At 43.4% G+C, this 121,896-nt stretch overlaps 3 protein-coding genes and 1 long non-coding RNA gene across 8 annotated transcripts; 3 read left to right on the top strand and 1 right to left on the bottom strand.

The window, feature by feature from the left end:
- Positions 1-304: 304 nt before the first annotated feature.
- Positions 305-4,577, bottom strand: TEFM (transcription elongation factor, mitochondrial). Its single transcript, XM_067547389.1, has 4 exons — positions 4,418-4,577; positions 2,458-2,927; positions 2,103-2,252; positions 305-994 (listed from the first exon to the last, which is right to left on the bottom strand). The coding sequence occupies exons 1-4, from the start codon at positions 4,455-4,457 to the stop codon at positions 557-559; spliced, it is 1,098 nt and encodes a 365-aa protein (XP_067403490.1). The 5' UTR covers positions 4,458-4,577; the 3' UTR covers positions 305-556.
- LOC137152632 (uncharacterized) lies at positions 3,685-6,731 on the top strand. The gene is made up of 2 exons (XR_010919558.1): positions 3,685-5,096; positions 5,570-6,731. It is a non-coding gene; the product is annotated as an uncharacterized lncRNA (long non-coding RNA).
- A 2,740-nt stretch (positions 6,732-9,471) lies between these two features.
- Positions 9,472-22,286, top strand: RNF135 (ring finger protein 135). Its single transcript, XM_067547813.1, has 6 exons — positions 9,472-10,031; positions 12,615-12,704; positions 13,285-13,515; positions 15,534-15,696; positions 18,133-18,222; positions 18,994-22,286. The coding sequence occupies exons 1-6, from the start codon at positions 9,627-9,629 to the stop codon at positions 19,527-19,529; spliced, it is 1,515 nt and encodes a 504-aa protein (XP_067403914.1). The 5' UTR covers positions 9,472-9,626; the 3' UTR covers positions 19,530-22,286.
- A 1,283-nt stretch (positions 22,287-23,569) lies between these two features.
- RHOT1 (ras homolog family member T1) lies at positions 23,570-63,416 on the top strand. 5 transcript variants are annotated; one of them, XM_067547380.1, is made up of 21 exons: positions 23,570-23,706; positions 33,080-33,138; positions 36,608-36,689; positions 38,211-38,254; positions 39,242-39,295; positions 39,803-39,855; positions 40,892-41,000; positions 41,335-41,436; positions 42,661-42,759; positions 43,899-44,007; positions 44,938-45,058; positions 46,835-46,919; positions 48,509-48,654; positions 49,022-49,122; positions 49,538-49,668; positions 50,131-50,214; positions 51,583-51,702; positions 52,041-52,243; positions 54,267-54,389; positions 60,523-60,666; positions 62,236-63,416. In XM_067547380.1, the coding sequence occupies exons 1-21, from the start codon at positions 23,670-23,672 to the stop codon at positions 62,351-62,353; spliced, it is 2,124 nt and encodes a 707-aa protein (XP_067403481.1). In that variant the 5' UTR covers positions 23,570-23,669; the 3' UTR covers positions 62,354-63,416. The 5 variants fall into 5 exon arrangements, with proteins under 5 accessions (XP_067403481.1, XP_067403485.1, XP_067403486.1 ...); XM_067547384.1 differs by lacking the exon at positions 60,523-60,666; XM_067547381.1 differs by lacking the exons at positions 23,570-23,706; positions 33,080-33,138 and adding an exon at positions 34,987-35,059.
- The last annotated feature ends 58,480 nt before the right edge of the window (positions 63,417-121,896 follow it).

Here is a 121,896-nt window from a genome sequence, read left to right as displayed (position 1 = left end):
GCCCAGGGAGAATGAGGTAGGGGATGAGAGGGCACAAGGAAGATCAGGAGCTGGGATAGGATCACTGGGAAAGTAGAGAGGTTAGAGGGAGAAAGTAGACTGTTACTTCTGCAGCTGTGACAGGAGAGGAGAAAGATCACCTCTTATTTTACAAGCGCTCTGAAAGACATATTAGGCTGTAACTCGCCCTCAACTGTAGAGAAGGTCTTGGGGTTTTTATATATATATGGAATGGTTCTGGGTTTATTACAGATTAAGAGTGTCCACACAATCAATAAGGAACTCCTCCATGTGTAGACAAATCATAAGAATCTGCATCTGTTCACTTGGAGGCAAAGCTGCTGCAGTTTAGGTTACAGCCATATGTGACGTACACGTCTTTCAAAGATACTTTGAATGCCAAAAAATCAGAGTTTGAGATTGCCTTGATAGATAGCAGTGAACAGCACACATAAACTTGGCTTCTGCTCATCAGTCCATTTAATGTATTAGTAAATATCTGATACTTGATCATAACATTAAGTTTATTGGGGTTCTGCTCATAATAGCAAAAGGTTTAAGTAGTGTTGTTTAACATTACAAGTTCATAGAAGGCTACAGCCTGTAGTAATGAATCATACATTTCCTCTTCTCTGATTTGTGTGACTGAACAAAATAGGTCTCTGTAATGTACCGACTTATCCCAGGAAAAGGACAAGCGTGGCTGTTCTTGAGTAACAGATTGTAAGAGAAACTGCTTTACAATATCCATTCCGCTAATCCGGGAGTCTCCTAACATCAATCCAAAGTGTTTTCCTACAGTGCTTCGGGCCATACTTAGTACTTTGTGCTGACCATCTCGCATGCATCTGTTATGTAATAGGGCATACAGCATAGCTTCCACAGTGCGAAGATGTAATGTTACAGGGAAGAGATTTATATTTAGAGCAGAAAGTCCATTTTTTTCCAGAATATAAAGATCCGCTTCAGGAATCTTAGAAACCACTGAAGAAATCTGGGAGGGAGGAAAAACAACTAAGCATGAATGGTAGCAAAAAATTCATTTAAATCAGAAATTAAAGCAGCAGATTTCATAGTTACTGTCTCAAATCTGAATGTGGTTTCTATTAGGTGGCTATTATATGAGCTGGTCAAAAGTGGGACGTAGTCTTCATAAGAACATTACCCACTTTGTGGGAATTTCAATTAAAAAAAGTGTCCAATTTGCAAATTTTTGACCAGCTCTGCTCCTGTACTACTTTGAAGAACACTTGTTTTGTCTAAATTTACAGAAATTTAGGTGAATATGGGAGAAAGTTAACCCTCAAAGTCCTCTGGCACACACAAATTGTCCTAGGAAGATGTCATAGATTAAATGCTGTGGCAGAGTGACTGTTACAAGCAACTAAGCCTTAGTGTTTGTAAGTACTTTAAAGGTATGTCTACACTGCAATTAATAACCCACAACTGGCTCATACCAGCTGGACTCAGGGTCACAGGTTTGACGTGCAGGGCTGTTTAACTGCAGTGTAGACATCCCAGCTTGGCTGGAACCTGCATTCTAGGACCCCACGGGGTGGGAGGGTCCCAGAGCTGGGGCTGCAGCCCAAGCCAGAATGTCTACACCACAATTAAACAGTCTCACAAGCCCCACTCAACCGCCACAGGCCAGCCACCATGTCTAACTGCAGTGTAGTGCATCTCTCTCCTTCAGAGCCCAGGGATGGGAAGAGCCTTCTACCTGCAGAGGAAAAAACTGTTGGGAAGAAGTCAGCTTTCTATCTGCCACTCAACTCCTGCATACATTGACAGAAGGAGAAATCTTTGAGCTACTAACTTACTAGATTCTTTATCAAGGGTTGATTGCAGTAGTTATAGTTTTATTTTACAAATGATTTAAGGGGTCCCTTTTCAACTTTGAAGGATTTTTAGATGCAGCTCAAAGATCAAACTAGCAAAATAAATACAGCTTAGAAGAATTGCTAATAAAGCCCTGCTGTGGAAAATTAAGTTCATTTTTACATACTGTACTATGACAGCCCTAAGAATTAGCACGTTAAGATTAACAGAGATACAAGTGGAAGAGTTGAAGTTTATTAAGGTCTCAAGCACAGTCTACTTACTTCTTCCAGATACACTGCAGGTATATAGGTTCCTTTCATGAATCTACCACACTTCTCTCGTTGCCAGTCATGAACTGCTAGGTTTCGATCAACATGAGCCCATGCAATTTTATGGGTGCCAAAAACAATAGACACAATGCTATCTAAAGTCTGAAAAGGGAAGAAAAAATATACTGCATTTTGAAGATGTAAAATAGTAATTATTTGATGTCTTAAGGAAAATACCACTTTTTACAAGAAAAATATATATACGCTTTGTTAGTGAATTATTAAAACGTTTAATTGATTTATGGGAATAAGTTTATTCTAAAATAAGAGTAGTTTCTTGGTAAAATCAAATGAAAAATGTGTATACCTCCAACCTCTCTCTTTCTATTTCAGGTTTAATAAATCTCATTGAAGACCCGGTGTCTTGTATTTTTCTCTCTTTTCTTTCTCCTTCCTCAGATGGATTGAGGATAAAGTTACACACCTTAACTACAGTTTTATATTGAAAGAAAGGCACTTTCAATAAATTCTGCAAGTTCTGAAAGTGTCCATGTTTTTCCCTATACGCAATAATACTGACAGACTTTTTTCCTCGCATTACTTTAATGGCAGAAAGCTCACTCTCAGATGCTGTGTTGAGGACTTGCAGGATGGCAGATTGTTGTTCAGAGGAGTACAAATCATAAAGTGCATCTTCTGGTCTTTTGACATTTTGATTGACTGTCAGGGACTTGACAGAGTTGTATTGTACAGCAGATGTTGATTTTTTCTGACACCAGAAATAGTGCAGAGGCTGAAGCTGACACGAACCCAAAGGGACATGAAAGAAACACCTTCCTGAAGAAAAAATGAGTTAAAACAACATATTCATTAACTTGCTGAGCATACACACCCGTAGCTCATTGTAGGGTGGCCCATCTCACAAATTTACTTCTGTGCCACGCCAAGAAAAAAAAAAGTTACCCTACTTTTTCATTCCCTTTAATTAAAATTATTGGCATCAGAAATGTAAAAATTTAAACAGGTTATAGAAAAAGTAAGAGTTAGAGAAAAGGGCCACCTATCATTTTAAACTTCCTCTGCTATTTGTGTTATTTAATGCCACCCATTAATGAGCCCATGTTTTATGTCACATACTTAAATTTAGCTCAGGTAAGTAATGACCAAACTCAGTAACACTGGATAGCTGGTCAGAGACCTGTGAAATGAGTCGATTGTTTCAGTCTGTTTCTTAGCAGGTAAGTATTCTTTTCACCCCTATCACAGTCAGAACAGCTACTAACTGTCCCCCAGAAGCTACCTGTAGCAGAGGTGAAGGAGCCTGAAATGAATTACACTCTCAGCCAAAGAGGCTGCTGCTCTGAAGCAGCATTGGCTTGAGGCCCGTTGGGGAAGAATTGGGGTTTGTACAGCCACTACCTGTTGCAGGTAAACAGGCACTTAGGTCCCAGTGGCTGTCAAGATAAATTCTTCAAGACATAGTGAAGACCCGCGCAGTGGTGTTGCTATGGGTGGGCAATGGCCTACCCACCAGGAAGGCAGGCCCACCCCCTCCGTGGTGGAAATTCTGCTGCCCATGCTCCACTGCAGCTACTTTGGCAAAGGGAGAGTTGGGCAGCCTAGTTTCTGGGCCGGTCGCCTTCCCGCACAGCCGGAAGTGCGGAAAGCACTTGTTTTTCGGCCTGTCAAACTTATGCCCACCCATGTCAACCACAGCCCCTGCCGAAAAACCAGTGCTGGCCATGCCCCTGGACCAGCGGTAGAAGGGCAGCGTCAGCCTTGGAGGGCAAATCCCCCAGCGGCAGTCACAGGGGCCTCCTCTCTACTATGGGGCAGCCCATCAATTACTAAGAAATGGGGGGCGGGGCTTAGCTGTGTGCGTTTGTTTGGGTGTTAGATGGGCAGTGGGCGGGCCTGGAAAGATCCCCAGAAGTGGTGTTTAGTCCGCAGTGTAGTTGTAGCCGGTTGATCCCAGGCGGGGGAGTCAGTCTCTGTTACTGGGCCCGCTTTGGTGGATGAAAGAGGCGCTTCGAGCCACCCGACAGAAGAGCTGGTGGGGCTGGCGAGCTTGTCTCACTCACAAGAGATCACCCCCCCCCCACCTTGTCTCACCCCAGAGCGTGCTCGGCGCTGTCTGACTAGCCCCTAGCTAAGGGCCGGGCTGCTCCCAAAACAGCGGGGTACTGAGGCCGCCCGCAGCCCGTCAGCACACAGGGGGCGAGAGGCTCCTACCCACGGAGACCCCGCAGGAAACCTACCCCCGACAGCCCGACCGACCACCCCGAATCCCTCCATCGACAGACAGACCCGCCCGCCCCCAGCTCCACCTCTGCGGAGGAGGCTCGGCAGCCCCCTGGAACTCAGCATCCCGCCGCCGGGCCTGGGCCGCGCTTCATCCCACCGTGCGTCCGGCAGAAAGGGGCTCCGGCCCGGCCCGGCCCGCGCGGCCGGTAAGAAACGTTCCGGCCTCAGACCGGGCCGGGAAGAGGAGAGATGGCGCCTGACTCCCCGCAGTGGCCTTTCCCTGTACTGCCGGCAAAGGGGAGTCGGGCAACATAGCGGGGCAGAGCCAGCACTGCCCTAGCCCCAGGGTCTGCTCTGCGACAGCCCCAGCCCCCGAGCTCCCAGCCCCCCACGGATCCTCAGCTCTGGGGCTGGCCAACACTGCTCTGCATCACACCCAGGCTGCCCATGGCCCCAGCAGGCCATTTTGGTCATCAGGAACAGCTGGAGCACAGAGGCCCTCTAGCCATGTCCCCTTTTGCCCAGTGGGAGAGCTAAGGAGTGAATGGAGTGAGACAGCGGCCTGGCAGGAGACTTGAAGCCTTCAGCAAGCTTGCTGAGTGAGCCAGCCAGAGATACCTAGTGCAGGGAAGGCACCTCGAGCAGCTGCTTCCTTAGAAGAGAGCTGAAGCAGGCCTGGGTGGGGATGAGGCCTGACTTGGTCCAACTGACTCATTCACCCTGAGATGTTGCAGGGAAGTGCAAGCTGCTGAAAGAGACTAGGTGAAGGAATCCTTTTGGCTCACCCAGGCTCTGAGGCCATGCCCCGGGACAGATTTTTGGGATTCTGTGAGTGACTGGGGAATTGCCCCTTTTAAGTTGTGTGGGGCCCCCTTTCCCTCCAAAAAGGAGCCCAAACGGGCTGTGTGTTGATGAGACAAACTTTCATTAAAGCTTCTTGGACTTTTATTAAAGGAAACCACCTTCCCCATATTCTTCTGGGTGGGGTGGGGAGGAGACAGGTCACCCCTCCCTTGTTCTCCTACATCCGGCCATGCCTTCTTCGCTGGGGGCTTTGAGGGGGAGTGGCACAGAGCGAGCTCCACTCCCCAGTGGTCCCCCAGGCCAGGGGAATCCTCAGCTGGCCGGTTAAGCTGGCTTTGCAGCCAAGGGTCTGGCTCTCGGTGTCAAGCATAGCTGGTCATTACTGGGCCTGGGTGCCATTAACTGCCTTTGTCTTGTTCCTGTTTCAGCAGAGGCCACGCTCAGCTACGCTGACCACCAGACCAGATGCATTTGGCACACAGGTTGAGGCGGGAGGATAAACTCAGAGATGCTTTACCTTGTTACAGCTGTTTTTGCTTTTGTCTTCTGTTATGGAAAGTGGGGAGCGAGGGAGTATGTTTCCAGGGCTCATTCCAGCCCAGCCCACAAGGGCCAGGGTGATTTGTGGGATGTGGCCACCTAGGCAAAAGGAACCAGACCGAGAGAACCACACTCAGTTCATGGGGCTGTCCGCAGCTGTTGTGTCCGTAAGGCCTTTTGGCTGATCCTAACATGAACTGCCCTGGAGCCAGCGACCAGGAGAAGAGAGCTCCACATCCCAGCGTCAAGACCTACAGGGGGTTTTCAGAAGGGCTCAGCATTGGCCTAACTCTGCTCCTATTGAAATCCATGTGTCATGACCCATGGGTCTCAAAGCTGGGCCCACAAAGTTCAGGAGAGCAGCCACGCTCCAGCCCTCTGCCTGAGCCCCAGTGTGAGGCGAGGCTCCTGAGGTCCAAATGGCAGAGTCCCAGGGCAACTGACTGGCCCACTGGCCCTACTTCAGCCAGCAGCAGGAAGAGGAAGCTGTCTGAACAACTGGGCTCTGCCCTACTCTGGATTGTATGCCTCATGCTCCCCTGGCTTGATCTCCTGGCATCTGACTCATGGTTCCTGACATCCAGTTTGTCTCCTGCCTCTGATCCCCTGGTATCCTGACCCAGCCTGACTCTGGTTCCAACTTGTGGTTCTGATTGCCAGTTTGTTTCCTTCTTCTGACCCCTTGGTATCCCGACCCCTATCAGGCTGCCCACGACCTGGCTATGACATAGTGGGAGCTTTACCATTGACTCCAGTAGGAGCAGAGGGAGACCAATGCTGAGCACCCAGTACCCAGGCAAACCCTAAGGGAGTTGCGGTATAGGCTATACCTATACCAGGCCCCATGTAACCTCTCGGGATACATCCCATGGGTTCACATGAGAGGGATCTTCCCCTTTTGTTATAAGTGGGTCTAAGGCCCTTTGCTGGGTTGTATGTTTTGGTGACAAAATCCCCAAATTATGGACAAATAAAAGACAGTTTTGACCTGTTCTGACTGCTAATGTAATAACACTACTGAGGAATCCCTATGTAGCATGCGTCAGCCCAAGGTCTCAGCTCTTACCCCCTATTACAGCTGGGGTGTCCGACAGACAGGGAGGTGAAGGCTGAGTTTCGTCAACAGCGAGTGCAGATCTTAGGCATCCAGTCTGAGAGCCTGGGGCTTGATATTCAGAAGTGCAGAGCGCTCCCAGTCCAGATAAGTTCAGGTGGCGCTAGGGGCCGAGACTCTCCTGACAATTAGGCCTAAGTTGGGCACACCAAATCAGAGGCTGTTTTTGAAAACGTTGGCCTAAGTGACTTGCCTTTTGGCACACCGTGAATCCGTTCCAGAACTGGGAATAGGACTCCAAGACCCTGATTCACCTGCACCTTGTGTAGTTACTTCCACCACTGCCAAGGGAATGCAGACACCCCCAGTATGTTTGGTAGTGTTTTACCCCCAGTCTGCACTGGTGGGCAATAATGAATTGGGCATCTTGTCCAGTGCTCTACCCACTGAGGAACATTTTGTCCTCTCACTAGTAGGGAGGGTGAAAGTTCAGAGGGTTGCTTCAGTCAAGCAGCCAGACATTTGGATGTTTTTCTTCATAACTGGACTGGTTTAGTCTGCAGATCAGGTCGGAAATCTTGCCGGCAAAATTTCTGGTGAGGCTGCACTTGCTGATATGTTCCAGCCTGCCTGAAACTCCCAGAATAGTTTGTTCTTCCTGCTGAAACAAGGAAGTGCCAGTATGCTTGGAGATGAGTGAAATGTTTCAACTGAACTCTTGAATCTCTGAAACAAAAGGTTTGGGTTGGACTCTCCTTTTATTTATCGCAATGAGCTCGTCATCGTCCAGCCCTGAGCAACCTGCTTCTCAAACTTTATTTGTCCATGTACCCCCAATAACTTTGCCAGTGGAGCTGCCTCTGCCTCTCCAGGAGACCTGATGAATCATGCTGGTTCCAGTTCACCCACTTATTCAAAAATCTTTTAACAGGCTAATCCTGCATCCAGTGAAATCAACTCAACCATTGACTCAAATGGTGTTGTTTCAGGCCCTATACCAGTTTTGAGCCATGTGGTTTTACGGCCCTTGATTTTTGCTCTGAGTTTATCCAAACTAACTATTGTGATGGTCAAACCATAAAATGACGATTCATTGATTTAAAGCCAGAAAGAACCACTAGATCTAGTCTGACCCCCTGAATAACCCAGGCTGTAGAACTTCTCCCAGGAAAGGCTAATGCTCTACCAACTGCGCTATGTAGCTCTGCAAGAGTATTGGTCCATGCTGCACCTGGTGGTTGCTGGGGCCCAGAAGAGCTGCTGTATCACAAGCTGTCATGTGAGTTTTGTCATGAAACCAGGAAATTCACTCTCAGAAAACGAATGAATGCATTGTGAGCTTCCATAAACATTGTGTTGGGCCTCATGGCTGGCTGGTTGGGCCTCATTCCACGGCTGGTTTCATTTCTCTGTTCAAAATAAAGTTAAGTCTGAACCAAATTTCCAGATCAGTGCTCTCCAGAATGTTGGGGAAGTTTGGGTCAGGTGCTGAACTTAGGCTGTGTCTACACGGCAATTGGAGGCGTGATTGCAGCATATGTAGATGTCTCCACGCTAGCTTTAATCTAGCTACTAGCAAAGCTAAAAGTAGCAGTGAAGACACAGCAGCATGGGCTTCAGTCTGGGTTAGCAATGTTAGTATATACCTAGGGACCGGGTGGTCTTGTACAGATTAAAGCTAGTGTGGGTCTGTCACCCGACTTGCAATCTCCGCTTCAGTTGCAGTGACCTGTGTGGCTCAGACCCCTCTCTAATTTAAATCATGGTTTGGGGGTTCATTGTGATAGGACGTGCTTCTTCTGTGTGCTTTCTCAGGGCAAAATTCTGATATTCTTACTCGTGTTGAGTGGTATCATACTCCACAAGGGGTCCCATAGTGCCAAGTACTAAAGTCATGACGCCATCCCTGGCTCAGCATGGCCACTGGGATCACCTGTGGACCCATCAGTGTGAGTAAGGAGATCAGAATCTGGCCCTATTTCTTTTTATGTCCAGAGCTTTTTCTCTGTATTCCCATTCATCAGTTTGTTTTGTTTTTGTCTCTGGCTTTTTATTTACTGCATCCAGCTTGTCTTTTCAGTCCATTTTAAATACTAAATTGCTTTTTTAAACCTGTCTTTAACAAGAAAAATAGAGGACTCCCTGGTTAAAGGTTTGATGTGGATTTCTAGAGAAGTTGTGGGTGTTCAGCTACTTTCAGAATCTGGCTGATTTTGAGTGAAATAAAATGGCCACAAGAGAGCGGCAGAGGACAAGGAATGGGAGAAAAGGTGGCTTTACTTTCTTATTGACCAGTTATTTTCTTTCTTATTTTCTTATTGACCAATTAAGAAGAGATTTTTCTGTGCAGTCCTCTTTCAGTTCACTTTCCATTAAAGAGGCTTCTCCTATAATGGGACTCAGCTTTTCTTAAGCGTGTGATGATTAATTTCAGGCAGATCTCTGGTTGCTAACACTCAGTCTTGGGCAGCCAGGCTGTGTGTATTTAGCAGAATGCGGCTCATTGCATGACAGTGAGCCAATGAACCTAAACTAAACTCTGAAGGAGAGAGGGGTGTCATGGAAAAGCGTATTCCCAGCCTGAACCAGATCCCAGATCTGTACAGCCCCAAACTTGGAGAGGTTTGAGATCCTGATCTGCCCTTTATCATTTGAGCCCTCTTCTCTAAGGACAAATCCCTATGATTATTATAATAGATATAAGGATTTAGATTACACAGTGACAAATGTTTGCCATGGCACAGTTCCGACCTGGGGTTGGACTACTAAATAACTCACTCCAGATGGGTGGACAGGGAACAGAGGGCTCCTCCCCTTCTGGGCTCACTGGTGGATAATCTTTCATAAGAATAAATGAAACTGAAAGTTCACATTGTTTCTCTCTCCTGGAGGCCATGGCGGCTGCTGCTAATCCTGTCAAAAATCTCCATGACGAAGTGACTTGTTCTCTTTGCCTGGAGTATTTTAAAGACCCGATAATCATCACAAAATGTGCCCATAGCTTCTGCCGAGCCTGTATCACGCAGTATTGCAAGGAATTGGGAACAGATGTCTGCTGTCCTCATTGTAGGAAGAGTTTTCATCAGAAAGACTTACTCTCAAACAGGCAGCTGGCCAACGTGGTGGAAATAATCCAGGATCTGAAGAGAACTGCAGAAAAACCAGGAGAGGAAAGCGAATTGGAGAAACATCAGGAAGCATTGAAACTCTTTCACGAAGCTGATCAAAAAGCCAGTGAATCCTGGGATAGGAATTCTCAAGCTGGCCTTCCTCCAGACAGGATAGCATGGGAAACCAAGGTACTTCCTGCATGCTGCTTATTTAGATTGGTTACTTACAAATACTAGGTGTTTTATTATTTAAGAGCTACAGGCACGAATCTTTGGAGCCTGACATCAGTTGGGAGTTGAGGGTGCTCAGCATACTCAGTACCTTGCAGAACTGGGCCATAAATCAGCATATACTTCCTTATGGTTGTGAGAACAGAGTTTGACTGTGTCTTTGCCAACAGGTTAACATTGCTCTCGCAACATTCATTTTGTATTTGCTGACTACTTTGTGTTCCCTTTCCAGCATCACCATGGTGATAACGTTAGTGGGCAGATGTAAGGGAAATAGGAAGCCAGATTACTTTTCCTAAAGCAGCATCTTTAGAAAGGACTAATGGCCTGAGGGCCTGACCCACACCCTATTGAAATCAGTGGAAAGACAATGGCGCTTTCTGGGTGTAACTGAGGTGCACTGGACATACCAAGGTGCAACCACCTAACTAATAGATTGATTGCCACCTAGATATCACAGCGAGGGGCACATATAGGGCTCACTCCAACTCCCAATGAAGTCAGTAAGTCATTCCGTGACAGTTCACTGTAGATAAGGAAAACCTCTGCATGTATTCAGTGGGTGGGGGGAGTTAATGTTGCCATGAGAACCTTCACATCTGCATTTCCTGCCTTTCTTGTCTTTCTGTTTTCAGCCTTGAAGTTGTTTTAACATCATTATTTATTCATTTGCATTTTATTTCTTTTTAAAAATACCTAGTTATTACTGAGCTAGAGGCCCGAGCCAGGATCAGGGGGTCCTTGCACTAGGCTGTGTATAGACACACACAGTGCCCCCCCAGACAGCGAACAGTCCAACTAAAATAGCAAAGACAAGAACAATGCCTTAATTCCTCCAGTAGCAGGGTATCAATTAAAAACTGGGTGTAGCACTGGTAGCTTTGTCCAACATGAATGATTAATAGTAGTTACATTGTATTTTTGGATCCACTTTTGTTGCAATCCTTCTTTTCTTTTCTTTTTACTTTGTGGGACCAAATAGCAGCAGGCACAGTTTAGCGGATCTAGACACTAGGTAACTACTTTGCGGCTGCGGTGCCTTCATGGTCTGAAGTGCATCCACATTACAATTCTGCAGCTCTGACAAGAGAGGCCCAGTTAGGTTGGGCAGAAAACCAGGCAGTTGGAGAGATGGGGAACAGGTACTCTGGAGAAATGGATTTGCTGGGCTTGCCTCTCACAAACCCATTAGTGATGCAGGGTGACTTGCGAATGCTGAGCTCACAAGATCAAGCCTTAGACATCTGGGAAAGCCTCTCCGAGTCTCCGTTCAGGACATTCTATCTTGGGGCCCCACTGGCTTCCCTTTTGGAGGGAGATGCATTTAATCATTGTCCTTCGGCCTGTCTGGGTCTGTTGCCCAGTCTAGTGGTGTTGTTGTTTCTCCTGTGCTCCCAAAGCCATTTGAATCTAAGCTAGTGCAGTGAGTGATTCTGCGCCACCTGCCCCAGCGGCTGCTGGCGCGGAGTGTGCTGCTGGAGGCCCGTGCTGGAGTGCTACCGCCGGGCGGGCCGCGGCTTGGCGCTGCCGGGACCACCCTCCAGGGGCCACCACTGCCACCGCCTGGCCCCACAGCCTGCCGGCGCCCGGAGCCCGCAGGTGGGGCAGCTCCCCGGGACCTGCGCCGGCTGCTTCTTGCCGGGCTTCCCTGTCTCCTTCGCTCTCCTCTGCTTCCGATCTCTGCCTCTTCCCTTCCTCTGCCCCCCGTCTTCTCTTCCTTGTCACCCTTTCTCCCCCCCGCTGGGTTTTCCCCCCTTCTCCAACCAGCACCACCTGCCCTCTGGCCCCGGATCTGCCTTTGCCTCTTGCTTTTCCTCCCCCAGCCAGCTCACTGCGTGTTGCCGTTGTCACAGTGTAGTGGTGGCGGGGATGCCACCAAGTTTCCCTGACTCTCCCAGCCCTCTCGTGTAGCTACTGGAGAGAAGCTAGGGTGACCAGCCAGCAAGTGTGAAAAGTCAGGACAGCGGGTGCCGGCGGGGCGGAATAGGCACCTGTATAAGACAAAGCCCCAAATATCAGGTCCCTATAAAATCGGGACATCTGGTCACCCTTAGAGAGGCAGGGAGAGATGACAGCCCAGTGGGAGCCCCCCCTCTGCCTCCCTAGGCAGGGGGCTGAGGAGAAAAGGAGCATTACCCATCACCACTCTGGATTCTGCTGGAGCGGGTTGGTTATTATGAACTACTCTGAATATTTCTTATTTGTATTGTGTTGGCTTCGAGGAAGGCCCTGTCAGAGATCGGGCCCCATCAGATTAGGCACCCTACACAAAATACAATGAAAAGACAGCCCCTACAATCTCTGGCTCTGATCCAGCAAGGCACTTAAACTCTCAACAAATTTTAAGTACATGAGTAATCCCATCGATTTCAATGGAATTACCAACATGCTTAAAGTTAATGGCCTGCTTAAATAGTTTGCTGGATCTGGGGCTAAGTAAGGTGTAAACAAGGCACAGGCACTTTCCCATCATGTCCTCTAACCCTTTCACATTTTCTACAAGGGTTATATAAATAAACGATCATATGTTTCACTTTAAAGGTGAAATTGGAACTAAGTGAGGTTTCCAAGCAAATTGCAACAGCCCAAGATGCCATCTTCAGCAGCAAGCAGGACAGCGTTGAAATAAACGTAAGTATATACATGGGTCAACCCCTCACTGAGAAATCACGACCAACTTTATTTAGGACCACATGGGGTAAGGAGCCTGCCCAGGATCATCCTCCTGTGATGTCCTGTGATGTCATCCTCCTGTGATGTCCCTACACCCCCTGGTGGTTTTCTCTGAGGAGTGCTGGATGTGGCATCAGCTGTTATAACTACGCCCCAGAGCTGGTCAGAGTGGTTGCCCCAAAGTGATGGACACCGTTGCCTCTTTTGCCTCCCAACAAGGAGTTGCATGTGATGCACCTGTGCCTCTTACAGCAACAAGGAGCTGAGCTAGGATCTCAGTCTCTGTGTTATAGCATTGACTGAGGACTGCTGTCCTTACAGTAGCCCAACCCTATATTCCTAGTGCAACCAAAACTCCCATTGCAGCCCGTGTGCCAAATACGTGTATTTATTAAGGGCACTGTCTCCCTCTGAATAAAAATAATTGTGTTGAAATGAAGTGGTCACTTGCCAGAGAGGGTTAGATCAGGCTTTAGATGCTGATGTTCCTCACCTCTTGGTTGCTAACAGAACTCACTCCCCATCTGCTGCCCTACAGGAATATGTGTCTCAGATCAAAGGCTTGATTACTGAAGACTTCTGTGCCATGAAACAGTTCCTTGAAACACAAGAGAGAGCCACATTGATGGTCATTGAACAAGAGCAACAAGTGGCTCAACAAAAAATAGAAGCCATGATTGGCCAGCTCACCACGAAAGTGAACAAGCTCACAGAAATCAAAACCCAGCTGGAAAAAGCGCTGCAAGATAGCACCGTGGAGCAGCTGAGTGTAAGTAGAAATCTATGGGCCAAACCCTGTGAGGTGCTGAGCAAGTACTGAGCACGTGCAGCTCTTACTACCTGCATTAGTACTCGTCTTCAGATTTCCCAGTGCTGCACTCTCACTGGTGCAGCACGACCAGGGTAGCGACAATAGGAGCAGTAGTGTAGATAGGATACTGCCATTATAACCACAGTGCCATTTAGACCTGCTCTGAACAGACTGAGACAACATGGGAGTTACAACTCCGGCTAGGGTTCCCACCATTGCTGCTACTGGTGGAGCAGCACCAGGGAGAGCTCACAGGTGAGGAATTTGAAGAAAAATGCTAGTGTTGATTCTGGGTGCAGATTCAGAACCAAAGGTTTTTTTGCAGAGGGAAGCACGCTTGTTTGTATCGTGGCTTAATGCACAAGTCTGTCATCTCTGGACTAGTGTTTAAAGCCAGTTCTCAGTCAAATCCAAAGCAAAGATAAGATCCAATTATTTGATTATATGTCTCTCTTACAGTGAAAGCTAATGTTATGTCAATTTTAAAAAAGGATTAATAGGATGACCTGGGAATTATAGGCCTGTTGGTCTGACATTGATCTGGGGCAAGATAATGAAGAGGCTGATATGGGACTCAGTTAAGAAAGAATTAATAGAAGGTAATTAATATCAGTCAGTATGGGTTTATAGAAGACAGATCCTGTCAAACTAACTTGACACCTTTTTTTTTAATGAGATTACAAGTTTTGTTAATAAAAGTAATAGTGATGATGTAATACACTTAGACTTCTGCAAGGTGTTTTACATGGGCCCGCACATGTTGTTAAAAAAACTAGAACAATATAAAATTAACACGGCACACATTAAATGGATTAAAAACTGGCTAACTGATAGGTCTCAAAATGTAATTGTAAATGGGGAATCACCACTGAGTGGGTGTGTTTCTAGTGGGTTTCTGCAGGGATCGGTTCTTGGCCCTATGCTATTTAATGTAGCTGTGGCTAAAAGGGCTAATGTGATCCTTGGATGCATAAACAGGGGAATCTAGAATAGGAGTAGAGAAGTTATTTTACTTCTGCATTTGACACTGGTGCGACTGCTACTGGAATACTGTGTCCAGTTCTGGTGTCCACAATTTAAGAAGGAAGTTGAAAAATTGGAGAGGGGTCAAAGAAGAGTCATGAGGATGATTCGCGTATTAGAGCACACGCCTTATAATGAAGGATTCAAGCAGCTCAATCTATGTAGCTGAACAAAGAGAAGGTTAAGGGGTGACTTGATCACAGTCTATAAATACCTGTGTGGGGAACAGGTATTTGATAATGGACTCTTCAGTCTAGCAGAGAAAGGTGTAACAATATCCACTGACTGGAAGTTGAAACTAGGTACATTCAGTCTGGAAATAAGATGTACATTTTTAACAGCGAGGATGATTAACCATTAGAACAATAGCAAAGGTTGTGGTGGGCGAATTCTTTATCACTGGGAATTTTTACTTTTTTAAAGTTTGGAATATTTTTCTAAAAGATATGCTCTAGTAATTGTTTCAGGGCAGTTCTATGGCATGTATTATACAGTAGGCTTATTCTATTATCACAATAGTCTCTTCTGGTCTTAGACTCTTAATCTAAGTCTACTTAGTTTTTAAAAACTGATTTTTCCCGCAGTCTCTAGAGTCTGAAAAGGAAGTCTAGAGAGAAAGAAATCATATCTGTGTGTGGGGACTAGGGGGTTGTTTATTTAAAAAGGCTATGATCTGACTATATTTAGGAGAGGCAAGTCTCTGTATGAGCTCTGTTGGGGGAATAAGTTATTTTCATTTTTGATCAAGAAAATATCTTTCAGTATTTTCAGCAGGGTTTCAGGTTCTTCTCCTCTGATCACAATATTATAAAGAAAACTCGCTCTGTAAAGTATACGATTTCTGGAGAACTTACTGGTGCTTTCCTCTCCTGACTTTATGAAATTCTTGATGGAATTATTGCCATTTGTTCAGCTCAAGCCACCCTTGCATTCATCTCTTCTGTTGTTTTCAGGACGCATCATCTAAAAGAGAAATTTGCATAGGCTCTCCGGAAATAATGACTAAAATTACACTTGATGCTGAGAAGATTAGTGTTGTCACAAGCGCTGTAGAAGGGCTCAAGAAACAATTAGAAACGTTAATATTGAAAAAATATCCAGCACAGCTGCCACAAGGTAAATTTACTTTGTGTGTGTCTTCTTTTGTTGTGAAGCCTCTTGGCTTGTTACAGGGCTTGATCCTGAAAGGTGCTGAGCAACGCCTGAAGGTTCTGTGCATGTTCACCTCCCATTGAAGTCAACACCATGTCGGAGACCTCGCTTGCAGGGTTGTACTTATATTACTTAAAGGGACATTGCTAGGAAGTTTGGGCTGAAAATGTAAGATTTGTTTTTAAAAAGTATTGCTGAGTATAATAGAAATAGAGAGGTGTTTGTAGCATTTTAAAAAACATTGGGGGGAGGGAGGGTTAGAGAAAGGGGTAGAGTATTCCAAAATCCCTTGAAGTTTTGAAGACCTAGTAATAGTGTGCTATTCCATGGGAACCAGAAAGTGAAGTTGACTAGAAGCAATTTGGAAACAGATCCGTTATGTTTCATTCTCTGCTTACTATTTAGATTTCAATGTAAACAATTTTCCTAAAAGAAATGCAGTCCAAAAGTAGAGTATTTACTAAGAGTGGGCCAAGTTCCCAAGTTCTTTGTCACAGATAGTTATGCCTTAACAAGGATGTCAGGATTGGCTCAATATTTGCCCGTGTCCCCAGTACAGTTCTTATGCTAAAGAACTGGGCCTATCCACTCAGCAGATGATTAGGAGAACTTGAACCTAAGGACCACAGGCCTACTGTAGAGAAATTATTACTTATAAAGCACAAAGTTCTAGGTGCTGTGCAAACAGAAATAAAGACAAGGTCCCTGCCCCAAAAACTTTTCAGATGCAATAAGAAATTGAATGAGTCTCATTGATTGGTTCTAGAAACTTCCCCATTAATTAGCAAACACCAGATTAATGAAACCTGGAGGGAGTTAGCTGTGAGCAGATCCTCCCTAGTGAATGTTTCCAATGAGTAGTTTCTTTCTACTTTTTGTTCCTCTTGTTTCAAGTATAATTCTTGTACTGTGGGGGCTCAGGTACTGATTCTGCAAACACTTATTCACATGCTTAATTTTAAGCATGCATATAGGTGTTTGCCAGATGGGGACCCTATGCAGCAGGCAGCAACAGAAGTATAAAGTATTAACATAAAAGCAAAGTTCTTTCCAAAACACTTGTGCCAAAAAACCTTTCACAAGGACTGTGCAGATTAATGTTGAGAGTGAGTCAGATGTATAAAGAGAGTTCCAAGTGACAGTCTTGCAAATATGCATTATAGTGTTATTGTAAATCATAGAGACAGTTCCATGAGTGGAGGTTATTTAATATTTTAGAAATACACATGCAAAAACATACATGCTCAGATACCGCAATGATAAGCACAGTATAAGAACCTGTATAGAACAGATAATTCCTTTATGAATGCACTTATCATGATTACTTGTACAGTATCATGTCTAATTGGTCTGTTACACATCTAATTGGTCATCTGTACATACAGTGACTGCAGCTGTGTGCAAAATGTTTTGATAATTGCAGATGCAGAGTACATATACCAACTTGTAGCGAGGGGGCGTGGCCTCCCTCCAAGACTGACAGGGAGGAACTGCCACTCAAACCCCAGAGGGCGGGCTTGGAGATGCCACACCCACCCCGCCAGAAGCAGAGGGGTGGGACTAAGACAGGAACAGGAAGTATAAAGGGCAGGCCCTCCAGCTCAGGCAGGGGAGAGTGGCTGAAGGAGAAGGATGTCTCTTGCTTGGTACTGGGACCTGAGCCTGGCCGCTGCCCTGTGCAGAAGCAGCCAGGCCTGCCTAGCAGCTAGAGCTCCAAGGACCTGCTGAAGCCACCTGGGTCCTGTGAGCTAGGGGAGTTACTTAACCCCTGCCTTGTGGAGGAGCTGTCAGGGCTGCCTACCGGCTGGGGTGCCAGAGACCTTCTGGAATTACTTGGGCCCTGCGAGCCAGAGGAACTATCTGGCCCCTGTGACCTGGAGGAGCTGCCCGATGCCAGCTTGACCACTGATCAGCGAGTTGCAGCTGGAGCCCCGCTGACCCAGTGGCAGGATGCCCCACCACTGCTAGGGCCTGGGTTGGGATGCAGTGGAGTCGGGTGGGCCTGCGTCCACTTCCCCCCTCACCACTCACACCCCTGGGCCTGCGAAGCCTCCGTACGCTGTAACTGGCTCACTCTGCTTGCCCTGCCCTAGGCGAGGGCTATGGACTTTTGCTGGTTTCCAGAGCATCCACACCTGATAGATAGACAGGGAGGGACAGGCCACCTCCTCTATAGAACTGCACAAATATCTTTGCATGAGTAATTGCATACACATTCATCTAGAAATTTGTCAGAGAGCATTATAAAAGTGTCAGGTATTATTTTTCTCCTATTTGACATGTACTGTAACTATTAGCCAGTGCAATTGTATTTTTGTTTTCGGGATCTGTTATTTGCCTCTTATTCAAAGAAACCCCCCTAAGAGAAAGATTTCTCTCCCCATTTATCACAAACTGTAGGTTTACTTCAGGAGACGAGTGTCTGTTCCACATCTGTGCTGTCTGCGTCTGGCATTCCAGAACCAATTATTTCAAGTCAGTTTTCTCAGTGTAAGTATGTAACTCAACGTGACCATTGGAGAGCAACATGAAAATGAAGGATTTTAGAATGTTCACCAACAAGGTCTTTGGCTGCTATGAATCGGCGTAGCTCTATTGGCATAAGAGAGCAATGCTCATTTACACCAGCTAAGGATCTGGCTGTTTACTTAAAGTATTTATTTTAAAGGAAGGCATGTTTACAACATAATAGAAAGTATTATAGCTTAACCACTGTTCAAACTTATCTATCTGACAACTGTACAATAACTTGTTCAAATGAAGTGGTGGTTACATAGATTCTGATGGATGTGGTAAGTATCCCACTTGTATTGGTAATGGGATCATTGTGTTGTAAGACTGCGACTGGGAACAGAGTCAAAGTGTTAGGTGCCCTCTGCTTCTCCTGAAGTCTATGAGCCAAATCCAAAGGTCCTTACTGAGTTTTTACCCAATACTGGCAGTCAACCAGGGAGACCTTGCTTGGGTAAGAGCTGGACCCTTGGGGATTTGTTCACTGGGAGTTCACTGGGAATTGAGGGTTCTCAGCAGTTTGCCATATCAAGCAATTTATGAATTAATCATTATTATTCTATTTTGTTAGGCTTCGTTGTTTGATCACTGCTAGATGGTTGGCATTTGGATTATCCTAAAGGGGCACACATCCAGCAGTATGCTGAGGGCACTTAATCTTTCAGCTTTGTTTCACCTTGGTTGAAAATGTTTCGTTGACCAGTCTCCCTGTTGCCTTCAGGTTAGGATATTTTCCATTCTCTATTTTAGGGGCAGTGAATGTGACCTTTGATCTGCAAAGAATCCATCGTTACCTGGAGATCACATCTGAGAACAAGAAAGTGATTGTATCCCGTTTTCCGCTGCCTTATGAACCAACTCCCAAGAGATTCTGCATCAGCCAGGTGATGTGTTCCCAAAGTTTCTCTGATGGATGCCATTACTGGGAAGTAAGTACCAAGGACAGCAACGGATGGGCTGTTGGAGTCGCTGATGGAAATATTGGTAAATATGAGCAATTGGGGAGAACTGAACTATCCTGGTGTGTGGAATGGACTGGCAAGAATAAACAGTTGTCAGCATGGCACAGGAACCAGGAAACCCGGTTAAGTGAAGACAGACCCCTGAAGGTTGGCGTTTTCCTTGATCTTCCAAACAAGCACCTGTCATTTTACTCTCTCACTGATAAAGAAACGCTCTTGCACAGATTTGAAATCAATATCCCACGTCCTGTTTACCCTGCTTTCTGGCAGTATGGTTTAGATGAAGAAGGCTCCTTAACTATAAATCATATCAACAGGGCCTAGACTGCAGTTCTTATGGAAACTGAAGATTTATCTGTGAATTGCAGGGTTGCAATTATAGAGCTCTTATAAGAGTTTCAGGTTTTGGATGTGTCTTTTATATTATGATACAGGAGTACCATCTCTAGCATGTTGAGAAATTAACAGCTGATGTTTTCTTCCTCTGATTTTCTCTGTTTTCTCCCTCCTTGTTACAAATCCTGCCTGATCTGCCCTGGCTTTGTTAAAGCAACTCCATCACATGATAATAATGAGAAGCAGGGATCTGTGCTTACAGGAGCGAGGCAGATATCCTAAGTAGGGTTAAATAATTTCAAAACTAATTCTGGCCATATCTCCTTCTCAGACTGCACCTAGGAAGGGGACCCATGTTTCATGAAATGCAGAGGACAGTTCCAGCCCAGAGAACATAGCTTTCTATGCCAAACAATAAAGTGTAGGTACACCGCCACTTCATCAGCCTTGAGAGAGAACATTCTTTACAGAGATGCATTTGAATGGGAAATGCCCAGAGAAGGACAAGACCTTTAAGAATCTCATAAGCACAAGCTGTGATTTTCCTGTGCCATATATAACTTTCACTCTTTACTCACAGGGAAGCTTTGAGAAATTAAATTGGTCCCTTATACTATAGTGTGTTCCTCCATCCACTTTGGTTATTGTCAACCTAAAACAACCCCTTACGTTAATAGGGACATCCAGTAGAATCCTGTTGAGTGGAATGAAAGAGCTGGAATTGAATCCGCTAAATAGGGGCTAGGACAAGAGAGGAAGATTCCATGAGTGTGATGCATGTTTGGGGGATATATATTAAATTCCAGTAAATGGGTTGTGTACCCTTGAGGACCCAGGGAATCTCCCAGAGGAAGAACGTCCTGTTCTACTTAGCACATCCTCCCTGCTAAGCTCAGGAGTGTGTATACTTTTTGGAAGCAGTTGTTGTTGTTGAAATGTTTAACTGCAAAATGTGCCATTTATCTGCCATTAACAGCTTATGCCAATCCCCTAAGGAAAATGTCTTCACTTCTCCTTCTTAGGGACCAGAGGCCAGGAATGAGGCACAATAGGGCTGTTTGATAGGAGAAGGTCAGCCTCAGTAACCAGATTGTGCACAGGGGAGGTTTGCGGGGGTAGACTCCTCTCCACCAGGCCGCAGTATGGCAACAGAGCCATTCTGGCTGCGATAATCAGTAGGGAAATTCCTATGAGTAAAGCTTGTAGGATCAGGCCCACTTTGTGGCTCCATTTAGCTCACTGAACACAAGTCCTGTCCTGCTTCCTTTGAAGTCTGTGCCAAAACTTCCATCGATTTCAATGGGAGAAGGATTGACTTCTTATTTGCTGTTATCAAACACAGGCCTTTTGAAGCAGTTTGGAGAGAGATATAGTGGGGTATGCCCTTTATTTGCTGATTCCAGAACCCTGGTGAAAAAAAGATCTCACAAGGTTCTGCTGGTGAGCACAATTATAAATAAAACAAAACAGGATGTCCATCTTATCACCCCCACCTAAGGCGGGGTATGTACAAACGTACAAACCCTCCCCTCACTGGGCTCTGCCACATTATTTCTTTAACTGGGTCAAAATCCCAGTTTAAAGCAGTAAATTCCACAGGCATAGTAGTCTCTATGGATGACAAACGCTCCCCTTCCACTCTCTCTGTTGGTCCTGAAAACACACAGCAGTGGACCAGACATTATCCTAATAGAGGGCTTCCCTTAAGTAAGGCTGGACCTGCAGTCATCTGTTTCCTAAAGTGATTCAGGCATTGGGCTCAGCCTTCCCAGCAGACTCATTCCTGCATCCATCAGCTGCTGGGTCCACAGGGCTGTCTTTAACTCCTTTATTTATAATCTTTCCCTCCCAGCACTGATTGACTCAACTTTCAAAGGGTGAATACGTGTGGAATTTGCAAGACTGCTTGTTCTATATGAAAACTTCTTAGCTTCAGAAACAACTCTTGAGTATGTCTAGTGCCTACCACACCCTACTTCTGCATATTTTGGGTCCCTTCTAGCTGAATTGCCTTGTCCTGCATGTGTGCAGAGATGTAGTATTCAAACAAAAGTCTGTCTTCTCCCCACTGCTTTCTCTACCCTTTCTTTGGGTCCTTCAAAATTCAAATGCTGTGGTACAGAGCACATGGGTTACAGGGGCATGTACCTAAGTTTGTGCATGAAGACCAGAGAGCAAAATTTTACTCTTACAGCCCTGATTCTGCACACACACTGTGTATTTCCAACAGTGAAGATTTCTTCACAGCTAGGGAAAGCAGAACATTGGAGTTTAAGGTCTTGCTCTTGCAAAACATTTACAAATCTGCTTAACTTTAAGCACAAGTCTTCCTTCTGAAGTCATTGGACAACACTTGCGCTTAAAGGTAAGCACATTCATGGAGGTTTTGCAGGAATCTAGGTCCGTCGTGTGGATCTGAGAGCTGTTGCATGGGGGATGACATGCAAGCAAGTTGGCCCTGGTTCATAACAGCACTGGTATTTCTTTCCCCAAGTCCACCTGGAAAAGAGAGAAAGAACAGCAACAAAATGGGGAGCATACTGAACAGGATTTGGGCACTTTTAATTTCCCAAATGCAGGCTGATCGCAGCTGCTCCAAGACTGTAATTTGTTTTTGTTTGTAAAAATGGGCACTTTACCTTGGTTCCAGCTCTTCATACACATCATTTGCATGTCTCATTTGCTGTCTTTTACTTTGTGTTGTTGATGTGAATGATATTTAGATTAAAATATATGAAAATCTGACTGGATGTCTTCCATTACTGAAATCCAAATCACAATCTCATTGAAACCAAGGGCAAAATTCCAAATGACTTTAATGGAACCAAGATTTAGCCCTTAGGATGTAAACCTGTTGCCTTTTCTCAGGCAAAACTCCCATTGACTAAACTAGTTTTATACCTGAGTAAAAAGTGCTGGCTTCAGCTGTTAGTTTCTAGGCTACACATACAAAACTAGGGAAGGCTGCACAATACTGTGGTCAGCTTGTTGTATTTCATGTGATAAACCAGACTCAGAATGCCCGGTTAGTATTTAATGGGCATTTTTTATTCAGGTTTCTGATAATTGAAACTGAATGACCCTATTAGCAGATACTGCTCTTTGTCTTTATAAAACAGAAGCACCATGCAAGGAGACCTTACCACCTAGGCCTGTGGTCAACATTGAGGCAAAAACAGAGGTGGAAATTAAGTCCATAGAACATTTAAGTGTGCAGGGTCCAGTTTGTGTGGTGTTAAATTGTGCTGCACGCGTGACACTGTGGGGACTCTTGCCCCTCACACTCGGCTGAGAAGGACTCCCCTGTGCATCCTGTGGGATTCTCTCGTGCATAGACGGTCTCCCTGCCCCTATGCACTCAGGGATGGCAATGGCACAGTGTCCCCAGGGTTTGACATCTTCATCTGCCAACCCTGGACTCTCAGCACGGAGAGAAAGCCAGACCTACGCCACAAAAAGGCCCGTTCAAAGCCAGAGACAGATAAACTCACGTTACAGACACATCTTCTGCATGGACAGACATACAACCCGACACCCTCAACGTGGGGAGGCAGACACAGCACGGACAGACAGACCCCACCCAACACAAGCAGCCCCGGCATGGACAGACAGATCCCCACAACACAAGACAACCTCAGCATGGACAGACCCTCAGAATACAGACAACCCCAGCATGGACGGACAGACTTCCCCCCCCCCCAACACAGACAGACACAGCCTGGACGGACTGTCTATCCATGCTGCGAGTGAGTCTGTCGGACACAGCCTGGACGGACGGACAGTTTCACTCATTCCCAGCACAGACACTCTGCAGAGGCTTCAACGCCGACCCCTCCCTGCTCCGGCCAGCAGCAGAGCCCGGCGCCAGTAGTACACCCTCCTCGCCGACAGGGGGCGCGCTCGCGCGCTCACGCTCTCCCCTCGCTCTATCGTCGTCTGTCCCCTTCGGGCTGCCGTAACCGCTGTGCCGCTGGGGGGCAGTGGAAGGCTCGGACGCACGGAGCCGGCTGAGGGGGCTGGAGCGTGGGGGAGCCGGAGGTCGGGCCGGGCCGGGCCAGGCCACGCCGCAGCCTGCCTCCAACCCCGGATGCGAGCGGGACCCGCAGCCTGGGCCCAGGGAGCGGGGAGATGAAGAAGGACGTGAGGATCCTGCTGGTGGGAGAACGTGAGTCGGGGAGGCATGGGCGGGAGGGGTGATGGGGAGACCTGGGGGTGGGGGAGGGAGAGAGAAGAGTGTTGGGGGGAGGGGCGGGAGGTTGGGACGGGGGGGGCGGGGGCTGCTGCCATCTCTGCTCGTCGTTAGTTAGATTTTGTACCGTATTTACGGGTGAAGCGGCGAGGGGGGGATTCATCCCCTTCCCAGGGCTCCCCCCGCCCGGGGTGGCGGCGGGGTTCGTTCATTTCAAGGCAGTGTCCAGCGGCGGGCGGGGGACCAGGCGCTCCGCTTCGTGCGGCGTGTGTCGCTGCTGAGGCCCCCCCCCCCCCCTTCGTCCGGTATCACACGGCCTGTCCCCGCATCCCCGTAGGCAGCTGGCTGCCCAGCCCCGCCCGCAGATCTCCGCTCCCCGGCTTTGGGGCAGGGCTGCGGGCCGGCAGCAAGCTGGGCGAGCGCCCCCGGGGCTGGCGCTGTGCGGGTCAAACGGCTGACCGTAAAACCAGGCTGGAAATAAAACGGGCGGTGCGGGGGGCCGGTGCGTGGTCAGTGAGTTTGTAACGACCGGCTTGAATTCTTACAGCCCTTTGCTAGGCAGACCCCCAGCTCGCAGCATGTCACAGAACGTCCCGTACGTAGTTTGCCTGCTTCTGATGGGTCGAATCCAGAATTCCTGTCCCTGTCCTAGGGTTGGTGCTGGCCTGGCTGTGTGGATGGAAAGTGAGACCTCTTTAATCCTCTGAATTTGGAAAGTGCGAACACTGCTTTAAATATGAGCGAGGCGCTGTGGGTCTTGTGGTTAGAACCGGAGACTGGGCGTCTAGACTTCTGATTTCTCCCATTGATTCGTTGTGTGACCTTGGGCAAATCTCTTAAACTCTCAGCCAAAAGTTTTAGAAAATGTGTGCCTCAGGTTAGGTCTCTAGGTCCATATTTAGGCGCTTAAATGAGGGGCCTAATTTTCAAATGTGCCAAGCGCACAGTATATCCCACTGAAGTTAGTTTGTAAAGCACTTTAGAGTCCTTGGAAACAGAAGTACTATGTAAATGACAAGTATTTAATACATAATTATATTAAGAATATAGTTCTTTGAAAGGCACTGCTAACATAATTTCCCTGGCAAGTGCAGGCCTAACTTCGTTTGTTGCATGGTTTGTAAAATTATTTTATGGGGTTGTAGGTCCTGTCTGTATTGTATTCCTGTATTAGGAAAATTTTAGGGCCTTTCTAGAGAACAATGTTACAACAGGATTCTCTAGAAATATGTTAATATGCCTTCAAATCTCAATGTAGATAAAGGCAATACATGACCAGATTTTGAAATAACAACTTTATTTGGCTTTAAATATATTCTTTATTCACTTGAATACACAGCCGTATCTTTCCTATATGGCTTCTTTTCAGAACCTGTCCCTAACCTAGTTTCTTTGTTACTAACTTCTGTGATACAACTTTGAGAGGTAGGGCTGCCTGCCAAGATGACTTTCTAATGACAGACAGTACAAAGTTTAAATTTGGGTTGAGTCTGGGTGAAGCTCACTGTGTATGGAAACAGGCAGCAGGTGTACAGCTTAATTTTAAATAACACAGTCTTTCATATATTGTCATTGCATGGAATTATCAAAAATCTATATGATGGTGGATTAAGTAGAAAATATGTAGGATAAAGTCATGTATATTTATACAAGATGTTCATTGTTGTACAATATTAGATTAAATGTTATATAACTTGTAGAAAACATGCTTTTAATGTTAGAAATGAGGAATCTTCTAAGATGAAAAATATGATTGGGAGAAAAACCTAATTCCAAGGTCACTAAATTGAAAATGGGCTTAATGTATTTTTAGTAGAAAAACAACCAGAATGTTTCAGTGTCACAAATCTACAGTAATGAAAAGTTTTAGTATTTTGGACTGGTTTTGCTAGTGATTTAAATACAGTTGCAACACAAGGCTCAGTTAATAACTGATGAATGGGCACATATCTCTTATAGGTGATGTGTGTTTCTGCATTTCAAAGAGCAGTACTGAACTGAAAGCATAGGTGTAGTTTGACTTCTGTATTTGGGGGGGGGTGGCTCCAGTCAAGCCAATGGGGTTGTGTGGGGGGGGCAAATTCTGTGCCTGCCTGAGGATTACTGTTTGGGGCAATGTCACCCCTCCAAACTATGCCCATGGCTGAAAATGTATTGGGTTGCTGGAGTAAGGGCTTTTTAAGAGATGCCAAATGCACAGAATTGGGAACTGTATTGTGTCCATCAGGCCCGCCGACAGCAATTCCGGGCCCAAGGGTAGAACAGTCAATGGCCCTCCTAGAAAGGGTTGGCTGAGGTTTATGGCTATGGGTGGTGGGTGAAATTTCCCCTTGGGGAGGCTAGCTCCCTGTCCTGCCTCTTCCACCTGTGACCCTGCCGCCACTCTGCTCCCCCCCGCCCCGGCTCCAGGCCCTGCCCCCACTCTACCCCATACCTTGGCACGCTCAATGCCATGTCCCTCCCCCTCGCTGCTCACCACATTCCGCCTTCCACCCCTTCCCACTCAGCCCCCCCTCTCTTCCACACTCCCTACCCCCAGGCGGTGAGTAATGGCGGGGGGAGGAGGGATACAGTGTGAGCAATGACGGTGGGGCTGAGTGGGGAGGAGAGACGTGGTGGTGGGGAGGCTGAGCAGGGAAAGGAGTGTGAGGAGGGGGGAAGGAGGCAGCAAGCGGAGGGCGGGGCCTGGAGCAGAATGGTGATGGAGTTGGAGTGTGGCCAGGGTCACGGGTGGAAGAGGTGGGACGGGAAGCGTCACCTGCTGCCCATGGTCTCTATCCTATCTGCCCGGGCCCTTGGGTAATTGACCCTTTTGCTCCTCCTCTTCCTCCCCCCCCCCCCCACACACACACACACACACACATCGGTGGAGCTGGTATCCATAATAACACATACATACAGCATGGGTTGTTCAAACATCTCTACCAATATTCCTGGATTGTTTATTTTTGTAGGGACTGTTTCTAGTAGTGGTCAAAGATTAGTTCAGTCAACATGCTCTTTTGACTTGGCTTGTCAGCTGAAACTGGCAATTATATTAATGGTAGTGGGGTTTTTGTGATGTGGACACATCCATTAGACTTGAACCACAACTCATTTCATGTAGGCCAAAAAAGAGTCATCAGGTGGTAATGCCAGTCTCAGTAAGATTCAAATTGTGACATCAGGTGTGAAAATCCTTGTATCCTAGCGTATCCCCACATTCATTCAGTCCCCATTGCCATCGTTTGCATTTTGAGGTTTTTTTTTGTAAACCAAATACTGGGATCCAAAACAACCAAGCTGTCATTAATCTTTCATAGGCATTAATTTGCAGAGAAGCTCCAGAATGCTATTTTTAAACCTCATGATGGCAAGGTTTAACTGTTGTGATCAGAAAAGAGAGAATCCAGGTTAAATACTTCACAATACCGCACAACTTTATATAGTAAGTTTAACCAACAAATAAGCTATTATCGCTAAGACAAAATAAGCAATAAAAATTGAATTGGAAAGATAAATGTTCAACCCAGATTTAAGCAGAAAAAATTAGTTTCCTGCACCTCAAGCAGTAGAGTTCCAGAGAAACAAGACAATAGAGGTTCCACCAAATTAAACATTCAGGCATATTTTGCCATGACAGAGGTGTGCCTGAGCCATTCTTTATTTAAAAAAAAAAAAGAACCCCAAAGTGCAACCCAGCTAGGAATGTTACAAATAAAGTTAGTGAAACATTCTGGACACAGATCACATAACACCATATAAGTGATGAGGTCTTTAAAATCGATGCTGTGCTTGTTCTGCAGCCAATGGAACTCTTTCAGAATAGGGGCAGTGTTCTCCCATGATTTTCTTTCAGAAGGCATCTGGCAGTCATTTTCTTTGTCGGTTAAAATTATGCAAAATCTTACCAGCTAAACCAGCTCTTAAAGAATTGCAGCAGTCTAGTTTTGTTAAAAAGTAATGGCATTTCCACTCAGTTATTGGAACAATAGTTCTTTTTTTGCTTGCAGATAACCCAGATAATACCATGAGGTCCTGGTCCATGGACTAAGGCTCCTAGGCACTATGGTAATACAAATAATTATTATTAATAATAATAATCCAAAGATCCTCACCCCTTCATTCTATTGATACTCATTTATTACTCTTAAAATTTGCCCCTTGCTTTTGTTACAATTTTGCTTGCCTCCTTTTCTAGAAGGGTGTGCATACAGCCTCTGAGGCCAATGCAAAATCTCCGCCATGAATCAGCTGTTGGGGTAGCAAGAGGTTGATCTCTCTTGTTTCTTTCCCTCAGCTGTTTTAACAGCTGGCAGATTAAAGACCTCAGGTCATTATTATACTTAGGCCTTTCATGAGTACAAGTACTTAATGATTAAACAAAGCATCAGGCCTGGTTACAATAGACTTGTAATTAAATGAGTGAAGATTGAGACTAAAATTTAACAGAATTTTTCAATATTCTATAAATAGCAAAGCAATTTGTAATCCGATCACACATCTTTCTTGAATTATAAATGTAGATTTCTTGTTGCCTGATGAATCTGAAACAGTTTGGTAGTTATTGAGGGAAATAGCTGGTAGTAACTTGGAGCCAAGAAGGTAACTAAGTGCACCAAAAACAAATTCTGTTTTCTTAGAGATGTGAGTTTAAGGAAATTACCTGACATTTAAGACTAGACATTGAAAAACATGTAGTGATTGATTGCCAGAACTTGAAACATTTACTAAATATCACTAGCTGGAAGTAGAAAATGGCAAGTAGACCTGACACCCCAAGCTGTTGGGAAGAGATGAGCTTTCTTCTAGGGTCCTGTCTTTGGTTCCTGCCTGGGAATTCCTGCTAACCAAATCTGGTTCAAAATATGGAGTTTGATAAATTTGAAACTCCACCCTTTCTTGCTGCAGAAGAAGGAGCTGTCTTTCTCTTGCTTGGCAGCTACAGAAGTGGGTCCTCACTTCTCCCCCTTTTTGTGATTGCTGAAGAGTTTTCCAACAATATACATCTCACTCAGCCTCTGTGTTTTGTGCCCTCTTGCCTAATGAGTAGTTCCCTTGCCTGCATTTGTTGCTGCAAAGAACTTTCCCAAGCAGGATTCCTATAATATTGTGACATTGACCAGAATCTTGTTAATTTCCTTGTTTGACTGCTTGGCAAAGCAATGAACAGAAGCAGAGGCACTGGTGCATCTGTCTACACACTCAGGAAGATGACTTTGTCTGTTTATGCTTGGTTCAGATTTGGCAGGTTTATGTTTGGAAGGCTATTTTTACTATAAGGACTAGATAACTTTTTTAAAATGAAAGTGCACAGCCTGCAGATATTGATGATTCAGTTTCACTCACTTGCCAGAGCAAATACCTTGCTCAGTCATGGCAAGTGGATTTTTCAAGTCCTGGTGACAGCATCAAGAGTGCAGCGAGAGAATATGTAATAGTTGTTTTTTGTTCCATTTCCTATATCATGCTCATCACCATAGTATCTGAGAGTATTCCAAAGATAAAATTAATATAATGACAAACATATGGCTGGAGTGGTTTCTCATTTCCATTTCCCCAGGCAGAAAAATTGTTGGTTCATATTTCCAAATGTAATATAAATAGTGTATAAAGTCCAGAGTTAAGGTTTAGTGCATTGTATGGTACATTGAACAGGATCAGTAATAGTAATGCATGGTTCTAGATAGAAAATTGCATCCTTTTATCTTTGTTGTTCAGTTTTTTGGGGGAAGCTGTAATTTGTTTGTCAGGTTCAGACTGAATCAGTTATAGCAGTACATAGGGGTGATGCATATTTAAGAGCTCAAAAATAAATAAATAAATAAATAGCATCTTCATGCTCAAATGCTGCAGATTGTGTACCTTTGCCATCTTGCTGCTTGGCTTCGTTGTGCTGAAGCAGCATTGCTAGAAGTAGCTGGTTTCTTCTGGAGATAATACATCAAAGGCAGGTGGTCCAATGACAGTGGAAGGATTTTTTAAAATACATCTTTAGCAGGATCCTAAAAATGGCCTACCTTTATTCACACAAGTGCTCCTAGTGGTCTCATTGGGGTTACTCTCATGATTAAGGATTATTCATACATGGGCTTAGTATTGAGCCCTTAATTAATAACTTATAGCCTCTTTTTAATTGAGAATGGGAAGAACCAAATAGTTTATTGTCCCTCCCATTTAACTAACCACAAATAAATTGTATGAATTTCACACGATATTTAGTGTTTAAAATGTTTAAATTGAGAGCCTGGTAATGATGTTTTTCAATAATCTGTGACCACCTTGATTTTAATGTGCTTGTTTCTTTGAAAACAGCTTTTTTACATTAGTCTATTTCTAAAAATTGTGTAAAAAGCTCTGTAATAGTCAAAGTATCTTTGCTAACCACTCATGCAAATAAACGTTTTTAAATTATTGAAAATAAAATAGCTGTAACTGGCCTATGTTAGCCTTGAAAATATATCAAGAAAAATAGTATGTGCTCATCCTCCTATACTGAGATTATTATAATAATATTTTGTTTGCCTGTCAGAAAAAATACTTGGTCCAGGCAAGAGAGCAGGTAGAATTTTGCAACTCTAGCTTATGTCATATTTGGTGATGTTGGGATAAAACATGGGTGTGGTCAGAACAGTATACAGCTAAAGGGAACAGCAAGTAATAACTGTTTGTCTCAGAAAAGTACCTTTCACCAGAATACAGCTGCATCTCTGGATTAAGAGAGTTATATGGTAGCTGCCTTTTACTACTTCCCCAAAGTGAAATCCAGATGGTAACACTGAAAAGAACTGCAGCTGTTCCCTGTATACACTGCAGCCTCCCTTCCTAACATAAATCTATCTTTGCATTTCTTAATTTTTTTAAATAAACTACCCTTTTTGGTAAGGAAAAGTGACTCTTATGGATGTCAAAAGGCCTTTATAACTATACTGAAAAGGGACTTGGAGACTGTAAGTTTGACTTGCTCTTCAATTTATTACACACCATTTTCTGCACTGTCTAAAATAATCAAACATCATCTGTCTCAGTGTAAGTTACTCCCTGCACTAGCATTACCATATGCAATTAAGGAGATCAGCAAATATAAATACAACTAACATCAGCCATAAAAGACTGCAATTCATAAGATGAGAGCAATACATAAAATATAGGCTTAACAGAAGCATTAGCCCAAGCTTTGAATGGTGGTAGCTAGATGAACACATGTAACATCTTGCCTGGTAAACACAATTACAAGGGAAAATGCTACATGAATTGGATAAAAGTAAATCTTTAAAGTTGTTAATATTTTAGTAAAATTAAAAGGGACATTTTTGGCAAAATTGTAATAGATTAGTCCACTTCTTTAAATGCAAGTGTTGGGAAAAGCATCAGGTAGTTCCAAGTAATCTCCTCAAAAAATGTTTGAAACAAAGGCTCAAAGAAGAAATGCTTAAAAAAATCATTAGGTAACTGCAGTCAAAGCAACACAACTTTCAGGGACTCTAAAATGAGCAGAAAGTTAGTATGCAGTGTTGTAGCCGTGTTGGTCCCAGGATATCACCTGGCTTGTCTCAGAACATTAGTAGCTGTTCAGGGCTTTCAGAAAATGAAGTAACCCAAGAAGTGTCATTCACTCCCCCTAAAAAAATTAAATTCAAATATGCCAGAAGCACTCGCACCTTAAGAAGTCCAAATCTGATAATGTAAGAATCCCAGATCACGGGACATTGCCCAGTTTATGTGCCACAGAGTAGAAACTGTGATGATTTCATTTTTTACCCTCTGGCTGCAAAATTCAGCAGTGCTTGTTGTTTTTAGAACAATTAAATCTTTTGTTAACAAAAATAAGCTTCTTCACATCCTGAGGCATTTTGCCATCTTTTGTAATTTCAATGCAGACAAAATACAGTGTGTGAAGACTCAGGATATGTCAGCACTACAAACAGTGTAGCACCAGAGCTACAACTGTGCCACTGTAGCTCAGAAACTTACTATGGGGCGCAAGAGGTTTTTCTGCCCCCTCAAGAGGCAGTTGCTAGGTTGACAGAAGAATTTTTCTGTTAACTTCACTGTACCTAAAGTGGGGGTTAGGTTGATTTAACTACATCACACAGGGGATGAAAACATTCATAGTCCTGAGTGATGTAGCTAGGTCAGCCCAAGTTTTTAGATGTAGACCAGGTCTTTGTCCATTGTTTGTTGTCTAGCAAGAGCCATGCCCTTTATCCCAAGGACAATCAATGGTAGGATATTCCTAAACTCTGATCTGTGGAGAGCTGGCTGGCCAGATAGTACTTGCTTTCTTCATTTCCAAGTGCTAAATTGCTCTATCTTTATACAGTAATTATTAAAGGGCATGTCACTAATCACTTTACAACATGGTACGATAGTAATCCAGTTGATTAAAAAGTCAGCACAAAATCTAGTCAATAATCCGAGGGTGAGCTCTGATTTGCCTAGTAATAGTTTATGGTACTTTCTCTTATAATGAGCAGAACTTCAATTTCTTTCTGAACTGTGAGAAACTCATTTCTTTTATCGGGATGAGTTGAGACCGATGATCATACACTTGCCTCTATTTGGTATTTTCCTTGTTATACGATCAGCCATGTGAAACACCCAGGATTTCACAAACAAGAATATTTAAAATAATGAGAAATCAGACAAGCACAAAGTCAGCTAGAGTCCACTCTTCTTACCAGTGTTGTTGTGTTTTTTTTTGTTTTTTTTTTACACTATACATCAAAAGTGTGCTTAGCGTTTTGGCAAACATAGGAAAAAATAAAGTCCGATCTTCATGGAGTTTACAATCCAAATTAGATGCAGAAAGTGCTGCCCATAAATGTTTGCTCCCTGTAGTATATTCTTCACTGTCCAGCCTGGTTTTATTGCAGTCATCCCTATCCTTTCATCTTTTTTAATACAGATATCACTTTCTTGCTACTTTAATTCTTTTCATCCCTTTCCTTTCTGAATGCTGGTGTTAAAATAAATGTTCTGTATGCACTCCTAAATATTTTCAGAGGTGCTACATATTGTAGTAACTTAAGGCTAAATCCTGCTCATCTTAATCATGTAAGGCTGGACAAGGCAAGTAAGATTTGATGTTTTGTTCCCTTAGCTGAAAAGTTTAGGTGTGTGTAATTGAAAACACATAGGAAACTGACCTACATTTCTTTACCAGAAAAGTCCTTAAAGCAACCCTGTGAAGGAGCTGAGGACCCACTTTTAGATTTTATTATGAGAGAAGCTTTTGTTACATTTTTAATATTGAGAGTTGTAAAATGTTTATAAAATACTTCCCATCTTAAAATAGAACTGTAACTATTCAGTGTAGCAGAAGGTTAAAACAAATATTCTACTAATTCTATTATTTTTTTCTTCACAGCCAGAGTTGGAAAGACATCACTCATTATGTCTCTTGTCAGTGAAGAATTTCCAGAAGAGGTAGGACATCCCTATTTGTCCTCTAAATTGTGCTTCTCTGCTAGAAAAGCTACTTATCCATTCACAAAAATGTGCATGTAAGTTAAAGTTAGTGAATTTGTAATTTTAAATCTATCAGTGGATTTTTTTTTTTTAAATATAGCGCTTTTCTTGTTAAAGTATTTAAAAAGGTGATAAAATGAACTGGCTTCTCTGGAAGAGTGAACTCACACTTATTCTTCTTGATCCATGTAGTCCTGAAGTGTTAGTCCTTTAAAAACAGTCAGAAAATAACATAGGTCAACAGTAGAGAATAATATATGAAGAGGTATGGAAGAAAGAGAAGGAGGTAATCTTTCTGCAAAAAGGCATTACTTGTAAAAAAAAAAAAAAAAAAAAAAAAAAAAGTGTGCACCTAATTATATAAATAAAGGTGAAGAATTCAAAACTTGTCAAGTAGTATAGCCCTTGCAGTAGTAGTTAGTCAGTATCTGTAACTAAGAAAGACTTTGCATTGTGTTATTTTTTTAAACATGTTTTTATAACACTGTTGATGCTAATCATGGCAAAACCTTTTTCAGAAAAACATACAAATGGCTGGGTTTTATTTAATTGATTATGGACTGGATTACACTAAAACATTTACCTGGCTGTTCCTTTGAAAAAGGCAGCAGACAATAAAACTTGTAGTGTCTTATTGTTCACGCTCGCTGTATTCTTTTTCTTGAGACGGATAAGATAGTTTATCTATGTAAGTGAATGTTAAAGTTTGGAATGTGGGACTTGAAGCTGGCCTCGTATACCATGAGCATTCCACTCTTTAAAACTGCAGTGTCTTATTTCCTGATGTAAGGCAGTATGTGTCTGAAGTTCAAGAACAAGGCTGTAAATGGTTTAAAATACTACATTACTGATGTCATTCTTGGGGTTTCTTGCCATTGTTCCAAAACTGTTCAGATGTACCGTTTGGTCTGATAATATGGTGACCCCTCTGAATGAATTTCAGGGCTTCACAACCTTTTTCTCTTGATACAGTAGAGTCCACTTCAACAAATACCTTTTCAAAGGGAAATTTCATCTACACTCAGCACAGCAATCTGATTGCTGAAAACAGCAAAGATAATTTCAGACCTAATTGTATCATATATAACTCTGCAGAAGGACTTGCTGGAATCATGCATGCATTTGTAATGCAGATCAGAACTATGTGGATGTGTCATTGGGGTAGTCTTATTTCATGCTACCATAATCATTCTTGGTAAAGATATGACTGTGGTCTTCGGCTTTACACAGGGCCATTCTTTGAGCAGTCAGGCTTGTTAAAAGAATAGAAAGATATGGAAGGACAGATTTGCCAAGCAAAAAGTCAGAGCAGTTGTGTGAATTTCCTGGAGACTTAAAATTGATGTTATACCTTCATGTTGCGTTATTAGGTAGGCAGTGTGGATAGCAGGTGGAGCGCCGGACTGGGACTCAGGAGACATGGAGTCTGTTCCCAGTTCTACCAGTGGCCTGCTGGGTGGCCTTGGACAGGTCACTGCACCGCTCTGTGCCTGAGCTTCCCCATCTGTAAAATGGGGGTGATGAGACTGACCTGCTTTGCAATCTGTGGATGAAAAGTGCTATAAAAGAATGATTTATTATTTTTACCATGTTCCTGAATCTCAATTGGTACTATTCGGTTATTTGGGGAATAAATTACTTGTCATGGTTGATGTACAAAATTTTTCAAAGCACTAATTTTCATGAGTATCATTTTTGAGCTCCCTCTAGACTTCTGTAGATTTAATATTTAGCGGAACCTATAAAAGAAAAGAGCCTGTCATGTATTGTGACTGTGTGGAGAGAGAGCTTTATATATTGTATGTCATCACTATTAGATAAGTTTCCCCTACCTTGGAGAAGATGAATGGTTTTCATGGGCCCAGTCTGCTTCACTCAGGTCAGTGGGAGTTTTGCCATTTCCTTCAATAGGAGCAGGATCAGGCCTTATATGTCATTTGTGCAAAAAGAACAGAAAAATTAAAATGAGATTTTTGGCAGCACTTTTAATCTTCATGTCTACAAAGGCCCCAAAACCCCAAACAAACCTGTGGCAGGGAGTCTCAGAGCCCTGGTCAAGTGACTCTGGCTTGCGGTTCTCACGCTGTGGGGCTAAAAACAACAGTAGAGGTTTGGGCACAGGCTGTAGCTTGAGCTCTGAAACCCAGCAAGCAGGGAGTGTCTCTGTGTCCAGGCTCAAACTTTTGAGGACGCCCCCCAAGAGCCACAGTGGGGGGCTGGAGCTGCAGCTCTGGGGCCGGGGTTGTGAATGGAGCCAGGGCTGGGAGCTGGGGCCAGCCAGGAGTGGGGAGCGGGGCTGGAATGAAGATGGGGGCAAAGCAGGACTGGGTGGTGCTTCCTCTCTGCCACTGTGTGGGCTGGTCTAGCCTGCTGCACTCCCTCAAAGGTTACTTCATGCCCCCTTAACGGGTGCGCGCCCCACAGTTTGGGGACCTTTGGTCTACACTATCTTTAGCTCTGCAGTGCGAGCCCTGCAAGCCTGAGTCAGTTGACCTGGGCCCTGAGAATTGCTGCCATGGGTCTCTTTTTGATGTGGATTCGAACCCTTAGAGCAGTGGTTCCCAAACTTTTCTCTCACACCCCCCTGTGCCGGTCTGTGGCGGAGGTTGGTAATGGAGCTGTGGCTGGGAGCAGAGGCTGGGGAGCTGAGAGCTGGGACTGGGTCTGGAGGCCTGGAGCCAAGAATAAGGGCCGGTGGCTGAGCTGCAGCTGCAAACAGGGCCGGGAGCTGCAATAAAACACCCAGGGCTGGCCTGTGTCAGCTGGCTTGGGTTGTGGGGATATAAAATTGCAGTGTAGACATTCGGGTTCAAGCTCTGGGACCAGGCCAGTTGAGGGGGTGTGTTTTGCAGTGTAGACTTACCCATTATGACTAGTTGTAGTGTAGTGTCCTTGGAAACGAATGTGGAGATATTGGTACTAAGAGTTGAAATAAACAAAAAACCAAAAATGTAGCCATTCTACAGAATTTTATTACTTAAATGATCTATTTAAGCATAAGGCTTCATTGTTAAATAGGGTATAACTGAATTACTTTTCAATGATTTAGAATTCAAACAGCAGTTTATCTGTAGGGTGCCTTGGAATAATGCTGCTTCTAATATTTTGAGTCTGAGATTTACTAAAGCCGTCATTTCAAGTCTTTCAATAACAATGATACTCTGGCACAGCAGTGCTTGGACTTGACATTCCTTACACAGCAAATACAGTATAACAAAGTGGCAAAGGCTTTAAATAACAAAAAGAAAACAAAAAATTTTGCTGAAAAATCTAATGAAATTAATAATCACTTCTATTTAAAGCTCCCTAATCCATGGAGAAATGTATCTATGCCCTTTTTTAAAACCATCATTAGATGTTTGTTTACATGCTTTATTAACTATTTTTATAGAGGTCTTTCCTTCTTACTGTTTATTGACAAATCCAGGTTCCTCCACGTGCAGAAGAAATCACCATCCCAGCAGATGTCACCCCTGAAAGAGTGCCAACGCACATAGTGGATTATTCAGGTAGTGGTTCTTTAGTTCACATGGCTATATGACTTTCTCCCAGGAGCTGGAAATGAAATTAACATTATTTTAACGTCGTTTTTGAGGGTCAGTGTTGAGGCAGCCCTACAGGACTTGATCCTGGTCCTGCAAACTCCACTGAACCCAGATCATGGTAGTAAGTGTTTGCAGGATCAGGCACCAGGCATCTACATTCAGGGAGGTCCAAAACTGCTCTCATCCTGTTTAGTGAAGAAGTCACTAAAAATTTAGGTAACTTTTACATATTTTATGTACTGTGCTATCTTGGCACAACCAGATGTGGTGACAACATAGCTGAAACTTCTGTGAATTTCTTTATTCTTCTTTTCATTTTAAAAAAAATGTTTCCATCTCATCTGATGCATGCCAAATAGGCTGAGGACTGAAATCAAATAAAAGGCATAAATATATCCTACCATTGCCCAGCAGAAACTCAAGTCACCCGTTAAGCTTTATGCTATGCCTCAAAGGTCAACAAATTCAGACTTTGCTAGAACAATATAGAAAGCAGTTCCAAAGTCAAAAGCCCCCGATGAAACTCCTTCAAACATTCAAAGGTGGGGACTGCGAGCCCGGCTGCATCAATACAATTTTCATCTGTTTTGACTGCACAGGGATGGAGTTGACCTTTTTTGTCAGTTTGTGTGTCAGTCTTAATTTTAATGTTATGTGTCCACTACTGTTGATACATACCTAGGCTTGTATGGTTTAAAAATCAGAGTAAGTCAAATATCGGAGTCTTTTCCCTTTTAGTCTCAATTATTTAGGAATGCTTGAGGTAATTCTACAGTTTACACCAGCCAATTCCTATGATAGATATGTGATTTTTAAATTACTACATTAACTAAAGATCTTACTACCACCTTGTTTCAGGTTTGTCTTGTATTGTGGACAGTAGTGGCCGTATAGTTAGTCTTTTCCCTAACTGAAGACTGGGTCCTACTTTTATGTCAGTAGCAAACACTTCCTTGAGGTTGTGATAAAGGAGGAGATCACTTTCTAGTAATTATTCCAAAACTCTGCCAGCAGCACTTCTGAAGTTTCCTTTTTTGTGACTTTTTTTTACAATCATTTTATATTTCCATCCTTTTTGATGTTATCCTGAATTATAATGTAAATGTCCAGCATAAAACATGACACAGTATAGAATAACAGCATCAGTTTAGCATCCCCAGAAGGGGATGGTAGAAAATGTAGGCGACCCAATCCAGGATGCATTCCAGAGGAAACCTGTGTTGCCAGTGCAATTATTCAGCTTTGAAGTTCATACTGGAAATCTGTGTGCAAATGTCAGTTCCAGCCTGGTAGCAAGGATATTAATTTCACTGCCTTTGAATTGAAAAAGCACATTTTTGTTTCATAGACTTTGCTGAAAAGTGATTAAAAACCAAAAGGGCCGTTCACATAATGGCTGTACCCTGACTGAGTACTGTAAAATAGCCTCTGGTTTAGTTCATGAAGGTATAGAATAGCAACGATGTTTTTTCCTGTTGCTTGCAGAAGCAGAGCAAAGTGATGAGCAGCTTCACCATGAAATATCACAGGTAAGTGACAATTTGGGATTAGCTAGAATCTAATAAGGCAGCTTCTGCTCCTTGATTTTCCTCTGCTGTTTATAACAATTTTTTAAAAAAGTTTTTCACTCTAAAGGGATTCTGTCTAGAAATCCTGGGAAAGAGCCCTCCTGTTCTTCCTCTCTCAACACTTCTCCCATCCTCTTTTTAAAGCTGTTTGTCACAGCAACCTTACATACAAACAATTACATAAGATGCTCTGCTCCCTGCATAACCATTGCAAATGGTCAGTTTCACCTTTCCCACCTGCTAGCAGGGCCAGAGAAGATGGCAGCCCTCAGCACAATATTCCTCCCCTTTTGGCAATTTGGGCTCATGTTCCTACTTGGGTGGTGGAAAGGGAGAAACCAGCTTTGTTTTAGTCAGTCAGGCAAGGGACTGACAGCATTTGCAGTAAAATGATCCCAAGGCCTGAAAAATCCTGTTAACTTTTTCCTATCAATCTGTAGCAGTACCCTTAAGAGTGAACTGCTGCAGTGGGGTGTTTGTGGAGTTACTAAGAATCCTTCATGTCCTGCCCTCAATGCTTTCTGAGCATCTCAAGTGCACCCTTTGTATAATCTGTATATAAGCAGTGTTTTCATGTCCTGTCCTTGGTGGGTAGCCAAACTCAAGTCCTGTAGCTTTGGGAACAAGGAAAATAGATCATTTTGGTTCTTGATTAGCGGTTGGTATCTGTGGCAGCTCAAATATAGATAGCTCAGAAGTATATGCCACCATAGACCTGGAATGTAGCTCTGCAGAAAACTGATTTGGGTGCTTCTTAATATCTTTCATTTCTCTGCTCTCTCCATCAGTCAGACACTAAATTTTATGAGCAAGCCAGGGACATAAACACTGGCCAACGAGGCATTTTTACTCTTTTGTTGTGATGTTGCTAGGTATGTTTTTTTAACCGTTTGCTGTTCTAGGGAATCCACACAGTCAGGATTCAATGGTTTCTCTTTTTCGTTTTAGGCTAATGTAATTTGCATAGTATATGCTGTTAACAACAAGAATTCTATTGACAAGGTATGATGAAAACACCTTTTATGGTATCTAGCTGCTGTTTAAGAAGTATCTCCTCTGAATGGGTACCTGAAGGGACAGTGAAAACTTTGTTCTTGAGTATTTAAAGTGCATAAAATCTCCCTGGAAAATATTACATGGTGTATAGTCTACCAATGCTACTCTTTTCCTGGGGGTTCCCGTAAATCTGTCTGTTTCCCCTGTTTAACACTGACACCTCAGGGTTTCCTGTGGATGTGCCATTCTCCCAAACAGAGTACTGGATAAAATTCCCTTCTCAGCCTGTTGATGCCATGCAACAGTCATCTGGGGAGGTTGCTATCAATCACTTTATGCTTTTCCTTTTTTTTATTCCTACTCCCTTCTGGCCAAATGTGGTGCTCCTTCCAACTCACAATAAGCCCAGAAAGCAAAAGACCAGGACCAGCCATTCCCAAGTTCATTGTCTGCAATTCAGTCATATTAGCCTAAGTGTACATTTTCTTGATAAACATTGATTTGTTGCTTTAGGTAACAAGCAGATGGATTCCTCTCATTAGTGAAAGAACAGACAAAGATAGCAGGTATGTACTGAGAGGGAGGAAGAAACATGAAATAGACCCAAACGCTAAGGTGATGGGGGTTGTTCAATAACATTGAGGGTCTTGTTTGGCCAAAAAAGACAGATGTGAAGTTAGTCTGAAGTATCCTTATTACGCACATTTTTACAGATATTTTCAACTAGCAAGTGGCTTAAAAATTTCATTGATGGCTTGCGCCATTTATGGGAATGCCATTCTACTTTTTCTGCTATAATGGCCTGCACTAGTTTTCCCCTGATACCAGTTAAACTCAGAGAGAGTCCAGGGCCTAATCACAATGCTGCCTTCATGGGCAGGCTTCTGATGTCTTCAGGCTCTAGATATTTTAAATTTTGTACAGATCTATGAAATGTCGGAAGCTGAGAAATTAAAGCAGAGCTTTGAAGGAAGTTCTGTGACAGGCTAAGCATAGAAGATACAGTTTGCATTCTGAACTTCCTGCCTTTGGTTGGCTTAAGACAGACCCTCCTTCCTGTGTGTGAATTTCTCGTTTAGTTATTTTTAAAATAAAACCCTCAGGAAAAAATATTTCATGGGGATGTTGTCCATGTCTGCTCTTTCTGAGTCACCATGACCTACTTGGGGATTTCTTAAAGTGAAGTGTAGACAATGATTATTTTTACCTAGTGGACCAGCTTTCAGATCTTTGCAAGCGTAGTACACTGTGCATGTGCAGGAATGCCTACAAAATAGCCATATGAAATTTTCTGTGTTACTGTGTATAATGGAAGCTTTATAAGTAACTAGTCACTGTTTAACTTTTTCAAAAATCAAAAACAAGTAGAGCACTTTGTAAATTTAGTGCTAGTCATAATTTGTTTGACACTATTATGAAATAAATCTAAAACTGCTAATTTATTTTTGTTCCTGCTATTTACTATGGGTGTCTAGTTATTCATAGAAATAACAGAAATGCAAATTGTTTGCTTCCTCCGGAGTAGAGTAAGTTTCCAAATAAAATAGATATTTTCAGCCCCCTTTCATTGTTAATCTCCTCTGATGAATCTTATGTTTTCAGACTTCCTCTTATATTGGTTGGAAACAAATCTGATCTAGTGGAATATAGCAGTATGGAAACCATCCTTCCCATTATGAACCAATACACAGCGATAGAAACTTGTGTAGAGGTATGCTCCTGAATTTTGGAATCCATTCTGAATGAATAACAACTACCACATTGCTGTCAAGTTTATATGTTAGCTTTTTAGATTATAATAGTGATGTAGCAATTCAAAATTGCTACATATTGTTTGTATCCCAGTAGTGCCAACAGGCTGCAACTGACCCTGGAGACCCATTCAGCTAGTCTCTGCAAACACGTGGGCCTCGATTTTTTTTAAAAGAGCGCAGCACCCACAATTGCGGCCAGATTTCCAAGAGTTCAGCTTCCATTTAGACACCCAAAGAAGCAGTTAAATATTCAAAACAGTTAACCAACTAACGTAAAGATTTCTTTTTCAGTGTTCAGCCAAAAACTTGAAGAATATATCTGAGCTATTCTATTATGCACAGAAAGCTGTTCTACACCCTACAGGGCCTCTCTATTGTCCAGAAGAAAAAGAGGTACTTTATCTGTGTTTAAACCAACATATGTATGTAAAAGTAATTAACTAAGTTTTGTCAAATCCTTTTCAGAAGACAGTTAAGTTAAAATAGTCAAATATTTGTTTTACTTGGGGTTTTTAATGCTACTTTCGCTTCAGTGGATTTTTTTTCTTGTTTGATTATTTCTGTCTAAGTGTCGATCATCATGTGCCAGCTGCATTACGCCTATGGTCTGTCACGTTAATCAGAGCCGTGACTTTTACCAAGTCCTGAAGAGAAAACATTGCAGAATGTTCATTTTTACTTCCCAATTAAATACATGTACAAACAATTGCAAATTGATTTTTCACATTTCATTAGGTCAGAGTTGTACAATTATGTCAAATGATTCTGTTCTCCATTAACATAGATATAAATTCTAAGTAACTCTATTTTCTGCAGGGTAGTTACTCCAGATTTAGTCCAGTGTAATGGAAAGCAGAATTCTTTCAGAGCACTGTTGTGAAACTTTGACAAGAGAGCTTCAGAAACATGAGAGCCTGTTTTTTCTAATGTTCTAGTAACAGCCATAGCTAGTTTTCTAACCTTTTTCCATTTGTGGACCCCCAAACATTTTGAATGGAAGCGTGGACTCCTTTGGAAATCTTAGACATAGTCTGCGGAGCCCAGGTTGACAACCACTGTTCTGTGGTAGTGACAACCTTTCGTGGACCCCTTAGTCGTAGTCTGCAGACCCCCAGGGGTTCGCAGACCACAGGTTGAAAACCACCGGTTTTATGCACCTCAATGTATATTAGGAAAGGCTAGGTAAATTATTTTCTTCAAATTTGTGTCAACAAATTAGTTTCTAAAATCTTCTTACATCACGAAAAACCAACAAATACAGAGAACGGTTTTTTTTTATGTTTGTATTTTTGGATACTTTTGGATTTTTCAGCTGGCAAAGATAGATTCAAGATTTTATATAATTGAATTTAAGGAAGTAATATCAAAAATTACTTTTCTGTAATCTTTTTCTGAATATAAATTTACTGGGGCTGGGTTTTGTTTTTTCTTATATTTAATAATTTTCTGGATGCCCATTTCAAAAATCTAAAACAAAACAAACATTACATTGCCAATATCTATTTGAATTCTATGTAGTGCTCTCTTGTGATGTTAGTATGATTATTTTCACGTTCAAGCCAGAAAAAATAATTTTTCCCCATGAAAGCAGGTCATAATTTCTCTCTTGATCTGTAGATGAAACCTGCCTGTATAAAAGCTCTCACTCGCATCTTCAGAATCTCTGATCAGGATAATGATGGCACCCTCAGTGATGCAGAGCTCAACTTCTTTCAAGTAGGTCCCTATTATTTTTTTATCACCCCCTCTACCCCACCCCTTTACCCCATACCTATTGTCTGGTAGTTCAGCTCTAAAATGCTATCAAAACAAGTTGAGGTGACTAGTAGCCTTCAGACACCCACTCCTGGTTTTTAATAGTTAAACTGCTCACTGGCTAGATTGTGCCTTTGAAGGCACTGCCCTTGGGGACTGGAGAGGACTGCTGACTTGACCAGAATTTCTCATTGAGTTCCAGGGGAGCCAGTTCACTGGGCACTGTACCACATAACAGATAGGTGCACTATGTACTATTCTTCCTGCTGAGGTGGATTTAGGAATAGGCCATAGGCCATGTTCCCCTGGGGAAGCTATTACCATCTTCAGTGTTTCCAGTAGGATTGTACTTTTAGTTCTGCGTAGGAGATGACGGAAGTCTTTTTGCACACCCCCATTGGGTAATGCTAAATATTGCCCTATATAAATCATCTTTGTATTTTTTTTGCCCGTAAGAGATACTGGGCCTCATTCTTCTCGCATGCTGGTAAAAAATCAGGAGTTACTCCACTGAAGTCATTGGAATGATGCTGGAGTAAAATAAGTGAGACGAAAGTCAGGCCTAACATTTCTGATAATGAACTGTTTTACCTTAAATATTAGAGCAAAGAAATGAAATGCTGTTTTAAAACTCCTCCTCAAACCTGACGTGTGGCTAGCTATTGCTGAGATTGTAATTCAATTGAATACCCTGCGTTTGTCAATTTAAATATGAAAACTGCAACACTTTTCTTGAAAAACTAAAAAGGGGTTTTCTACATTTCCCTCTTCTACTATTTAATGCCGGTTTAAATACAGTCCTGAGGGTCCCCTATACTGCATTTCAGTTTCTTTAAACATCTGTTCCTCTTTAGGGGGCTGTGATTAGCATTCTTGGAAATTGAGGCAAGTAACAGATGCCCTGGCCTGGTCTGCTCTTACATGGAAGCAGTACCAACAAGCAAGGAACTGTACTGCCTGCTCTGCTTTAATTTAGAGTTTGCTTGGATTGCCCCTACCATTAAATTAACATCGCTTTTAATGCTGTACTTTGAGCAGGACATTCTGTATGATTAGTTTAATATTCAGTATTTCTAATATGTTTTTTCATTGTTTGTTAGAGAATTTGTTTTAATACGCCACTAGCACCTCAAGCATTGGAAGATGTAAAGAATGTTGTCAGAAAAAATCTAAGTGATGGTGTTGCTGATAATGGATTAACATTAAAAGGTAGGTATTGTTTCAAGAGAGACATTTAAAGTTGATACAAGATAAAAGTCTATGTGTAATCTGTTAAAACAGGAAAAAGTGATTGAAATATGATTGCAGTTTCTTGCTCCCTTGGCCACAAGAGCTGGTCATAATGTGGCTGTGGCATGGTTTCTGAAGGTGATAAACTGAGGAATAGTGGGGGGGGGAAGGAAATGGTGTTCCAGTGGAGAATGCTTAAGAGACCAAATTGTCTGAATTAAGTGCTGATTCAAAGAAATTTTCTCTTGGGCAATTCTATAGTTTTCATTTAGAGTAGGCTATTTGGTTGATTTCGCCGGAGGGAGCACTAGTGTAGATAAGGTATTGGTTCTTACTAGCATTTTAACGACTGTTAGGTGGACCTGTTCAGAGCAGGTGGTAAAAATTAAAGGCAAAATCTTTTCTACTACATGTGGGAGCTGCAACTGTGAAAGCAAAAGTGAGAAATTGTAGAGGGGAAAAGCCTAATCAAGACACAGCCTTAAAAAATCATGTGTAGATTGAACTGGAGGAATAATCTCCATTTTCAGTAAGACGTGGAAAGTACTTAAACAATTATCCTCAAATCTTGGCATAGGAAAACTAATACATGTTTCCATGAAACTACCATCCAAGATTGTCATTTTTTATATGTTTAATGGAGACTATATAAAAACTTAGATACAAATTAAAGCCTTGTAATAAAATGCTGGTGCTAAAACTTAGGAAACAGTTACAGAAGTATTACACGTGTATAAATTGAAAGTACAAAAAATGTCATTCATTCAGATTTTATATATTCTATCTATATTGTGCTTTTATGTTTGTATTTTTTGTTTTATATTCACTCAGTTTAAAAAAACCCCTCAAAATGTAAATACTAAGTGTTTCAAAGCCTTCGAAGTCTTAAGAATTATCATTTAATTTCAGGTTTTCTTTTTCTACACACCCTTTTTATTCAGCGAGGAAGACATGAAACAACTTGGACTGTGTTACGCCGTTTTGGATATGATGATGACCTAGAGCTCACACCAGAGTATTTGTTTCCTCCGTATGTTTCAGCTGTTAATTTTACATGGAATGTATGTTTCATGACTTTGGATTGCTAAATCAGCTGCACACTATACAAACACAGCCTCCCACCTTGTCAGTAATATTTACATTTACATGCACACATTATTAGGTATATGGTATATAATAATCTCTTGATGTATGTCACTTCAGTTATGCATGTGCACTAAAGGCCTAATCCAATGCCCATGGAAGTTCATTCCAATTCCTTCCTTGGGCGTTGGATCAGGCTCTTTGAGAAGATAATTCCCCTTTATGTAGACAGAGTGAAAGGATAAAGGCATTCCCACTTTCAGTGTGTTAGTAGAAATGTCTAAACTTATATTACACAGCGTCACCTAGTTTCACGGTGGGTTGCGTATGGAGAGCGCAGGGACATAGGATTTGTGATACTAGATAAGACACTGTTCATTTCACTCCAGATTGCTGGCCCTGGCAGAGACCTATACCTTACTTTTAAGAGGAAGGCAAACTCTCATCTCTCATAAAGCCAGTTGTGCCATAGGAGTCAGATGGCAGAAGAAATTCCTTCTCTGAACATTACAATCAGTTTGTGATCAGAACCTGGGATTTAATTATCCTTTGTCCAGCTATGCCGGAAGAAGGACAGGAGATAGTGAGTGTCGTTTAATTAGGCCACTACTTCATTCCTAACTGTCAAGGGAGTACCCAGCAGATAAAAGTGTGCCGCGCAGGTAATTCCGTCATAGTTTACATGAACCTGGGGGAAGGAGGAGGCTGCTATCTGCTCTTCCCTTCACTGATCCTGGTCCCCAGGCCACTTGCTACTGGGACCTCGCCACCCCACCTTGAGTGACAGTTAAAGGAGGGCTTTAAAGGAGGGGGGTTGGCTCCTTCCACTTCTTTAAAGAACACCTCCTTTAAATTCTGTACCCATCTTCTTTATCTGATTACCATATCCCTTCCTTAGGGAGTACCTGCAGTGCACATCTGCCCCACACTTACATAATGAGTTGCAACATGATAGCCTATCCCTCGTTTCATGTTCGCCCTAACTAAGCCCCCTACCTGCTGTGGGGAAGAGGGGAAAAACCCCACCTTGCCTTGGCCAATCTGGTGGTGAGGGAAAAATTCCTTCCCAGCCCCCTGAGAAAGCAACTAGTGTAATGACAAAAGCTGGTATTTAACTACAGCCATTGGTGAGAGGTTGGGTGCTGCTCCAGCTGGTCCAGGTAAAAGAGGACTTTTCCTGCACCTGCATAGTTCTAAAGAGTCTCCCCTCTCTTCTGGTCACCCGAGGGAATGGGTCAGCTGACCTGGTCTGAAGCTGCAGGAGCAAGTCACTCTCTGGCTGTCTAGCCCTTAAAGGAGAGAGACATCTTTTTCTACAAGCCAGCCAATAGCCCTGACTGCTTAGTGTGCTCTTTCAATGCATAGTTACAAGGGGATAGTTATAAAACTGTCCAGCCCCTTTTATGGCATTTAACTCCTTTAGGATGAGATTTTCAGAGGATCTTAATTCCCTTAGGTGTCTAATTCCCTTATTTTCTTTAGACAATCCGACCCTTCTCTCTTTCATAGAATGCTGCTGATATTCCTGTTGTATCTGAAAGTGCCTTATATTATAGATGATTTTAGAGCTCCTAGTAGACAATGCTTTCTGTGTTCTCTCTGTGAAACAGAAAAGAAGCTGATGGCAAAAACAAAAACACTAGGTGCTTTTTCATATTTATTTCTTGGAAGAATTACATTATTTATGATGTGACTAATTTTTGGTCCTTTTTTTAATAAACAGGCTAAAAACTCCTCCTGACTGCACAACAGAATTGAATCACCATGCATATTTGTTTCTCCAAAGCATTTTTGATAAGCATGATTTGGTAAGATTTTAGTCTGACTTACGTGGTGTTTGTACAATGTTCAGAATTGCTCTTTGAATCTTAACTCCTTGTCTTGATTGGTGCAACAAAATCAACCCCGAATGTCAAGGAATTTTTTTTACCTTTTATTAAGATTGGATTGAAGTTTATGAAACTGAATCTATTTTATTTTTCAAACTCAAAGAAAAAATTATGAGCCAATATCTTTACTATGGCACCGGAAACTAAATCAGTAATTTCTATTGCGAGAGCCATTTCCCTTGTGTTTGAATTATTATGTGAGCAAGTAACATTAGTACCCTACTCCATATAAGGCTTATACATGCTGTAAATTTATCTCTTTCCTGGGGCTAGGCTTTGTTAGCTCAAGTAACAACTGAATAAAACTCAGTCTTTCTGCTGAAGCTTGGCAATTCCTAGGGTTTCCAGTAGGACTTCCCTGTTTCTTCTCCTAGTTTTCTGGGGCCAAGATCAGGCTCCCCTCTGCTCTTGGAGTGGAATGGCCAGCACTGATTACAATGTGGCTGCAGTTCTGTGTGGGTATTGACTCCTGACTGGTTGAGTCAACAAAATAGCTCTCCTCTCTGCAGGGTCTGATTCTGCTACTGTATTAAAAGTTGCATTGATCAGTGATATTCCTAAACCAGGAAAAGTGTTCTTACAGTGTTATGAAATTATATTTACATTTATTTTATGTACTTAGATTCTTAATTTAAAGGAACAGTTGTGGCCCTTTCTTGTGTGGCCTGTTCTGCCACTAGAAACTTTTGTCATATAGGGGTGCAATTTTTTCTTTTAAACAATACTTTTATACCAGCAAAAGCCCAGTGTAGATGCAGTAACACTGACGAAAAAGTGCTTTTGTCTAGATAGCTAGATATACCTTATTTTGTTCAGAAAACTGGTATAAGTTTTACCAGCAGACGCACGTGTATGCTAGTATAAGCTGCTGGTATAATTACCCTTTCTAGTATGTACAAGGCCTGAGAATCCTTCTTTAAAAAACTGATTATTCACCTATCATAAGTAAATGCTTAACATAATTTTTTATTCCTAGTGACCCAAGTTGAATTCAAACATGTGACCTAGAGAAGAAAAGTTTCATATCCAAGTACCTATTGTCCCAAACATGTGGATAGAAAGACAGGATACAAGGGATGTGGTTTATTTAGGCCACAACTTTATTAACTAAGCTAGGAACTATCTAGCAATAACTTGTACAGTGCAGGTCATGATACCTTCCTTAATCATTTCCACCTGGCAGAAGGCTGCTGTCAGCCTCCCATCTTCCACACCTAGTCCCAGCCCATAACTGGGCTCCAACACCCTTCCACATATGAGTATTAAGTGCTGGGGAAATGGGATTGTCTTTTCAGCTTCCCCCACTTCTTTAGGGGAAGGCATCCCTTAAATTCACTTCCAATTCCAGTTTATCAAGGAACCGGACCGCTTATGGAATGAGTGCCTGAACTTGCTATTCAATCCCAGGCAAGCAATACTTTACATTTGCAAGTACATTTTGATGAGAATACATGTGAACTACATCTGTATTATTTGTATCTGATGTACAACTATATGCATATTTCCAGGATCGAGATTGTGCTTTGAGCCCTGATGAACTCAAAGATTTATTCAAAGTCTTCTCTTATATACCATGGGGACCTGATGTCAACAACACTGTTTGTACAAATGAAAGGGGATGGATAACGTACCAGGGGTTTCTTTCTCAGTGGACGTAAGTATAGCACATTACGTGCTGCTGTTGATTCAGGAATTACATTAGGATCTTACAGTGGCCTTACATTAAGACTTCACATGATCACATTCATTCTGTGATGTGGAAAGCATTGTACAGGTTGTCAGTATGAATGGTTAGATCTTAGCAGGGACTGCCTTCATAGTATAATGGGTACATTATATTAACAAAACTAGAGCCATTTAACTTTCAAACATTTGAGTTCTCATTACTGTATGGCTCCAGAATACTTTGCTCTTGCCAGATGTGATACATAGAACACGAATACTTTTAATAGAAATCTGGAATGGTGCATGTTGGCAATTTAGGAATGACTGGGGATTTTTTTCCTCTTTTTTTCTCTTAGACTAACTACATATTTAGATGTACAGCGCTGCCTGGAGTACTTGGGTTATTTAGGGTATTCAATACTGACAGAGCAAGAGTCTCAAGCATCAGCAATTACAGGTAATTATCTCAAATGTTGTTAATACAGTTTGGGAGCTTATTTTAAAAGATCAGTTTCACCCACCCAATTGCCAAGCAGTAAATTGAGTTTAAATGACATGTCCTGTGTGGTCTTTGTTCCTCCTTTCTGCTTAGAACACAGACATATTTTGAAAAGGAATAATATCCTGGAAAGAATTCTAGTTTGTTTATAAAAGTAAAAAAGAATACATGTGAAAGATTGACTTTTTATAAAAGACACCATCATATGAAAAGACTGGCTCAGTTCCTATTGAATTAGTTTGCAGTTTGTTCACTTACATTTTTTAAAAGTGTGTGCCACTGGGTGTTAAAGATTTTAATTACAAATGTTTCAAATATGATTTAAGTAATTTAACTGTTCATACTGTAGGAATTTAAAATATTTTTTTTAAAGTAACTAGAGATAAAAAGATAGACCTCCAGAAAAAGCAGACTCAAAGGAACGTGTTCAGATGTAATGTTATTGGGATGAAAGGCTGTGGGAAAAGTGGAGTCCTCCAGGCATTTCTTGGAAGAAACCTAATGGTAAGAAACATTTTCTTTTTAACCTGAGTTGTAAATGAATGGTATTGAGAGTTAAGTTTAGGCAACAAAACCCTGCTGACAGCATGTAGCTGCCTTAAAACCTCACTTGTTAGCACTAAAGTTTGGGACACCTATTGTGGATTGGAGAATTTTACAAATTATCAAGTAAGTGAACAGATATGACAATCGAGGACATTGCATTGCAAAATGTGCCTTAATTTCCTTTCACATTAGTAGTTTTAATTTTAATCTTTGATAATTCATGACTGTGACAAAATGTACTTCAGCTACATGTTTACTAGCACGCTGTGAAGTCTTCATAATATAAGATTTCATCGTAGTTCTCTGATATTAAACAGGCACAGCTGTGTAGGAACCTGAACAGTTATTTTCAAGACAATTTTTAGGGGGAGGAAGTTGCTGTTGATTATTGTCTAACCTTTAAATTCTGTGTGTTTTCAGAGACAGAGGCAAATACGTGCAGAGCACAAATCTTACTATGCGATGAATACAGTCTATGTGTATGGACAAGAAAAATACTTGCTAGTAAGGCTACATCATGGTTGTTTGTCTGTATATGATTAATTTTAAAATAGGTTGTGTTAACTGGTTTACAGAAGGCTACATTTACTTGAGGCAATTGTTTTATGCTTGGATTTAGCTGTCTGGCGTTCTGGGTATGAGTGCTTTTTTCAGACTGTGTTAACTACAGATTTCCAGCCGCTTGCAAAATTCAGTTTATATAACACCAAAAATTGATTGTGCAATATTTTGTTAGCAGCTTCTGTTAAAATGTACCAAAAACCCCTTGAGAGCATCTTAATCGCACTTATGCAGCTGGACTCCTGTTACATGGTTTCTAATCTTTTGTTATATCCTAGTTATCACAACACCCAATTTTGAAACATTCAGCTTCTCAAATCTAATGCACGCATAGAATTAAAATCTCCCATCATGCAAATATAGATCCAATTCTACTAATGTTTTAATATTAAGATAGGTCAGTCACATTCTATTAGGTTCCCCTAGGTTGCAACAATCTTTAACTGCAGCTTAACAGCAGTTGGCTGCAATATATTCTCTCTTACCTTTGTAAGCATTGGTAATATGGGAGAGACTACATTCAGTCTGATCTTACAATTAAAGGGTCAATATAAGGGAAGAAGAGGCAGTACTTATTAGCTCTAAGAGGCGTACTCTAATCTTTAGGAAAGTAAGATTTGATCATCATCGCCAAATAATCACTAAAATTTATTTTCTCTACTTCTAAACGTGCTCAGCGCTCAATGCATTAAGAGACTTTTGCTGCATTTAGGCTGTAGAAAATACACCTGTCCATTCCTAGAATATGTATGTGTTTTCTTTAGGCCTGTTATGCATATGTAGAGAGCTTCCAACATAAGACAGAATAGAGGTGGGAAATATAATAAGGAATTTACCTAGTTACAAATGAAAACCTGCCAGATGGATGATAGTTAAATTAATCCTTGAAATACTGGCATTAATACTCTGCCAGACAAATTAGTGTTCAACAGGTGAAGATCGGTGAAGATTGGAAATACACTTTAAAATTTGTTTTAATGTCGTTCTCATTCATCGTAATTTGGAATGCTCCCTTTGTCTTGCAAGTTCTTGTTAGTCCTTTGCTCAGTGCTTTTGACTCTAGGATGAGAACCAGATTGAATAGGAATATAAGGTATTATGGGGCATAAGCAAATATTTCTTTATACTGAAAGTATTTTGGTTGCCTGCAGATGTGGTGGTACCAGGTCATATGCTAGCTTTATGGCACATTCTCTGTATTATGTTGAGCTTGAATAAATCTAATAGGAAATTAAAATAAAGAAATCAAAACAAAAGAGAAAGATATGCAATGAACTTCATAATAGCAAAACGTTTTTCCTCCTTTTTCAGCTACATGAAGTTACTGAATCTGAATTTCTAACTGATGCCGAGACCATATGTGATGCTGTCTGCTTGGTGTATGATGTCAGTAATCCTAAATCCTTTGAATACTGTGCCAGGATTTTTAAGGTTTGTATCTTTTGGATATATCTCATGACACTGGTTAAGCAGGGGGTAAACAAATGTTCATTTTCAGTTATCAGCATTCCTGACCGTCTGAGTTGGGCACCAGAAGTAAGTACGCCTCCTGCATGATTGCTGGTTATATGCAGCTGATGCATTTAAAAATGCAGTAGGAACTGGGGAGCTTCTGTGTTCCTAATGTCCGGCTACAGTTTAGCTGCCTATGCAGAGCACTCTAATTCTAGAGTTGTGCTCAGCTAAGCCTTTGAATGCTTGATGTTGCCCCATGAAACAATAATAATGACCACACATATTTGTCTCAATATTTTTCTTTAAATTTGCAGCAACATTTCATGGACAGCAGAATACCTTGCTTAGTGGTAGCTGCGAAGTCAGACCTACATGAAATTAAACAAGAATATAGCATTTCCCCTGCTGACTTCTGCAAGAAACACAAAATGCCTCCGCCACAAGCCTTTAATTGTAACACTGTTGATGTACCGAGTAAGGATATCTTTGTGAAACTCACAACAATGGCCATGTATCCGTAAGTAGTCGAGCATCACAGTTTTCATACTGCATGGATCATGACAACACTGCATGCCATTGTTAGCCAAGAGGATGGAACTCTCTGCCTCATTTAAGTTATTTAGCAACAGAGAGAGGTGTTAGTGATATGAATGATTTAGAAGGTTCCATTAATCTAATAGAGAGAGAGTTCTGTTCTCTCCATGTGCGCATGCAAACTCATTGCTGTTAATCATTGTCAGTAGGGAGCTGTGAGCATATGCAGAAGAGACTAGACTCCCATATGTCATAACTACTAGTGTAGTGACTTTATAAATATAATAATAGTAATAATAATAATATAATTAATGTATTATTAATGTAAAATGTCTTAACAGTACCCAGTGATGCCATTAAAATATAATATTACATATACACATATGCACCCGAGTTTCAAGGTACTGAGCACCACAATTCCCACTAACTTCAAACAGAATTGCAGGTACTCAGCATTTTTGAGTCCATGTTTAGATATAGAACTCTGGACACTAATGGTGGCTTCTGAATGGCTATTGGTGGTGTTACACCCCTGTCTTATAATATCGAGTAGATGCATGAGTCTGAGAGCAATAACATAAGCAGTGTCTTTCTGAGGGATTAATTTAAGAGTGAAGGTCACTCAGACTACAGTCATATACCATGTAACTTGGAACGTGACCTCTAGAATTTGTCTGTTTTCTTACATACCAAGTGGTTATCAATATTTGATGAACTGACTCAACATTGTCCAAATTTTATAACCTTTAGGAATGAGATGCAAATCCATGTTCTACTACAGTGGTAAAATCATAGCATATTTGAGGCAATTATTTTAAGTATATAGAAATGTGTCTTAGATATTCACCTAATTACACAGTCACAGTGTGCCCGAAAATAACCATTGAGATGATTGACCCAGTACTGCTTGGTAATATTTTTCTGTCATCTAGTCATAAAAAAATAAAATTGACTTACCTGACAATTATTGCAATTCACATCCATAGATAATTAGGATTCATAACACTCCTTAGTGTACAATAATACCCTAGAAATGCACTGAGGTTTTATTGGTTAATAATGTTTATGTAGGACATATAATCAATAATGTTTGCATCTTTGTTTCACAAATCTATTAACTATTACATATTTTATATGGTGCCCATATATATATTTGTTAGGCTTCGGATTTAATATACTTAAGATTACATTGCTTCTCACTAAGCATCTCACTCTGTTGCTAAGCTCACTTTACATCTCTCTTTATTTGGTAGGTGGAACTTTATGTATGGTGGTGAACTAGACATATATTATAAAATAACAGATGGATTCTAGTATGACAGCTGGCATTGGCTTTAAAATTAAAGAGAAGTAATGTCCACCCAGAAATCTAGATTTTTTAAAAAAAGGATTCTCTTGAATCAGATCAGTAAGAGTTCTGTTTTGTTTTTTACTTTGGTTGATTTGGTAGTGCTAGAATATTAAGATATTTACAACTAAGTGTGGCATTGAGTATTTTTCTGTCTTATAAATATCCCTTATTTCTCCCTGCTTTTCAATTATGTGTATCAGTTGGGGGTGGAGGAGTGTGGAAAAATGGGGTATTTGTGTCACTTTATAAAGTAAAATACGTTCTGTTACTGAGTGATAGAAAATGTGACTTCTTCAATTTTCCTTTCCTTTGATTGAGAAGAGGGTGTTATCTATTGCTGTGCAGACGCATTCCATTAAATCTTTCTGATGCTTTGTTTTGAAGACAGACATAACAAACATTTTTATTAATGTGTGTTTTCCATTTTCTATCTTTGTTGGAGGAGGCGTTTGTCACTGTGTCATCTTGACTTAAAACATCTAGCCCTGGAATTCTGCACAGCTTTAGTTTACCCTTGCCTCCCCTGCCGACCTTTCTTTTCCTCTTTCAGATGTAACTAATTTATTCCTAAATCTCTTGGTTTTGGCACAGTCCTAGTGTGTGCCTGATTTAATGAGCAAGATTTCAACTCGTGTCCTTCTGTGTGTTTTCGCAGCCATGCCCGATTACGCTGTATGTGCGCCTGCAACAGGTGTACATTTTGCATCTGTCAGAACTTCCTCAACTCAGACTTGCTGCAATCTGTAAAGAACAAACTCTTCACTGCAGTTCTTAACAGGTCCTTAACTTTATTTACTAGGTACCAGGCGTGCTTTTAAAATACAATTAAAAAAAAGCAATTGGTAACCTTATATGGTGCAGATTTTCACTCCATATCCACCAGACAGATGCTTCTCTTAATGTTTGCAGTAAAATTAGTCAAGTTTTATGATCTCTTTATCTTAAAAGTGTATTTGATCACTGAGGGCTTAATCTAATGGTAATGTATTGAAACATAGCCAATTTGATGCTCAACCCAGCCAATTAGGTGGTAGCAAAATATTGAATTAGTTAGACCTATCTTTTTAGTTAGGCAGTCAAGAATGAAAAATTATTAATGTTTTAAAATCTGTTTAATACTTGAATAATATATAAAAGACCTGTGTAGTGTGAATTAGATCTGTATAACTCTTAGATGTAAATTTTAGAAATTCATTTTATTTCAGGTATTGTTGCAGGCAAAATAAGGCTTATGTAGAGCAGTACTATTCACTGTAATTATGTTTATAATACAATTCATAGCACATAACTTTGTGGGAGTTAATAGAAAACACATTTACTGATTTTCAGTTTGTACCGATTAGTGGATATGATGTGAAGAAATCTGCAGCTTTAACAACCAGCTCCTCTTAAACAAAACACAACCTGCTTATACACTTTAAGAATATTAGCCACTATAGAAAACTATTAACCATCCAAACATTCAAATATTTTGGAAAAATAATTGATAAATGAACACTAAAATGTTCTGAAAAACATTTTTCACACGTGAAAACAGTGCTGCATCTTGTCTTACTTGTACTGCAGGCTGTGTTTGTTAAACCCTTGTTTTTGACAAACACAAATGACTAACAGCTGAAATTCTGTCATCTTGGCCCAGCAAATGAATGGGAGTTCAAACCGAACAATAATTCTGTAGCGCAATGGCTCCATGTTCCATATCTTTCTTGGAGTGACAGATGGTTGTGCTATGGATCTTGGAAGGTCAAGATTGGAATGCATTCTCGTATATCCTGAAAGTCTTGTGTTGCATGTGTTTTGCGAGAGAACCTTTTGTTAGTTTCAGATCATTACAGGGCTGTCACAAAACAGAGTAGGCATCTTTTTTATATGCAGGCTGTATGTATGCAAGGGCTCTGATGGTATTTCTGACTTGTGTGTGGAGAGTATGAAGAGAGTTTTAGTGAAATATACGTTTAAGAGTTCAAAGCAGAACTCATAACAGTACAGTATAAATTTATAGAAGAGAAACATTTTAGCTCAGAAAATTAAGATTATCGATTTAGAAATGACAATGAAACATTTGACACTATCCATTCATGTTGCACCTATTCTAGTGAAGTTGTCCCTCAAACAAATCCCCTTGAAACCTGTCCTCACCCACTTATTCAATGCCAGCCACACAGCCAATTTCACACCACTTGAAAATCCCAGAAAACAGCAACTTTTCAAACTCCTCGCTTTGAAGGCTGTGACCCCAGAGGGGGTGAGGGGTAGGTTGACAGGGTGGGGGATGGGGTCACATAATCCATGCCTAATTCCCCTTTCAGAATGGTCATGGATAGTTGTCCCTGTTTCTTGGCTGCCTGCTTCTCCTTCCCCTTGCTGCTTTCCTATTTGAAAATCCTCCATCAGATCCCTTACCAGATTCATCCAAGATAATAGTGGGGACTCTGGCAGACATGCTATCCTCTGTTGGCCAGTTTTGTCATCACCCCCAGCCATTGACACTGTGCAGTAGGGAATCACAAGCACCAAAATGTGCCGCCTTCTCTGTGACTCATTCATAATTTAGGAGGGAGAGAATTCATAGAATCATAGAAATATTGGGCTGGAAAGGACCTTGAGAAGTCATCAAGTCCAGACCCCGGTGCTGTGGCAAGACCAAGTAAATGACCATAAATTTGTCTGACTTATTTTTAAGAGCTTCTTATGATGGGGACTCCACAACCTCTTTTGGAAGCCTATTCCAGAGCTTAACCTCCCTTTATAGTTAGAAAGTTTTCCTAATACCTAATTTAAATTTCCCTTGCTGCAGATTAAGCATGGTAGAAATTCTTCCCTAACCATGTTGGAAGAAAATGTTGGCTTCCTGTGATCTGTTGTATGTGATCATTTACTTAAAGCACATTGTCTTTATTGTGAGTGTCCAACCTACCAATACTTTTGTCTAACCAGTTCCCCTCCTATCTAGCTCTTCCTTTTCCTCCCATAGCATTTTCTTGCTGAACCCATAAGGATCATGGGATACATAGTTTGACGCAGGCTGTCCACACTTCAGTAGAGTGATCTGAGTAGTGTGTGTGTAAATACATTTATTTAAAAGAAAAATAGAGCTAAGATGTTAGTTCATTCTCATAAATATTGTTTCATAAAATGCAAGCAGAGATCAGCCTTTAATTATATAAATTTACAAGGAGAGCCACTGGAGGTGTTTTTCTGGTTTAACAGAATAGGTAGATTTAAAGAACATTTTTACAGGGGAAACAAGGTATTTAAAGAAAAATAAATAATGAGGGAACATTAATTGACGTCAGTTTAATGTCTACAAAACATAATAGCCTTAACAGAAAATGCATTTGAATTAAGAAGTTTTTAAAATGCAGTTATTATACCTTGTATGGTTTTCTCTGCTTGCTTTTACAACTGCTTACCCCTAAGTCAGAAAGTCAGGCAAAACAAATAGTAAGCAAGAAGGCTTATCTGAGTGGAGAAGCTACTGTCATGATTTCCCCCCTTTCCCCCAAATATTAACCCTTTAGATAGCAGAGGCCTGCATAGTTAAGCTACAAACTGAAATCCATTTAGATTTAACCCCTAATTGTTGTTAGCTGGTGTTGCTAGTTAGTGTTTATATATAATCATGATGACAAAAATATTTTGTATTCATTTTGAATATTCCAAATCCAGCAATTAATGCAGTAGCAATGATTTTGTGCAAAAGAAAAATCCTGCCTCCCACCTGTACATTCACCTTCTCTTGTGTCTGGCCATTTTAAGAGATTCTTTGGGATTTCCTAGTTTAGCAGAAAAAACAAATAGAAATGTGGACGAGTATCCATCTGATGTATCTGTTATGGAGGAGCAGGATTGTTGGTTTGAACTACCCAGGGTCCTTGTTCATAGATTTCTCTAAGAAGTGGGCACTGCATTCTAAGCACTGTACATTGCATGTGTGAGAGAAAGCACTTGTTCCTGCTTTTTTGTAGTATTTTTATATTTTTAATTTGTTCTTTCCTTTAGGTGTTCATTTTCATTTGTCTGGCTGGCACTCACTCTCCTTGTATTACATTATTTTACCTCTTTTTAAAAACATTTTTTTCTGTGTAATTCTAACCCTTTTTTAACCATCAACTTTTTTTTAACTATACTGCGTCTATTTTGAATGTTCAATGAGATTTATTTTCTTTCTGCTTTGTTGGTTTTAAATCGTTTATTCATCTGGTTTCTCTTATACAATAGCTGCATTTTACTCTGGCAACTGAGTTTATGGTTAAAAACAAGACATTTGTATTGATTCTTATGCATGAGAGTGATAATGGTTCCATCAGGGAGATTTTATTTCAGTTAAATTTGATTTTGAAATTGAAATAGTAGCACTGAGAGTGGGGTTTTATTTAACAATTAAAAAAAAAAATCTTGCACATAAAAACATGATTATTTCAAAAGTCTTAGGAATTGGTCATTCAGTTTCAGTTGCCTGTAAAACCCGCCTTCTGTGAAACCCAATCTGCAAAAAGCACTTTTTACTAAATATAATAAAGTAAGTAGTAGTACTTAGAATACAATGTAAGTATTTATAGCATAGTGCACTTATATTTTTAGTCAATATATTAATACAGCCTTCCAAAATCATCCTACAGATCTGTTAAATTCTACAGGCAAAGAAAATAAATTCTTTTCACTTTTACCTTGATGATGATGATGAAAATTAATGCTCTTTTACTGACCATTTCCTACCACTCATTACTAGCTTTAGCCAGGCAGAATTTTGCAAGCTATGCTAATGTACTATTGTACAAACAGAATATCCTGAACTGGCTTTTTACATTGCCTCATGCATTATGTGCGCTAAGATGCACTTGTTGCTTTTCATATTTTACATGCCTAATGGGGAAAAAAATTCTAATATCCAGAATGTATTTACAACATAGAAAATTATGTGCCTAAATGTAATAATATTTAAATGAACGCTGCAGCAACTTGCATGTATACTTAGCATTCTTTTATTTTAAATTCAGTTGCTTAACAACTTGTGGTTAAAACATACTGTTTGTCAAAGTAAACTGTGTTGCTTGCTGTTTGTAAACTTATTATTTATCATTTGGTATGAATATCCATATGGCTGGTCCATTTTCATCTTGACAAAGTGGTGTTGACCTCATTTGCTACTTTTCTTATATTCTTTGCCAGTTAGCATGCAGATCATGTTTGGAGCTTTTTAATAATTAAGATTATCCTCCCAAATTTTGGGATTCTTCTGCTACTAATGTTGATTAAAAAGCTTGTCTGTATTGGCCCCACAGCTCAGCAAGTTCCCATGTGTAATTAATAGGCATGCTCAGTTAATACCTTGCTTAGTGTGTGATGCTAACTTCTTGTGAGTTGTTAAAGTCTATTAAAAGAAACACTGTACTAGATTGCAACATATTATGTCACCAAAATAGCAGGTGATAAAAACAGTTACATGCCTCAATACTTAAGGGCAATTTGAATTGAAGTTCTGTGCTTTTTCTTTCCAAATTTTTTTTTAAAAACTTGGGTTCTGTGTTTCTAAATATAATGTGGAGCAAATGCTCTAACACAGATCTTATTTTGAAAGCTTAATAAACTACTGAAAGTCGAATGGCTAAATCTTATTACTAGCAGGCAAGATCTCATAAAATTCTGCATCAGTTTCTAGTCCTAATTTAGGATAATCTTTGTCTTGTTTAAAATAGGGACCAAATTCTTTCCTCACTGGAGTTAGTGGAAGTATCATTGGCTAGCTGACAGTAGTATAATAGCTTCTGACATACCATTCATGCATTATAGATTCCTATACACATCATTTTAAAATTTTGAAATTTTATTTTAATATATTTGGCATGCCTATGTGTTGAGATCAGAAGGAACGCCTAAAATGTAAAAGCTTTCTTTGGTACTAATATGGAAGCCGTAGATTTTGGGACAAATTTCATGTGGTATAATCAAATAAAAGTTGAAGGGGTTATACCAAAAATAAACAAGTGTAGGTTCACACTTTTAAACTGATTCATTTAAAATATGTGTAAATATTTTGTCAATTTAAAAAAACTTTGAGCTGTTCACTATATAAAAAATATGTGCACCCTTCAAAATTTGTCTGTATATACACACGTTGTTCTGTATTTTAAGAAGTTTTGAAACTGAGGTTTTAGTGTACTTATTCACTCTACAAAAACATTTTCAAGTTACATTTTCTTAAAGCTAAAATACAGACTTGACCCAAGGATAATAGAAGAAATTAATCAGAATTAGAGCTAATACTCCTGTATTAACACAGTCTGTTTTGCTGATTTACTGCAGTTAGGGTATGTCTTCATTACAGAAGGGTGTTCTTAACTTAGGTTAGCTAATTTGGGTTCAAATATCAGTAAAGACATAGCAGCTTGGCGGGTAACTCAGGTTAGCAACTCAAGTTCAACTTCAGGATTCATTATCAGTTTAACTCAAGCTGCTAACCTGAATTAAAAGATGAGCTCGTGTGTCTTTGCTGCTTTTTTAGCCTGAGTTAAGAACATACCCTTTTGTGTGTGTATGTGTGTGCGCGCGTGTGCGTGCAGTGAAGACATACTCATAGTGTATGGTATAGGCGTATTGCAGTATCCTCGGGTAAAAGTCAAGCATGGGTTTTCAGCTTCTATAGCAGCTTCCTTTTTGTTGCTTAATGCTACAACCTTAGGTCTTTAAGCATACTCTTCTTTTTTTTTGGTATTTAATTTAGTTACCAAGTTAGTCGTAGAACAAATTCCTATTTTTATGTTTTTTTAACAACTGCACAAGAGCAAGGAATTAGATGAAAACAAATTAGTAGCTGAATATAAATTGTGTGAGGTGTAACTGTGGGATACATTGTCACGTCCTGTTTTGAGCCATGCTATGAACTGCAAACTGTGCATGTGTGTAAAAAGGTTAAGACCCCATATAGATGAGTTGGGTGCCATGCTGTTAGCAGACGAGGAGAGCAGTATTATTCATCAGGTGCACGCCGTCAGCTCTGTAGAAGATTCTATCTTCATGGAGTCATCTCTTGATCCACATTTACTTGAAGACAGGTAACCGTATCCTAACTGGGGTGATCTTGGCATTTTTCCCCTTTAAAAAAAATAACAAAACCTACTTGACATCTCGTTTGGAGATACTTTGTAGAAATTAGTTGTAGGAACTAATGCTTGCAAGAAACCATGAGTTTGGTCTGTTTCAAGATCATAATCTTGCAAGGAACTTCTTAATAAGAATAGGAATTTGGAGGGCAGATGCAAGTGGTTGTTCATATGCTGCATTTCACTTCGGGAGCAATAAACAGAAGAAGCTGTGCCTGTTCTGCAGCATGTGGAACACTAGTATGCAAATTTATAAATGTGTTTATATACGGTACATGTTATTACCATAAATGTCTGCTAAACAATATTTTAAACTGGTTTATATGTTGTGGTAACATAAGTTACACAATCCATGTTTCATAAAGCAGAATGATAGCTCTGTAATTCCCATTGTGTAGTCAGCTAACTTTGTTTTGCACATGGTGCCTGCACAGAATATTTGCATGATCCTTGCGCTGTAACTGCTTTAAAAGCATTCAACCAATAACCCATATAGGTCTAAAACTACATAAGCTATATAAACTTAGCTATATAATGTAGGGTCTCTAAATCACCTCCGTAACAATCAGTTTGAAACTTGGTGTGCCTTAAATTAAGGTAATTGTAATAACTTAACACTTCATCTACTGCGTTATGGTAAGCTGTCATACTTGAGACTATTTTGAAGAGGGCTAGCAGTGTTTAACTGAGCATGCTCACAAACTTTATTTGTGATATCTGGGAGAGGTGGGTCATTGGCTATCTCTGTTCTTGTCATGCATAATGTGGCTTTTTATGTCATCCAACCACTTTCATCGGACTCTGTTACATTGTTTCTTTTTCTGTTCTTGTCAGTATCACAGCCTGGTTCACTAGCACATTGTTCTACTCTTAACAGTTTTCAATGTAGTGCTGTAATGAATAGTAGTTACCTGCTGCTCTCTTTGTGACTATATTGGGGAGGGATTTGCAAATTGTTGATGTGGCTCTAGCTTTTGGAGAAGTATTACTTGTCACTTGTCAGTTAACTGCTTGCAAGACAGCACTTTAAATAAGTGGGAATACAACATTGCTTGGAAGGTTTAATTATGAAAAGGAGAAATATGTGAACTGAAGCCTTTTAAAAATGTTATCTTACTAGTATTTCACAGTGCTGTGGTATTTGCTCACTTTGGATGCGTAATTATTTGTAGCTGCTTTCCTTTACCAAGTAGTTTTTGCTGCTGTTAAAAGAAGTCAGTCTACTCCCATCTCCCATTCACAGATGACTGATGGCCACATCCTGCAGCCTTCTTCACTTGCATAGTATCATTGATTTCAGTGGGACTTACTCATATGATAGAGGGCTGCAGCATCAGGTCCTAAACCTTTGAGACGGACAAGTGCTTGCATTGATTAAAACTTTGTAAACCCTAGTGGTGTGCTACTTAAGTGTGACAAGTGTTCATACATTTCCAAAAGCAGGTTTTTATTTGACATGACAAATTGTCTGACATTCCTGTCATGAAATTAATTTAATTCTTTATTATTTTTAAACTGCAGGCATGTGACACAAGCAGACCTCAAGAGTTCCACATTTTGGCTTCGAGCAAGTTTTGGTGCTACAGTCTTTGCAGTTTTGGGTTTTGCCATGTACAGAGCATTGTTAAAGCAGCGATGATCTGAAAAGCAGCACCTGTCCCCTACCAAATACAAATTTAAAAATTTTTATGTACATTCTGAATGCTTTAAATTCTGCTAGAAATATTTATATATGCAGAGTTACTTTATTAATATTTGTAATTCGTGCATAAGATTATTTTAAATGAAAGCTATAACTACAGTATTGCATAATGTGTGGGAAAAATTGCATCATAACAGCCAACTAAAGTGGCTTAATTTGTGAGGCCAAAAGGGAATTTGTTGTAAATAATCTGTATATATTAAGGCAGTCAGACATTGCTTCCCAAAAAGTTATTAGAAATACTGTTCTTAGATGTTTCAACATAGTGAGAGTGTACAATTGGAATTCATTTTCGATAGAATAGGTTCAACTCAAGGATCATACTTGCTCAAGGATTACTTATTTATTTCATATGCATCTGAAGTTCTCTTTTGGGACTACAAGCTATCCTAGGCAGAATGTGTGGCTTGCTTTTTTTTTCTTTTTCAAATGACGAGCCAGCCAATTTACCCACTGAACTATATTTCAAGGAAAAAGTCACTGGCAGATGTGGCCTAATGATTTTGTATGTTACATGACCTGTGACATGTTTAGCTGTCTAAAAGATTCCTCTTATAAAAGAAAAAAGTGAACTTCAAAAACTGCCAGACAGAATTCATATGCTTTGTGTAATTCTGTGGTGTTTCACTTTCCACTGTTTTATAGCCCTTTCAAATCAGATGGAAAATAATTTGTATATTATAAATGTTTATAATTCAAAAAGTGTTGCTGTTTAATTCCTCACTATAAATCATTCTTGTAGAACTCATAGTACACAGTGTTTACTCTACTAGTGTGTATTAGTTGCATGGTTCACAGTGAGTTATATAGCTGGTTAGAATTACCTTTAGACAGCACCTTTTTATAATGGATCAAGTAATCTATGAAAATAAAATCCTCATGACAAACCTATTTTTTTCCATTGCTGGCCTTTTCAAGTATTTCAATAAATAACTGTGTACTGTGCTTTGTCTTGATATCTTTATATTTTAATTAAAGGTATGTCGATTGTAAAAACCTACCTGTCATGGAGTGAGTGTACCCCATTACCCTTTTGGTGAGGGGGCGGGGCATGGTTGGCCTGCACTTAAATCTCCATAGCCAGGCCCAACGCCAGGGTAGTGAGGCCTAACGGCTGGAGTCAGTGGGTTCACTCTTAGCTGCTGAGCAGTAAGGCCTAGTGGCCCTGATCCATAGGGTCGTTTGGCCTAATAGCAAGCAGGGTAGGCCACCATTTCGGGGTAGGTAGCAGCTGTAGGGGTGTGTAGCAGCTAGGGTAGAGGGACCTGGGCCCTCCCTAGTCTACTGGGTCCCAGCCCAGAGCCCTGACAGTGGCGGAACCCTCCACTGGGTCAGCGGGATCCAGCCGAAACATGCTGGAGTAATGTCTAATCCCTCCCTCCCCTGGCTCCTTCCTACCTCGATAACCTCCTTTCTCCTTTCTATCCCCAAACTGCAAGCCTCAGGCAGGCACAGAATTTGCCTCCCATGCATGGTCTCATTGGCGTGACTGGCGCTGCCCACCCCTTCCCCCCAAATATAGAAGTCAAAGTATGCCTATAATAACACAGCAAAGCACCTACAGTTGTAATTGTCTCACGTAAATTCACGCATGATGAAAAATGAGCAACGTCCTAAAGCTTTCACACTTCTGTACATTACAATAGAAATGTGTGCTAGGATGTATTGGTGAGATATCCAGTGTCTATCGGCACATGCAAAACTGAGTGGAGGAGAAAGTGGGAAGCTTATAAAATTGATTAAAAGAATAATAGCTGTCTGAGAAACTGTGACCTCGCTGAAAAGAGAAGTTGTGGGGAGAGAAGATAAATGAGGAAGTTCACCTGCTCTACTCAACTTGAGAACACTGAAAAGCTCCTGGTCCATGGAATATTATTACAATGGCTATAGAAGCTGATTTGATTTTTGAAAGCTACTTAAAGAAAAGAAAAGATAAAAATGTTTAATGTTCTTCCTGAACAGATGCATGGTTTGGGGTATAAAATCTTTCATGGGAAAGGTAGTCATTACAAATCTAGTTAAAATCCTGTTTGGTCTGTAGTACAAAACAAAGAGGAAGTTAAATGTAAAATTAAAGGCAATGTTTATATGCTCTTAATTTCTCTAATTATACAATAAGAAGTTATAAATTTCTTTGCCTGTGTGACATTTCAAAATTGACTCTAAAGGGATCAAAAGTGTCTTGTTTTGACATTTGTTATAGGTATTTATTAGAAAAGTGAAATGAATCTTCTACAGTTTCGAATAAGTTTTATTGCATTTTTTTATTATGTGCTCAATACTGTGTAGCCTGCATATTAATACAAACAGTAATTAAAATTACAACATGTATTTGGGGAATATATTTTAGTATTTATTGCTAATTCAAATTACATTCCTTTTTTTTTAAATCTGAAAATGTTACTGGGGTTCCATTCTTTGAAGCATTTACTGTTTAAAGTTACACATCTGTTTAAATGTTTGCGGGATAGGAAGCTAAGTCTGCACCTTTTAAAAGTGCTCTCATTAACAGTCATTAACAGTTTGGCTCTAAAACACCTTTGTCATTGCATCATGTCAAACAATTAAAATTGTGACTCCCATTCACAATGATATACTTGCATTTCCTTAAAAGAAAAAGGATCACAAATAAGATTTCATCCAGAGATCTCTAAGCATTTTATATGTTCTGGCCCATCATCTTTGTCAAGTAGGTAAACATTATTTTACCCATTTTTCAGAAGGGAGTTATAGAGCAGCTGTGATTTGCCCAAGATTACAGAGAATTCAGCAGCAAACTGAGCATAGAATCCATGTGTTTTGACTCCTTGTCATTTGTTCCAAGATTTAGACCATATTGGAACCATTGCTTTAGAAACTCAAAAAAATCAAGAATTAGTTCATTAACAAAAGTCCACCTGATATTTATCTTTTGCTTCTTTCTCTTTTAAATCAAGATTTTAATGAAGAGGAAGGGTCAGCTATTTATGAAACTCTAAAAATAGAGCCCGCGGAGGACAAGCCTAGTGATGAGACAGGTGAGTAAAGTGGTGCTATTAAAGCGGTCACTGTGGTGAGTTATGTAAATAGTCTCAACTCAGTAAGAGCCAATTACTACGGTACCACAAAGTGCAGCTATGGATCCAAACTTTCCAAAGTTAGGGGTGTTTGGATGAGCCCCTTAGAGAGGTAAGAGCTAACTGCTAATTTCTAACCTGCTTTCAAACTTTCCCAGAGGTAGGGAGTGTTAAGGTGCAGGGTTAGGGTTCAGGACAGTCTCTTCATCACTGCGATCTGCCTATTGAGTAGAAGAGCTCCACTGCTTCTGGATCCCACCAACACCACAACCCCAGTGGACTAGACAGGATCAAAGCAAGGTACCAACTTCCTGCTCCCAAGGGCTCATAGACTTTAAGGTCAGTGATGGCTGAGCACTTCCTCCATTGTGCTTCCAGCCTGGTGGCGTGGGATCTAAACTTGGATCTTCCATGCAATCAACTGTTATATTTCGCTGGGCTGCTGAGTTGGCTCCTGAAGCACCTATATGGTGAGTGGCCTTGGGGGAGTAACAGTGGTAAGTATAGAAAAGAACAGAGGTCAATACTTTACCTGGTCCCTCAGGCATTCAAATGGTCCCAACCAAACCTTCAAATGCCTGTGCTTGATTAAACCTTTCCAATCTTACTGGAGGAAATCAGCTAGTGAAGGTCATGTTGTTCCTTCTGGACTCCTTAACCATTTGCCATCTAGTAGTTAAAATAGTAGGTAACCATGGTGATGGACTGGTTCTACCATTAATCAGTTTTTTTCCTGATGATATTGGCTTAACTGGCAATTAAATGGATTCCAAAGCATTAAGAGGAAGGTGGTGGGAATGCTTCTATCTCCCTCTGTTCATCATAGTCTTCCTAACTGGCCTGCCATTGCTGTTGACTCTCTTTACTCTCTCAGGGATGTTACTCTTCTTGAGACACTTGTGCAACTTCCTTTCTCAATGCTGATGGGAATCATTCCTTAGTCAACCTGTTATCATGTGTGTGGGCACCACTGCCGTCTACTTGTTGTCAAATCTACTCAAGAGCTGATGACCAGGTAACCTTCAAGTGCAGGTTTGCAAAATAGTATTTGCCTGCTCACCATGGGTGGGTATTTTTTTGGCAGATGATTAAAATATCACTACCCCCACTATCAACACCAATCCCATAAACCCATTATCAGTGTAATGGTGGGTGGGCAGATCTTCTTCTGGCTGGTAGGTTTTCATGGTGATTTTACCAGGCTGCTGTAGTGGCTAGAAATCTACACTGTATATAAGCCCTACAAATAATACAGCTTTGTACTTAATGGTGGTTCTCCTTTAACACAAGTGATAAGAGGAGGAAGGGGGAAAGGAAGGAGCTATGGAGCAAAAGCCCTCAAAATAAGGAACCAAATATCTCCTAATGATTAGGATGCTAGTCTGAATTTCGAGACCAGGTTTATTTCCCTGCCCTGCCACAGACTGCCTGTGTGGCCTTGGATAAGTTGCTTAGCCTCACTTTGCCTCTGTAAAATGGGGATAAGAGCACTTCAGTACCTCACAGGGCTGTTGTGTGGATAAATTGATTAAGGCTTGTGAGGTGCTCACATACTACAGGGCTCAGGCAAGTACCTCAGATAGATTGCAGTAATATTTGTGATTAATTTTCATGAGTATTTTTTACTTAAGGTAGCCAGTCACAGGAGTGAAAAAACTAATTATTTTTCCACCATCCAGGAAGTGGAAATTAGTAGGCAGGCAAGATCATTGGGCCCATATAACTCCCTGAAGCCTATAAAACAGGAGCACAAACACGGAAACACTATGCTATATCTTGCTGCCACAGGTGATGATTAAGTCTTATTGAATCATTACCTTGCGCAAGGACAGGAGACTAAACCACTTAGAATTCAGTAGAATAACATCAGCAACGTTGTTAATGGTGCTGCTATTTATTTCTTTTTCATTTACTCTACAGAGCATGATTCTAATTTAGAGGCGGCCTCTGTTATTTACAGGGATGTTGGGAAAGCCAAAAGTATAACTGGGTTAAAAAAGAACTAGATAAGTTCATAGAGGATAAGTCGATAAACGGCTATTAGCCAAGATGGTCAAGGATGCAACCCCATGGTTTGGGTGTCCCTAAACCTCTGACTGCCAGAAGCTAGGACTGGACAACAGAAGATGGATCATTTGATAAATTGCCCTGTTCTGTTCACTCCCTCTGAAGCATCTATCACCAGCCACTGTTGCACGACAGGATACTGGGCTAAGTGGGCCATTGGTTTGCCCCAGTATGGCCATTTTTATGTTCTTATGAAATTCCAAGTTACAGGAGAAAGGAAATTGAGGCTAGTCATGTTATTGGTGAGTAAAAAAGCGCAGCTCAAACCGTTGAGGAAAAACATTCTGTGAGGGTTTGTTTTAACAGGAAGGTGTTAAGAACTATTTTACTGGCATCTTGAGCTTTTCAATTAGGGCTCCATTGAGTGACTATAGAATTTGCCACAGAGTCTCTCGCTGCTGTGGAATTGTGTTTCAGAATCTAATCTTTCCTTTAAAGAGAAAATTAAATCTCTAGCTCTTATGGTTCCGAAGACAACCTTAATATAAACCAATATGTCGGTCTTCCTGAGTCTGCAGATAGTCTGAAACAATAACCGAGTATGAACTGCCTTGCTCACCTCACCAGGTCATTCACTCTGAAACCTAATGATGAAAGTTAAATCAGTAAGTTGACTATTTCATTGCTGATCGTTTTAACACAAATATATAGCTAATGACCTTATCCCAAAATGCCTCTCATAACTTCCTGGCTGCTAAAGTCCCAACTATACTTTATTTCACTCCCAAAGCTTCCAGTTTTCCCCACGCAGCTTGTACAGAGAACTTACACACTGTCAATGCAGAAATCTGTGGCATGCCAAAGACTCAGAATGTAGGCAGAGGCCTGGGTTAAAATGAATATAAAATTAAAGGAAACCTGGGCTACTGCCATTATTTAGTGACCTATTAAACTCAGCAAAACCCTCCACTTTTATGCTTACTTGGAGCTGCTGCTGAAGTTCCAGTCTCCTGCACTGGGAAGCCACAAACACCCAGTGGGGGCTTGCCATGGAACATAGGTCCAGGCTGCCATAGAGAACATGGGGACCTCTTTGTGGCAGACTGTGCCTACACTCAGCAGAATGGAATGCCCCAGACCTCTCCACTCAGTAGCATCCTTGATGTCTGGCAAAGCATCAGCACTGATGCTGCCTGTGGAGGCAGAAGTTTCTTCCATGCTCCTGGCCAGCTGGAAGAAGGGGCAGTTAGAATAGTTTTAAACACAACAAGTGAGGAAGTGGCTGTGTTTCAAATTGCACCATAAAGAAATAACAGCAAGGTGGAGAGCTCCTCACTCCATCCAGCTGCTCTCTGAAGGATGGAGCCCATTGTTTGAATTGATAGGGATCCAACGGTTCTTGCAGCTCTAATTTCTCGGCTCCTGTTTCTTTTGGGTACATAAGCGCTGGGGCGCAGTGAGAGAGACACTGTGAAGATACCAGTTAGACACCAATGTTTTCACCGCTGTTGTTTGAAAGACTGGGTTAGGTTGCACAATACAGTCTGGAGAGGTTGTGGGCATTGAAACCTCCTCTGATTGGATCATATGTTTTTCATTAGGGGAAAGTGGTGGAGATGCTCAAGAGAAGCACGGAGCAGTTGGTTGTGCTACTTCTGTTGTGCTGGACACACAATGATCCATGTCTTGGTATCAACAGTGCTGCCCCGGCAGAGGATGAAGTCATGCCTTGAGCACTTCAGAAGGAACTGCTGGCTGCTAAGAAAGAAAAGTCTATTTATTTTAAGTGAGCTTCTCCCATCCATCCCTGAAAATGTTCAAGACAAAAGTCCTCTGCATGCAAAGCTGAATAGATGGGGGTTTCCTTTGCTTTTCCTAGCAGGATTCCAAAGCAACTTTTGCCTCTTTGGGTTAATTTTTTTGATTAATTAAATTTGCTTCATATTGAATTTGTTTTTCAAGCATTAAAAGAGAATGTGCATTTCCATGGTAACGTGTGAAAATAGCTTCTTGAAATATCTGACCTGCTCCTGCAGATGGGGGCAAGTTGCCAGCAATGACTCACTGGTACTTGTGATGGAAGCAGATGAAAGTAGCCAGGTAATTTACAAATAAACACATTACTAAGATGGACAAACAACTCCATGCATTGGCCTTCGCATCCACTTGGATGCTCTTTCAAACTATGTAGCACTGAGTATTAACATAGCACCATATGGACCACATTCTCAACCAGCACAGATAGGCATCGCTCCACTGATGTTGGTGTAAACTGACAAACCTCCTTTGACTTCAATTAATGGGATTATGCCAATTTACACCAGTGGAGGATCTGGCTAATTTACACCAGCTGTGGATCCTCAAAGCACTGTACAAACAATAGTTAAGCACGCAAAATAGTGAAGGTGAGATGAAAAGCTTTTTACCTGCTATGACCTTAGTTCTGTAAACCTCCTGCAACAATTGTTATTAAGCTGTTACTGCCATGCTTTAGAATAGATGTTGGTGACGTCCTGAACACTGGTCTTATCAGGTAGTTCAAGACCAACCAGTGAGTCGGCCTGTCTGATCAGGGTGTAAAGGAAGTTTATTGGTGGTTGCTAATGGCCTGTTTCTCTTGAGTGTTTAGGGGGAAAGCCTTATTTAAAAATGGCAAATATCCATGGAGAAAGGAGCAGTGTGAATTCTCCAGTCTATTCATTTCCCTTCCAAATCCTTCCTGGCAAAGACCTGGAAGTTGAAATATCATTGCTCTAATTTATCTTGTGTTTTCTGCATGTATTTGTAACCCTTCTGTTCTGCTCTCAGGCTACATAGTGATGTGGATTCTCCTTTTTTGTTTGATGTGCAGAAAGCACATCAAAAGATATAATGAAGCATAATTTTGTGAATTACTCCCAGATAAAGATTGATTTAGGTGCAGTGCGGGTCCTGCAAAGCTGTTCAAATGGTTGAGGATCGTGCATCATCTGGTTGTAAGGCCCAGTCCAGGTACTTGAAGGCAAGGTTCAATAGATCGTTAAGGGCTCGATTCCTGCTGAATTGATGCTTGGCCGTTGTACAGGATCAACCTGGGCAGGAGAAAAAAAATGCTCGTGTGAAAGACTTGAGTAGTTTAAAGCATTATCTAGGGTCATTTAGTGCTCAGTCCTGCGCAGCCTTCCCTTACTTCCCTCCTGCCCATATTGCTGCTCTGTGCATGGTGGGGAAAAGCAGCCACCACAGGGTTGCTACTTGCTCAGCAGGGCCTTGGCTTTGACACCATCCTCTCCCGAACACACGAGGCAGTGCAGATGAGCCTGTAGAGTAAACTGTGCCAGGTACAAGGCGGGTGCAGCTTAATTCCTCCCTGGAGCAAGGGGGAACCAAATGGTGATGGAATCACCATTCATTCCTTGTCTGCTCCTGGAGCAGGGCAATGATGCACCCTTACCTAGGGCTAGTGATATCTCCGCAACCTAGACCTGAGAGTGGTCTTAAACCTGTGGAGTCAGCAGATTGCTGGAGAGGTCCCTCGTTGCTGTAGATCAGCCAGGGAGCAGCCTGCATTCGGGGGCTACTCTTGAAGACAGAGTGGGGATTGAGACACTGCCTTAGAGGCTGAACTCTATCCACACCAGAGACGGCACAGTCACTGACGGCGCAAGCTGCCCCCATAGCACCACGCTGCTGCTGCGCCTTGGCCCTGGTCTGGGGGAGGAGGAGGGAGAACCACTTCTAAAAGCAAAGTTTAGTCCCCATGTCCCATTCAGTCTTTGGCCTGTCTCCAAATGCTGCCAGCCAAGGTGGCTGACACGACACAGGCATTTGTCTGAGGCGAGCAAAGACCAGGAATTAAACTCGCCTAGGCCAGCAAAGAACCATCAGATTGTTTTCCAGCGGTTTTTGGAGGCGATGAGGATATCTAACCAAAGGAATTCCTGGAGGAATATGAAATTAAACGGCCTCGTGTCGAACGACGACTCCTGCCTCTGTTAGGTGGAATTTACTTTTAAGGCAGGGGATTCATTGAAGGGTGAGAATTTGTAGCAGAGACGCTAAACACTGCATTCATAGGATCTCCTAAAAAACTAATCTTAGCAGCCCAAAACGTGTCTGCATTCCTGAAAGTGTGAGTGTTTTGTGTAAAGAGGAAGGCTGCCTTGATCATGGCATGTGGATTCCAAAGGCCAGATTCTGATCTTAGTTACACTGGAGTGTAATCTGGAGTGATTCTGTAGCTAAGAATAACCTTTTTATCTTTCCAAGAGCAGCACTATGAAGCTGCATCACTGATGCAACACTGTAGAAAGCTTTGCTCATTCATTTAGATAATGACAGTTTGCTGCCACTAGAGGGCAATATGGCTTCAAGACCTCAGTTTCCCTGAAACTACTTTCCCACTGCAACCTTGGTACACATTATCTGGCATGCCGCAGTGTTTCCAGAGACTGATTTTAATGGCGTGCTCTTACTCAGAGTAATGGTACTTGTTGTTTTTTATTCTCTGCTTTCTACTGGAACAGCTGGTCTTATTTCAAGGAGACCAGATGAACCTCGTAGAACGGAGGTCCAAAATCAATGCATTGCAGGTGCATTGTTTCCACTGAACACAACCAAACTGCTAACCAGGGGTGCAAACTTTCTCATGTTAAGAAAATACTTTAACTCAGAACATAATGCAGCCAACTGATGGTGTGTGTCCACATTCAGTAATTGCCTTAAGCTTTGAGAGGGTTTGAACTGAGGGGAGCTGGAGGCGAGAAAGGGGAGAATTTCTGTCTCTGATGGGAGCTCTTTCTCCTCCTCTGCATCGGTTACTGCTAAACCAGCCCTGGCAGGGACAACACTTGCACTTGATTTTCAGAGATGCTTCTGAGGAGCCCTGCTTTGCCTTTTGAATGCAGGTCTATTGCACCAAAAGGCATGGGTATGGTCAGGTGCAATTCTCTGCTTGTGTATATAAATACACGTGTGCACATATAATGTTGCCAGCTCTCACGATATTTGTTGCTTTGCTTAAAGCCCCAGCTCCCGGAATCGTGTAATTAGGTGAGTATCTTGGCTTTCCTTTAAAAAAAGAAGTAAGTTTCTAGCCCTTTGGACTGCAGAGAAAAGCTGATAAACCTGATTAGTGGGCAGTTTAAAGGTGCAGAAACCAAAAAGTTTAACAAACATGATTTTGGGGGGGCTTGACTCCACATTTTTGAACAGCTGGGGCTGGTAGTGCTCACAACCACATAGAACACAAGGGCTTTTCCTATGTTACCCTCTGTGCAAATGGCTCAAATAATCCACTGAGATGTAATGGACTCTTATCTAAGCACTCAGAACAGGCATCCTGAAACTTCAGGGGTAGCAATTCCACAGCAGAGCTAACCTGTTTGAGGCTAAACTTTCTCCTACCTTACCCTCCTGGGGGGACAAAATATTCTAGTGGCGCATCTGGAAACGTCACAATATTCAACTGAATTCCTCCCACTTCTCTGATTTACAGCCCATTCTGCTCTATTGCAAATTGCTGCAGATGGGAAGAAATGTAAAATCCTGCTGAAGCATTACCCTGTTTCTCAGCACCTATGCAAATCATGCCGATCAATGGCTTCGTAGTACAAAGCAACGTTATGCATTTGATTTCCTTCCACCCCCCCTTTAGTGCTGCAGTCCACATCAAGCACCATAATTTTGTTCCAGCTTCTTGTAACCAGAATTAACGGTAGCATACAAAGGAGAGAAAATCATTCAAATCTGAATTAAACCAGATGAAGAGGGGCTGAGTGAGGGAAGATTTTATTTTCAATAATCAGAATGCCCTTCACAGTGGAAAGGGAGGTTGGCAACTTACCTTTTCACTGGCCCTTGACTGCTTTCTTAGGAATAACAATAAGCAGAGCTGCTGGAACTGTGAAAAAGATCCTGAGCTGGAAACAGAACTGTGAGGGTTTAGTGTTCAGCAATCATACCTCCAAACTCTCCTGCTTTCCAGACTCACCTTTATCTTTGCATCCCTCACCAATGAGGCATCATCAATTTACAAGGGAAAACTGAAATGCAGAAGCATGAAATCAAGAGGGCGAAAAATATTAATGCTAAAGAAATGCCTCCTCCCTCTCCCATCTTCTAAACCTCCAGTTATTAATGTTTAGATTTTTGTTGTAGGTCTTTCGCAAGACCAGATGGGATACTGACCAGGAAAACTACTGCAGCAAGATCCCATTGAACTTAATTTGAGTTCTGTGCACAGAGCAGCTATAGATGTAGGCCTTGAGGTAGCATGAGATGCTCTGGCATGATTTTAGACCCGACTTGGAACAATAGATGGATAAAGTAAAAGCACTGACTAAATATTGCATCCTGGAATATAATCTTTAAAGGGGAATGCTCGCTGTCTTGCCACTTCTTTCTGTCACTTCTCATGCCGCTGTTCATTGACACCAAATCCTAGTTTATTTATGCTTCATGTTTCTTTATTATCATTTCTGCCAAATGGCAAATGTTTGGTCTGATAGCTGGTGCCAGAAAGCAAAATGAGGGAAATCTTGGATCCATTTTGGAGAAATTAGCATATGTAACTTTGATATTTAAAAGCCATTTTTATAGCAATGTCATTTTATAGCAATTTCTCCCCCCATAAAAGGATAATAATGCCAGATATGAGAGACATGATGTGAGAAAAAATAACGGGGCAAGGTTCTCAGTCTATAACTTCCAGATTAAGCATAGTTTAAAAATACCTTCCAGCTCCAATCCTGGCTGGTCAGTGGAGTGGGTCAATTTAATTTCTCTGAACCTACTTTTAGGCTTGATTTCTCATTTTCTATTGTCCTGATACAGTACTCACTAAGTTACATTATGCACGAATGATCTAAAAACTCACCCTCCAGGAAGATGTTCATCTAACTTCCCAGCATGAGCAGAATTTCAAGCAGATGGTATTTACAATGTTCAGTGAGAAGTTCTACTACAAACCCAGTTAAATACAACGATGGGAAAGGCTGGAAAGCAGGAAAGTTGAGTCTCCTTCTGTGTTTGATTCAGTCAAATCCATTTTGCCACCTTGTTCTTCAGAAATGTCATGGAACCCAAGTGGGAAAGAGAGAAGTCTGGCTTCCAAGACGGCTCCTCTGCCTGATGGGAAAAAGTGACCCAAACTCCAGCTGCATACATTTGTTATTTTTGAATGAGCCATAACAACTCGTGCTGTGATCCCATCAGATGACAAAGCTAAGTAAGTTGTTTGCAGTGGTGCTGTAGCTGTGTTGGTCCTGGGATATGAGAGACAAGGTAGGTGAGGTAATGTCTTTTACTAAACCGACTTCTGTTGGTGAAAGAGACAAGCTTTCAAGCTACACAGAGCTCTTCTTCAGGTCAAGATTTGGTCCAATAAAAGATATTACCTCACCCACCTTGTCTCTGTAAAGCTAAATGTGGTCAGGACTGGGTAATACTCAGACAGGAGTCCTCTTCTAAACACCTAGACACTGTGAGAAATGTCTTGTGGTATCCAGCATAATTCATACAGAATGAACATCCCAACATAGAGTTAGTGGGGGTGTTGTGCCATCTTGGGGGTGAAATGTAAAACCCAAGTCTTTAACTACATATGGTCATGCAAGTTCTGCTGGCACTTCTCATGAGACCACAAGGGGTTAACCTCACTGTCCTGGCTCAGTTCTAATTTGGGTAAATCTATCTAAATTCCCCCTGAAGTTTCAGCAGGAAGCAGTGTTCTTCACTTCCTGTCCTGAACTTCTGTGTTTAATTCTAGAACCTGCAGCCAGATCTACACAAGTCTGTGCATTCAGCTCCAATTTCAGGATTCGGGCTGAGTTTTTGAAAGCCCTTTGGGATTTTGTGATCTGAAAGAAGTCTCATGAACAAGCTGTTTTGATTTGCTATAGAAGGTTTTTGTGTCATATCTGGATAGGCTCCCACTCCTAGTGCTTTTTATTGCATGTTAACTGACTTTTTCAGCCACTTCACATGTAGTGGGTAGGAGCCAGTACCATTTTGCTTTGAATACCAGGCATAACAAAGGCTGCAATACAAATGAATAAAAGCAAAGGCAGATCATGCTTTATGTTCTCAAGGCTTCCTTTATAGATCATGAAAATGCTCCTCTGAAGTTCCTACACACCCTGTGTCCTCAGCAGCGATCCACAATTCCACATTCTATAGCAATTATTTTATTACAAGGCAAAGCTGCCAGGTTGTGGAGTGGGGGAAACAGTTGTCTAAATTAAGCAGCTCTAAAAAAATGCATAAGATAGTAAATGGCCCTTAAAAAAAACCAAAAACCTCCTAATTGTAAGCTTGTTAATTTCCTTTCCCATAGATGAACATAATACAACTCATACATGTGCTATGGTAAGATCCAGAGGAGTAGTCATTCTCTAAGATGGTTCTCTAAAAAAATAATCTAATTTTTATTGCACCTTTTACTTGGTGAAAATGATCCTCAGAGAGAAGACAGGCTTCTAACTTTCTGGTAGTATATAGATATTTTTTTTCTAATTTAAAGCAAGGGCGTGTGCATGAATAAATATTTGACCCCTTTTGCCCCCCGCAATGGCCCCCCAGGGCCAGAGGAGCTGTCAGCTCTTGCCTTGGCCCCAGAGAAGTCCTGTGCCCTCGCCGATTATTGGGGAAGGGAGGGGGCTGTGCCCTTCTTGCACCCCTCCCTGTGCACATCCCTGATTTAAAGGAAGTTTAGTGCTTGTGAAAGGTGTCAGGTTGATAGCCCGTCCTAATTTTAGAGCATGATAATAAATAATACCTAGCTCTTATATAGAGCTTTTCAGCAGGACATCTCAAAGCAATTCACATTCTTTTTAATGTAGTTATCCTCACCACTCCCTGATAAGGCAGGGCAGTGCTATTATCCCCATGGCACAGATGGGAACTGAGGCACAGAGAAACTAAGTGACTTACCCAAGGTCACACAGGAAGTCTGTGGTAGAGTAGAGAATTGGACATGGGTCTCCCAAGTCCTAGGCTAATTTCCTAACCACTGGACATCCTTCTTTAGGCCTTAAAAAGGCCTTTGTAATGCAAGATCCCCTACATTGACCTACCTGTCCTCACCTGAAAAGATCACCTTTCAACCTGAATGATTTCTCCTCTTTACTGGTTCAGACCTTTGGCCTCTTCTGTAAGATTGACAAGGATGATTTTTGTTGTTGTTGTTAATGTGGCTATAGGCTCACCAATGTATTTATTCTACAGAAGAAACTGAATAGCTCTTACAGGACAACTGAATTATCATCCACTGTCCCTGGCTGCATTTGAACCTGTAACCCAGGTGTCAAAGCTCCACAGTTCAGTTCCAAGTCTCAGGGCAATCATTTACCTCTGGCGTCTGCTTTACAATTTTAGTTCCAAAGCATTAGAAAGAAAATTCCTAAAAGCTTTTGACTAAATATTTGATTTTTGTTGCTAGAGCCCAGTTTATCAAGATAGAGCTTTCTGTACAGGAATATCCCAGTGCCCTTCAAAACAATGGCTTGCTTCCTAGTTTTTTATTTTATTTCAGAGCTAATGGATGGTGCCGGAATGACAGTGCTGTAATCAAGTGTTTCATTCAGCCACAAAGCAGATAGAACAATACAGGGCAAGCTTCTTCCCACAGCGTTGCTAGTGATTCTCAAATTTCTTATGTGGGAGCCCCCTCTAGGAGGTCAGAGAACAGGGAATGGGGCACTAGCAGTGGTGTGCTGTGACAATGTTAGTAAGGCATGCAACAGCTCACTTCATGCTTTAGGTCAGTGGTTCCCAACCTGCGGCCTGGGGGCCAAAAGTGGGTCTTTCAAAGTGGCCCGCAGCTCCCCTCCTGCTGGCTGCAGAAGGGAGCCGCCGCCTAAGGACCCAGGCAGAGCACATTGCTGTAGGGTAAAAGACTGGTGCAGGCTCCTTGTGGCAGCCAAGGGAATGGGAGATCAGCGCTCCCTTCCCCCTGGCTGTAGCAGGGAGCACAGCAAAGCGTCCTGCATGAGGCCCTAGGTGCTGGGGTCCCTGCTGGAGCCAGAGGGAAGGGAGCACTGATCTCCCATTCCCCTGGCTGCAGAAGGGAGCCACTGCCTAGAGACGCAGGTGGAGCACACGGGGCTACAGGATGCATGCGGTTTTCCTGCTGCAGCCAGGGGGACAAGAGAGCCTCCTCACTGAACTCCTTCTGTCTGGCTGTAGGGGGAAGAGGGGGACCTCTGGTGGAAACTAGTGGCCCTTCAGGGTAGTAAAAATTTCATCAGTGGCCCTCGAGCCAAAAAGGTTGAGAACCACGGCTTGAGGTGGCCCAGCATTGCATCCTGCGTGCAGCATGACCTCACACCTACAGTGCAGGCGAGATCATACAGTACGGAGATTTGTTCTACAAAATGGCATCCTCTTTGGGGGCTGGATGGAATCGTCCCGTGGGCCACAACCAGTGTGTGGGCTGCCCGTGCAACAATGCACAGTGGCTGGGCATACAGTGTGTGCCTTGTATGCACAGGCGGTACACCACTGGGTCCTAGATCTCTGCCTTTGCCTTCTCTGAGCTCCTTCTGCCAGTGAGATTTGTTATATGGATTCTCAACTGCTATTAGCCAGTTGGCTGCTACCTTTTTGTTTCACATGTCACCTCGCAGCCCCTGGAAGGTAAAGCTCTTCTAGCTTTCTGCAAATCAGGGCTGGGTAGAATGAGTGACTGAGATATGAAAAGTTCTAGGTCCCATTAGCAGCTGCTGGGCCATTCTGTCTTTCCTTGTTTTCAAGGAATGATACTTGCCTCATCCCCTCTCCCTGGCTGGCCTGCCAGGCTGCTGGCAGTCAGGCTCTGGAGTTTTGACTCTTGATTTCATTTGGCTTTGGCCCCAACTGAAGCAGGAAGCTCACTCAGGCATTTTCTCCCTGTGGCTCAGTAGTTCAGCAGTGTTACATTTCACCGCCCCCTCCTTGAGAAGGGGCTAGTTCTGTATTTGGATTGAAAGACACCAAACTTGCTGGCTTTCTCTTCCCACCAAGGGTTTCCTGAAGTTTCTAATCCAAGCTACAGATGGTGTTAAGGTTCACATCTCCATCTCTGCTACACCACGCCACAGGAGTAAAGACAATCCTGACAATGACTAAATTCACTGGCCTGCCCAGTGTGGGAGCCTTGATTAAAAATAATAATAAAACTCTTAATTGCAGGTGAACTTGCCTCCACCCCATTTCTATTTGCTCAGCAGAGTGATGGTGGTTGGTTAAACAGATGGGGTGTGTGTTAAAACCCCTTCAGGCATGGCAGGAGGGTGATGTGACGCTGCCAAGCCGGTTCCCTTCCAGAGCTGGGGGGATGTCTGGGTGGGGCACCCCCCGGCGGCAGCAGCAGCAGAGCCCAGCCAGGGACTTTCCTCACGCTCCTGCCGAGGCGGTGGCATGAGGCTGTGGGCACTGCCACCCCAGCTGGCGGGGGTCACTCAGCCATTGCCACAGCCCAGCTCACTCTGCACGGGGAGGGCTCAGCCAACAGCTGCCTCTGAGTGCCCCAGGACCTGCTGTCTGCTGGCCGGGGACATACAGACAGCACGCCCGGCCAGCCCAGCCCTGCCGTCTCAGGCTCTGCAGAAATAAAGCCTTGGGCGGGTGTGTGGCATCCCACGGCCTTCCCTAGATGGGATGGGGATGCTTATTAGCGCCCGGCGCTGCACCTTATCCTGGCTCAGCACCAGCGCTGCGGGTGCAGGGAGTGGTTTGAAGGCAGGGCCGGGCAGGGCTTGGTACTTTGGGGCTTGCAATAGAGGTCACCAGCTGGGGGTGAGGGTTCAGAGGGGTGGGGGTGAATTAGCCAAGGGCTGTGGGGGGGGAGGGTTGCAGATGCTGGAAGGGGTGAGAGTGTTTGCAGTGGTGCTGAGGAAGGGGGATTGTAGGTGCTGGGGGAGGTGGCAGAGAGGCTGGGGGAGGATAGGGGCTTCCAGGAGGGGCAAAGGGCTGGGGGGATTGTAGGGGCTGGAGGATGGCAGGGGGTTGCAGTCCTGCTGGATGGGGGGTTACAGAGTACTGGGGAGGGTAGCAGTTAACCAAAGGCTGGGGAGGGTTGCAGGTGTTGGGAGAGGCGGGGATCAGCCACGGGCTCAGGGCCCGGGGGGGGGGGAGGTTGCAGTGGTGCTGGGGGAGGGGAATATTGTAGGTGCTGGGGTAGCTGAGGGGGGGGGGGGTGTTGCAGGTGCTGAGGTAGCTGAGGGCGGCCGGGGGGGGGGGGGGGGGTCAGCCAAGGGCTCAGGACCCTGTGGGGGGGGGTTTGAGGAGGGCAGTGTAGGTGTTAGAATAGCTGAGGGGGAGGTGCTGAGGTAGCTGGGGGCGGGGGCGGGGCGGCGGTTGCAGGTGCTGAGGTAGCTGGGGGCGGCGGTTGTAGGTGCTGAGGTAGCTGGGGGCGGGGGCGGTGTGAGGACCAAGCGGCGTCGTCGCTCCTACCTGGCGCGTGGCGGTGGGCGCGGGCTCGGAGCCGGGCTCCCACGTGCGCCGCCGCCCGGCCGCGGTGAGCGCGGGACTCTCCCGCCCGGCTCTGCAGCGCTGGGGCTGGCCGCGGCGCGGGGCCCGGCTGGCGGGCGGAGCGCGCCACCTCCTTGTCGCAGCGCTGGCCCCCCCCGCCCGCGCGGCCCCCCCGCCCCCGCCCGGCTCCTTGATTTGCAATTCTGGGCTCTGCCTCCCACGGCTCCGGAGGAGGCGCCGGGCTCCCCCCCTCATGGAAGCGGCGGGGGCCGGCGGAGGCGGAGGCGCTCGCTCGCTGGCAGCCCGGCTGAGCGCGGCTCGGGGGCCCACAGCGGAGCTGGCTCCCCACGGGGCGCGCAGGTGCGGGCCGCGGGCTGCGTGGGGCTAGGGCGGCCGCCTGGCGATGACCGGCGGGCCCTGTGCGGGGCGGGGCAGCCAGTTGGCCGGGTCTGTGCGGAAGGCGCTGGACGGGGGGTGTCACCTGCCCCCCGTCCCGAGCCGCGGCACCCGAGCGGCAGCGGCAGCAGCCTGCGGGAGGGGCCCCGCCTGCGCGCCCCGGACGGTTCCCCCCGGTCCCCCGGCTGCGGGGAGCCCCTCGAGGATGAGGCGAAGCGCGGCCGGCTTTGAAAGTTTGCCAGGCGCCGGCTAGTTGTCATTTCCCCGAAGACCCGGAGGGGGGCCGGGGGCTGTTTCCCAGCATGGGAGACGGGCCCAGCGCTTCCCCGGCCGTGGCCGCCAGCTCCGCCGCGGAAGAGATCGAGGTTTTGGAGTCGGAGGATGTCTTGCCTATGGCCACGGAGGATGTAAGTTTCCTTTGCTGCACTTTCCTCTCACCACCCCCTCTCCCCCCATCTCTCCCCGGCCCGGCCCGGCGGTCTTAATCGGATCAAGCTATTTATAACTAAACTTCGGTAGAGAGGAGGGCTGGGGGCACCGGGGATACGGAAAGTAGCAAGAATGGAGGCTCCCCAATCACCCCCCACACACCCTGTTTGAATGGCCCCCACCCTCCATAGCCCTTCACCACATAAGTCCCTGGTGAAAGGCTATTTCCAGTGACTTTTCTGCCTAGAGCTAAATTCCCCCCCCCCCCCCCAGAAGGGTGGGAAGGGAACGGTACTTCCTGATCTTTCTGTAGTGGCAGCTGCGGGCTGGCTGCTTCACAGATGAGTGTGAGGACATGGTCCCTGCCCCTAAAAGCTTACAATCTATATCCATGGAGACTGGGATTTCCAAAGGGGGCTGAGGGTGTTAGGCGCTCAGCTCCCACTGACTTTCAGCAGGAGCTGTGTATCTAACTCCCCTAGGTTCGTTTGGAAATCCATGATGTAAGCTTTTTTCCCTTTCTTAAAACCCTTTACCAATATTGATCTCGTCTATAGCCAGACTTGCTTCATGCCCTGTATTTTCACCACATAGAATCCGATGGAAGTTAAGTGTTTGTGGGTTTATTTCCACCCACTGTTGTCATAAATATTTTCTGTCTGCAGAAGGTTGTTTGTGCTTTAAGAATATTAAAGCCCCTGCAATAATTTTAGGAGAACTTTATAAAAAGCACCACATGGTCCATGTTCAAAGTGTGTGATCTAATGTACTTTCATTTTCATTGTGTGCATACACCACCTTAAATTTCAACGTTGGTCCTGGTAAGCAGCATAACTTAGTTCTAAACCTTAATCTCTAAAGATTCTTAAGCAGCGAACCTATTATTTACCAAGAGCAGCATCTCTGTGTTTATAAGTCTGAGAACCCATCCCCCCCGGACTTCCCTTAAACTGTTCAGAAGAAGATTTAGAGATGCTGTATCTCCCTTAACCCATGGCCACGAAAAGATTAATCACTACATGGTAATGAGTGCATTCATACTGGGGAAAGTATGCAACCAGCTAAGCACTTACAGAGCTGTTCGCTTCCCTGACAATGAGTTATTCCACTGGTGTTGCTACAGTTAGGCTTCTAATTATCCTGTTTCTGACTCTGGTGTCCTGCACTTCCTGATGCAAAAGCAACCTGGTCAAATTTAGGGGGCTGATCTGCTATCTGTGCTTGAGTAACTCCCATTAGCCTCAATGGGAGAAAGCAGATCCTTTGGAAATTTCTCAAGCATTAAGCAGCAATATAGGGAAGTGATGGAGGAAAAAACCTTTTATTTCCTAGGAGGCTTTCATATCTCCATTGGAACCCCCTAGACCCTTGTGAACTCTCACTTCCTCCCAATCTTGCTGTGCAGCCTCCATCCTTTGAATAGGGCTCCTTCCCTAATTTACAAAGGAGAAGACACCTCACTTTACCCATTTAGCTTTATTGGCCCCTGTTGGCCTATGGAGTGGGTGACCTGGCACTGGAATTCCAGTCCATGTCTCCCATATTCCAGGGCAGAATGCTGATCCCTGCGCTACCAAGTGGTGTTGCTTTGTGGTCTTGCTTTGAATCATCTAGAAGTAGAGATGGGCAGCAAAGTGTTACAAAGTGATTGGAGAGCTAAGATGAAAGCTGCTTGTAAGGGCCTGATTCAGTGCTGATAGTACTCATTGGAAAGACTCACATTGACTTCAGTGGGTGCTGGATCAGGCCCTAAGGGCAAAGAGTCATTTGTTATTTAGACCTCAGTCTGCACTACTAACGTCATGTATGTGACGGTTTTTTTACAGTCTTGCTGTTGCGTGGCCGGTTATTGTTCCCCATTGCTCACCCCCCACTCCTAGTGACTTGAGAGACACTAGTGCTCTCCATGGGCAGAATCCCATGCTCTTCATGTAAATCCCTGAATGTAAATGCTGAACAGTTGTGTGGATTTTCCCTGTATAAAAGTGCTTTACAAATGTTAATGGGCCAATCTTGCATTTCTCATGCACCGGCGAACATTCACTCCCTGTACGCTGAATTACTTAGCTGGGAGTTTGGTTCCGGGTGCACAAGAAAATCAGGATAATGGCCAATATAACCCCTGCAATGTCTCTCAAGTAAGGTAAGCAAAGATTCTTCTTAGTGACAGATGGAGGAAGCTGAAGCAGAGAGGTATAATAATCATAATTAATACATTGATTTTAAAGTGCCATCCCTCAAGGCATTTGGGCCATCAGCAAGAATGAAAATAAAATAACATTTATAAACACAAAACATATAAAATGACCACCCTTTTGTCCCTTTGACTGTAACATGCAAGGGGTGACTTGCCCAGGGCCCCAGAGAGAAGTAGCCAAATCCTGAATGTTTTCTGTCCTTTCCTCCATGAGTCCATCTTTCTGGAAGCATGTAGATATTGGTTTTGTTCTGGATTTCTTTCCCAGAGGGTAATAAATCAGGTATTGTTACTCTGAGGAACTGAGTTTGTTTCTGGATTTTAGCACTATATGAGATCAGCGGTGAATCCCTGTGTATAATATTATATGAGAGTCTGGATGGAGCAAATACAGTTAGGGTCCCAAGCCTTTAAGCACTTATTTATCTGGAATCATGTTTTTGGGGTCTCTCTGGTAAGTATTGTAGCTGCTCAGCTGGCTTTAAGAAAGAGAGTTTCGGTTTCCTTTCTGCCGTGGAAGAGAGAAGCAAGGAATGTCTTTGAGCTAATCTCCAGCCTGCTGTAGAATCCAATCATTGATCCTGCAATGTGCTCAGCAGCTTCACCATGCGTTAAAAGTCGACAGATGTTGAAAGTGCTGAGCATCAGGCTGCTGTGGACTCTCGGAACGGGAGAGGACGAATGATCTCAAGGTAAAAGCACATGGCTGGGTGGCTAGGTGAGATCTGGGTTCTAATCTTGGCGCTGCTGCTGAATTGCTGTGTGACCTTGGGCAAATCGGGTAAGGCCCACTCCAGCTCCTGTAGAAATTGCTCTGAGATCTTTCCATTGACTTCAACAGGAGTTGGATCAGACTTTTAAAACTTCTTGTGCCTCAGTTTCCCCATCAATAAAATGGAGCTATCACACACCAACCTGAAAGCCTTGCTGTTTTGTTGTTGATGCAGAAGTGCCAGGAATCATTTATGTGCAATCTGTAAATAAAACAGTGCAGAAGATGTTGTGAAAGTCCTGTCCCCTTCTTTCTCCCCACTCTGCACAATCAGTCAATTAATTTTAAGTTGGGACTAGCAGGCTGCAAAATACCTTCTGAAAATTAAAATCGTTGTGTTAGAAGCATACCCAAGCCAAACTGGGATTTGATTTTCTCTCTCTCTCTCTCTCTTTTTTTAATTGGAAACTTGAGATAAGCTCCCTGGCTTGTCTGCCAAGAACTGACACACAGTCAATTCTTATACATTGCTAACCACCTTTTTTTTTTTTTTTTTTTTTTTTTAAGTGTGGGGTAAGGAGGCTATACAAGGGAGGTTCTGCTGCCACAGCCTTGCCCGCAAAGGAATGGCACTGCTGTATTGTCATTACAGTATTCGGAGTGACATTCAAAAAAGCCAGGATTTCAAAAACATTAACGTACTGGGCAGATTTACAGGGACAAATGGGAGTTTACATAAATATCCATTCAAACAACAGTTTAACTAATTGGATGGGAATTCAGTGAATTAATATGTAAACCACGGTCTCTCCACTAGGTAGGCAAAGCTCAAAAATTGATTGAAGGGAAATATTCCTTACTCAGTAGTTAAGCCTTTGACCAGAGCTCTGCTCTACCTATAACAGAACAGGTGCATTTTGCTTGTGTGAAGTCTGGTGCCGCTATTTTTCTTGCTTGCTCTCATAGGTAAGCGAGGGAGACACAGATCAGGAGTGTTGTGCTGGGCTAGCCAGCTGTGCGGATAGGTATGAGTGAGCTTTCAAATACTATCCTGGCACTAGCTTTTAGTGGGACCCTGGAACAGTGGCTGGATTATCATGTCACCCTCACATTGCCACATGGCAACTTTTTCCTTCTCCCCCTGCCCCATACAAAAGAGACAGTGGGGCGCTGTTATGTCTGGTTTGAAAATCTGCCTGTTACTCAGAGTTCCTCTGTTCAAATGGAAGGTGAGCCTGATCTGGAGGGTGCAGAAGTGAGAACTTTAGATCTGAGGTGGTGCAAAATGTAAATCGTAGCCAGTAGTTGGCTTGCTTAGTGTGCCTAAAGCACTTGAAAGCTACAACGAGCTGTGTGAGTGCTAACCACACACCTGACTCTATATTTAGAGTGGGAATTCTCAGGGAACTCCTGCACAGTCCTTTTAATTGCAGAGCTGGCATCCCAGGGACTGTAGGGCAAACACTTGGCAATTGACACCCCACTGCAGAAGCATTAAACCTCAAATGCCTCTCCACCTCTCCTCCAGAGAGAGCTAACATTATTATCCCCATTTTCCAGATGGATTCCTGAGGCACAGAGAGGGTATGAGTTGCCCAACATCGCACAGCAAGTTACTGTGTGCACCAGGACTAAATGCCAGGAATTCCTGGGCTCCTCATCCCATGTTCAGTCCATCAGATCATTCAGCTATGTGTCTATTAAAGTACATTTCCAGAGTGATTTGCATTCTAATATAATTGCTCTTATACCTTTTTTCCTTTTTTCCTCCTTTATGCATTGCCTTTTACCTACCAGCATTGGAAAGCTCTGTTTGATCAGGTATGTGAACAATTCCCGTATTTTATCACCCTGCTTCTGGTAAGAAAGGCTCTAACACCTGCTCACTCTCCTTTGTACATTAGACTTTCCCCTCTGTGCTGTGCTTTAACATACGGCCCACGTGAAATGAGTTTAGCCTCGATCCAGATCCCAGTGCGCTGGTATCTGCATCATAGACACCACTAGTGCAGTTGCCGCCCCCCCCCCCCCTCACCCCCTCCCCATCCAATTGGTGCAGCTAAGGTTTTGAATGGGTCCTGGAGACTGAACTCCCCTACCATCTATAGAGTTGCTCTCCCCCTGGTCAGATCTGAGGCTGTGTGTCTACATGCACGTGCGCTTGAATTGCTACCAATTGTGCTGTCCCTGTTCTGTGGCAAGGGGACCTTGCTTTCCAAGGCTGTCAATCCAGCACCTTCATAATGATTGCTACATTCTTTGAGCTAGATCCTCAGCTGATAAATGGACTTCAACGGAGCTACTTCAGTTTGCGCCAGCAGAGGACCAAGTCCTTTAACTTTAAAAGTAAAAAATCACGTGTCTCTCTTTCCACAGTGAAATCCATAATCCTATCAATTAAATGTATAGGAACCAAGACGTCCGCTGGTGTAGCTCCACTGACGTGGATGCTAGTTATATCATCTCAAAATATAACCCACACTCCAGATTCTCAGTTTGGAGCATGGATTGCAGTTTTAGATGATATCACTAGCATGCTTGCTTTGTCGCATTCCTGTCATCTATCACCGTGAAATGCTAAGTAGATATAACCAGGATTTTTCTAGGGTTATCTCCATGACTTGGTTCTAAACAGAAGCACTGTGTAAATGAAACTGCAAACTTATGGCACTTAATGCGATAGACTTGTGTGTGTGACAATCACCTTGTGTAAGTGAGCTGTTACTCTTACACTGGCGTCATTCTAGCAGTACTAAAGTTCTGATGAGATTTCTTCACTGCTTTATGAGGCAATAACCCTGTTCCTGAATGTGAATAAACTACAAAACGAAAGGCTGTGGTGCAGTCTCCTCAAAGGGATGCCCTTGCGGCTACAGAGGTGTCCTCTTATCATTCAGTAAATAATCTGACTGCTAGCCGTGACGAGTGTCCATTTATAACCCACTAAGCCATGATCTATTATTAATCCATAAATCTAGGTTGAGTAGCATTTGTCAGCATGCTGCACCAATGCCAGCTGACGGTTGGAGGCGTGGTAACTAGATTATTGAAATGGTCAATCATTTAAATCTCTGTAGTATGTTTTAGTTTGTTAGCATTCTGTATATTAACGTGGATTGCTTCCCATTCAGAAGGCAGGGGTTGCAATAGAAATCAGTCATTAGTTGGGCTTGACTGTTTGTTTCAACCATTCTGAATTCTTCCTTGTTTCAAAATTTTGCTTTACTTTGGGGCAGATCCTGCAGGTTCCCTGACCTTCTGCCCTCCCCACCCCCTCAGTCATTGAATCCTTGCATGATGCGGCTTTTGGCTTATAGCTGACTTGGGCTCAGAAAGGAATCAGCAGTTTCCAAGTGGGCACAGAGGACACTCCTGCTATTCAGTCAAGACCATTTTTTAAAAATGACTTGATGGCAGTTGGACTTATGGTACATTTTCCTAAAGACACAGGAAACAGACTGTAAAGCAAAATCTCAAATAATTACTGACATTCGAATTAGGACTGCAGCTGAAATTTAAGCCCTGACCATAAGGCTTTATTATCAAAGAGAATGCAACCTATGAAAAAGCAGTCCCAAGCCCTGAGTAAATCAATACAGCCTTTGTTGCCTGTGGGCAAAAGCAAAAAGCAGACGTCTTCCTTCAGCATTATATCAGTAAGACAGAAAACCCATTAGCTTAGCAATGAATAGTGAGATGCTGTTTGTCATGAAACACATTTCCTGTATCTAGAAATTCACTGCACCAACAGAGGGAATGTGTTTTGTTTAATTCCAGCTAGCGTCTGTGTGAAACATGAGGTCAATATAAGGGATTCCTGCTGCACTGGCTAGAGAACACACACACATTGAAACCCACAGCTCTGCTGTTATGCGGTACTAAACCCGATTCCTTCTGTGTGTTTGCCTGGAGGGTAAAACAGGTGCCCAAGGATTTTGTGTGCATTAAAATAAGGGAGGAACTGTCTTCCCAGATGTCTTGTGCTCTTAACACTCTGATACTTGGCTCGTAGTATCACTATCCTTACTCCCTGTCAGCTGAAGCATGCAGGTTGCTCCAGTCACTACTGTGGAGGAAGAAGAGGACAGTTGAGGAGGAGACTAGGTTAAATCCCAGGAGAGTTGGAGGTGAGAGCACTTGAGAATTCACAGGCTGTGATCCACGGTCCGGCTGCTAGAGTGTTGGAATTATCGTGAGGATAAAAAGTAGTGATTAGAACTGTTTGGAAGATGATTGTCCTCCCTGCCCTAAGAACTTTTCATTAAAATTTTTTCTTTTTTATTGAAAAAAAGGTCTTTTAAATTTTTTGGGTTTCCATGGAAAAACTGGACATTTCTCAGTTTAAAAATACAAAATTTGGGAGGTTGTTTTTTTGCCAAAAACTCAAACATGAAAACAGATTTTTGGCAAAATTTCTGTTTAATCAAAAAACTTTTTTTTTTTTTTGGATGGAAAACGTTCGACTGGCTCTATTCTGTCTCACTGGTCACTGGCAATGATCCGCGTTGCCCTCTGCAGAGGGGTGAATTGCACCCTGGGCAGCCAGGCTGAAAATCCTGAGGATGAGATGAGAGTTGTATGATTTCTGATTTAAACAAGTTAAAATAAATAAGGGCTGGAGAACGGGTGGGTTCAAAACTGACTGCAGTTCTGTGAGGTTTTAATACATCACTCCTGGGCCTGTTGAAACCAAGGGCAACACTCTCCTGGACTTCAGTGGGGCCGAGCAAACAGACTGATTCACAATGCTGCAGCGCCTGTTCTGCAGAGTGCACGTGTGATGTATTTTCGTTTTGGAGCTGAGGCTGTTAGCCAGTAGTAACTCACTGGTTACTTTTATATGGATTCATACATTTATTTATTGTGCTCATAAACACACGCACACTTTAGGTCTGGATGTGCCACCTCCCACGGGACTCAGGCCAGGTCTGAGTGCTTCACACATTCATTTCCACTGAAAATCCTAAGGCTGAGCAAAGCGAGGGATTGTCTTTCCCTCTCTCAGATCTCTTGATTTTTTTTTTTCCCCCTCATTTGCTTTTCACTTGGAGAGGACTTGTTTCTTGCTAACCATGGAGATGGATTATGTGGGGGGTGGGGCAGAGCAAGAGCTTTGGTGGGGCAGGTCTTGACAGCGTGAAGGTGAATGTGACAGTTGTCTTTTGCCTTGTGTAAATAACACCCTGGGTTAATTCTGTCTCTCACACAGACATAAAGGGATGTTTCCCAATTCCCATGTGGAGGCAGAGTTTCCTGGTTGTTAAATCAGAATATTGTGACTCAGGACCCCTGGGTTCTATCCACAGCTTTGCCACTGACTTGTTCTGTGGCCCTGGGCAAATTACTTAACTTCTCTGTGCCCCAATTATCCCCATTTCATGGATGAGTGAAATTAATCACTGTGGTAAAGTGCTTTGAAATCCTCTGCTGAAAGTGGGCTGTAGAAGTGTGCAGTGTTTATTGTCACAACAGGCCCACAACTGTGCTGTTCGCCTAGAGATGGGGAGGGTGTAAGGTTTTTCAGCAGCTCATTTGTCAGGTTCCAAAAGAGGAGTAATTTAGACCAGATGCCACTTTGTCCCATCTGGGTTGCCAAAGATCAGTTCATGTTATTGGTTCCCATGTCTAAGTCCCCACCTCCTCCTACTCACACCTTGGTCAGTGTCTGTGACAACAGGGTATTTGCTTTAAATAGACAAAGCCCTTGCTAGCCCATCACCTTGGTTCATCTGCCTATGAGTGCAGGCTGCATTTTTGTTGTAGTTGTTTCAGAAGATGTGGATTCTTCCATGACGTTTCTATGTGGGTGTGATGGTATCAGATAGACAGTTTATTGAGAACCTCAGGAGATGCCAAGTTAAAACCTGGCTGCGTGGGCAGCTAATGGGAAGCCAGAGCTCAGGAACAACACTGTAGAAATACCCCAGACCAGACTAGACATTCTTGTCTGTGCCAGGGGGAAGCTTAATTGACAAAACAACATCAGCAGCAGTTGCAGCTGAGCCCACTTTGCCACTGTTTCAGGAACCCTGGTTTAAAAACTGCTCAAGTAAAGTCCTTGCTGTTTGCCTTAAGACAAGAAATAGGTGGTTTTCTTGGGAAGGGCTATTTCCCTGTGTAGACACAAACACAACAGCCTGGTGCTAGTGCATGAGAAAAAGGACTACAGCCAGAAAGTGAAAGTGACTAGGCTAGCTTTGATGAGTGCAATGCAAAAACCCAACAGCATAGACAAATGGCAAGTCGATGAGACTTTTAAATTCTTTCAGTTATAGGCCTGGATCCTGAATGATTGATGGTGCAAAGTACTTTGCAGAATTGGGCCCACAGATCAAAGTTGGTGATAAAAATAATTCCTTGCTGAGTTAAGAAAATTCTTTATTTTAACAGTGACCACTTTCTCAGTGTAGCCTTTAACGCAGTCAAGACTGTCTATTTCCCATGCTATAAAAGAGGTTCCAGTGTGTTTATATGGACACTGTTGAGTTAAAAATCACACTTCCATTTGAATTATTTTCCCCTACTCTTGTTTCAGGAAACACCTACTGTCTGTGTCCAGAAAAACAATCGAGATAGTTTAATTTGAGGTATTGACAGTGCTTTGTGTATGGTCAATTTTTTTCTTTGCCCTGTAAAATCACTTGTTTCCCCTCTTCTTTATGTGGGTCTTACACACAGCAACGCAGGGGGGAAGAAGAAAATTGTAGTTATCAAACCACAAAAAATAGCAGCAGAACTCAAGGAGATGATGCAGAGTATCTAAGACTACTTTTAACTCCTTTAAAACATTGGCTAGGCGTCAAACTGTTGCTGTCCCTTTAACACTAAACATCTTTTGGCCAATCCTAATCATAACAATTGTCCCTATTAAGTGCAGCCTGTCAGCAAGCAGGGCCTTGTGCCATATCATATAAACTAGGAAACAATCATGGAGGGGCTAATTTTTTTTTTTTTAAGGTGGACCAAGGATCTGATCAATTGTCAATAGACTGACTCCTGCTGATGTCAAGGGCATGTGGATCAGGCCCTAAAAGCAGGGCCCAGCTTTCTGTCCGTCTAGCTCATTGAATTAGCCACATTTGTGGGAGCTAGGGAATTTTTCCTCCCTCTTGACCAAGATGGGGCTTGTAAAAAGGGGGAAGAAACTTAAAAGCCAGGAGAGCTCATTTGATACGAGACAGGGGGGGCTCTGCATCTGTCCCATACCCTGAAGTCTAATCTCATTTACAGTTGTCAGTGTGGCCTGTTGGAAGAAATGAAAGGGAGAAGACAAGGAGGCAGAATATATTAATCTCGAGCAGAGGGCGCTGAGAGAGCACCTGCCTCTGCCCCATTACCTTGAGGAGGGGGCAAGGACGACAGCTGGGCATGTGTCATCTGCTGCTCTTTGAGGCGCGCGATCCATGGAACACACGATTAATGAGTCAAGGGAGGGTCTATTGTAAGCCACAAAGACTCAGGGCTTAAGTAGGGCTCTCAATCCTCTTTCTTCCAGCAACCGCTGTCACTTCACATTTCTCAAGTGGAGTTGGGGGCACAGCCAGCCACTGTCTGTGACCACGCTGCCTCCCTTTCTCCTCCCTCCCCAAAATGCTGCTGACCTTTGTCACGCAGCATTAACCTTTTGACTCTTCCATTTTGGGCTTCGGGTTGGAAAAAGTCCCTGGAAATTAATTGCCCTGTGTATGGTTTTTAAGAGAAAATGTGTCAGGGTGGGGGGAGGAGGGGGCCGGCATTGGGGGTGGTGTTTTTCTTGTGTGTTGATGCTATATGGACCCCTCTGCTTATAATAATGATTCTGTGGTGCCTTCCATCTGAGAATCTCCAAGGGCTTTACAAACATTAAGCCTTACAGCACCCCTGAGAGGTAAGCATTTATCAACGTCCCAGTATGAAAGAAGGGAAACTGAGGCACAGGGCAGTCAAGACTTGCTCAAGATGGTGCAGCTGGTCACTAGCAGAGCTCTAGTCCCCTGCTTTAACCATGAGGCTCTCTTTCGTCTTCCTTGCAGGCCCAAGACTGTGCTCATCAAGGAGAAGTGGGTAGGTGCCCAAGAGATGGGGAAATGCTACCAGGTGTTGGGGAGGCAGATAAATTAAGTCTGATCTTAAATGCTTTCAAGGAATGGTCCAAGTATTCCTATGGCCCTCATATGAGTGTCTCACAATGGGCAGGGCAGGGCTATTATCTCCATTGTACAGATGGGGGACTGAGGCCCAGAGAGAGCAAGTGACGTGATTAAGGTCACTCATGGGATCTGTGCTGGGGCAGGGAACTGAACCCAAGTCCTTGAAATCCTAGGCTAGCACCTGGACCATCCTTGTATCTCACTGGTCACTTACTCCTGCAGTAGCTGGCTGTTGTTTGTTCTTCGGTTATATGCTCCCGTGATTTAGGCAGCTAAAGAAATCTGTCTATGCAATTTATTTGCCTCGCTTTGAAAATCTGGCCTAACATGCTTTTTCTCCCCACTGGATCACTGTAGTGAGAGCTACATATACTAGAATGAATATTACTTTGTTTGCTGCTCAGTATTTCAGTGCTTATTATTGGTTGGTTCTCAGTGTGTGCACGCCAGTGCCTTGGATCAGCAACTAAAGTTACCTGCAGATTATTAGTATCTTCTTACCACATGCAGTGCAAACAACAAGAGTAACAACTACTCTAGGGAAGGAAATATCTCCCTCCCCGTCTCTGACATCCTCAAGCACTGAATAAGCGGTAGGCCAGTAAGACTGATGCTATGATCCTCGAATGTTGTTTCTGTGACTACGCCTCCCCTGCTAATATCACATAAACAGCACGAATAGTTATTAATAAAACTGTCCCATCCCTTCCTCCTGACCCTGTCCTCTGCTAGGATGCTCCTTTTCCCATCCCATTCCCCTCTCTACTGGCTGTTCCGTTTCCTATGGCTGGAACTAACTTCCCACCGGGTATTGCATCGGGCTGTTCTGTTGGTTGTTGTTAGCCAGGAGTGGAAAGCCTGCTGGGAATAGAAGCCACCATCCTGAAGTGGGACTGGGTATCCCAGTGGTGGCAGGGATTCTGGCAGATGGGCCTAGAGGAATGGATGCTTCTGACCATGCTAGTGATATTTACACTTGCGCGCACACACTCTTGCACTTTCTCTCTTTACTAATCGCTGTGAATCACTTCTGATTTTTTTTAAGGGGAAAATCCCAGTTGACAAACCATTGGGCAGACTGGCTAAAGGCAGTTGAGGAGTGGAGGTTGTGGCAGAGCTGACTGGATAAAATGAGCTGGTCAGTTCCCCTCTTCTATCTAGAATGAGTGTTTCTGATTCCTCCAACTTTCTCTCTCTCTCTCTCTGCCTACCCCTGCCCACTCGCCTCCCTGCATCCCCATCAATGATCCCTGAACCAGTAGCTTTATTTCCCTTTTGGCTCTGGGCTGGCACCTTGGTAGGATCATCTGCTAGGACATCCATAGGGATATCTGCAGATCATAAGGGCTTATGGGCTGAGGCTTGCCATCTTTGCACTGACTCTAATGGGAGTTTTGGCTGTGCAGAGACTACATGTTCAGGTATTGCAGGTACTTCCTGGTTGATTTGGCCCTAAGTGTGTTAGGAAACTATAATAAATATACTTAATACACAGAAAAAATGCTAAAAGGATGAGTCCATCTTAAACAGCTCAGGCAAGTTAATTGTCAGCTTGATGCATCTCTGGATTTGTAAAAACTTCAGGAGTTTTCTTTACAAAAGTATGTTTCTGTTCCCCCTTTCCATCTCTGAAATGCCTGGGAAACCAGATGTGATGAAAGTCAAATTGCACTCAGATGATTTTAGCTCAAAGTTGTCAGTGTGATTTTCAGTGGCATACTTACTCTTCCATTTCAGTTCAATATGCTGAGTGTTGTTTTTTTAGTTGCACGCATATTCTTGCTAATGCGTCATTTGGAACATCTCGTCCTGCATGTGAAAAACCATTAAAGCAATATTAATGTTTAAGCTTGTGTGTGTGGTTTTTATTTTATTTTATTTTTTCCTTAGTCTTAGATGCAGCCTGGCCAAGTACTGCTATGCAAATTGCCTGTGTGCTTAGTCTCAGTGCTCTGATATGATTGCGGTCCTGTCTCTATAGGAACAGTGCCAGCTGGCTAGCTAGTCAAAACAACTTGGAGGTTCCTTTTTTTTTTTTTTTTAAACCATCATCACTTATGCTTGTCCCATTTTAAAGGCTTCCAAAGTTACCTTTCAAGAGATCTAGTAGGCGAGTGCTCTCCCCTTAGGTATGAAGGTCACACTATGTTTATAGAGCTGTTGTTGCAAACACACAAGTGTATGTTTAGAAAATCAGTTCAGCCCTGGGTGTGACATAGGATAACAAAATCCAGAAAATGCCCAGTTGAGGCTATGAGCTACCTGTCTCCAGCTCCTCGCTCTGTCTAGCTTAGTGGTTGCAAACTCTGCTCTGAAAACGATTCAGTGCCTGATGATGCCAGATCTCCTGAACTCAGAAGTGTGCAGCCCTCCTAGGCAGGTGATTTGGTAGATGATGCTCTGCTCTCTGAGTCAGTCATTTAGCAAAGTCCTGGGGCACTCTGTGGATGGAGGTGCCTTGCTGGGATGATAGGTGGAACCAATGCCTTGGAGCACTTGTGTTCATGTAAATTCCAATGACGTTTTTGCAAGAGTAGAGTCACTAACCGTCATGCTGTGGCCAAGTTCCCAGCTGGCTAATTTTGTGCTGCTGACAAGGCTGCACTGGAGAAGTTGGACCTCACTTCCCCCGTTGGATGTGGCTTGGTTTTTCAAAAACCCCAAGGGAGTTAAGCACCCAGCTTGCTGGAGTTGGGTACCTAACTCCTTTAGGGCTCTTTGACAAGCCCAGCTTATGATACTAGTGTAGTGTGCATGCTGTGTCCCACCCCAGGGGTATCTGTGTGGCAGTGGTGGCTGAGCCATCCCCGTTCGTGCTGTCTGTAAAGCACTTACCTTGGATGGGTGCTGTATACAGCATATTTGAGCTCAGGTCCTTTTCAGATGCTTCTGCCCAGCCAGGAGCACAACCGCTGCCAACTGACCGAGGCATTTTTGCCATGTCATGCCAGTGATTTCTTAGCAGGCCATTATGCAGGAAGGATGTTCCGCTGCAGGATAGCAGCTGGAACAAGAACAGCTGCCATCTCACAGCCGCAGCTCCCCCTTGTCAGCTGCACTGGGGCTAATCCCCAGAGGAGCCTGCTCTTGAACAATAGGCTACGCTTGTCAGGGTGAGTACCTGACACCATGTGTGTCACGCACTGTTTATTTCTGAGGGTGTCCCCAATGGGAGTTCATCTTTCATTTGAAAAACAAAGCCCTGGCAGGTTGCTATGGGATCTGATAACTGGTGCTGTGCATACTCTGGGGCCTTTTTTGGGGTCGGGGGAACTGTCAGATGAAGGATTCTCACTCCATCATTTATTTCCTTCTTCCCTCCCAAGCCTCAAAATGAACCCCTGGCATTGGCAAGATTTCCCCCGCCCCCTTGTTGCTCGGGAACAGCTGTCCCGGGCAACCTTACACTGCTAGTGACCAGAGTAATGATGTGTGAAACCGATGTTAACCAAGCTCAGTCAATCTTCCCTGTAGAAACCATTCTTTATGGTCTCTGATACTTGACATACTGTGTGTAGCATCTGCTTTGGAGCCGGAGACAATCTGAGGGGAAGAAATAATTTAGGCAGTCGGAGGAAAAGCCAGGGGTCTGATACCTGATGGCTATTGTTAAATCTCTGGGCCCAGGCGCTTCTTGGATAACTCTTTCCCTAGTAGCTCTCCCCTCATTGCTGTAACCCTTTAGTTCTCTAAAGTGCCACAGGACTCTCGCTGTTTTTGCTGCATACAGATTAACACGGCTACCCCTCTGGAACTAATTAATTACTGTTCTTTTTGTTGTAATTTTAAAGCCCTTCTGAGGTTTTTCTGCAACCCTTTTCACCTGATTATTCTGTCTAGCAGATTCAAACAGCTCAAGACAAAAATCTCCGGCTAGAGAATGTCCAGATACTGCTACCACTCTTTATTTGTTTAATTAATTACTGTATTTGTACTATTTGTAACCCGGGAAGTGGACCCAGGACACAACTGCGGGCATAGGGTTTCGTGGGCTGCAACCCACTTCGTCAGATGCCAGGCCCATGAAGGCTTGTGCCTGCAGAGATTGAATTTATTGGTTTTTGAGTTGCCGCAGGGGACTCGTTGTTTTTGTAGTAATTAATTAAACAGCTAGAGAGTGGTATCCATATCTGGATATTCTGTGGTACTTAAAACATTGATAAGTTTTAGGAAAAGGATAAGGATAAGGATTTTTTAGGAAAAGGATAAGAATTAGCAAGTGAATCTGGCGTTGGCAATTAGTAAAACTGTAACCCTTTAGTTATGGCGAGGTGGCTGAGACTGAGGCCCGGTACACAGTATAGAGTTATGTTGACATAAGCTGCTATATGTTGACATCATAATGGCAGTGTCTACCAGGGTTGTGCACAAAGGGGGGGCAAGGCCCCCCCAATAATCGTGGCGGGGGGGGATCCACAGAGCTCCTCTGGCCTCTGGAATTCCAGCAGGGGCACAGAATCTGCCTCTCCAGAAGCGCTGGAATTTAAATTCCTGCGCACGCCCCTGGTGTCTACACTATGATGTTCCTCCCACCAGCGTAACTTGCCTGCTACGTCGACTTAATAACGCATCTGCCTAGAGAGGCGTAGTGTAGACACTGCGTTGTGGACGTCGACTTAACTGGCTTCCAGGAGCTGTCCCACAATGCCCGTTGTGACCACTCTGGTCACCCTTTCCAGAGCAGTTGCTCTGGTGCAGAGCCGCAGACATGCCGCTATTACAGGTAGCTGCATGCTGTCCTCTGCAAGTGACCTCTTGTTATGGTCTCAGAATGATACCCCCTCTTTGATGTTCTCCCCCCCTCCTGCAATCTGGGCTAGTGCATAGCTGTGTCACCCCAATTCCTCACTCCTGGGGTCTGACTTACTTTGATTTGCTGTGTGAACCTCCTGCTCCTGGGTCAGCCCACGCCCAGCCTCCTGCGAGTAATCGGTCCCTGTCCTAGTGAAGGAGCGCTTCTGGCTAGCCACTCATGGGATTGACCCCCAGCAAACACCCCCAGTCCCAGATGCAACCCCGGGAACTGCCGTCTTGCAGGGTTCAGTGCTGTACACTGCACCCTGCAAGCTTATCCACACTTGTCCGTCCATTTGTCAAAGAAATTGATATGCACCTGCTCTGTCACTCTAAGTGAGGTCTCTGCACACACTCAATCCACATGCACTGTTTTAGATAAAAAAAACAAGTGTATTGACTACAGCAGGATTTTAAGTGAATCTAAGTCAGATTAATACAAATCAAAAGATTAAGAATGAGTCAAGGAGTTAATCACAATTAACTAAAAGATAACTCGTATCCTAAACTAAGATGAATATTTCAGTCTCTTTCAATCTATGATGTTAGCTTACCACACAGGCTGGCTGCGATGCGTCTTGCAGCCAGGCTCTCTCCCCGTCTCCCCCGGGTAGTTGCCAGTCTTTGATATTGCTTGGAAGATAGAGAGCCATGAGGCAAAGATGTCTCTCTCTTTTTAACAAGTTTCCTTGACCCCCTCCTGGGGTCGGGTGATCATCCATGTCCGGCAATGGGCGTGAGTTTTCCCTCTTGAGCCAAAGTGCTCAAAGGTGCTTAGGCCAGTCCGTTGTTCCTGTGTGCATGCCTCTGCTGGGTGTGGAACCACAGCTTTGTGTTTGTCTGCCTCTATCCACGCCATGTGAGAGACATGTTTGGGGATATGACACAGCAGAGGTTCTTATCTGCACATATGTATGACACTGCAGGAAACATGCTACCATAACAACAATGTTCAGTATGTCATGAGCATTCCAAAAACACCTCACATAACATCCTTTGCATCAGATGATACACAGTTACACTATAAGGGTGTGCATGGGGTACAGCGTGTCACACTCCCCCTCTTCTCCTGTGCTTTGAACTTTGCAATCCCTTCCCAAGACACTCTGTGCGAGAGTTGCAGTGGGATAGCTACCCAGGGTGCCCTGCTCTCTTTGTCAATATAAGCATTGCTACTGTGGACATGCTTTGCTGACACAGGGAGCGACGTGTAGTGTGGACATGCACAACCGACTTGGTTACTGCGGTGGCTCTATGTTGACTTAACTTAAGTCGACTTAATTTTGTAGTGTAGACATGCCGTAAGGCTAGCAGAGACCCTTGCCTCTGCATCAAACTAGGTTCTGGCATCTGATTGCGATGGGATGGTTTGCTGGGGATGTCCTGAGGATGGACAGACAGACAGACTGCTTGCTTCCAAGACAGAGACAACCCAGGCGAAGAACGGAACCATCGTAGAAATCAGCACAAGAGCTTAATTCTGCAAGGTCTTGAACACACGGATCCTTATTCAGCAAAGCACTTAAGCACATGCCTACGTGTTTTTATGGGACTCTTCACCTACTTAAAGTTGGGCATGTGCTTAAATACACTTTGCTGGATTGGCAACCTAGTCTGGGCACCTTGCAGGACTGATTCCTCAAAGAAACATTTTATATGCTCCACCACCCAAAATACTGGATGCTGAATGTTTTATTTCTGCTGGTTTCCTGCCAGCCTTTCACAGGAGCTTTCATTTAGGTTGACATTGGGAGCGGGCACAATTGACAGGGATTATTTTTTTCCCCTCACTGCTTTGCTACAGCCCAAGTAATCTATAGACTGGATTAATGCCACATCTTTTAGGAAAGGGTCGAAATCTGTGTGTTGTTCAGCCATGTTTGAGACAGAATGCAGTGGGTTGTTTGTGTAAACAGACCTGATATGAGATACGTGTTAGGGTAGAGACTGAGATGCTGACCTTTGCCATAAGGTCACATTTATGGAGTCTTGATCTGGCCGTGGTTGTAAGGCCACATAATCTCACCAGATGTGACAGCCATCAAGGATAACTCCCTGAGTGTGTTTACAATTGCCTCCCCAAAAATTGGCAGGTGTATCTGAACCAAGTTGTGTCCTTATCCTGGTGGGGCCCCGAGGGTTGAACTCTGGCACCATGCGTCAATTTATGGATTTATTTAGGATTGCTTTTGGTGCCCGAGAAGAGCTGAAGCAGAAAGTCATTTGCTGGCTGCTGATTTATGGGCACGGTAAATAGTCTTGAAAGGTGCAGTGAGAATTCTCTGGGCCTTGCTTGGTTCCAGTTGACTAGCAGCTCCGTCCCGTTATTTGACCGCATAGAGTAATAAAGCTGGGAAAACTAATTAACTTCTTGGCCTACTGAAAAACAAAATACTCCTCTCTTGCAAGCAACAGTGAGTTTATGGGCTAATAAGCCTGCGTTAATGACAAAAAGTATAGCCACAACACACAGAGCGTGTTCCCTTTGCCTACTTCTAGGGCCAAATGACATCTTGGAGTGCTCTGCCTCGCTGGAGATAGCTTGGAGTTCAAGGGCTATTGTTACACTTCATCCTTTTAATTATTCACTTGGTTAAGGCTTTCAATGAAGCTACATAGGAATGTTCTCTGCAGCTTTAAATAGACTGAATAATGTAAAGCAAACCTAAACCTGAGTTTTTATGATACTCAATCTGCTGTGGAGGGCTAGGGTGACCAGATAGCAAGTGTGAAAAATCAGGACCAGGAGATGGGGGTAATAGGCACCTATATAAGACAAAGCCCCAAATATTGGAGCTGTCCCTCTAAAATCAGGATATCTGGTCACCCTATGGAGGACACGGGGGCTGGAGTGCCCCAAGTGCTCTGCTCCCCGAGGGTCCATCTTTGTTTGCTGTTCACCGAATACCTCTCGCTGTGGTAAACTGCATCAGCCCTTTCCTTCCAATGGTAATAGCAGGATGATGAATGCTGGGGAGGCGGGCACCTGTAACTTCCCCTGAAGTTAATGGGAGAACCAGGAGTTCAGCACCTCTTAGGATTTGGCCCTACTAGAGGGGGAAATTCCACACTTTGGTGGTGATAGATGAAACCCAGGGTGTGATGTTTTCGGAATGCCCCACTGTCCTGCTCCTGACATTGTCTCTGCTAATTGAGGGTTCTTGGAATATTTGCCAGTTGTGAATGGAGAATCCAGCTTCACTCTTCCTAAAGTGGTTCGGTGAGGGCAGGAAAGGTGTTCTGTTCTCACATTTGTTATCACTGGAATCTGAATAGCGAAGAAGATCTAGAGAGAGTCCCTCTGTAATTTATCTCTCTTCCTGCATTTCTAGAGCAGCTGTCACCAGAGATCTAGGCGTGTTTCACCCTGCAGGGGGTGAATAATGCAGTATCATGCCTGCTGATGTACCTGTTTTTCTACCCACTCCTGGAGGCTATTACCTGCTAGTTAATGAGAGAGATTTCTTTAAAGCCTTTGGGTCACTGTGAAACCATCATTTTACCAGGTTGTGATTTTTACTGTGTGTACTGCCTGCTTCCAAGGAGCAGAGTTGGACCTTGCACAGAAAAGCAGAGACTGCTCTGTATTAAATAAATGCAACTTTCTGTTTCCCCAAAGAGCTGGGTAGGATTTCCTCACAGAACCCATGGAAAACGTGCGGCTCCTCCCCTTCCCCCCCCCAATCTGCACATTTTTCGAACATGTAGGGAATGAGGGGCTGCTGTTTGTATTGGAGAGATTTGCTGATTTACAAGCCGTCTGTTTTAAAGAGATGAGCGACTCCTAAATGCCCCGAACAGCCTTCTGCATAAGAGGAGAAGGTTAGTCTTGGGTGTAAGGCAGTGGGCTGGGACTCTGGTGATCTGGATTCAGTTCTTGACTCTGCCACAGACTTCCTGTGTGACCTCAGGCCGGTCACTTAATCTGGGTGCCTCAATACCCCATCTGTCAAATGGAGGTAATCCTTCCTTTCTCTGTCTTGTCTGTTTCGTTAGTACCTGCCCTGAAGAGCTTACCATCACTTACTATGTGTTAGTACAGCACCCAGCACAACGAGGCCCTGGTCTTGCTTGGGGACTCAAGGTGCTTCTGTAATAACAAAGAGCAGTAACAGTAATGATCTCCTTCTCTGTATTTGTGCCAAGTACAATGACTCTCTTCTATTGTCGATGGAACAGACAGATACTTGAAATTTGGAAGAGGAACCAAACCAGGGGCTCTAGAAGTGGAATGTCTGATAAATTCCAAAGCCCCTTTCCCCCCACTCTTCCCTATGGCGGGCATGCTTGAGCTATGGGGATAACCTAGGGCCTGCCTAGTAAAAGCTGATTGTTCTTCCATCCCAATAAACCATTATTACAGAACCAATGGGTATTCAACCTAAAATTAGTGCTTATACATAGCCATTGGTATAGAGTTCTGCTCTCTTCACACATTAAATCAGCTCCCTTGTAGATTTTCACCTCCCTTCCATATCTGACAGCCTGGCAGACTGTGTAAAGGGGATATTTTTACTCTGAAATGTTCCAACACTTCCAGTTTGGAGTCTAAAACTTAGCTTGTCTCATGCCTGGCTCGTGGCTTGTGACGTGAGTTTCACTGCACGTCACGTGGCCTTGGGTACAGGTGTAAACCTGCCCCTGAATGGGCACTTTGTATTTTGGTTCATTTGAGGGGCTGAAATTGTGTCATCCGAAGCCATGCAAAGAGCAGAAAGCTGCTGTTACTGGAATACAGACTCTTCTCTTAATTGCAATTCTTGCAGTGGAAGACAATGGCACCATTGGAACGGTTACCTTCTCCCTCTAGGTTGCTTCATTCTGACTGCCCTGTCTGAAACCCATCCTCCATTCTTTTCAAAAGATGACTATGTAGCGCTGGTGGGAGAAGCTGGGTTGCCAAGCCTGGTGGTCTCTCTCTGTCCACAGCATCAGCACAGCAGCTGCAGAACAAGCTCTTCTCCACTCTTGTCATGTGCCTCAACCTGGAACTGTAGGGATCAGACATCGCTTTCCGTGGCCATTCAGTTCTCCTCTTCTCAGCTGACGGGTGCCAAGTGGTGTTCCCTGTAGTGATGGCATGTTGTGATGGGGACGTTTGTCATCAAGATCTGGGCTGATGTCATTAGCTCATGTCGTACTTCTCCTTTCTCCTTTTAACAAGAAAGTGCTGAACTCTTAGAGGAGAGAAACCAGAGAGGGAGAGAGCTGTAGTTGGCGCTGAAGTTCAGATCTGGATACAAGCTTCCGCGAGGGCTGGGGAGGCCATGGTTGAACCAGTGGGGTTGGTGTGTCTGTTACAGATAATACCCAGCTGTAAAGCGTAGGCCAGGCTCAGAACTAGAAAGTTAGGTGTGGATTGGATCCAGGGTTTTGGCCCTTGCAAGAAGAAATCTGCTAAGTGTGACAGGTATAGCTAATACACCAGCGTTATAGGGGACCCTATCCTGTACGGCTTCCAACTGCCTAGCATCACAGTGCTGAACAGAGCTGCAGGCACCACACAGTGGAAAACGTACTCGGAACAATCCATATTAGGGAAGCATAGGGAGCAATTTCCCACTGGCTGAACCGACAGCCTCTTCCATCCCCCACAGTGGATACAAATGGCACTTGCCCCAGTTGGGATTTTCAGCAGCACTCTGTGTCGGCCTAACTCTGCTCCCATTCGAGCCTTGGGTAAAACTCCTGCTGATGTCAGTGGGAGCAAAGCTGGGCACTTACGAAAACTCCTTCCTGACGCTCCTGGGGCTTCTTTTGTCTCTCTGAAGCAAACTCCTTGCAAGGACACAGCCGTTGACTGGGCCCGTTTGATATGGAGACCCTGAAACCATCAGCTCGTGGTCTTCGCCTTCAAGCCTGTTTTACGCCCTGGCTTCTCCAGCCCTGCTGTGCTTCACTTCAGCTGTCAGACCCCCGTCGCCAAGAGCTTGAGGCTCTCTTCCTGGCTCAGCTCATGGGGAGGCCTCCCGCTAACGGTGAAATGGCTGCGGATGGTTCAAACCACAGACTACCGGCAGTTCCTGAGGTGCTGTCTGTGTGTGCCCCAGCTATCGGAGCACTTCCCTGCTGCGTCAGTCAAAGCCCTGGACCATCTCTGTCCTGACTTCTGGTGCTGAAACAGCCATTAATTCAAAGGCCCGCAGAGGCCCTGGGCAGCTGTGGGTGGCTGGTGTGTGTAGGGCTGGGAGGTGCTTGTCATCCTGGCTCTCCCATTAGAGGGACCCGGGGCTGATTTACAGCCCAGGGAGCACAAGATTAGGTTCATGTTTCCTCCCGGGTTAAAGGTCTGACCGAACCCCTGAGCGCAGGGAGCTGCAGAGCTCCTGTTGTCTCTGCCCCTCACTTCCCTTGCCCAGCACATGCCTGTGGAGCTGCAGCGCCCCTCGGGTGGGGAAAGTGACAAGAACCCAGGCTGAAAGATCACAAGCCAAACATAACCAGGAGGCGGGAGGGGATCAGGGACTGCATGACAGCGGCATGTTAACCACAGGGAATCCTGGTCCCAAGCCCACATGCTGCCTGTTCTCCCCCTCCAACCACATGCTGTCATGGGCCTTGTTGCCCCCCTGTCCCTGGCAGCATATCCAGCTCTGTCATTGAGCTGCCTTTAGCGCTTAGTGTGCAGATGGGACCACAGCCTGCTTCTCCCGCCCTCCCTCCCTCTCCCTGTGGAGGCTGGGATGGGGGACGTAAAAGCCTATTGGGAGTGTGATTGTGCTGGGAGCAGCATTAACTTCTACAAAGGAGTCCTCCAGGAAGTCTGAACATGGCACATGCCACCTGGAGTAGCTGCTCCCCAGCTCTATGTCTCTGCAATAGCCCAGGCTGCTTCCTGGTATTGCCTGGAGCACATGCCAGGTGTGGGGATCACGCAGGGAAGCTGCCTGTGTTTTTTAAGGGCAAGGTCTGCTTTCCTCCTTCTTGAATTTTGGTCTTTGGCCACAAAGTTGATGTGCCTCAAGGGCCCAACACTGGCTTCGCCCTGAAGATGCTGTATTATTATTAATTGCAAGTATCAAGAGAAGGATGCCCATCACCATGGCATCTGGGCACCTCACAAGGCTTAGCAAGACCACAGCAGGAGACCACACAGAGCGATCCCCAGCTGCCTGAAGCTTTACCAGTGCTGTTAAAGCAAGAAAACAAAGTGCACGTGTTGGAAAGCCAGTTGGATGCAGCAGGAACCTGTTCTGGAGTAATTCACTCCTGTTTCGCACCATGTGACTGGGTGTCAGTAATGCCACTTGCCAAGTATTTTCCTAAAAAAGCAGCAGCATGAAGAGACCCAGTGGCTGAGCTCTGATTAACCTTTATAACTTCACCTGCATCTTAGTTGGCTTAGCTGAATTTTTTTTAACAGGGGCTTATCACAGTGACATCTGATGCAGACAACTTGCTACAGCAGCAATGCTCACAACCAAAACATTATTATCAAGCAATTTGCAATGCCTGCTGCATAGGTAGTTATGGCTTCAACCTATTAAATTGTTACCACATTGATGACAGATCTTTCGAGGAGAGGGGCTGGACTTAGTGGCCTGAGCACAGAGCTGGGAGCCAGAAGCTCCTGTTCTTTCCTATCTCACAGGAGTGCTGTGGGGATGAAAAAATTACAATGAAAGTGATAGAGAGGTTCAAATCCTTCCAGACTTAGCTTCCTTTCTCCCTTCCCCAAGCTCATAAGCTTCCTTTAGGCCTTATCCTTCAGCATCTTTGGGATTTTTGCGTACATCAGGGCTGTAGAACTGGGCTGATATGGAGCTAAATCAGGAATGCTTGGCACTACTCTAGTATCTTTCCCTCAAGTATCTCAAAGCATTTCAGAAGCCTCATTATACTTGGCTTCACAGATGAGGCACAGAGGTTAGTGACTTGCTCAGCATACCATGGAGATGCTGCGGCAGAGGTGGAAATCGAACCAGATCGTCTTTGCTCCTGGTCCAATTCCTTAATTCCAAGACTCTTCTTCCTCTCAAAATCCTACTCTTCAAAATATAGGCATTATCTCAGAATCAAGCTGATTTCTGGTTCTGTTCTGTGTACTCTTTTATTTTTTTATAAACAGTCACATACTTTATACAGACACTTAATTTCCTAAGCAGTGTTATCGGAGCTTAGCCCTTCCAGCTCTAGATGAAATCATTAGAACTTCTAGGAGCTTAATCCCTTTGAAAACCAGTTCCACTCTTTGGTTGTGTGTTTGTTTATTTGGTTGTTTTTTATTTCCTTCCAAAGAGGAAGACTTAACATTTGCACTGGCATTTACTTCCCTTTCCAGCATACTGCACCATAATGGTCTAAATACGGTACCAGCACAGTTGAAGGCACAGTCTTTGCTGCAAATAACTTACGCCACACAGACTCCAACTCAGAAAGAAGCAGTAGCTATTTACAGAAGGCTTTCGCCCAGAGCCCCCCTTCCTCCAGCAAAAGCCAATTAATTACCTCCTAAGCAAACTTAAAATAGAAGTCTCCTTCTTTGCCACTCCAGTAACTGTCCCTGGCACACCCACTGTTCCTGCTGCTTATTTAGGTCATCTGTCTATCTTAGGTATAATAGGAGGGTTAGTTACCTCTGGGAGGGTAGCTCTCAACTCTGTATATGGACATCTGAAAAAGTCTCAGCTCTAATTTAATATCAGAGAGAGTCTCTGCAACAGGAGGGATAAAATATGTACACAATTCCACAATAGCTATTTTGAGATCAAGAGTCTGACAGTAGATTCTTCTAAAGTATATGTGTGTTTGAGAGAGAGATATTTTTGCTGGTGAGAGATGGTCAGGGCTCTAGGTACATAGTATATGGCATCTGGCCTCTAAGAACTAGACTGAATATTTGCAATTTTTTTCCAAACTGCCTAAGGGATTTGGGCACTCCACTCCTATTCATTTTAATTAAAAATCCAAATTTATTAAGCAACTTTGGAAAATATCAGCCTTTAAGCCCATGTACGCATTACGCCAAAGATTTAGGAACTTAAACATTATACAGAAAGGTTTTGTTGTTTACCCATCGGTTTTGGTGAAGAAGATACACTTTGTGAGCTGTTATTCAAGAACCCAAGGGAAAAGCAGACTATCTTGCTGGTTTTTGCTTTAGTAGTTACTAGCCTTTCAGGTTGTCTGGAGATTTGGGGACTCAGCAATGCTTGCTCTGACCACCGGATTCTTATTCAGAAGTTCTCTATCCATCCCCCTTGGTGTAACCCCACTGACTTGGCCTCGCTGTGGGTCCAAAAATTGCAGGGTAGATGTTTGGGCCCTCCCCAGTTGCAGAGTCTGAGACTGGGCTCCAGCCCATGCCCGAACGTCTACACTGCAGTTTAATAGCCCCGCAGCCGTGAGCCCAAGTCAGCTGACCCAGGCCCACCATGCTGTGGGTCTTTTATCGTAATGTAGATATACCGACAGAGGCCAGTTTCTTTATCAGAAGGTCAATTCCATGAACTGACACTTTTTTCCTCAACCTGCTGCTGAAATTAGCCAAAGGTTTCTCTTCTGACAATGTAGCAAGATGATTTATAAGAGTCACAAAGTAAGCAACATACTTGTATCTTAAGCATCTAATGTGGTCTCTAATGCAATGTAAAGGACAGTAGTGTTGATGCTGTTTTATATTTGCTGCGATGGAAGTTTTCCTGTTGGTACCTATCAGACCGTAAAACGTAACTTTCTTCTTTATCTTTTCATGATTCGCATAGGATTCTTATAAATGAAAACTGGCCAACTTCATAACGTTTTAGATGTAATCTTAAAGTATGTTTTCATTGACACCCAGGTCTGAGCACCTGGGATAGCCTAACTCAGAGGTGAGCATTCCCAGAACAAAGCCCTACTCATGTTACTGCGTCCTCACTGTTTCTGCACTCTTGTGTGTATCTGGGGGCTGAGATACTCTAGGATTCTTTCCCAATCAGTTACGTCTATTGTGGGAGAACCTGTCCGTCTTTCAAGAGGAATTGTGGGAAGGCACTGGAGGACTATCACTGCTCAAGTGATTTTTGCCTGTATTCTTACTGCAAAGTGGGTGGGTCGAATTGGATCTCGGCCTCTAATCCACTCCAAAGCCAGGTCAGGCAGCCTTGGCTAAAAGCACTTCCAAACCTGGGTCAGAGGTTTTTCTGTATGGACAGTAGGACGTTTGGGCTAAACCTGAATAAGAGCCTGGGTTAACTGTGTGGTGAAGACATACCCTTGGCCTTTAACACATGTTAAAACGACAACTGCTTTGTCTACACTAAGGTTGAAATCCTGGCCCCATTTAAAGGAAGGATGTTTCACTGCAGTAAGGTTGGGATTTCATTCTAGGATTTTGATCCGTGCTAGTTTAGTAAGTGTTAAAAACACATGTCTTTCATACTGGAGACAAGATCTTATATTCAATACATGTGCAATAAAATTAGTTGTGTGACTTATTGAAAACACACAGAAAGAGAAGATTTATCCTTGTATGACGCTCGCATTTGTTTCAGTTGTGAAACCTGCATGTGTCACATTTTCTACGTACCGCCATATCTTTAAGTGTAGGCTTTGCAGCCCTTGTATTATATACTGCCCATCTGTCTTAGTCAGACATGGGCACCCCTCACTGCTACCACTTGTAAAGAAAGTGTGACCATTAAATTGAGTTATGATGGATGTTAATTTCCTTTTTAGGAATTAATGTATTCATGTAGTTCATGTCCACTGACCCCATAGCAGCTTGCAGGCTGGATATGTAAATTGCAAGATACAGAGGACGACTGATCCGTTAATAGATGGATTCTGATATCTGTAAAGATGAATTTAATGTTGCATGGGAATGGTTGGTTTAAATTATGAAGGAGCCTGTGGATATCTTACTTGATATTCAGTGTCTCAAATCATTTTGTTACAGAAGCAATAGAAGTGAGGCGACCTCCTGGCTTTGGATGGTTGGACGTACTGTGGTTGGTGTGTGGTACTTCTCTTGGGCATTTTCTTCACCTGGAATTATTTTAAATAAGTCGTGAGAGAATTTAAACATGATGCAACAATATTTTAAAAAGTAGTTAATAAACTTCAGTCTAAATTCACCTTTTTCCAACTCTTACTTCAAGAGACTCTGTTGGGTAAAGCTGAGGTGCCACATTTAATATTTTAAATTTGTTTTTTGCAAAACCAATACTGATAGAAATAATTTAATTAATAATTTTAATTTGGATGAGCAAGAGGGGGTGGAGTGGGGAAGGAATGGGATTCCCTTGCAGAATTTGAAACCCAGATATTGCATTGCTGGACTACTGCATTGGGACCAAGCAAAACTGACTACAACCAAAAGCAAAATGACCAGTTTATTTTCATTGTCCCGGTCAGGTGCAATTAAACTAACAGCCCTGCTTGTGAATAAAAGCACATTGAAGTTATTTTGTAAATCTCATTCTAAGATGCTAAGATGACATAGTGAGAGACGTAAGGAAATGCTGTTGTGGATTTTTAAATATGCGCTGAAATCCTGGCCCTATGGAGGTCAATGAGAATTATGCCACTGACTTTACATGGGGTCAGATTTCACCCGAGATTTGTAAGTTGACAGAGTCTCTTTAAAAGTGTAGATATGAAAATATTAAGTGTCCTTTGCTCTAGATTTTATTAAAGGAAATCTGCACAGGATACATTACTTCCCTGGGAAAATATTTGTGGTAAATTTCATTTTTCAAAATGAATGAAAAATGTTATCATTAATCAGACATGGGTCTGTGTTCTCAAGTAGCTGCCACGTCTCTTTTCCTTTCTACACTGCAAAATGAATGCATTGGTTGTTTTTGGCAAACATGGGGAAATAGGCTTCTGCACACTAGTATCTGGGGTGATCCGAGTGCATTATTTGTCTACAGTTAGCAAATATGCTGAAAAGGAATGGCTTTGAAGAAGTACAGCATGATTAGAATTGTCTGCCCAAAGAGAAGGGGAGATATTTGACTGGAGCAATTCTTTCTCTAGTGTCTCTGAAAGGGTCTTGGTAATATTTTAAAGATGCAGATTGAGTATTTAATTTTTTTTTTAAAAGTGAAATGTTGATTCCAAGCTTAGCTAACGGCCAGTATTATCTTGTTGAAAGCGCACCACCTCTGAACAGGCACTTTGCTGTCAAGCAGTCTCCCTGAACATGACCTTTCTAAAGGCTGGTGGGTTTGATGATCAAACAGAGTTGGTCTGAGGAAAGCCCATTGTTATGGTAATGATGTGGGACTCTGTGTACACACACTGCATCTATCTTGCTGACTGACCTGTTCTCACATGCTAATACTTTGGGGTTAGATGGAACAATGTCTCCATTTGGCATTGTCAAGAAATGAGCACAGTTTAATACATTTCAGTAAAGAAAACTACTTCTCGGGGAGCAGGGGACAGTGACGACAACAACAATTTCAGTGTGAAACGGCTGCTGTCTGTGAATGGCACCGCTCCATTCTGCATATTCTCCGTATTAAAGAGAAGTGAACTTGGGAGAGAGGCAGATCTGGGTGCCGGTGATGTCGCACCTTTAAACTAGGCACTAGTCCTTCCCAGTAGTAAATCCTCACAATCTGCCATTGACTACTGAAATAAGCCCCTTTCTTCATTTGCGAAAGCAGCTGTGTTTGTTTGTAGTGTCATCAGCTGAATGTGCAGGCAAAGCCAGCTGCTTTGCAACAGTCTCCTCCGGCTGTTGTTTGGTTTTTAATATAGTTTTGTGCTGGGTTATTGGGAACCCTGAATAAACACGTGTAAAGGCCTGATCTTGACCTGTAGGGAGGTAAAACTTCCCTTGAGATCAGTGGGAGCTGTAGGTAGCCAGCAGCTCTGAAAATCAGCTGATTCTTCGAGTGCCTGAATTTAAATAACTTTAGGTGCCCACGTTTGAAAATTTTGGCCAATTTAATTTCATTGAGTACTACAGAGAGTATGTGTGTGTGTGGGTGCTCTAGGGATGGCCCAGTGACTCAGCAGCCAGCACATGTGCCATCTGAATGGACAAGGAGGGATATTTCCTTCAGTGCATCTAAGTTTTTTGCATTGGGTGCATGGGGGCAGGGAGGCAAATGTAGGTCTGGGAAGCCATTTATTATTAACTATTATTGTTATGTATCATCATAGTGCTAGGACCACATTATGCGGAACCACACAGAACAAAAAAGACAGTCCCTGGCCAAAGGCGCTACAGTTCAAATATAAGACAAGAGACAATGGACAGATGTAGAGGATGGGGGTTGGGAGTACCGGGAGACAATGAGACAAAATTGGTAATAGGCAGGTGGTCTTAGAGTGGAGCATCTCAGACTAAAAACTGCCTAAAAGGCAATTCTCTGAAAGCTTCATTTGCCCTTTTCCCTCCTTGCCACCCATACGCCCCTGCTTAATGACTCCTTTGGAGCCAGCTTGATGTTTCCAAAGTCATTTTTACTTTAGCTGCCTCCTAAATGAGATATTAGAGGCTATAGCTGTGGTGAGCAGGCCTGCTCCATTAAAATGGTACTATAATCTTACCTGCCATAGTAAAGATTAATGTAAAGTAAAATTAACTTCCCTATATGTGATAGGGCAGGAGTGGAATGTCTCTTAGACAGACTAGACCGTTACACTTGCCTGGTTTGTCACAATAAGGAATAATATGTACAGTGAAACATTTGGCATAGGAAAGTCAAGGAAAAGGCACATACGGTGTGTAAAGAGTGGGCCCCTACCCAAACTCTATATTCGGGACCATAACAGTTTGTATAACATTCTTTGAAAGTGTGTTGTGTTCCCCCTACTGGCTAATGCACGGAGAGGATGATAGCCTATTACTGGTGACAACTAATGCCCTTGGTTAAGTGAGGCGGAAGTGGTCTGCTTAGTGTTGCTGATGGGCCTGGGTTCAAACCCAGCTGAAGGCTATTACATTTGCAACAAAAACTTTTCTTGTTGGAATGGGCTGAATCAAAACACCAAATACCAACTGTTTCCAATGTTGGGCATCCTCCGGATTCAGGTCAGGTGTTTCTGTCCCTAAATTTGGGTATTGCTTCTGGCCCACCATGTGTGTGTGCCTATAAAAGTCTCAAATCCCAGATTATTCTTGTGTCAGGGGCTAGTTCCTATTTAGTGAGATGGAGACTGACATTGTTCTATATCTCCCTCTCTGAATGCAATTGACTTAATCTGTCACGTCCGTTCACTGCACAGCATCTGTCTTCAGTAGACAGACAGTCAAGGTAAGTAACTGACTGACTCTGCTGCCCGAACAGAGGTGTCCTGCGACTCCTGCTATTCTGTCCCTCACAGGCAACCTGCAAGTACAGTGATGAGCAGATCCTGGCCATGCTTCTCAGGGAAAACATCATCCCACCTCTTCTTTGTTGTCAGTAATCGCCAGTTCCTGGCTTGAGGGGTTGCTGCTGAGTGTGGTGCTGCTGGAATCATTCTTTGGAGAATTAAGACTCAGTGGATTGACAGGGGGACTGATGCCGTCACTGTGGAGGGAGTTTGCCAACCACTGGTTGCTGTTATTCCAGTTAATCCAGTTAATCCAGTTAATCTGGTTGATGGCTGGCGCTGCTGTTCCTGGACTCTTCTGTGATACGGTGCACGCCCACATGGTTGCCAGTTTTTGGTTGGACATATTCCTGCAGGTTTCATCACATGACATAATCTTTAATTGAAGATTAATCTTTAATTCCTGGAGACTCCAGGACAATCTTGGAGGGCTGGCAACCCTGGGGTGAGCAGTCCTGCAGCCAGAGAGATCTGCAATTACAGAGGTGTTTCTGTGTTAAACTGCACTGTATTCTATGGGATCATAATATAATCGGTAGAGGACAAGACCTATTAGATTATCAAATCCAGCCTGCAATAAAGGGCAGTATATAGTCTGCCAACAGCACCCCTCAGATGATGGCACCATGTCCTGGTGGGTAGGGGACAGGTTAGGAGCTGGGAGTTCTAATCTCAGCTCTGCCATTCCCTTTGCACCTTTTTGTTAATCTGTAAAATGGGGTAATGACACTGACGCTCTTTTGTATGGTGCTTTGAAATTTCCAGATGGAAGGCGCTAGGTGTGTGTGTGTTGGGGGGGTATTATTTGTATGTTTGTTAAACTGATATACTGTACCTGAGCTTTTGGCTTTCAAGCGCTGCTGCAGTATGCAATGTTAAGAGTTGTTAATTACTATATTTTGCTGTTAATAATTTTTGGGGAAAAAAATAGGTAGTTGCCTTGTTGGGATTCCCAATCCCTCTAAGACCTCTTTCCACTCGGCTTCCCAAGGACTCAGTTCAACTCCAGCCTTTGGTACTCAGGTATCTGTATTTGGCATACAGCAGGGCTATGCTGAGTTGACCAGACTCAAACACAGGTGGGCATGGATGCAGGGTACATCACAGAAACCTTCTCCCATTCTGTACGTTCTCTCTACATTCCTTGTCCCTTGTTACCTAGCTCATGGTGAATAGTTCCCTGGGTGTTCTCCCTCTTATCTTGTTGGCTCAGAGATTGTGTCGTCTTAGCCTACTGACCTATTTACGTATCTTATTTAGCATAAACATTCTATTTTCAAAGCTGATGATTCATTTACTTCCCTCCTTCTGTCTTCCACAAAACGAGGCCTCCCTCCATGTGTTAATTACTCATGTCAGACCAAGCCCCAGCTACATGCCTTAGTAGAAACCTCCCCCACCCGCCAGCTTTAGCTGTTGTGGGGCTAGTTCTATAACTACTCCAGTTCTGGAACTGACCCTAGAGGGGCAGAAGTGTCACGTTGTAATACATAGAGCAAGGATCGTGGAAGGAGTCAGTGGCGAGTTCTTTTCCCTGCTGTGCTACAGACTCAGAGTCTGGTCTGCTGCAGTTAAATACCTGCTGCTGCCCTGTGTCAGCTGACTCGGTGTCAGCTGCGGGTGTTTAAAAGGCTTGTGCCCAGATCCTTAAAGGTAATTAGATGCTATCTAACTCTCATTGATTTCAGTAGGATTTAGATACTTAAATACCTTTGAGGATCTGGTCCTTAGGCACTTTTGTAAATCTTCCCCTATTTTTTTTTTTTTTTTTTTTTAAATCTTTGTTCAGGCCACCAGTGGCCTGCAGGCCTGAACACCTGGAAATTAAAATGTGATTTGTTGTTGAGATCTCCTTGCAGACTCTCCATTCCCTCTTTGCTGTCAGAGGGCGACCCTCCCTGCTTATGGTCCCTTTTTCATCATGAAATCCTTTTAACCCCTCCCTCCACCAGCTTGTCTCAAAGGGATGGGAAAGTTGACACTGGCACATTGTGTTCCCTGTCTGAATTGTTGTAGGGTTGTGTTAATGTGGGGAAGGTCTCAAGACAAGAAGACCACCGGGCAGGGAGGGTGGGGTTTTTCAATCCATCTCCATTCATTCCCCGTGGTGTGGGTGGGAAAGGCCTTGTTTGTGTGACAGGATTTAGGGTGAGGTTTTTGTTTTTGTTTTTTAGGCTCCTTTTAGAGCTGCTGCGTTGACCCCTGAGAGTACAACAAAGCAGGGCATGCATCTGAGATTCATAGGGCCAGAGCATGCTGAGGTCTGGGGAAGAGGGAATGACAGAAAGGAGAGTTACTCTCTTCTAGATGCAGCCACTCCAAATTCAGCCCGGGGAACCATCTGTCATTCCTCCAGATGAGGGGTTTTGTGTGTCCCCCCCACAGCTCCAGTTAGTGATTATCAGCATGAGGAGGGATATCACTGGCGCTGGGGAACAGAGAGCGGCCACAGCATTTCAGCCACAGACCGCTCTGCCAACACCCATAAAATGTGGTTCCCACTTCACCTCTCCTCCATCTGGCACCTCTGTGCTGTCAGCTTCTGGGGCAAAAAACCCAGCAAATCCTGCTTTGACACAAGGAGATTTGCTGTGTGTGCAGCCCACCGAGTTCTGGATTTCAGGGTGATCCCCCTATAGTGGCCTGACGTTCATGAGTTCTCTGCCCACATTGCAGAGGCATGTGATCCTGAAATGCTGCTAGAAATATCCCGTGAGTTAGGAGGCTGGGAAGGTCCTGCTGGAATCATAGATGAGAGTTGGAAGGGACCTCAGGAGGTCATCTAGTCCAACCCCCTGCTCAAAGCAGGACTAACCTCAGCTAAATCATCCCAGCCAGGGCTTTGTCAAGCCGCAGCTTAAAAACCTCTAACGATGGAGATTCAGCCATCTCCCTAGGTAACCGCTTCCAGTGCTTCACCACCCTCCTAGTGAAAAACTTCTTCCTAATATCCAACCTAGATCTCCCCCACTGCAACTTGAGACCATTGCTCCTTGTTCTGTCATCTACTACCATTGAGAACAGCCTACTTCATCCTCCCTGGAGCCCCCTTTCAGGTAGTTAAAGGGTGCTATCAAATCCCCCCTCATTCTTCTCTTTTGTAGACTACAACTCACTCAGCTAGCCTGTAATAGCCTTTCTTGTGTACTTTCCCCTCTCACAGCTTGGTCAGAGGGGAGGAAATCCATAGGTTAGTACATGCTTTAAACAGCACCAGGACTCAGGAGGTCTTGATTTCAGGTCTCTGCAGTCGGACAAGGCCCTTTGTGCTAACATGAGGATTGGTGTGTCCTAGGCCCTGCACATGCTGCTTATGAAATCTTGCTGTGAATTTTACAATCCTCCCTTGCTAGGAATAATAACCTCTAACTCTTTCATCCATAGGTCTCAAAGGGCTTGACAAAGGAGAGGCAGTATTATTATCCCCATTTTATATGTGGGGAAACTGAGGCACAGAGAGGCAAAATGATTTGCCCAAGGTCACCCAGCAGCCCAGTGACAGAGCAGCGAATAGAATTCAGGTCTCCTGAGTATCAGTCCAGAGCACTACCCACTACCCCATGCTGCCTCCAATAGGAGAGTTTGCTGCAAAAATTTCAGACAGCTTTTTCCGTTGAATAAATGAAATTTCCTCCAAATATTGAAATGTTTGGCGAAACAGCTGGATTTCAAAGAGGAATTTGGTTTTTTGACACCCCCCACAAAAAAAACTTTTAAAAAAAGAAATGGAAACCTTTGTTTCACTGTGAATGGAAATTTTCATTTTCTTTTGGCTTTTGAAAAACCTAAAACCAAACAAAAATTTAAATTCGAAATGAAACCAACACTTCCATTTTCAATTTTTTTATCAAAACATTAAAATTTTCCACAAGACATTTTGAACTAAATTGTTTTGTTTGAAGTTTCTTTCATGAAAAATACATTTGGATTTCTTGCCCAGCTCTGCTTTCTAGATTGTGTAGAAACATCACCTGCCCCGGTTGCCTCATCCCTGCTTATAAGAGTGGGAGGTTTTCCCTGTATCTTTTTTTCCCTTGGATTTTCACTGAGAAAAAACATTTCTTGTGATGGGAGCAGGTGGTCAGTTGTCCTTTGATGTTTCTGCCCCTCCTGATGCTGCAACTGGCTTTCCCAAAGTGCAGTTTTTTGTGTGTGACTGATGGGTGGTGCTGTTTCTGGCTAGATCCCTTCTTTTTCTGTAACATGGCACTCCGAGGGATTGATTGTTGGCTGTGGGAACTGAACCTGGGATTTCTGGATCTTAAAACAGGAGTCTCCATTGCCCATGTTGAAAGATCTGGCTCTATTAGGCACAGATGCATCAGGTTCATCAGCCTTGATAGGTGGCTTAGCCACCGCCAGAAGGTCCAGAGCACCTCACCAAGTAGGCATGAGTTACAGTTATTTCTCTGCCTTCCTCTCTCTTGCTCATTCAATTTCCTCCTCAACTCTGTGTTCTCATGTTCTGTGCCACTTTCACGTCTCTTTCCTCCTCCTCATCCTGCCTTCTCTTTCTCACTTTGGTTCCCACCCTTGTTTTCCCTCTTTCCTTAGCTCAGCTCTCTGTGGTCACCTCTCTCCAATCAGAATGTCACGTCACGTCATGTTTGCTGCAGGATTTCGGGACTGATTTCTGCCGACAGATTCATGCACACAACCATCACTGGCGTCAGTGAGAGCTGAAATGGTGGACTCCATGGCTGGGCATGAGAATCCTGTCAACTGCATTTCTGAGGAAAAGGTTACTGAACCACTAGTAAATTCTTCTCCATACTGGAATGTTTGTGGGATGAAGAGTGAAGTGGGAGGAGACCGCTCAAATGACCAGCTCCAAAGGACATCTTTGAATCTTGTATCTCAAGAGCACCCACAAGAGATGTGCTGAGACCACAGTCCCAAATTTAAACACACCCAAGCCTTGGGGAAGTTCGGATTGAAATCGGAAATCCTGTGATTAATGGTATGGGCCAGTCCCAAACCCCTGGTCCAAACACACCTGAATGTCGGGAGAGTTTGGATCTAAAATTAGTGAGTCAGATCCATGTGTAAAAGAGAGACTTTCTCAAGAAACAATGATTATCGGAAGATCCTATGGCTAGACACAGCCAGGACTTGGGCAGTTAGCTATCATGGGGAATTTGATGGCCATCTTTCCTCTTCCAGTCATGGGGATGCTGCTAAGATGCCAAGTTTTCACAAGTATGATCAAGCTCTCCATTTAGTATTCCCAGTCATCTGCTCCTGACAGTACGTCCTTCCAGCTGCTTGCTCTTCAGGTCTGTGACATTTATTTCTGTCTGAACAGCCTTGGGTTAAAGCACAATCCACTTTCCTGTTATTCTCTCAGAAGCTAAGCCGCCATCTTTGCCCCTTCCCTCCTCTTAGTCTCCATGCTCAGAAAGCAGCTCAGTGTTTGCCGCTGGTACTCACAAAGCCAAACATTGTCAAGAGCTCATTGAAACCATCCCGATTATCCTCTGTTCATTTGCATAAGAAGATTAGCCGACCTGTGGAGCGTGGTGGCCATGCATCGGCCTTCCTACGTGGAACACCCAGATTTGGGAATGGTAGGGAGCTGGGCTTCCCAGGGCTGATAAATAACAGGGCTGGACTGTGAACATGGTATATGCTGTCCTCTCGACAAGTGCTTCTGATCCAGTCTAACAGCAGCCCCTGCCAGGCAGTATAATGGAGTGGGTGTTTCATAGAAGCTAGAGTTGGAAGGAAAGACCTGTTAGATCAGCCAGTCCATCTCCTGGCTGGTACAGGATTGTTCCTTCCGGTACTTTTGTAACGTGTCCATTCCCAAATGATGGGGCTTGCATTGTTTTCCTTGGGAGGAGTCTCATTGTCAGGAATTTTTCCTGATACTGAGCTTAACTTCTTCCCTCTGCTCCTAGGTGGCCTATCTAACGAATTCCTCTCCTTCTTTGGCGTTTACTCTGCGCGGATACTCAGGGACTGTTCTGTTCTCTGCCTTGAGTCACCACGTAACACAGCAATGCATATGTTGTATTTTTTAACCTTTCCTCATTATTAACCGATCCCTCCAGCCTGCTTGTGGACAGGTGCTAAAGAAGAGGAGAGCGTTTGGTAAAAATTGAGTGCAAGCCTCATTTGGAGCTGGAAAGGTGTTTTAAAAAAAGGGGTACGTTCTCTTGACCTGATACGTTTCAGCATTAGCCCCACAGGTCTCACTAACACTGATGGCAGATGTACAGCTATCGCTCCCTGCACTGAGCCAAGAATAATTCATCTTCTCTCTCCTCCCACCTCATATGTAACGTGCTATGCTTCTGCCTAGACTGACAGATGGAAGAGAAAGAAAGAAGCTGTTATATTTGCAATTATGATGCCTCGTGGGCTCGTCTGTCCTGTGAAGTTGCAGTGTTCAAGCTTGTCGGTTTCTGCAGTTCCTTACAGGCCATCATATTCTTTGATTGTTTCCTCTTCCTGCTATTTCTCCATTAGAATCCCCTTGACATAGATGACATTTCCTGCTTTCTGTGGATACCTATAAAATGTCTCCAAACATGGTTTAGTTTCCAACAGTATTTTTGGTTTTAGTCTCTTTTAGCTCCTCCATAGGGACTTTCCCTCCACTTGGCCCATTATTTGGCACTTTGTTTTATGTTACTGCCTGTTAAACTGCTGTGCAGCACCTAGAGCTGCTCAGCCGTGGGAGGGAGATTACAATCCTGTAATCAAAGCACTGGTAGCTGAATTCTGCTAGAACTCTGTTCTAATCCTCCCTCTGTCTTTGGGGAAGTTACTGAACCTCTTTTGCCTCAGTTTCCCCATCTGTACAAAAGGAATGCTCTTTCCTTGGCTCACAGAGGTGTTAGGAGCATTGATTAAATAATGTGTGTAAAGAGCATAATTTGTTTCAAAGTACAGTGCTCACCAAAGACCTCCTGCATAAACACATTAGGTTGTTTACACCCAATTCCCTAATCTAACTCGTGTTCCCATCTGAGATGTTTAAATTCTCTCGTCTAGTTTCATATACACACACACATACACTGTTTGTCTTCGTGCTGTTATTGCAGTGTGCTTATAGGGTGTGTTTTCTTTAAAATATATTATTCTGTTTTTATAATATTTGTTCAGCACAAGAAACATCAGGTATGCGGGGAAGAAAAAGCTGCTTCTTGAGCAAAGGCGCAGATGGCCACCTTACACTTACTCTTGAAATGTCTTAAAAATCATGATGTATGTTTGACTTCCACAATGTGACGGAGACACTGAAAAGGCAGAACAGGGGACTGCAATAAGATTCAATCCATTTCTCTTTTCATTGCATTTGCTTTTGAGTGCTGTGTTCCATTGTAGCCTTCTATGCCCCCTTTATTTCCAGAATGGCACATACATATATTTCCAAGCATGTCAGATGTGATCTTCCATAGTTAAGTTGACTCAATTAATATTAAGAAATATGAGCGTCTTAAAGCACTTGGCAAACAACAATGATTTAAGCCTCGCAACTGCCCTGTGCGGGAGGTGTCGCCATCATCTTCTTACAGAGAGGAAAGTGAGGCTCAGAAAAGTGACTTGTCCCAGGATCAGGCAGTTAATCACTGATGGAGCTGGGAACAGATTCCAGATCTCCTGGCTCCCCATCCTATGTTCCAGCCACAAGATCCTCCAGTTACCTCTTTGTATGTGCAACCCTGGCCGTATATATCAGGTACCAAACTGGGAATGAGGAGACTGGCTCCTCCTTTGCCAGTGGGTCGCTGTGACTCTGGGTCAGTCATTTCCCTGCTATGGGTATGTCTACACAGCAAAAAGAGATGCACAGAAGTGAGTCTCAAAGCCCAGGTCAACTGAGTCTGGCTTGTGGGGCTAAAAACAGCAGTGTAGGGGCTCAAGCTGGAGCCGGGCTTTCACCCAAGCCTGAATGTCTACTCTGCTATTTTTAGCTCTGCAGCACAAGCCTGAGTCACAAGCTCCCCCCCCCCCCCAAAAAAAAAACAAAAAACAGGGGGGTCATCCTGCAGCTCTGAGCTCTACCAATGAAGATGGTGCTAAGTGATGACGTGTAAAATCCAAACCAGGTCCCAGGTTAAAAATGTTGTTTCACCTTCAAATGCTGTGTCACCTCTTGCCAGGCTGGCTGCACTCCTGAGCCACTGCTTTTAATTCTTCTGGCATTTCTGCCTTTCATTTTACCCTCCACTTGGTTTTGTTGAGCATCCCGTTGGGGGGGGTGAGTTTTCAGGTGTCTGGCATCCGGCTGCTGCTGATTGAGTTGCTCAGAGTTCTTGAGAACTCGGTGCCTGGAAGCAGAGCAGGTGGTGCATGTAAAGGGATTAGAAAGGAGATGCAAGATGGTAAGACTGTCTGCTCTGGGACTCTTTTCTTGCTCCTGGATTAAAGTTCATGCTGTGTCACTCGCTGCTCTTTTTAAAGTCCTGTCAAGTGATGTGGGAGGCCATTCTATGTTTGCAGTTGCACTTTGTACCATTCTGCTTTCTGGCTGCCTCATTTACCCTCCCTCCTATTCTTCATTCAAGCAACGTCTTTAGCTCTTCCCCATTCATGTCTGCTTTTGCTCTCTGCCCCATATAAGACTTTCTTGCCTTCAGAACCATTCATCCCCCCCGCTCATTCACATCTCTGCTTTCCTTTACTCCATTCATCCCTGCATTCTTTTTGGTCAATCAAGGAGGTCTTCTCCTCCTCTGCTCTTACCCGGCCCACCCATTGTGCCTTACAATCTTTCCTCCATGAGCGATGGTCGATAAGGCACTGCGTGTTCAGCGAGGATACTGGGCTGAAAACTGCTCCGATTGGTGGGCCCAACCCATTCCCAGTTGGGGCCCACTGGAGCATCACCAGGATGATTTTGCTCAATATCTGTTTAACTCAGCAGGCTAAAAGATTTTCCAAGTACCGTCCCCTCCTCCACAAATGTCTAGACCTGTGGGCTGTTTGCCAGGGGAATGCAGTGAATAGGAAGTGCACTGCAGTTCACTGCTATAAAGCTGCTGGAGCCTGCCTTCCTTTTCATTCCCAGTTCTTTGTTTCCTTCTGTCCTGTCTTTTCCTGCTTTAGTTTATGACCCCTTGTTTTAGGCTGTTTCAACCTCTCAGGCAGTTCCATGGTATCATTCGGTGTCTGCTTTAATTTCCCATCATGAAAGAATGTAATTCTGCATCTCCTAAGGCCTTCGCATAACTGTGTCTCTATGTTAACTGTTGCCTCCACCTGTATCTTCCCCATTTCCTTCATATCCTTTCTATAATAACCTGCATCCAGACCACCTGGTGCTGGGACCACGTCCGATTTTGAAAGTTAAGTTGGATGAGGCCAGCTCAGGGTTTGGATGAGACATTCAGGAAATACTGTTAGTGAATCTAAATCAATAGCTCTTCATTCCATTAACCCAGTACCCCGGCCTGGTGATAGGAGCCGTTGTGCTGCTTTCAGACAAGACTCAGAACAGCGGTGCTGACCACTGGTGATCATTTAAAGATCCCACTCACGCTTTGTGAACAGGACATCCCAACTCTGGCCGACGTCAGCATTGCTTAATGCTGTTCTCGTCTAATGCTACCAGCTGGCTCTGTGAATCATCTTTTGTTGTAACATGTCATGACAACTGCCTGGGATGTGTGCTTGGATGTCACTGAGGTTTCCTTGCCATGTGTTGATCAAAGCACTTCTGCCTCCAATGGGGAAGCTGTTCAGTCCAGTCCATTCATGGAAACGGGAGTATTTAGAGAAGCAGAAAGGATCCCAGAAGATGCGGGCCAGCAGGTGCTAGAAGAGCAGGGTGCCTTTTAAATCTCAGCAAGTGTCGTCGTTTTCCATGTCAATATGAAGAATTCATTACAATCAACAAAAGAGGAAGACGTGACTAGTGAAGGCAGGGTGTAAAAAAAAAAAAGATTTTGCATCTTAGAGAATGGATTCAGTTGGCAAAACTGTTAGGGAAAAAATGAAATTAAAATATCTGCAGCTGTTTCCATCGGTGAGTGGTAAGGAATTCTTACCATCCTGGGCAAGGCTTTTTTAAGGAATCTTCAACACCCACAGGAGGTTTATTCCCTTTGAGGACCTATGTAAAATTATTTTAAAGCAGGTAAAAATATTTCAGGTGCTGCTTACAGTCAAGCCAAGTGGGTGGCTCTATTGTGTGTGACAGCCACACTGAATGTGGACTGGACAATTAAAAGATGATGTTTGTAGCTGCATGACAAGCTCAGTCTGGGACCCAACCATGCATTTCCTGATGGTCTTGTGCTCAAGGATGGGACATGGAGCTGGGGTGTATGCACGGCTGGGTCCTGTTTTCCTCTGGGGCTTGTCTACACGGCAAGTTACTGTTTGGTATGCTACACTTTCAGGTAGTAGTAAGCCAAGCTGCACTCTGGGACTTCCAGTGCGCTGTAGCAGTGTCCACATGGGACATTATCATGTGGCAAGTTAGTGTGTGTACATTCACATCCTGGCTTGTTGCACAGGAACTTGCCATGTAGATAACCCCATTGTGACTTAGGAGCCCTTGGCTTTCAATGGGGCTTTTAAAACGGGGACTTAGACTCCTGAGCCATTTAGGCATTTTGGAAATGTTACCCTCCGTGCCTTAGTTTCTTCATCAGTAAAACAGGGATGTTGCTTAGCCTCAGGACACCCCCTCCCCAGGTTACTTTAGAAATATCAGTATTTTGGGATCCTCAGATAGGTCACGCTGTGTAAATATGATTATTGTTAATAGTGATTAGCATTGCCGGTAATAGTCTGCAGAAGAAATTAAGTGGCAGTTTTGCTGCTGATGTGCTAGACAGAGCAGTCGAATTCAGCTCTTTCTCACACAGTATGCGTTTGTACAGTGCCTGGCACTGTGGCGCCCTGATGTACTTGGGACTCTGCATGCTATTTCATTACAAAGAGCACTACATTCAGAGTAGTAGTTAAACAAAGAAATCACCCAGTGAAATAAGCAGATGAAAAAGCAAAAATGACTTACTTTCCTTTGTCAACAAATATTTTTTTTCTCCCTGTGACTGGCAATGGAAAACCAGCACATCTGCACGAGAGTGAGCTGGATTCAATTTGTTTCAACA

Source organism: Emydura macquarii, unplaced genomic scaffold (genome assembly GCF_026122565.2).
Source record: "Emydura macquarii macquarii isolate MOO-44397 ecotype Brisbane River unplaced genomic scaffold, CSIRO-AGI_Emac_v2 contig_1230, whole genome shotgun sequence".
Taxonomy (NCBI): domain Eukaryota; kingdom Metazoa; phylum Chordata; order Testudines; family Chelidae; genus Emydura; species Emydura macquarii.
Note: the sequence above shows the minus strand (reverse complement) of the source record. Positions and strands in the feature narration are given on the sequence as shown.

Bases quoted from the DNA above. Each gene is read 5' to 3' on its own strand.
- TEFM (XM_067547389.1), bottom strand. From the start codon at position 4,457: ATGCTGAGTTCCAGGGGGCTGCCGAGCCTCCTCCGCAGAG. The intron at 2,928-4,417 runs GTGGAGCTGGGG...TTTTTTCTTCAG, and splicing joins GCCGAGCCTCCTCCGCAGAG to GAAGGTGTTTCTTTCATGTC. The intron at 995-2,102 runs GTAAGTAGACTG...CCTCCCTCCCAG, and splicing joins CTGCAGTGTATCTGGAAGAA to ATTTCTTCAGTGGTTTCTAA.
- RNF135 (XM_067547813.1), top strand. From the start codon at position 9,627: ATGGCGGCTGCTGCTAATCCTGTCAAAAATCTCCATGACGAAGTGACT. The intron at 10,032-12,614 runs GTACTTCCTGCA...TTCACTTTAAAG, and splicing joins GGATAGCATGGGAAACCAAG to GTGAAATTGGAACTAAGTGA. The intron at 18,223-18,993 runs GTAAGTATGTAA...TCTCTATTTTAG, and splicing joins TTCAAGTCAGTTTTCTCAGT to GGGCAGTGAATGTGACCTTT.
- RHOT1 (XM_067547380.1), top strand. From the start codon at position 23,670: ATGAAGAAGGACGTGAGGATCCTGCTGGTGGGAGAAC. The intron at 23,707-33,079 runs GTGAGTCGGGGA...TTTTCTTCACAG, and splicing joins GATCCTGCTGGTGGGAGAAC to CCAGAGTTGGAAAGACATCA. The intron at 52,244-54,266 runs GTAAGTAGTCGA...GTGTTTTCGCAG, and splicing joins ACAACAATGGCCATGTATCC to CCATGCCCGATTACGCTGTA.